General features: G+C 37.9%; 4 protein-coding genes across 7 annotated transcripts; 1 reads left to right on the top strand and 3 right to left on the bottom strand.

The window, feature by feature from the left end:
* Positions 1 to 27,471: 27,471 nt before the first annotated feature.
* On the top strand, positions 27,472 to 30,764 carry LOC127799583 (alcohol dehydrogenase 1-like). The gene is made up of 10 exons (XM_052333740.1): positions 27,472 to 27,656; positions 28,510 to 28,646; positions 28,889 to 28,935; positions 29,013 to 29,338; positions 29,445 to 29,527; positions 29,613 to 29,688; positions 29,799 to 29,860; positions 30,003 to 30,098; positions 30,192 to 30,353; positions 30,447 to 30,764. Exons 1-10 carry the CDS (start codon positions 27,614 to 27,616, stop codon positions 30,561 to 30,563), a joined length of 1,149 nt encoding a protein of 382 aa, XP_052189700.1. The 5' UTR covers positions 27,472 to 27,613; the 3' UTR covers positions 30,564 to 30,764.
* Positions 30,765 to 33,464: 2,700 nt separating this feature from the next.
* On the bottom strand, positions 33,465 to 37,752 carry LOC127799582 (serine carboxypeptidase-like 42). Its single transcript, XM_052333738.1, has 10 exons — positions 37,055 to 37,752; positions 36,072 to 36,179; positions 35,879 to 35,971; positions 35,638 to 35,730; positions 35,384 to 35,469; positions 35,012 to 35,290; positions 34,790 to 34,923; positions 34,585 to 34,677; positions 34,365 to 34,482; positions 33,465 to 33,883 (listed from the first exon to the last, which is right to left on the bottom strand). Exons 1-10 carry the CDS (start codon positions 37,287 to 37,289, stop codon positions 33,716 to 33,718), a joined length of 1,407 nt encoding a protein of 468 aa, XP_052189698.1. The 5' UTR covers positions 37,290 to 37,752; the 3' UTR covers positions 33,465 to 33,715.
* Positions 37,753 to 42,718: 4,966 nt separating this feature from the next.
* On the bottom strand, positions 42,719 to 105,764 carry LOC127798816 (uncharacterized). Its single transcript, XM_052332433.1, has 6 exons — positions 105,450 to 105,764; positions 78,904 to 78,968; positions 78,639 to 78,814; positions 56,208 to 56,316; positions 55,668 to 55,911; positions 42,719 to 43,063 (listed from the first exon to the last, which is right to left on the bottom strand). Exons 1-6 carry the CDS (start codon positions 105,724 to 105,726, stop codon positions 42,999 to 43,001), a joined length of 936 nt encoding a protein of 311 aa, XP_052188393.1. The 5' UTR covers positions 105,727 to 105,764; the 3' UTR covers positions 42,719 to 42,998.
* Positions 105,765 to 107,396: 1,632 nt separating this feature from the next.
* LOC127799231 (zinc finger CCCH domain-containing protein 55-like) lies at positions 107,397 to 137,833 on the bottom strand. Of its 4 annotated transcripts, none has more exons than XM_052333050.1 (7): positions 137,657 to 137,833; positions 129,200 to 129,297; positions 128,840 to 128,885; positions 110,950 to 111,137; positions 110,696 to 110,880; positions 108,025 to 110,443; positions 107,397 to 107,712 (listed from the first exon to the last, which is right to left on the bottom strand). In XM_052333050.1, exons 2-7 carry the CDS (start codon positions 129,224 to 129,226, stop codon positions 107,680 to 107,682), a joined length of 2,898 nt encoding a protein of 965 aa, XP_052189010.1. In that variant the 5' UTR covers positions 129,227 to 129,297; positions 137,657 to 137,833; the 3' UTR covers positions 107,397 to 107,679. The 4 variants fall into 4 exon arrangements, with proteins under 4 accessions (XP_052189010.1, XP_052189011.1, XP_052189013.1 ...); XM_052333051.1 differs by lacking the exon at positions 137,657 to 137,833 and adding an exon at positions 129,549 to 131,113; XM_052333053.1 differs by lacking the exon at positions 128,840 to 128,885.
* Positions 137,834 to 144,179: the final 6,346 nt, after the last annotated feature.

The raw sequence follows: 144,179 nt of genomic DNA, 5'->3' as shown, positions 1-144,179 counted from the left end.
TTTTCCGATAATGAAATAAATAATTTTGATGTTTTGGCCTGGTGGCACCTAAACCAACGCACATATCCTATTTTGGCTGCCATTGCCCGTGATGTACTAACTCCTTTGGTGTTCACAATACCATCAGAGTCTGCTTTCTCTGTAGGTAACAGGGTATTAGATCCAAAAAGATGAAGATTATCATCAAAAATATTAGAAATGTGTGGTTGCTTTAAAGATTGGCTCGATGTGGAGTTCGAACAACAAGGGATCGAGTTAGTAGATAAATCAAGTGAAGATAATATTGATAACTAGTTGAAGCCACTTTACCTTTGCAATTTTGTACTATTTTCTTTTATTTAATTGAAAAGATGTAAACATTTAATTCAACTATTGCACTCCCTCACCAATCAATTTTGGCAATCGCCATTTGAGTGATGGGAGTTTTTTGCTAGCCGCAAGATAATGATCTTGCTGCAGCAATGGATTTAAAAAATTCTTACCTCTAAAAAGAGAATAGGATTATTAGGGATGGTTACTAGCTCATGTAAAAAAGGTAAAAAAATTATTTTATTGAACTTCTTCAAGTGATGGCTTGAAGAGAGAGGAGTAGGCCATTTGTTTACCAAATGGTTCGAACCTCTATAAATTGCAGTGTCCCTTGTTCATTTATTTTTTTAATTATGTTATTTTTTATTAATTATTGATATTGGATGCTAAAAAATTTACATTTCACAATATATATAAATAATAACCATCAATATATTTAAAATTTTCAAGCTAAATTTTTTATATATTTAAATTATAAATAAACATTCTTCTTCTTATACGTGTATTATTTTTCATATCAATTCACAAGAAAATTTATAAGGCATATAGAATTTTGAAATATAAAATGATGAAATAATATTTAAAACTTAAGATAGAAAATTGTTTAAAAAGAAAAAAAAGAAAAAAATTAGTTTTTGTATATGCATTATTTTGATATTTACATATGTATATATTATATGCATTAATTTTTAAAAAAAAATTATTTAAAAAAAAAGGGGTTGGACCCACCAAGCCCAGCCCACTAGGCCCTGTGGACTAAGGGCCCGGCCCGACCCCCCTGTAGAGGGGTCGTGGGCCGGGCCGGGCCCTATCCACGGCAAAGTGGGTCGGGCTCTTTTAGTAAAAGGGTCGACCCGGCCTGTTTAAAAAGCCCGTGGGCCGACTCGGGCTGGGCCGGCCCTTTTGACATCTCTACCATTTTGGCATGATTTTGACAATGAGTTCTGGCACGAAATGGGCACTTCACTGATTTTGGAAGAAGCATGATACGAAAAATTTGCTGTTATAATATTGAAAATGGTTTTAGATTGTAAATTAGTTTACTAAATAATAATTTAGGAATAAAAAAGTGAGACGCATTTTGTCTTAAAAGATATGTTAAATTTGTATTTGTTTTTCTTCTACCTCCCCTTCCAATTGGTTTCTCCATCATCAAATACTCGTATGGAAATTACTAAAATTTCACAAAAAAATATAGGAAAATTTGATTATGTTAAATAAAAATCATTTTACAAGTACTAGAACAAATTATTGCACAAGAAAAGATACATTAAAATGAATTATAAAAATAAACACAAAAATATAAGCAATATATTATATAAATATAGGACATTAATTGTAAGCATAAAAGGATAAGTTGGTGTACCAAACACCTACGCGTCCACGCCGAAAAAGTAAGGTATGCATGGTGATAGATAAAAAGTAATTGTTGAAAAATTATAAGATACTGAGGTACCGTTACATAAATGTAATGATAAAAGTATATAATATTAGTAATTAACAGTGATTCAGGTGGTGTTTATACATCTTTTATTTTCATCATACCTATACTACTTGTACATAAAGGGTTACACATTGAATTACACACACGTAAATGACTAAAATATCACTCACCTATTTACAAATTTATTTTCCATCCTCTTGGCCGTCTCTTCTCTCCTCTCTTTCCTTTTCTCATGGCCATCTCCATTGATCGTCTGTCACTGCCTTCCTCTCATCGTCTTCGATTTACGTGTCAATTGTCGCTGCATCTTTTCTCTCCATGAGGAAGATGCAATGGCGATTGATATGTGAGGTGATGTGGCGAGCCAAAGGTGGCAAGAGGAAGGCGGCGACAAACGATCATTGAAGATGATCATGAGAAAGGAAGGGAGAGGAGAGAGAAAGCGACAAGGGGAGGGAAAATAAATTTATAATTAGGTGAAGGATGTTTTGATTATTTGCACGTGTAGCCAAGATGTGGCCCTCTACGTACAAGTATTTGTTCTATTGAAAGAACCAAAAGATCCAAACCATTTCCATAAGCTGCCATTGAAAATTACATAAAATCACATAGATAATGTTGTAGCTTGTAATGTCCCTCGTTGAATACTCACAATTAAATAATTGCAACTATCATGGAAAAATTCATAGTGACTACGACCATAGTGTAAACTATCTCTTAGTGCCTTAAAACTATTTGAAAACTCTTTTAGAGAACTCTAAATTCTTGAAAAGAACTATAGTCTTAATTATACTCCCACTAAAATAATGATTTCAATTAACTCATTAAATTACTCAGTTAACATGTTCGTAACACATTTTTAGAGTAACCGAATCAACTAGACTAGATAGAAAAACCCTTTTCTTTTGCCTTATCATGCTAAAGCCGTAACATTCATGTTAAAATCCTTCAACATCATATGCTAATCCCTTTTAGTATCACTAATTCATGTTGTACCATTCAACATCTTGTCTAGTTTGAGTATAGGCATATAATTAATTAATTCAAATATCAAAGTTCAATGTATAACTTACATATACATCGATCATGGTCCAATGTATAACTCACATATACATCGATCATGGTCCAATGTATAACTCACATATACCTCCACCATCAATAACTATGCTCCCACTAAACACTAGATATACACCTTGGGATCGGAAGATATCTAGTTAGGGTCATGTATCACATACATGTCTCGGCCCTAAGTTTCTTCCTTATATAATCAATCTCAGTTACCCATCATATGGATGTCATATTGATTATCCTTTTAGTAGAACTCACATCCACTAGATTGTCTTAGTAGAACTCACATCTACTAACATTCCCATGAGTTTATGAATAACTTAGATACCCATCATATGGATGTCTTAGTTATTCTAATTAGTAGAACTCTTATCTGCTAGTCCTCTTTGTGTTTGAAGCTCATTTATGGAAGCATTCAATCTTTAATTAATTCATGAGATAAGTATGTTAGAAGAACATAAGATATTTATGAAATATAATAGCATTTATTCATATCATAAATAAAAAACCTTAATAAATTATCCATACACATCCAATGTAAATGAATAAAATAATCAATTGTTCAAAGCCCAAACCATGGGGCAAAACATATCCCAAAGAAAAATGTTCAAAAATGATCCGATCATATCAAAACAAAAACCTAAACTACCTAGCAACCATTGCAGTAGTCCAATAGGAGGTCCTCAATCCTCATGTTTCTATGACCTTGAAAATTTGTCAAACAAATTAAGTGAGTCAAATCAAGTATCATATACCTAAAATAAGTAAACATAAATAATGGATATGTCTAACATACCAGAAGCAGAAGCATCCCCTTTATGCTTCTTCTTGAACTCTAGATAGGCCTTATAGTTCCTCAACCAATGGCCCTCAGCCCCACAGTGGAAACAAATGCCTTTCTTGTCCTTCATCTTTTCCCCAACCTTTGCCTTGGAGTCCTTGGGTCCAACATTTTTCTTGCTTTTGGACTTCTTAGATCTCATCTTTTTTTTCTTGGAGTTCATAAGAAAAATAGTGCATTTTTCCTTTTGGATAGATTGCTCATGTAACACCCCCTCTCTTAGAACTGCCCGAGAAGAGGTGCTACGGGGAAAATAAAATAAACTGGCTGATAAACTGAAATCCGATGCCATAACTGAACATCTCAATCAACTGGAATAAAAGCTCTAAGTCAATACAGACTGAAAATCATAAACTCTATCTAAGGGACAATCTTTCAACTGAAATATAAAATAGATCTAAACTGAGGAAATACTATAAAACTCAACGGACTCCTAGACATCTTTTATCTTGAACGGCTCCACGTACACACACTACGGAACACTGCTGCTAGGCCCCATATCTGATACTCCCCTGTTAGAACCTGGAGGGGTGAAGAGTACAATGTGAGCTACAAAAGCTCAGCAAGTAATAAGCTGGAAAGAATACTGAAGCTGAATCGAAGAATATCGATACTGATAAATAACTGACTGAACTTGTACTGTATAATCACTGTCTGATTGCATTCATAAAAATGTAATGCACATAAACTGTAAACTAAATGCAGGTATGCAACTTTGGCTCATAGGCCCACATAATCTGATAATACATACCTATCTGAACTGAAACCTGCATACAAAAAACTGTAAGCACATACTGTGGGCAAAGCCCATAGCCCCCTGGTTGCCACCAGGCGAGCAACTCATAAACTGAGTTGAAACTGAAACTGATGGGATCCCTGCGGACAAGCTGCCTGGCGCGCATAATGCAATGCAATGCTCACATAAATGCTGGCACACGATATGTAGTGATCCATATAAAGTCATGCTCAATGCTCATACCAAAATGTATGCACATAATCTCACAAAATAATGCTGATCGTGTTATAATAATCCTGAACATGATATGATCTTCATCTATATGTTAGAATACAAAGATTCAATGAACTATGATTTAGGGTATGGGTATGATTAACTTGTCATGTTCTGACTTATGAATTCAATGTTGGAAGGTATTGAATACATTAATTGAATTAAACTTGAATTAGGACTCACTAGAAGCTAAATTAGATTTCTGGAAAAGTCATCCGGATATCAGGAAGGATATCCGGATATGAAGAAGGCTCATTAGGATACACTGACATTCAAGGCAGAAGCTATTCGGATATGCTTGGAAGTATTCGAATATGAACTAGGACATCTGGATATCTCACTGATGCATTCGGATATAACTGGGGACTATTCGAATGAAAAATTCAACTTTTGAGGGAGGCATCCGGATATCAGGTGAGACATCCGGATATTATCTTGACCTTTTCAGATGTATAAACAAACCATTTGGATATCATACTCGAAGAACTTTAGATACATCCCGATACGATACAAGGTATCCGGATATTAAAACTTAGAGTAATAGAACTTGCAATCCAAAATGGATAAGGATTAATAGAACTTGCAATTCAAAATGGATAAGGATTAATGGAACTTGTAATTCAAAATGTATAAAGATTAATGGAACTTGCAATCCAAAAATAGATAAGGGTTAATGGAACTTGTAATCCAAAATGGATGAGGATTAATAGAACTTGCAATCCAAAATGGATGAGGATTAATGGAACTTGCAATCCAAAATGGATAAGGATTAATGGAACTTGCAATCCAAAATAGATAAGGATTAATAGAACTGACAATCCAAAATGGATAAGGAGTAATAGAACTTACTCATAACCTCACTATTATACGCATATATATATATACGTCTCTGCTTACTGATATAAATCTGAAAACTACAATGAAGAAATGGAATAATCTTAAATCAAAACTGATATGAACCTGTAATGGAAGGGATTACAGGAAGAATACTTGCCTGATAGAACTCTTTGATCGAACCCTGGAGCGATCCTGAAGATTCTAGCAAGCCTCTGTTATCTCTTGGCCTTTCTGTTCTTCACACGGCGTGAAGAAAAGCTAAGCTAATGGGCTCTATATATAGACATAAAGTCCTAGATCTCTTTCCTTTTATAACTTGGAATCCCTCTCCCAATTGAACTTGGAGACTCTCAAAACCTTCTTCTATTGGGACTAGGAGACTCTTAATCTAAATCCATCTCATACATGGATTCTCATTCTTCTTTAAATACATAGTCCCACTTAATTAATAATAATACAAAAATTATTATTAAAACTCTCAAATAATAATAAAACTCCAAAATCACCTTCATGCCCTTGCATTTAATTTCCAAAATAAATAACTAGAATTAAATGCTCTTTAAATGCTATTTTTATACTATTCTCTCAATTAAAAATCTAAATTGCCACCTTGGCAAATTCTTTTAAACTCCAAAATTAAAAAGAGATAAATGCTATTCTTTTCCTTCAAAATCTCTAAATTACCACATTAAATAATTAATTGACAAAATCTCTTAATCAATACTTCAATAATTAATTAAATAATTCCTAAATAAATACTGGGCCCTCTAATGGGTCGTTACAACTCAGTAGTCTTCAACATACCTAATAACTCTAGCAAGGTTTTCTCCATGCCATTCATATGAAAGTTCATAACAAATTGGTTACAACTTTCTAGTAGAGATTGAAGAATCAAATCAATATAGAGATCATTATCCATGATGAATCCTAATTGTTCCAAATTCTCAATTAGACCCATCGTATGGATCACATGAGGTGCAACAGGAGAACCTTCAACCATATTGGATCAGAAAAGCTCCTTAAAGGTCTCATACCTCTCAAATCTCACCTGCTCTTGGAACATTTTCCTTGAGATGCAAGATTATGGAAGGCTCATCCATATGCTCATGTTGCTTTTGCAGCTTAGGCATCATGGATGCTAACATGATACACTGAGCATCGTCAGCATCTTTCTTATGCTTTTGCCAAATCTCTATATCATCAATAGTTGCATCTTCAGTTCATTCAGGAGGAATAGGAAACTCTAACACATAGAACTTTTTCTCATGCTTGAGAACAATTCTCAAGTTTCTACATCAATCCATGAAATTTGTATCATTTAATGGATTCTTTTCTAAGATAGATTTTAGTGAAAGAGAATTTGCCATGATCTACAACATTAAGAAAAGATGAGATTAGATGTATACAATGATCAATTTAAAACATTATAGTGGTCGTTCTATTAATGTGTTAATCCACTATTTTACTCAAGTCAATGACCCTCACTATTGGCTCGGGAGGTCTTGTTGAAAAACCTCTTTGTGGCTAGGATTCCTCTCTAACTCAACTTGACCTTAACGGAGGCCAACAAGCTAAGTCGAATTCGATTAGATAGGTAACACTTACCATTCCCATAATCATAAATAACGTTATACCCTTCATCGCTACCATAACCTTGATGGAGACCAACAAGTTAGAATAGATTTGGGGGCCATTATTTACTTCATGGAACTCCTAGATTAGATAGGTAGATAACTATTATCCTTGCATCTTATGCAACTCCCTAACCATGCCTCTAAAATCCCTTAACCTTGATGGAGGCCAACAAGTTAATGAATTTTAGTTTAAGTCTGACCCATCAATTAAATATGCCACTTATCTCATGATGTGAGGTATCGACATGGCCATAGACCTAGACGAAGGCCAACAAGTCATATGACGAAGAAGACTACAGGCTCACACCATGTTGATGGAAGGTAATAAGGTTATTGGTGGACTTAATATTTTAACAAATAATGAGGGATTTGTTGTTAGGTCTCATTGCGCTCGATATGCATATTATCACATACACAACAATAACATATATGAAATAAACCCTAGGCGTGCATACTATCACATAGTTGCAATAAATTTAAATGTGTGTGATCATGGACTTTCTCTATACAGTAATACCCCATGTTGGCATGAGGTTTTCACGTAATTTAAATGAGTTCGAAATACCAAAAAAATTGGCTTGATAGTAAAATAAGTCGTCGAATCGATGATAGAGAGTGCCTCAAAACTTAGATGTCTAAAGAAAATGGTATGTCATTGACGAACGTCTTAAGGTAAGATTTATGATGTCGAAAAAAATCGAAACAGATACAGCTTTCGGTACAGCTATGATATATCCTAAAAAATTGAATGATGGTAAGGGATTTCCAGGAAGTCAATAGAACCCTGATAAGGTTTATATTTTGCATAAGGAATAACCCTTAAATGATTTCAGGATGAAACAAAAAGGTTTTCTATCAAAACACGCATTAAGGCCTAAGTGTAATTTTTAAATCTAGTTTAAAAGAAGTCAACAATGATATTTTTTCAATTTTCTTGGGCCAAATGAAGAGCATGGAACTTAGGGGTTCTCGTGGTAAAATATTAAAGTTTAAGGACTTGAAATGAGGCAAAAAATGAAAAAGAAATAATTGGAGGGGTAAAAGTATAATTTTTAAAACTTGCTACCAGTAGCATAGCCCACCTACCGTCGCACGTGGAGCCAAAATCTGGTAATGGGACGATCGAATCTTGCTAGGGTATGGCCTCCATCGTCCTAGGAAGCATATGGGCAAAGCAATGGTCGGTGATTGACCAATGGGTAGCTAGATTTTGCCTATAAATAACAAGGGTTTTGGCCAAGATTTAGCACACAAACTGCTCAAATTTGGGAGTGTTTTTGAGCTTTTGGATAGAGAGCTTTTACTCCTTGGATCAAAAGGATAATTTCTGGAGAATTTGAGCAAGGTTTGTGTAGATTTGAGGGTGTTTTAAGGGTCACCAAAAAACACAAGTGGTCGTCGGTGCCAAGGCTTTAAATGGTCAATTGAGGATTTTTCGGCCATTGTTTCGAGCATCTAAACACCCCATTTTGATCAACTTGTTGAGAAGAGCAAGGTAGGAGGAAAATCTAGAAGTCATCGGTGGCCAGAGTCGGAGAAGATGACTGGCACGTGAGGTACACGCGCTTGTCATTATGCGCAGTACACGCGCCAGGCGCATAAGAGTGCATAAGAATGAGGTATTTTCTAGAATCTTTTTAATACTTTTAGAAAAAATATTTTATGAATTATTGTGGAGAAAAATTTGGAAAAAGAACCTTGATGAGGTATTTATTTCGGAATTATTGAGGGAAAATTGGAAGAAAATAAGAGAAAATTATGTGAAAATTATGAAAAAATGGATGTTGATATCTTTTTGAATAAATATGATGTCCAAGGATCATTGAGGCTTGAGGTTGAGTAGTAGTATGATTATTTGAGGCCTGTCATGAAAATCGAGGTTGGCATGAAAGTCGAGGTATTCTAAATTACAGTTAAGGTGAGTGTTCGCCCCTATAACTTGGTTTAGTGTAAGAGCTTCTACTTCAAACTCGATTTATTTTGGGTGGTTCGACCCTATATTGGATTTGTTTATACAAACGATTTGACCTGTGATAGGTTGATTTCATGTGGATGGTTCATCCAAAGTTTTTATTTACATGTGCATTGAAATGTCATTTTATGTAATACATCATTACATGTTATGGCTATAGCATTGGCATGTGTGATGGAAATGGGTAGTGTTTTTGGGATGCTTTTGAGTGGTAACATAATCTCTAACGTGATTATGGTGTGCTGAGTTCCTGTGTTGATGTTGACCCTCCTATAGCGGGAGTGGTAACGATTGTTCTTGAGGTATCGAAGAAATGCGTTGATGTTGCCCCTCTTAAACTAGGACTGTGTTATGCCAATGCATCGATGTGATTATGTTACCATTAAAGAGATTGTTCTTTTCTCATGGTATGGGTTAAGTGCTGTATGGGATTCTCTTAGGCTGGGACATATCGGGATACATCTATTGTTCATGGTCTTGCATATATTCACAAAAATATTTTAAACTCTTATTTAGATGATTCAGCATCTAATTTGGACTATGTCCCTGGAATATTCAAACGTTCTAGGTGAAAGCAGCGGCACCAAGGGAAAAGAGGTTATCGAGATGTAGCTGTTGATTACATTGAAGACCTTTAGCATATATTTCGGTTATGTTTGAGGTGTTTAGTTGTGTTACTAAGGGATTAATCTCTATGTATTTTGTTTTGAAGATGTCATGTTAAATAATGGTATAGTTTCTATATTATGAATAAAGAAATTACGATTATATATTATTGAGGTTTTGATATTGCTTTCGCATTTTATGATGATCTTACCTGTCTTAGATTATTGATTTTTAAGTTTGATATGCTGAGAGGGTAGAACGAGATTGTTACGATTGATTTATGTTGAGCATGTAACACCCCACCTTCCCGGGGCGATACGTAACGTAAGATTCCGGGGATATTTTTTTTTTCTAATCAACGAAAACTCAACACCAAACCATTCCCCGAATATCTCGTTACACCTTCTTAGTATATCAACAATGAACCATCAATAAACTAAAACAGGTACATCATCTCAAATGCGGAAGCTAGATCGAAACCTCAATAGACACAATCGAAACCACTTTATTCATAATATAAAGTCGAACCAATGTTTATATGACGTCATCAAAATTAACAACATAATTGAAAACGACATAAAGTAAACTATCCACTAATCGCCGTCACTCCTCGGCAATTCCTTTTCCCTTTGCACTACTGCCTTCACCTGGAACGTTTGAATATTTCAGGGACATAGTCCATCTTAGATGATGAATCATCTAAGTGAGAGTTCAAAACTCATTTTCATGAATGAATGCAAAATATGAAATAAACCAATACACCCGGTAAGCCCTAACCCAAGAGAATCCCAAGCGCTTGACCCTACCAGGGGAAAAGAGCAATCTCTCTAAAAGCTATGCCACCATACCAACTCGACGACACGACGACATGACGCGATTCTAGCTTAAGAGGGGCAAGTCAACGCATCTCTCCAGATTACGTTCCCACTCTAAGCATTCGGGAACCACCATACAATCCCAACTCCGAAATTTCACATGGACCACCTAGTCATCCTAGTGCAACTTCCCTGGCCAAATGGCCTGGCACGAAAACCAAGGCAGATATCCCGACATACTCACTAGCATAAGACACCCCTATTATTCCGTCACGCCCTTGGAGAATTATGGCTACACTATCCAGACAACATCCTAGGCTGACATCCCACATGAACAACACAATATGGACCACCTAGTCATCCTAGTGCAACTTCCCTGACCAAATGGCCCGGCACAAAAACCAAGGCGGCTATCCTGACATGCACACCAGCATCAGATACCCCTATTATTCTGTCACGCCCTTGCAGAATTATGGCTACACTATCCAGACAACATCTTAGGCTGACATTTCATATGAACACATAAAATGCAAGACAATGCCACATTTCAGAATTTAATGTATCATATAAACAATAATTTATAAAATGTAATGCACAAGTACAAAACGTTTAGGGACGAACCTCCCTTATAAACCAATCGTCACCGGTTATCATTTACATGAAACAAAACCATTTGCATGAACAAGTCAAGTTTGGTAGTGAACAACTCACAAATTAAAACCAAGTTTTCGGATAGAGCACTCACCTCGAATGAATTCAGATAGCCTCGATCCTCGTGTACTGTCTCAATTTGCATGCCAAATCACAGACACTTGAATTTATTCTCAACCTCAAGCCAAGATACTCCCTAAACACCATATTTAATTAAGGAAGCATCAAAATCCATTTTCCTCAATTTTTCCATAATTTTCTCTATTTTTCTCCCAATTTTCACCTCGATAATTCCAAAATAATTATTTCCTCAAACATTTTTTCAAATATTTCAACATATAAATCCTAAAATAAATCAATAAAAATTCTAGAATCAAAATTACCGAAAATGCCCTTGTCACACACCTGGCGCGTGGGTGCGAGTGAAAGTTGGCACGTGTAGCCACGCGCCACCGTCTTCTTCGTTTCTCTAGCTGCTGACGGGTGCTCCGATGGCCACGAAAAGGATACCCCCTTCAAGCCCTTGAAGAATCGATCACAATGCCACCGATTTCAGGCCGAAAGGCCACCGAAAAATGCCCCAAACGGGCAGTTGTAGGCCGCGGTAGGCAGATCGCCACCCGATTTCGGCCGAGCTTCAATCGGCCATTAAACTTGCTATAAAACACACCAAATGCTCCAGAATCCTTCTCCTTGATGCAAGGATCAAATCCCCTTTATCAAATCCCTCAAACACATTCAAAATCGGGCCAATTTGATGTCAAAAACTCGAAACCCTCGGCCCCTATTTATACCCAAAAATCGACATTCTTTCGGCTAATCACCGGCCATGGCTTGGTCCCAAGCCTCCTACCACCGTATGCGACCTCCCCCAAGCCACCCTCGGTCGTCCCATCACCAGAAAAGGTGACCATGTGCATGGAAGGCGGCGGCCGACTTTGGCTTGCTGTGTTTCCACCTCCATTTTCATTTTATTGCACTTCAACCCCCTAGTTTCTTCAATTGATATTTCTGCCCTCTCTATAGTACCCCTGATAAATCCAAATATACCACTAAGTCTCACAAGTTCTGTACTTCTCATTTCACCCTTGAAACTTCTGAAAAATTACCTTTTCGACCTCCCTCGAGCAAATTTAGAAAATTGCACTTGGGCCTAGTTGATCATTTTGACCTTAAATCCATTTGTTTCGACCCAAAATCGCTTAAGGATTGTTCTATACAAAAAATATTGGTCCTTAACATGCTCCGTTGACTTTTTGAATGATCCCTACGTCGATTCGATTTTCTCAGCCTAGTCGACAGTTGTATCGAAAAATGTTCCCGACCCCACTTCTTTTGGTTTCTAAAATCATAACTTGTATTACTCGTCCTTACTATACCATTTTCCTTAATCATCTAGGGTCCGAGGTACTCCCTTTGACTGATTCGGTCACCTAAAGCTGCGTTAGTGTACCCTATAGTCTCATTTTTTCAAAAAATTCATTTATGTCCTTCATTAAATATCGTTTATATCCTCAAATCATTTATGGATATTACATTCTCCCCCCTTAATAAATTTCGTCCTCGAAATTTGGTCCTTGATAACTAAATCACTGCTATTGCTAATTACTCCCAATTGAAAAGTCCTAGATGTATCATCCATAATCCTTGGCAATCATTCTTAACTTACATCTCTATACGGTTTGAGCTTATCAGACATGTTTCTTATTTTCCAAAATATCCCGTTGTAGCTCTAACAGGCGGTTTTACATATCCAAAATAATTTATAACACTTAATATCATTTCCAATCGTTTCCTCCAAATACATTTCATTTGACTCCTAAATCTCCCAACCCACTCCTATAATAATGCGTATGCCATGATTGCACAAAAATTGATAACATTGAACTAACTCGGGGTAACTTTCTCCATTGTCAAGTAAATATCTTCGTCATCCTTTAACAGGTAGAAAACTCATCTAGGGCGAGGTTTTTGTGCCTCACTTGCTTTTCCCCCTTGCTCCACCTTCTGCCTCTTTGGACATTCGCTTGAGTAATGACCCGGTGATCGAAGCTGTCGAGCCGATCAGATTAGTGTATGTATTAGGACTGGTTTGCAGCTAGATGCTCCTTAGGTCGTCTCCCAACGAACTGTCAACGACTATCAAAACAAGATCAAACGGGGGTTGTGATGAAAACCGAACTTAAAAACGCTAAAGAATGAAACAAAGATGGATTTCCGACCAACTAAAACGTAACCCGCTACAAACCCTACCTCCTTACCTCGGTAATCCCCGTCTCACTTATGAAAATATCTTGTTTGGATTGATTCTACTCTTCTATAACCGTAAAAGATTAAATCGAAACGAGCAATCGCTCGTACAATATATGTCGTTTCTTTCTAATCAAAGCCTCAACCGAGAACGTCAATTAAACCCATCCAAAGATCATGCATGCATTCACACAACCGCGTAAAAGAAACATACATAAAATTAGAGAAGGAAAAGAAACAAAATCATCAATAAAAACATGAAAATCGAGTTCCAAACCGGATTCGACTACATGACCAAGACTCAAACCGGGCAAGGGGAATGGGAATGTAGCAGATTACAAGCAAATTAGCCTTCCATCGAAGCGGTGAAAATCCTCCAAAATCGGCCACCCCCATACCTCTTTGCTAACTCTTATTTATAGGGTTTTGGAAAAGCAAAACCTAGGCTAAATGGGCTTAGGGATTATTTATTACATATGGCCCATAATTTAATTAATTAAAAAGGGCCCAATGGATTCTAAATTCGCCCATAACCCATAATGAAGGATGGTTGCCTCTTTCAAACTCGATGTCCGTCCACTTTGCGAAGCCCACTTTCGCCTCTATCGAAATAGCTCAAATCTGTGGCCCAAATCTGCCAAATAAGAATAAAAATAGTGTGAAGCCCAATAAAATAAAATAAACAAAAGACAAATGAAATAACCTAAATAGAGTGCAATGAAGATGGAATAAGAGGGATAAATAATATAAAATATGCGCGCTATCACCAGGTTGTTGACATGTGAAACATGTGATCCTCATTCGATTTCCGGTCAGAGGTGCCTCTTTATTCTTAGGGCAGTCCTTGTGTCATTCTTCGCCGCATGCAAAACATCGGACATGTCTTTGGAAACATTATTTCCCTGAGTGTACCTTATTGCATTGGGGACACGGCTCACCATCTTTGGAGTTCCTTCCATTTGATTTATGTTTCCCATCTTTCGAATCTTTCTTTTTCTCGTCCGATCTAATCAATCCCACACGCAGTAGATTAGTCTTAGTGGACAAGGCTCTATCCAACGCCTCGTTATAAGTGTCCAAAGTCCACGAGCTAAGAGCTTGCTGCAGTCCCACTTTAAGTCCACTCACAAACTTTTGTGCCTTCTGCCACTTATCGGTTTCGTACATAGGCACGTACCTTATTAGTTGAGAAAACTTGACGTCATATTGAGTCACTGTCATCTCGTCAATCTGCTTCAACTTCATGAACTCCCAAGTCTTTTCTTCTCTCCAGCTTCGAGGAAAATACTTTGCGTCAAACGCTTCCTTGAATCTTGCCCAAGTCACATGTTGAGCTTGCCTCGGCCTTGGATCTTGCTCCACTTGCCTGGGTTTCCTCTACAAAGCTCATTAGGCTGATTGCCACCATCATCCAGCTTCTTCCTCTAGCATGAACGTAGCACAGTTAACTTTATCTTCGTCACTGCACTGCAAATGTTAGAGTAGGGGCGGACCTAGAAATTTTTACCCGAGGGGGCTTCAAAATTTTTTACCAATCGTGAGCTTCACCTATAATTTTTTTTTTTTTTTCAATCGCAAAAGTCAAGGACAGAACTATAATTTTAACAGAATCTAAAAAAGAAAACAAGAAGGGTGGGGGAGATGGGCTAGTGGGGAGGGGGCTTGGGATTAGGCTGGATTTGGGGGGCTTAGAATAAAAAAATATTTTTTTTAGTGTACAAAATCCATTTTTAAAAAAAAATTGGGGGGGCTGAAGCCCACCCTGCCCACCCCCTGCGTCCGCCCCCATGTTGGAGCAGCTTCTCAATTTGCTCCATCCAAAATTCAGCCATGCAAGGGTCATTTTCTACTTTTCCCTTGAACACCAAGGGTCTTTGTCGGCGATACTAATCCAACACATGAGTAGTATGCCTTGGCAACTCATTCCTCGTTACATGTGTCAGCATGCCCTCCAAGATTCATTCCATTCGGTCAAGTCTATTCTCACTAGGACCTGATCGCTCCTCTTGTCGTCCATCGTTCGTTACATAATTCGCAGAACGGCTGCGATGACTATTGCTACTGTCACTCTCGCCTCGATCGCTGAGATCCGTGACTCTCCGAGTTTTCACCATCTGAAATAGGAAAAACACTTTCTTAATCAGTGCTAACCTCACTTAAAGATAATCTCTATCTTGCTAATCGATTTTTTGGGTCCCACAACCATCAAAGGTACCCTGTCCGAATTCCAAATCAAGAATAGTCAAAAATTCCTAATCTCCAATAGCCATTGTGGAACTCAATACCATGTCTCGGCCATTTCATTTTATAAGCCAACACTTGAACTAACACACTCGACTCGTTCCCACAAATCATTTCCTTGAGATAACCTTACCTCGATCCTCACAACATTTATTTCGAAATTCCTATCATCAAAATCAATCCTCAGAATCCTTAAACTTGATTCTCCATAACACTTATTGAATTATCCTAAGTTCAATATCCCTAGGATCCTCAACCAAACCGAATTATTTCTAACTCGTTCATTCCCGATAACTACCAGTTATCCTATTACTCCACATAAGAATTTCAACTATTGACCTCAAATCGACAGTTTCTAAATTTCCAACAAAATATATAATCCTCAAATAACCTTTACTCTAATCAGAGTCCATTAAATTTTAAATTTTCGCTTTGATACCAATTGTAACACCCCGTCTTCTCGGGATGATACATAACGTAAGATTCCGGGGATTTTTTTTTTTTTTCAATCAACGAAAACTCAACACCAAATCGTTCCCCGAAGATCTCGTTACACCTTCTCAGTATATCAACGATGAACCATTAATAAACTAAAACAGGTACATCATCTCAAATGCAGAAGCTAGATCGAAACCTCAATAGACACAATCGAAACCACTTTATTCATAATATAAAGTCAAACAAACGTTTACATGACGTCATCAAAATTAACAACAAAATTGAAAATGACATAAAGTAAACTATCCACTAATCGCCGTCACTCATCGGTAATTCCTTTTTGCTTCGCACCGCTTCTTTCACTTGGAACGTTTGAATATTCCAGGGATATAGTCCATATTAGATGATGAATCATCTAAGTGAGTTCAAAACACATTTTCACGAATGAATGCAAGACATGAAATAAACCAATACACCCGGTAAGCCCTAGCCCAAGAGAATTCCAAGCGCTTGACCCTACCAGGGGAAAAGAGCAATTTCTCTAAAAGCTATGCCACCATACCGACTCAACAACATGACGACATGACGCGATTCTAGCTTAAGAGGGGCAAGCCAATGCATCTCTCTAGATTACGTTCCCACTCTAAGCATCCAGGAACCACCATACAATCCCAAGTCCAAAATTTCACATGAACCACCTAGTCATCTTAGTGTAACTTCCCTGGCCAAATGGTTTGGTACTGAAACCAAGGTGGCTATCCTGGCATACTCACTAGCACAAGACACCCCTATTATTCAGTCAAGCCCTTGGAGAATTATGGCTACACTATCCAGACAATATCCTAGGCTGACATCCCACATGAACAACACAATATGGACCACCTAAACATCCTAATGCAACTTCCCTGACCAAACGGCCCGGCACGAAAACCAAGGCGGCTATCCTGACATGCACACCAGCATCAGATACCCCTATTATTTCGTCACGCCCTTGGAGAATTATGGCTACACTATCCAAACAACATCTTAGGCTGACATTCCATATGAACACACAAAACGCAAGACAATGCCACATTTCAGAATTCAATGTATCATATAAACAACAATTTATAAAATGCAATGCACAAGTACAAAACGTTTAGGGACGAACCTCCCTTATAAACCAACCGTCATCGGTTATCATTTACATGCAACAAAACCATTTGCATGAACAAGTCAAGTTTGGTAGTGAACAACTCACAACTTAAAACCAAGTTTTCAGATAGAGCACTCACCTCGAATGAATTCGGATCGCCTCGATCCTCGTGTATTGCCTCGATTTGCTTGCCAAATCACAGACACTTGAATTTATTCTCAACCTCAAGCCAAGATACACTATAAACACCATATTTAATTAAGGAAGTATCAAAATCCATTTTCCTCAATTGTTTCATAATTTCCTCTATTTTTCTCTCAATTTTCAACTCGATAATTCAAAATAATTATTTCCTCAAACATTTTTTCAAATATTTCAACATGATAAATCCTAAAATAAATCAATAAAAATTCTGGAATCAAAATTATCGAAAATTCCCTTGTCACGCACTTGGTGCGTGGGTGTGAGTGAAAGCTGGCACGTGCAACCACGCGCCACTATCTTCTTCATTTCTCCGGCTGCCGATGGGTACTCCGATGGCCACGAAAAGGATACCCCCTTGAAGCCCTTGAAGAATCAATCACGATGCCACCAATTTTAGGCCGAAAGGCCGCCAGAAAATGCCCCAAACGGGCAGTTACAAGCCGTGGTAGGCGGGCCGCCACCCGATTCCGGTCGAGCTTTAATCGGCCATTAAACTTATTCTAAAATGCACCAAATGCTTCAGAATCCTTCTCCTTGATGCAAGGATCAAAACCCCCTTATCAAATCCCTCAAACACATTCAAAATCGCGGCCAATTTGATGCCAAAAACTCAAAACCCTCAGCCCCTATTTATACCCAAAAACCGACATTCTTTCGGCTAATCACCGACCATGGCTTGGTCCCAAGCCTCCTACCGCCGTATGCGACCTCCCCCAAGCCACCCTTGGCTATCCCATCGCTGGAAAAGGCGACCATGTGCGTGGAAGGCGGCGGCCGACTTTGGCTTGCTGTGTTCATACTTTCATTTTCATTTTCTTGCCCTTCAAACCCCTAGCTTCTTCAATTGATATTTCTGCCCTCTCCATAGCACCCCTGATAAATCCAAATATACCACTAAGTCCCACAAGTTCTTTACTTCTCATTTCACCTTTGAAAATTCTGAAAAATTACCTTTTCAACCTCCCTCGGGCAAATTTAAAAAATTACACTTAGGCCCGATTGATTGTTTTGACCTTAAATCCATTCGTTTCGACCCAAAATCGCTTAAGGGTTGTTCTATACTTAAAATATTGGTCATTAACACGCTCCGTTGACTTTTCGGATGATCCCTACGTCGATTCAATTTTCTCAGCCCGGTCGACAGCTGTACCGAAAACTGTTCTCGACCCCACTTCTTTTAATTTCTAAAATCATAACTTGTATTACTCATCCTTACTATACCATTTTCCTTAATCATATAGGATCCGGGGTACTCCCTTTGACTGATTCGATCGCCTAAAGCTGCGTCAGTGTACCCTATAGTCTCATTTTTTCAAAAATTTCATTTATGCCCTTCATTAAATACCGTTTATATCCTCAAATCATTTCTGGATATTATAGAGCATATGTTGAAAAAATATATTCCCGAAAACCTGGGTTAACGCACGCTTAGGAAAAGTGAGGTGTTACATATATTAATTTCCTTGAGCCTTAGGAAATTAGCCTTAGGAAATTAGTGGGTCTCAAACCTAGGACATCATACACACGTCTTCGAAAAGCTTGCTTCATGTCTCCTTGGTTCCTTCTTTTGGCAAACTCTTTGTCTCCTTGGTGAGCTCCTTGGCTTTAGCCTTATCATCATCATTGTACATCAACCTAATTCTATTTTAAACTACTTTTACATCAAATGTAAAGAAACCTCATGTTACATGTGAGGGGAGTTTAGATGAGAAGAGAATGTACAATTAGAAATAGAGAAAGTCAAGGCATGCAAGCCTTATTTGCCAAAAGAAATTAATTATAATAATTACAACCTATAGATAAACAAACAAAGCACAATCACATTGGTCTTCTTGTCCATGATCGGCACACAATGCAATAAAAATTGCATGAAGATATGCATAATTACCATAATTAATGCATGTCTTTATTTGAACTATAATCATGATATACATTAATTAATATTTAACACTTAAATACTAATTAATATATCAATATTCTAATTGGTCAATAAGGAATTTAATTGCATAATCCAATTAAGCAAATTAAATATAGTTGATTAAGATCAATTTTGACTTTTGGCCAAAATTAGGATTTTGGACCATGAATGAATTAGGGATTTAATTTGGGCCCTCTAAATTTTTGTGCCAATTGGGTTTAATAAGGATCTTTTAAGGCTTAAGAAGAAATAAATTGTCTCTTTTAAAGCAATAATGGCCCCGTTTGTTGCAGCTTAATTAGAGAAATTATAGTTTTTAGCTTCTCAGATTATAGCTTCTAAAACTTATAATAAATTGTGAATCTGTTTGCTGCAGTTTCTCAAAAGTTGTAGTTAAGCAGTTGTGGTGTTTGATACCATAAGGTGTAAAATAACTTATTTTTGTATAATTGTCCATAATACTCTTAGTAGTTATAGAATAATAATTTAAAAATTAATTAGTATATATGTATAAGTTTCAAGTGAGATGGGGAGATGGCGAGAGAGAGAGAGGGGGGGATGGCGAGAGAGAGAGAAAGAGATCTGAAAATGGAGATGGCGGTGGAGAAGAGAGACGCTTGATTGCGTGGACAGGAGGGTAATTCTTTGTTAAAAATAGAAGCAAAATTGTCACAAAAATGTCATTAAAATGTGACCGTTTAATCAGAAGTTGTAGAAGCTGGAGTACTCAAGATTTGAAAAAGCTAGCTTCTACCCCTTCTAAAAGCTAGTAGAAGTTATAAGTTAGAATTCTATAACTTAAAACAAACACTACATTCCTATTTTTTTGAAACTAGATGTTAAAAGTTGCAACTTTTAAGTTGCAACAAACAGGCCAATATGTTGCCACCTCTAGTAACAATCCTAGTCAAACTAGGATTCCTATTTGGGTTTTGTTTCTTCCTTTTCCTTATCCACCAAATCTCCAAATTAAAACAGAAAATCAAAACATTTTTAGACTTTAAAATAGAAAAATTCCAGCCCTAAGACATCTAGGATTTTCAGCCCTAATCATTACGCACATGGGAAAAAAAACCCTAGACTCCATAAAGCCTAAATTTTTGCCATTTATATGCATCATGCATTCTGTTTTTGTCCCAAAATTTCCAACAGCTGTAGCCACTATTTCAATGACCCAAAACAACAACAAAACGACCTTCAAAGCCTCAGATTGGTTCGGCCAATAATCCACACTTGAACCGAACCAAATCAAGACACCAAGGTACTCTCTTTGCCTCCATAAGTCCCAAAATCAATTCTGTTTTGCACCAGAATTTTACAGCAGTTGGTGGATCATCTTTGTAGACTTAATACATCAAGAAATCATGTGAGGGACTCCAAGAACACTTCAAGCACACCCAAACATCAATCGACAGCCATTGGAGCAAAGAATCAAGGTTTCGGAAAGCCTAATCGTGCACTAATTGCATCTCATGCAAAACAACCACTATTTATCAAATAAACCGTATATATATGATGTATTTAGACTCAAATCAATAAAACAAATCATATTTATTTTATTGACATCCTCTTCTTCCCACTATTCATGATTTCAAAAATCAAAACGAGCAAAATAGGGCTTTACATGCATATCAATCGGCCAACTCAATCAAAACAATTTTGATTCATTCTTTTGACTTGTTTATCATATAAAAAACATATTTAGTCAACCAAAATCATGAAAAACCAAGTTTTATTAATCAATAAAATCAAACAGCCCCTAGGTGCCCAAATCCATAAGATGTGACATATGTATGTGTTCATGATGTCGGATTTTCATGTTTTCACAAAACAGAAAATACAGCAGTTTTTTTATTTCATTTAAGAACACCAAAATACATTAAATCAGGCTCTTAAAATCTGAAAAATAAAGTTCCATGAACATAAAAAAAAAAAAAAAAAAAAATCAGCAGCTCTATAGCCACCAAAACCCTAGCTACAACCCGTGAAACCAAGGTAAATTTGGATTTCGATTTTAATTGATCATGTCAATCAAAATATCATATGAACACTTCATACCAATTTGTTTTCATGTTAAAACAGATTTTAATCTCATTAAAATCATTTTTATGCCTTTGACCAAAAAGAACATCATGATTATAATCAAATAAACATGAGCTATGCGTTTACTGAATCTATGTCCTATGGAGTTGGCTCTGATACCATTGAAGGAATCCGTGTAGACAAGCACAACGGACGTTAAAAAATTTTATTCACGGATTCCCTTAGAGGATCAACTCCTAGGGGATAGATCACGGAAGAAGGATAAGATATTACCTTTTGTAGCGCAAGTTGCCGAAAAGAATGATCCTCGCCAACTCCACAATTGCTCATCCTCTAATGTGTAATCCATGCAAACAACACTTGAAACCTCAATGGGAGCAGCTTCCCTAGGGTATCGTGGAGTGCTAACTCAATATAAGGGTAAAATTTTGGAGGCAAAAGGCTGCCCTTGAGTATGGCCAAAAATTGTTGTATCATATTTTTTGATATATGAGAAAATGTGTTTGATGAAAAGCCTATCTTAGAATGAATAATCTTTTAATGTGAATCTCACATTTCGAAATAAGTTTTTCATATTTCGAAACATACATGAATAGGGTTTAGCACAAATGTTCAAATATGTGAAAAATCCAAAGTTCATGCATCATGTTTCGAAACTTAGTTTCTATGTTTCGAAACATCATTCTTCCATGTTTTTATACCTGTTTCAAAATGCCTTTTGATAAGGCTTAAATGTCTATTAAGGTTGCATGCTATATTTCAAAACCTATTTGATATGTAAGCATATGTTTTGAAACCTATTTAGTATGTTTCAAAACTTCTGTCAACTTTGTCAGAAGAGCATTCAAAATTTGTATTACATATGTTTTGGTATATGTTTTTGAAGCATGTTTCGAAACCTTCATAGCATGTTTCGAAACATCTGTCTCTGACAATAGAATATTTGAAAACCCGACATTCTTTTGCTTTTTAACCTATTTACATCCAATAGTTGTTTAAAAGTTTTCTTTTGACTTAATCTCCATACTCTGATGTTTCAATTTCAAAATTTTGAAAGTGGAGAATAAAACAAAATCATGTTAAGTTTAAAGTATTGTCTCCTACTCATTCTGTCTCTAAGTACATAACCAGTTGTAAAGACTGGATGTTTCGAAACATGTGATATATGTTTTGAAACCTCAGTGTAAAAGTGTGTTGTTTCAAAACTTATAAGGTGTGTTTCGAAACCTACTTTACCATCTTGTCTCTAACAGTTATAATTAGCCAAAATTCTATTTCTTGGTATATATATCAGTTCTTTGAAAACAAGAAGCACTACTTACAAGCACATACATGAGAATACACATACAAAAGACATTGATACATACACAAGCACAAGTGAACAAAATCCTTTCAACAAGCTCTCAAAGAAGATCCATTCAATCAATCCTTGGTGTGCATTATGGTGTGAAAAAGAGAAGCAAACTGAAACCGACGTCTCATCATTCTAAGCTCTCCTCACCTCATACCAAGAGGTTCGTACAACCATTTGGTAAGGTATTTCATTACATTAAATCTATTGGGTTGTAAAAGATAAGTTCTACTTATCTTGTTATTGATTGTAAGGTTTGAGTTTAGCTGTAAAACTCATTGTGGTGTAAGGTTTGAGTTGAGTCATAAAAACTCATCGTGTACAAGGTTTTAGGGTAAACCGTGGTAAAACCCTTATTGTTGTTGATCACTAGTGAAAGTGATTGTGTTTGAAAATCCTTCAAGTGGGTAAGCTTGAAGGTAGTGGAGTAGGCGGGATACCAAAGCACTATAAATCTCGTGTGTAAATTGATTTACTATTTTACTTGCCTATTCTCATTGTTTATGCTTTCAAAAGGAACGTTTTCAAAAGGTAAAAGTTTCAAAATAAGCAAAACAGAGAAAAAGGTTTCGAAACATATTATTGAGGTTTCAAAACATACTTAACAGAAATGTTGGTTTCGAAACATACTCACTTAGGTTTCAAAACATAATTAACATAAAGGTTGATTTCTAAACAAACTCATTGATATTTCGAAACATAGTGTTCTACAAACAATAGATCTTTAATTTATCAAAGAATTTACCCTAATCCTAATTCACCCCCCTCTTGGGATATATTTGCCATCATTTGGAACTAACAAAAATCACACTCAGAACTAAGATTTTTGGCAATCACAAAGATCATTTATTTTTTGACTCTCAACAATGGTATATATAGAGTTTTGATGAAAACCCTAGCTTGTGTAGGCTAAAGCCCATGAGTGTGGCCCATTTTTCATTAGGCTTGACTTTATTTAAACATTTTAAACTAGCCATTAATAGCCCAGATTAAATTCCTTAATCCACCTCATTAACTCTAGATAAGTGGTAAATAAAATCAACTAATAATTTGGACTATAGAGTCACCAAACCCTAAAGCCCAATAAGGATCAATATCCAAATTAGGGTTTGCATCTTTGCCAAGGACATTAAGTGACTTTAATCTCATATTATTATGAGCATTATTTACATAAATTTCTTATATATTAATCTCAATAATATTTAGAAAATTTTAGCTCTTACGCATAGGTTTACTCACAAAACCTATTGAGTTCACAATTACCTCATCATGTTGTCCTATTATGTGTGACCCATTAGCTTCTACATATGTTGGCAATGATTCTTTTCCCTAAAGAACCATAGACCTTGAGTGGCATCTAGCAATCCATCAAAGCCCCCAATTAGTAGAAGGATCAATAACGATCACTAACCTTTCAGTGGAGGCTATAATCATGTATGTGTAATGTTATCCGTTCATCGATTTAAAGTGTCTCAACCAAACAGATGATTGGATTAGGTGTCACCTCTTCTAAGTTTGGTGTTTCCATCTTTGATATATCAAAATGATAACTTTAAAAGTATTTGATTTAAGATCTAATCTCAAATCAAATTCCCACTATGCATAGATTTAACAGTTACCTTTCATTAAAGAGGCCCAAGACACATTTTCCCATTAAGGGTCAACAAATCCTTTCTAGATCATTGGCCGGCGGCTGTCAAACCACTCCAGAATTAGATATCTATGTATCTCTTCTCTAGTTTGCAGCAAAGTGCACCCTAGGTCATCTCTCACAAGGAGCCTCACCTTCTTCTACCAACAAGGAGAACCAATACAAACAACAGCTTGAGTTTGTTTAGGGGGGGGTTTGACAGAAAACTAAGTAACAAAACAGAAAAAAACAAGGATAGATGAAAATCAGTAAATGAAATGCAACCAGCTGTGTATTTGTTCCCTATGTGAAATCTTCCTCGTCCAACCTATAAATCTTAGCTTGTTAGATGTTTTAATCTCCGGATATCAAACTTAAAGCATCCCCAACAACCGTCCAAGGATTAGAATGATTATTGGAACAACAAAATGAATACAGAAATCTCTTATAAACAAAATGCAACCATTCACTCTCTATTCAACCCATCCGGAGCTATGCAAGAACAACCATTCGAGCACATTATATTCATTTCTGAGATGTTATACCAACCGGCTACAACACTCTGTTCTCTTAAGCATTTAACAGAAAATGAATCCATGCAAATTCACACAAACCTGCCATGAACTCCATGCACTCGAAAGTCTGCTCAAACTAAACCAAATGGAAATGAATAAGATTAAAACAAACAAACCAGGTTTTTGCAACTCATCCGGAACTCAGATTCCACACGGGTTCAAGATACACAACCAGTTACAATAGCTCTAGCCTTTCATTACAGCAAGGAAGACAAAATGGAGAAAACAGAAAAATGCTAACAACAAGAAAACGGCCAGAATCTCCTCTCTTTTCTCCTCCCAATCCCCCTGGAAATAAGTGCTAAGAGGCCTTAAATACATGGCTAAGAAAGGAAGAGCTAGGAAGGCTAGGGTTGGGCTAACCCAACAGAAAAGATATAAGTGAGCCCAAAACAGCAAAATCGAGCAGCCCAAATCTGCTCCTTGAAAGTGAGCCCAAGCTCCTTTAGATGAGTCCCACAATTGCCCAAGGCCGGCCTACCCTCATGAAGTCCGAAATGAGCCACTTCAAGTCTTTTTCAGCTACTTCTCTAGCCCATCCAATATTCCCTAAAGCTAAGCAAGCTTGGATCCATAGAAGTAAGATAGAAAATAGTGTAAGGACGATTTGAAGTATAATAAAATAGAAACAATGAAAGATCAGCAAAAATTACTTCAAATGGCGTAATAAGACTGAGGTAAAATGCCAAAATATAGCATAAATATGCATGCTATCAATCACTCACAACCTTCGTATGCTTCATGACATACCTAATCATCGTCAAGTTCACACCCTTTACTGGATGCTTTCATAACGGAGTCAAAGTATGCGAATCCACACACATGATACTATGGTGACCATAAGTCAAATGATGACTTTACACAGCTGCCACTAAGGTTTCCATAGACACCTAAAAACCTTATGGAATCCTATGTCGAGTCATGTCCAGTGAACTTATTCTTCAACAAGCACCCATACACTTGCCTTGGATCCTATATCCCCAGCCTTGTAAGATTGGTTGTTATCTTTTTTAAGACAGAGGCAACATGTATACCAGTCTCACATGCATCATTAATATCCCTTCTCAATGACACCTTGAATAGGGACTATGTTTTAAGGTACTAACCTTTGGTGTATGTGTTGAGTGATCTTACAATTAAACTCATACTTTAACCACTCTTCACACAAGTTAGTCCTTGGGACTTTATCCTTAAACATTTAGATACAATTAAGTACAAATGATGAATTGTGCTTAATTTATTTTATCATTATAACAATTATTGTGTATCTTTCACCAAACCACCACACTTTGTTTGTGAAACCTACACTAACTTCCATCTTAGTGTATCATTTATGAGCTCACAACACTTGGCTCGTAGGGTATACACTAACAAAATGTAAAGACATAGAATTGAGCACTCTGTCTATGAAGTCATTTCCATACACTTCAAGATTATTGGCATATTCATTGGTGCTCACATTAAAATGTGGAATTAGAGTCCATTGGTGTTCACGGCACCCGATGTCAAACCGTGGGATGAACGTGATGCTGAGGCACCAATTCGAGATTGGGTAAAAGCTCCAAGTTTAGACGTTGAGATGGTTGCTGATGAAGGCACCTGATTTTAAGAATTTCTTGCTCAACACCGAAAAATTAAGGATAAAGAAGCTCACATTGCACTTCAAAATGTATTGATTGAATATTTGTGGGAGGAATATACTAATTTTGAGAATTAAATGTCGAATCTTAATTACATTTTTTGTTTGTAACATTTTTTTGTTCAAGTGATCCCTTTTGAATCTTATTGTGTTAAATTATAAATTTTGTAGATTGTGATATTATGTATAATATCGTATTTAATTTTTTAAATAAATATAATATTTTATGTAAATACGTGTAATTTTTTTTACATATTTAAGTTGTAATTACAAAAATAATTAAATAATTTTTTAAAATAAATTAATTGTTATAGATTTAAAAAAATAAGAAAATAAAAATAATACTGTTCATATGATGTAATGGATTGAAAATGACTTATTAAAATAGTATGAAAGTTGCACCACTTTAATATAAAAATTGCACCATTTTAAAGTTGGGAGTTAGAGGTGGTCTTAGTTGACTTAATATTTATAGAATCACATTGACCAGACCTTTGAGGTGAGGTCTCTCCAGGTGCTATTCATTGTTTATTACCCTTCCCCTTCTCATCTTATTTTTCTCTGTTTCCTACCTCTCCCTCCCTGTATGCTATTCAATTTACTGAATTAAATATTTTTCTCTAATTGGATGAAAAATAAAAATGAATTATATATCATTTAAAAACTTAAAAATTTATTAAAACTAATATTATCGTAACACAAAATCAAATTTCCCTTCCATTTCTACCCCAATCCAGTCTCCCCCGAGATTAGATTGCGAGGGCAAAGGTGGGAATTCAGGGGAAAGGACGCTTGGCTCATACCGAGAAGGCCTGGTGTGACGGAGGAGACAGGAGGCAGCACAGTAGCAAGACAGCTGCCTCGACCCTCTGCACTCTACTGCGTAACAGTCTCTATTCGCTCAGCAGTAACCTCTCTCCCTTCTCTCTCCCTCTCTGCGTATCTATATATAGTTACATTTGTTATAAGCACAAGTAAGTTGTTATACTTGCTCACAAAAAGGATGACAAGTTTTCTCTCTACTGGCCAGATCATTCGCTGCAAAGGTGATTAACTTCGCGCCAATCTCATCCTTTACCTCTCTTAGTTTCTTCGCTATCTTGTTTCTTCTGCAATGCGTTTGTTTTGTCTTGTTTGTTTTTTCTCGATCTTTTCTTGCAGTTGTTACGGCCAGATGAATTCAGAGTGTGTTCGATTTTCCTTTTTCTTTTCTTGATGTGTTTGTCTTGTTTCCTTGTTTTTCTCAATACTTGGTGCTATGTTAGGGTTTTGTGTTTGAATTTCTGGAGGGAAAGGAGAAAGGAGAAGGGAAAAGATAGGAACAATGAAGGAAAGGAACATGATACTATTGCTTGGTACTTAGGGATATTAAAACAAAATAGATGATTGTTTTTGTTTGTGTTCTCTACTTGGATATATGTGTAAAAATAATTTCAGTTTTTTCCTTCTTTTTCTTTTCACACATAGCATGAAGCCATATGAACTTAATATTATTACAATTTTTATTTGCCCCTCTGTTGCATACCCGGTTTTTCTTTTTTCTTTTTGATATTTTTTTGACAAAATAAAATGGAAGAACAAGACAGGCCAGCCTGAAATGGGAGTGGGAGACGGCGAAGTGGCAAAGATAGTTGTACCAAAAGGGCCAAATGTGTTTCTAATATATATACGTACATACAACCTCTTGCGAAGACATAGCCATCACCACCTTTCTTCCCTATTCAATCTTAGCCTTTTGTTTTTTTCTTTTTCATTTTCTTCTTTGAAGAATCTAATATAGAGAATTCATTTTCAGTCATTGCCAATTAACTCTAGTATCTTCAATTGTTGATGAAGCTTCACTGCAAACTAAATAGCTCACTGGTCTTTGCCTGGTGGTTTGTTGAATAAATGTTGCAGCCGCGGTGGCATGGGAAGCCGGAAAGCCACTGGTAATAGAAGAGGTGGAGGTGGCGCCGCCCCAGCAAATGGAAGTCCGGCTCAAGATCCTCTTCACTTCTCTCTGCCACACTGATGTTTACTTCTGGGAAGCCAAGGTATATATATAATATACACACACACATATGTGTAAAAGGAAACTTGTTTGTTTGTAAGGCTAATAGAGCAATGCTCATAATCCCGGCTGCAAAGTTGCTCAAAATTCTGGAAATATTAACAAGGCATTGATTAGAATCATTTGATCATCCTTCTTATGTTTCTTCTGATATGCTTCTTATGATTGAGAAGCAAGCACTCGTGCTTGTGGCAGTAGTTTTACATTGTCAATATTCTATTGCAGGGACAAAAGCCCCTGTTTCCTCGAATTTTTGGTCATGAAGCTGGAGGGTACAGACTAATGATTCTAATTACCCTGCAACTTATTTGAATTCAATTTATGGTTTTATACTAATTACTTCGTTTAGGATTGTCGAAAGCGTAGGCCAAGGCGTGACTGATCTGCAGCCCGGGGATCATGTCCTCCCTGTCTTCACGGGTGAGTGCAGGGAGTGTCGCCACTGTAAATCAGCCGAGAGCAATATGTGTGAATTCCTGAGGATAAATACCGATAGGGGGGTCATGATTAACGACAACCAGACAAGGTTCTTGATTGATGGAAAGCCAATCTATCATTTCCTTGGCACCTCCACTTTTAGCGAGTTCACTGTTGTCCATGCCGGCTGTGTTGCCAAGATCAATCCGGCAGCCCCGCTCGACAAAGTTTGTATTCTCAGCTGTGGGATATCCACAGGTAGAAAGGAGGACACATCTCCATAATTAGCCTATAAGTTATGCCATATGGGAATATGTTACTGCATCCTAATTTTCATTCTTTTATTCTGGTTTTGTGGTTGAAGGACTTGGTGCAGCATTAAATGTAGCCAAACCACCTAAAGGCTCAACAGTTGCTGTTTTTGGATTGGGAGCTGTTGGCCTTGCCGTAAGTAATTTTGTTGCTCTCGTCTTCCAATTTTTTCTCACTGTTCTAAGAATTATGAGTTATCTACCTTTGGCATGACAATCAGGCTGCCGAAGGTTGTCGTCTCTCAGGGGCTTCCCGAATCATTGGAATCGATTTGAATCCAAATAGATTCAATGATGGTGAGTTCACAGTTAGTTTATATCTTTTGTTGATTTTCTCTCCCAATCCAGCTTCTCAAGACTGTATGTTATTATGGTTCTTGACTTTGATCTATATTTCTTGCTAACAGCCAAGAAGTTTGGGGTTACCAACTTTCTAAATCCCAAGGATTGCGACAAGCCTATTCAGCAGGTCAATTCCAGATCCTTTCCTTAGTTCATTCAACTATTATGTAATTTCATTCTCTAATACCCTTTTGAGATAGGATATTGAACCATTTACTCACCTCATTGCTCGACGCATCCTGAGAGTAATTAAAATGTTTGATTCTCAGGTGATTGCAGAGATGACTGATGGCGGAGTGGATCGTAGCATCGAATGTACTGGAAACATCGAGGCGATGGTCTCGGCTTTCGAATGTGTTCATGATGTGAGCAGCTTTCAAAACCAAACCGGCCAGTACGTACCAACAATCTTAGAACATTGATTTAAAATCTGAAAATTGGGATATGCTTTGCTGCAGGGTTGGGGCGTTGCTGTGCTTGTTGGAGTGCCCAGCAAAGACGATGCATTCAAAACCAATCCTATGAACCTGCTGAATGAGAGAACTATCAAAGGCACCTTCTTCGGGAACTTCAAACCTCGGACCGACCTTCCTGGCGTTGTCGAAAAGTACATGAAAAAGGTAACCTCATGCCTCATCACGCGTACGACAACGTGCTAGTTTGTGCTTGTATGTCTTCTGTAAGATTCTTAAAACTAACATCATTGATATTAGGAGCTGGATCTGGAGAAGTTCATAACCCATGAAGTTGGCTTCTCCGAGATCAACACGGCGTTCGAGTACATGCTCAACGGCACCAGTCTCCGGTGCATCATTCGCATGGAAGCTTAGAGCATCCTAGGTACGTAGAAGAAGAAGGAACAGTTTAGCTTGTCCGTAGTGTGGTAAAATACTACTGTAAAAAGCTTGGGCCCCTAATAACAACAGTGGATCACGTCACTGTGAGTGTTTGTAGTATGTTTTCTGAGTTCACCGGCCGGCCTAGTTCAAAGCATATATGGGAATCAAGCCATCTCCTTTATTACTTGTCAATACTAATCTTCCTGTACTGTTGATACATCATACTTGTTGACTTTGTCCCTGCATCCTCTGTTATTAGTATTCAAACCTGTTGGGAATCAAAAGGTTCTTTTGGGGATAAAAAGAAAAAGGTTGAGATAATTATCCGGGCTTCTCTCGATGTTTACTGAAATTACACATGCTGTTTTTGTATTTTTAGAAATTATGAATCTTCTTTTGACTTTTGAAAATTTGAAATGCTCAAGTTGTTGGGATAATTACCCGGCTTCTCTCGTTGTAATTTTTAGAAACATAAGGATATGACGTGCAATTTTATTAAATTTTAAAGGTGGTCTATGATGTAATTATGTCTAAAAAGAAATTATATGTGATTCAAATGGGGAATGAATCTTCAACCAATTTTGGTATATTTATTTATGTTTCCTTTGTTTCAACCAAACATTATTCAAAAATAGTATTTTTAAAGATGGAAAATAAAGTAAGGCATGCCCGAAAGCAAGGCTTGAATTAGCAAGGTATGCCCACGGCAATGGTTGATAACGTATTTAAAGGTGATAATGTTTTTTATACATTTATTTTAATTTATAAACATAGTATTTATTTATTTAATGGGCATAATTTTTACTTAATTTGATTCTATACGTGATGATGTAGGTGATAAATTTATTTAAAGATATTTGGAGCAGAAATAATTATTTTATTATATGATTGGAGTTGGCATAGATGGACATATATTCTGAGTTGATGTTGAGAAAGTCATAAAGCGACGAGATGAAAATATAAAAACTGAAAAGTTAAGAGGCCAAGTTGTTGGAGCTCATGGTCCTACTGCAGTATGCAATCCACGATAGGACCGTTGTGGAAAGAAGTTGTTGGAGCTTATGTTCTTAAAGCGGAATGTATTTCGCAATAGGATCGCAGTTCGACATCTTTGGTGAAGCTCACGGTCCTATCGAGATATGCTTATCGCGGTAGGACCGTAGTGAGTCTCAAAACTTTGCGAAAAGACTATTTCAAGCCAGTTTCCTTTCAAATCAAATGGGGATGGACTCCTTCAAATCAAATGGGGATGGACTCCTTCAAGGTGGACAACTCTGAAAACCTAAAAAACACTATATAAAGATTGATTCTTGAGGGATTTGGGGATGTTTTTGAGATGGAGACAAAGAAGAATAAAAAAAAGAAAGAAAGAGACTTTGAAGAACTTAACTGTTTGGTTGTTGTTGTTTTTTTTTTTTTTTTCTTCTATTCCAGATCATGACTTCCATTTTTATTGTTCAATCATTGATTGAAATCATGGTGGGCTAGGTGTGTTTGTAACTAGGGTGTGAATGATGACACCTCATTCATTGTCGGTTTAATTCAAAGTATTCAATTTTGTTGTAATCTTGTTTCTTGGATTGATTGTTTATTATACTTTTATTCTGTTTGATGTTTGATTACCATTAAAACATGTTTGTGATTCGTATTGCTTTTGAGAGATTCAATATGAATTTATACATGAAAATAAATAGCATAAGATTTGATAATAGGTATAGGTACCATTATGTCTTGTGAAATCGTATGAGATGATCAATGAAAATAAATGCATGCTTATATATTCTTAGGTTGATTAGAGATAATTAATCTCATATATATGTATATAATCGATTGACCATCGAGATAGGTTTTTGATTATTATAGGATTATCAATTTTCAACTAAATGTAAGAAGTAACAAACTCGAATACTACAAGATTAAACCATATTAAAGCAATGGTGAATTTATGAACCCTAGCGCCTTCGACTTCTGAGTTTCAAAATCAAAATAGTTGTTTTACGTTTTTTCTAGTAGTAATTTAATTATAAATATTATAAAAACAATTATTAATAGTATCTAATTGTGTGTGTTTTGAGACGACTGTCCCTGTGCAATCTCTAGTGCTCATGTCATTGATTATGTTAGGGGAGATAAATTACAAATTGAGCATTTAGCTCTTGCATAAGGCGAGGATTAAACTCACTATCCACCGGATTGATATCGGTATATTGCTCATTCGATTACTCGACCTATACTCTAGAGGCTTTAATTGTGTGTGTCTTGTTAAGGTTAAGTGTGATTAAAGTAAAAAAATAATCAATCTTCATGACTATAATACCCTACTCATTATTATATTACTTATCACAATTTATCCAGCAGGCTGACAAAAGACACCCATAAACTAAGGTATTCAGATTCAGGGGAATATCACCAACTGAATGCTGCCGCCTCAAGTACCCTGTTTTTATCTACTCTACCCGAGAAGATTCACTACAAATATTGTAGATATCAGTCGGGCTCGGCCCAGTGAACTAGTTTAGCCAACTACCCTAGGCCTAAGGTTAGATACGTGGTCCACATCTGGGCCTGCAATAAAAGATTGCATAGGTCTACCCAACTCATATAGAAAAAAAGCTAATATTTTGAGAGATACATTACTAATATATTTAATACAATATATAGTTGAGAAAAGCCCCAAAATTGAAATGCTCTAGGCAGCATTTCAAAAATAATATATATTAAATATATGTTAATACATCTTATGAATATTATGTATTAATTTTATTATTATATTTTTATTAAAATACAATAAATTTATTTATTTATAAACATAAAAAATATTATTATATTAAATTTAATGCACGTGTAATAATATAATTAGTGGAGTTAGCAAAATGAGGCTGAACCCAACACTGAAGGTGCGTAATGATTTTTTTTTTCTTTTTTTTTTATTGGGGCAACGTTGATGATTCCACTTTTTGTATTTTTAATTTCTAAGCTAAGTGAAGTGCCCCACCACACATCCAATTCTCCCCTTTCTTCACTGCTAAATTTGAGTCATTTTCATCATCTTCATCTTCTTCTTCTTCCTTTTGCTGTTTTTTTATTTTTTATTTTTTTCTCTCTTATTATTAGACAAACCAAGGCTTAGGTTCAAGAACTCATCATCCATCAATGGGAAGACGCGTTCTGTTAGGCAATCTCCTCCCGCGCACGAACGAACTGAAGAGGTGCAGAGCTCTTGACGCCTGAGCATACGGCACCATATGAGCCGCTCCCCTCACCGTCGCAAATGTCAACATATTTCCATACTCTGTCGCCCATCCTCCAACCTATACATGCACATACATTCATCCAACCCAAATTACAACAACAAAAACAATTAATTATTATTATCATTACAATAAATCAGTTAGTAATATATATATATATATATATATATATAGGAAACCGAGCCGTCCAGACACCCTCTGTCCTTGCGGTTGATCCTGTGTTGGGTCGATATAAGGATACAGTACAGATAAGAGACCCAAATGGTCCCAATCCCAAATCTTAGGAGTGCAAGTGACCAGTTATGTGAATCAGTAGGGGAATGTGAGAGTTTTTCAATTATCCCATAATTCTGAAGGGATTTGAGGACGTAGGCATTGAGGTCCAACCACATTGTTAACTTTCTGTGTCGCTTTTCACTCCTGATTTTTGTGGTTTAGGGTAGTGTGTGCAATTCGATCCTATACTGTTAATAGTCACGTTGAAGCAGAATGAAGCATCAATGCCATTGAAGATAAGTAGTAGGTAATGTGTTTTAATTACCTGGCCCTTGTGGAACCATGCTGCATATGGGACAGTGATCTTCAACTGCATGTCATGAGCCAGTTCCCGGACGAGCGTTCGCGAGCCCAGCAATGGCACCACAGAATCCTGATCCCCGCTGCAGTGTTGGGTAGATTTCGATCATCGTGCCATCGATGAACAAAGCCGTATAATCTTGAAAATCTTTCCAGTTTCATGCTTGGTTTGAGAGAGTACGTACCTGAAAATCCAAACTGGGATGTTGTTTTGGATGATCATCTTGAGCAAGGGCAGGATGTTGATGTCGCCATCAGTGTTTCTGTAGTTCAGAACCCTACCCAACAAAGAAAAAAGATCAGTGAACCCAAGTGTCGTATGTGATCATTTTGCATTTTAATGATTCCATTCCAATTAACTCGAATTGCCTCTGGAAATCGATCGCTTACTCGCTGCACATAGACCAGCCATATGGCAAGTTGGTCCTGTTGGCATGAAGAGCCTTCTGAACCTCAGGCAGGTTGAAATAGAACCGCCGTTCGTAGCTCATGCACACATCAACCCCAACACTGATCTTGGTAGCCTGTTCGGGAATAATTTCATCGTTAGAATTGTTCAAAAAAATGCAGAGAACAGCCGGGGAAGATGAGAAGAGAGATGGGAAAGAACACCATTTTCTTCAACCGGAGCTCCTGCTCAACAATGGATGGGTAACAAACATCAAGGATCACATCGTAGTAGTTTATGTATTCTCCCACAATGAGGTTTGCTTTGGCTATGGCATCGTTACAAGAACCGGTGACATTGTGAGGAGAGGAAAAGGTATAATCCTCAAAATCACAGTCATTCATGATGGCCAACCCAATTTCATCGGAAATCATCCCATGTGACCAGAAGAATTCGTATGTTGCTGGAATATCGCGATCAAGTTTGAGAAGTGGATTTCCAATCTAATCAAAGAAGGAAAAGGAAATGGTAAAAGCAATCACCAAATTTCAAGTAAAATACAGCAGGGAAATAGCTAGAGGTGAAGTTGTTCTTACAGCAAGGCCTTTGATTTTGAACATAAAACCACTGGAACGTGCATTGTAGTCAAGAATTGCAATAGCCAACTGTGGTATGTAATGCCCTGCACAAACCAAAACAGGCAGAGGCGGCAGCGGCAGCAGCTTATGTTAAGTTAATTTTAGTTGAATCATCATGTTTTCATGATAAAACTTTCCAAATTAATAATGTCCCTTTGCATCATCAAAAATAAAAAGAAATTAAGTTAGAAATTTGGATTTTATTTTCTTACCTGCATAGCTTTCTCCAGTGAGAAACAAATCTCTAGACTTGAATGCTGGAAACTTTTCATACCATTTCAGCATGAACTGTAGCATATCTCTGGCTGTCAAAAACAAATTGAGATTGCATCTTAAATAATTGCATAAAACTGTATGCTAAAAGAAATCATCAAAATTTTGAATATTGGCAACACATTTCGTTGCATACCCATGAGCTAACTATACTTGAAAACGAAAGTGAATTTCTTTTACCTGTGGAGTCATCGCCACACTGATAATCTGAAGTTGTATTGGAGTATGACCATCCTACTCCAGCTGGGGACTCCACAAAAAGCATATTTGAAGCTAAAGAAGGCAGAAACAGGAAGACATTCAGTAAACCAATCCACCATAGTCAATGGAATATATAACTAAGTCCAAAGAGCAGTTCTTCCGTAAATTTTACCTCTATTCCATGACATTGAATTTCTTCTGAGGCTCCGTCCATCGCCTTTCGGGAAGAAAGGACCCAACTCGGTAAAGGCACCCCCACCAATTGAGGAGCAACCTGGGCCTGAAAGACACGCCAAACCTTAGTTTGCACCATTTAAGAGCTTCCAACTTCATAAAACTGGTTACTTTGTTTTGCCCCTCCTATCTTGACTTGAACGAAATACAAAAGCCACGAAATTTTCCTTTCCACCAAAGCATATACTTCGTCGAGGATCAGATTGAAATTTTCTTTTAGACCTAACAATGAGGTCCACTCTGCCCAAGGGAAATTGGCTCCCCTGGGCTATTGATAACAGCTCTACTAAAACTGGAGATCCCCAAAAATTATAAATCAAGCCCTCTGGATATCAGAGGCAAATGAGCAGCAGAATCATGTTATAAAGAGTGAAAAGTAACAAGTTCAAAGATCACTATGTTCTTTTTATCCTTTTTGATTGAGGGCAATAGTAATTTGACCAAATAAAGGACTGTATTTATAAGACCAAAAACCATCACAGGAGGACAAAAGAGCGACAGTTCAAAAAGATTCTTGAGGAAATCAGGGGAAGATATGTGGGTGAATATTCACTACAGAAAGCTAAAGGAGGCACAAGGCCTATAAACCAGAATAAGAACATCAGCTAAAGGGTTGAACAGTTGGATAGAAATAGGATCAACCCATCGACAAGACACAATGTCCCTACAAAATTCACAACCCAGCCAGGCAACACTAAAACCTTCGGAACTAAACCCAGGGGTTTGCCTGTGTTAAGGGGCTATAACTACAATAGTCACCTTTGGCACCAGGGTTCAAACCTTTTTGGGGTTAGTCCACACACAATTTCATACGTACTTACATTGCGTGTGATTTGTGAGCTATTAGAGAGAGAGAGAGAGAGAGAGAGAGAGAGACCAACGTGCATTGGGGTAAAGCAAGAAAGATGACGGAAAACCAACCTCCATTGAGCCAGAGAGTAAGGGGCTTAAGATCAGGGTTTTCTGCAGCTTCAACAAAGTAGTAAAACAAGCTCCTCCCAGCCTTGACATCCACATCAACATACCCAGCAAACTGCCTGAACCCAACCTTGGGCTGGCCAGGCAGCCTCACCACCAGATCTTCTGGGTACCCACAAGCCACAGCCAAAACCAGCCCCACAACCACAACCACCCCACAAAATCCCCACTTCCCCATCCCTCCCCAGGAATTCAACCCTCCCAACAAAACCCAGAAAGCCAAAACAAGCTTTTATCCACTCTCTTGGGAATTTTCACAAGTACAAACAAGGAGCAAGCACAAATGGGGCAAGAATTCCCAATATATAAAGAATTACGTTGAGAGAGGGCACGTGAATTCTGGGGCTGCTTTAACTAAAAGCTATCTGCCTCCCCTCAAGATCCAAACGGAAAGATAATTTGCCTTATATAGATAAGCACAGCTCATATACACCTCCACTGATAAATAAATAAATGCTGTTTTTTTTTTTTTGCTTAGATAATACTCATCATATAGCTTCCATATTTTTGATGCATATAAGATAAAGATCTATGCAACTTATAGCAGTTGTCCGCTGGTAGCCATGGCGGCTTTTTTGGCCACATTTGTTTCTTATGGAAGAGAGAGAGAGAGAGAGAGAGGCCCCGTGGGGGCAATCGTTGCTGTTGCTGTGAACCAGTTGGCATCTTCCAAAGCTGCTAAAGCATAAACTGCACACAGTCAAAAAAGTCCATACCAGAATAAAAGAAGGAATAATGATATTGGTATATCTTTGTGTATATCTTGAACTACACAAAGATATATTATTGATAAAAATATCCCTCATGAGGCGCATAGAGGCGCGTGAGGCGTATGGAGAGGTACAAGATATTTTGATCATAATACCCCTTGTATAGCCTAAAATGTACAAAAATGATGTACATATAGCATGATTCTTAAAGAAATATCTTCCTTTTAGAAAAATAGTGTTTGTTTTTAATTTATATCTGTATTATATTAGAAAAAGAATACTTTAATAACCCTTTTTGTAATATATAAAGTGGCAATAACCACTTGGCACTTGCTTTGCTTCCCCAATCATCCAATCAGAAGACAGTGTCAGTATTGAGATCCCATTACTAAGATAATAATAATTGATTCACAGCTTTTTTTTTCCATCTTTTTGAGGCTCCAAATCCGAATCAACAATGCCTTTTGGGCTCAGTCTCAGCTATAAACTTTTATTCTCATCGATTCATCTTATTTTCTATTTAATAAACAAATATACAAAATCACATCATTTTCTTAGTAATGGGATCTTACCATCATTTAATATTTCAAATACCATGAATCTTCATCCATACCTACTGTTTCAAATTTATCTTATCTGTTGAATGATTTTCCGTCCCAAAACTATTTGTAACTTCTAGAATTTTTTTTATACCATCAATGAGAGCGCGGATTCGCTCCTCCTCTCCTCATATGGATGCTCATTAATTCATCAATACATTTAACAGTTTTGGAAAAAATAAAAAATAAATTATCTAATGAAAAGATCATTCATTCATAGCTATCTAAATCTAATTGGGTGCCTCGAGGCACCACAAGGCAAAAGCCATGAAAAGTAGGTAAATCTAACAACTATTTGGCATGCATTTAATGCCTTGTGAATGAAAAATGCTTTAGAAATTGAATTTTATCAAATTTAAATAGTATTTGCATTGAATGATATTATTATCTACGAGTGATGCTGTTGTTATTTAGTTAAATAATAAAAGTATTGGGGTGGGTTAATGAGTTATCTAACCCGATAAATTTTTTGAACGTATTGGAACTTAAATTATAGCAAATCAAGTAATCAACTCATCATCAACTGCATTTTGGGTTAATGAGTTCTCTGATTTGGATTTGATTTTAGAGGGTAGAGTTTGATTTGAATAGACTTAAACTCTGTCAACAAAATATGAACATCTTTATATAACATTTAGACAATGTCTATTGTTAAGACTTAACATTTAGACAATGTCTATTGTTAAGACTTAAGTAAAAAATACAAAAATTAGTTTACCATTTTAAGAATAGGAAGGCTAATTTAATCCCAAACCAAAGTACAAGCACTGACTTGACATTTTTCTCAGACTATTACAATCATATTATTTTAATAGTATTTTTGGGTCAAAGGGATTTCTAAGAATATTGTTTAATCCAAAAGCATCCAATAGAGGAGCCATTGCCATTGGTGACAGACTCAGAATAGATTATGAACCTCACCTCTGTTCTTGGCATGAAAAACACTAGAAAGGACAAATCATTCCATGATCCATCCACACCTAAGTAAGTGTAGGAGCTTCATTTCACCTCCCTTGCAAGAAGACAATATGATCAATTGTGTGTTCTACCCTTTGAAAGCTCTGTTTGGGCTTTGGCTTTCTCGGGAAAAAGGAAAATTATCAAAAGAAAATGAATGAGGAAGAAGCCAGACGTTTTCCTTTCTAGTGTGGCCATAGAAAAATAAGATGGGGAACAGACTTGTCTATTAATCTAAGATGCCCCTTCCACCACAAGATGAAGCCACGACAAATGCATAGGCCCCAAATGAAGTGCTACCAAACAAATTTTGATCCAATCATGCTATACTTCAAAGAGGTTAACATGTTGATATTATTAATCGTAAAACGAAGATTATTATTTTTGTATTTTGAAGATTATGGATTAATTAAAATTATAATAAGCTAAGTAGATACACATATAATTTCACTTCTTTTAACCTTATAAGAAAAGACAATCAAATCACAATTGCAATCAAAATTGATTCACCATTTCAGATTTAAACCTCAAGTGGTTATATAATGTGTATTTTATGTATTTTCTTTCTAATATTAACGGGATAAAAATAGTTAAAAAAAAAAAATCATACTTCACAATTTCAATAATAATTAAAGTTCTTAATTCTAAATTTTGAAACAACAATGCTTTTAGTCAAAAAAAAAAATTACTTAATAGTAGTTATAAAAATGATATTAGTACACCATTTTAGGGACATGGGTGGGACAAAAAGTTGAAAGAACATCAATTTGCAAAAATATTTCTCATGAATTTAAATTTAAAAAAAAAAAAAGAAAAGTGTTTGACAGGACCAGCTGTAAAATCTTTGAAGGGATAAAAGGTTGCCTAATAAGTAAAGAGAGTTCAAAGACAGATCCACACATCCCAAGCCTATCTCACTGCTTCTCCAGAGGGAGGCTAATATCCCAATTGCCTCCCGTCTTTTCAAGATTATTATTAAAATTTGTACTTCCTCTCATCCCCCTAAGCAGATCTTCTCCATTCAAGTGTGGGGATCCAACACGTGTGAAAACCCCCCCGGGCTTTGCAGGCCCTTCTCAACCATTTACATTTGAACTGTTTGGTGACTGTTATCCTACTAGCAAGGCATCAAGATTGCCAAACACCAATACAGGACACGATAAAAATGAAAAAAAAATAATAATAAAATAAGAGAGCATAATAATATATATATATATATCACTTATAGGGCTTGAACAAATACCTTGACTTGCTCTCTCTCTTTCTCTTAATTTTTCAAGGCAACCAAAAGATCTATATCAAGCATTTCCATCTTGAACTCTTTCCTAAAATCTCGTTAACTTGTTTTACGAGACAAAAATTTAAAAACACGCTAACGACACATACACCACACCCTCCCTCTTTACAAGACAAATTTATTTCTCTCTGTCTTCTTTGCCTTCACTTTGTCACCATCATCTTTGTTTTCATCTTTCTTCATTTTCGTCATTGTCATCTTTATCTTCATCTCAAATCTCTTGAATAAACCTACATTTCTTCATCCTCATCATTACTTTCCCTCTCAAACAAATCTCTCAGACAAACCTACATCTTTTTGTTTTCATTGTCTTTACTCTTTCATATTGATCTCTTAAGTAACCTTTCTTTTTCTCAAAAAGATTCTTGTAAACTTAAGCTCGAGCTTAGCTTGCAATAAGCTTCTTGCAAGTTCAAATTAGACTTTTTAGAGATACAAGTTAGTGTTGTTTTCTTTTGTTCTAACTTTTCAATTTCTTAACTATATATGTATATATTATATTCACGTGTCTGTTTTAATATTTTTTTAATAAAATACAATGTCAAACACCGTCGGAGCAATGCCCATCACCGTGTTCATGGCTAACACAGCACAAACACTACATTATCTTGTGATCCGACGTATCCGTGCTTCTTAGGAAGGCATACTACTCAAGAACAAGGGATTCTGTTAGTGGCAAACATTGTTTATGAAAATTTGCTTTTGAGGGTGAATATAAGGTCTTTTATTTTTTATTTTTTATAATGTTACCTTTATAGTCTCTTTCTAGGCTCTCCCTCTATCCTGAATACAATGATATTGACGAGAAATTGTGCCGAGAACATAGATGTAGAAGAACTAACAATGTCCAGCAACAAATCTCCACAGTTTAGTCATGGCCAAGATTGCAGTCCAAGCTTCTGCACGTCTGTTGTGTGTGGAGATTGTACTCCATTAGTAAAGCTATCCTTACCCCCAAAAAGCAGAAAAAAAAAAAGGTCAAGTTTTATCAAGAGGTTGTCATACAACTAGTGGGACAAATAGAGCCATTTTGAATAGCTTTGCTCAAAGTTAATCAAACTTTCAACAGCCCAAGAAAACATGACACAAGCAATAGGTAAGAATAAAGGAAATCAGCACTAGAGACTTTTGTCCATAAAAACACAGCCATGTGCTTCTTTGTGTTAGTGCAGCAATTTTTCACCTTTTTCATGTGAGGCTGTGAGGCGCCCCCCTACTCACCTTCCACTTCTATCCCACAATCAAAGTCATCATGCATATGAAACAAATATAGAATCAAAGATGATTGATAAAAGGAAGGAAAGGACATCTACAGGAAGATAATGCTAATCTACAACTTTTAGTCAAGCTTAATTCAAAACACCATTGAATATGTGCTTTCTAGAACCCCTTATATCACTTAAGGGACTGCAATTTATGTCCAGTTTACAGATAAATAACACAATTCAAATTAGCTATCATGTCTCAACTAGCATGAAGCTTTGTTGTAAGAGGCTGAATTCCACACAAGCATCAGTCGACGGGTACATGGATCATTCATCGCCATATTCTAACAACATGATGACAAGTTGTCGAGGATCAACTAAGCATGCAAAGCAATAGTACATTCGGCCAATGAATAATTATGGGCACTTGGACCAAACTGGCAATTAGTTTTGCTCTGTGGAATGTGAATAGGAAATGGCGAGTTCTCTAAGATAATGACATATAGATGGTTAAAATCAGGACATCACGGGGCCAAATCCAGGAGGAGGAAGAACAAAAGAAGAAGAAGAAATAAATAATGGGGGCATAAAGGAAAAGAGAACTTTCACTTTCAGCCAATAGGGGTAATTTCACTAGACAGCAAAGTTAAGGACCAAGCAAGGAAAACACAATTTCATTTCAAATGCCAGGCACCGAAAAGTGAAGATTTTGAACAACATAAAGAGCTAGAGGAGGTAAACAGACAAGCAATAAAGATCTACAAGAGATTTGAGGGGATGCATAGAGGCCATAGTCAAAAAAGAAAGCCAAACGCGTATAAAACTTCAATGCAAAATAATAGACATGCCAACTTTTTCTCTCTTTTTTGATTTTATTAAAGTAAAGGAGAAATGCGTTGAATTAAACAAAGTTTGTGATGTTGCAAAGCTATATGAAAGTGTAAAAACTGCATGGTCCCCACAGCATTGCAGTACTTTGCCTTTTCTTTATGCTATATTTCTTGTTCCCATTCTCATTCACGTACCAGCTCCCCTAAGTCCACTTCATTTCTTCCATTTTTTGAGAAAAGAAAAAAAAAAATCAACACTAGAGGTTTTTCTTTAACTTATATACTTCAGTTAAATAAATGTTGCTATGTTTTCACCAAGTTCAGTTTCAATGGTCAAAACGATCTCTGTAACACCTGCATGAGTAAAAACAGCTCACAGTCAGCTCAACAACCAAACATGTAAATATGTTACATCACCTAATTCAAAATCTTTGTCAGTTATAGCACGTCTTTTGAAATATTGTAAGGAAGTTTAATGTCGATACAAACAAATATACGATAGTAAGATATCAAAGAAAGGTAGAACTGCTCAAAGGTGTATTCAATGACAAATTTGTTTCACCATGTGTACATAATTTTTCTAACATATACACACTTCAAAAAGACAAGCAAATCAGCGGAGAAAAAATGAAAAGGGCAAGAACAGCAGACACTATGCAAGTGATGATCCACTTGAACTTTTATGTCAAATAACACACATTCAAGTCCAAGTAAAAAAAGAGGTTAAATATCGGGCATTACATGGTGTGAATTTCTCAATGGAGGCCTAGAGACACAGATTTAGGTACAATACTCAGTAAAATGGATGAACATTGAGTTCGCAAAAAGAGGATACTTCAATTGCACCTCTATTTCATGGAATTTGAGTTGTCACATCTCTGATACCATCATTGCATTAGATCAACTGTAGCGATATGCTTTAAGTTTTGAACTAGATTTACTTCTGCTCTCAGCTATTCAAGTAACCATCCATCAAAGAGAATCAACAAGCATGGGATAAGCCAAATGAAAATTTCTTAAGAATGCATGGTCTGAAACAGTAAAGAAGAACAATCAACAATCACAAAAACTCTTAAGAGGGTGGTCAACATGTCAGATTAAGCAAATATTGGCCATCTGGTTAGTTGAATTTTACCAATGCATTCAAGCTCATCTCAGATAGTGAGTGGGCAATTTAGTAAACAAGTTAACACATGGAATTACTAGAAAAAGAAGCTTCTTCAAATGACAAGGAGATCACAGAGACTAATTACACCCAATAATCAAATTTAGTTCCAGAAAAGATGAAAGCATGTCAGGTTCAATAGGAGAAGCCATGTCAAGCTCCAATTCTGGAGGCTGTGACCGGCACTACCCCTAAGAAGCCGTAGACTCCAATAGGGAATAGTAAGCCTTACTCTATATCATTTACAACCTATTATTTAAAACATCCCAAGTTCACTACGAAAATCACCATAATCTTTATTTCAGATTTTAAGTGCCCACCGGCCCGAATTTCATCATCTGGTTACATTGATCGAAATTACTAGAATACAAAAAAAAAAAAAAAAAACAGAACATCAACTTCCCATGTGCAAATCTTGTGAAATGTGGTGAACGTGGTGGATGGTATGAATTGAGTACTTCCCTTTTTACCTATGATGATAATTGGGGAAATAGAAGCAATTTAAGGTTTACCGAGGCACCCTTAACCTCTCAACAATACTGGGTGTTGAAGAAGATTGATAACATATCCCCTTCAAGAACTGATTTGGCTTTTTAAATAGCCTTATCTGACACAACGAACACTAAGAAATAGGAAAAACAGTTACAGAACCTACCTATCCAACCAAATAGGAGAAGAACAGTTCTTCCCGTGATACTAGCGCAACTGAAACAAGATTAATAGATTTATTCAACAACTAGAAAATAATAAAGTAATAATACGGAGGAAAGGCACATAACAACTCCCTTCCCCTTAAAAATTAGCCTTGTCCTCAAGGCTATGGTTACGAAATTGCTTTTGCATAGCAGCAAGATTTTCCCAAGTCACTTCTGCAGGTGAAAGTCCCTTCCAATGAATGAGAATTTCATCTTCATATTTTTGTTGACGTCGATCGAGAACTGCCTGTGGTATAAGGAAAATGGTTCCTGTATCCATTACAACCGCTGGAAGTTCACCTTGAATTGGATGCCTAGATCTAACTTTTTTCTTTAAAAGAGAAACATGGAACACAGGATGAATTTTAGACTCTGTTGTCAATTTTAACTTATAAGAAACTGCTCCTATTTTCTTTAGAATCATGAAGGGTCCATAATATTTTGGAGCTAGCTTGGCAGTTTTCCTTAGTGCCACTAATGTTTGTCGATAAGGTTGGAGTTTCAGATAAACCCAGTCTCCCACTTCAAATTTGTCATGAACCTAGGGTTCATAACGAGCTGAAATTGGCAATCGGAAAGATCTGATTGAATTAAGGTCAAGAGCAGAATGTATTAGAGGGAAAATTGAAGAAAAATGAGGGAGAGCAAAAGAGAGAAATGAGAGGGAGATTTGAGAGAATTCTTAGATAGAGAATGAGAGTTTCATTAATCAATTCAAGCATGGTCCTCTCCTCTTACAATGGGCCTTTTTATAGACATAGGTAGCTTCTTAACTAATTTCTAATAGCACCCATGTGCTCCTAACAAACACCCAAATATCTCATAACAACTAATGTAAGCCTATTACAAGATTACCCCTCTAATCCTCCTAGGGTCATGACAATTTTCCCCACTTGAAATGTTTCTTGTCCCCAAGAAAGTTATTACCATCTAGTCGTTGCTTCTTTATCCAATGTCAATCTTCACTCAATGGTTTCTTCTTCGCTTTTCCTTCTTCTTATCTTGTTTTTCCCTTTTCTTTTGCCTTTTTTTTTCTTTCTCCTCAGCAACAACAGCATTATGGCTTGCTGCCACACCAATAGAAACATGAATGAGCAAAACATCAAGGGTCTCAGTCCCTTTAACAAAGAAGTCCTTCCCTTTCTTCCTTTCATCTTGTTTCGCTTTATTCTTCTGCGTCCTCCATTGCTCTAGATGTACTGTCAATCCTACAACCCCATCCTCCAACTCTTTGGGTTGCAATGTTAACTTTGTTTTATCTTGTGTGCCCGTGCCAATGGCATACATGTGGGATGTTCTAAGCAAGGTGCCCGGTGCAATTCTTTGTTCCTTCTCTTTAGACTCCTTATTTTGTTGTTTTAGGAGATCAATGGCATCAGGAGTCTCAGCACTAGTGGCGGTGCTTGAGAGATCGCCAATTGATTGAGTGTCATCCTCCACTTTCTCCTCCCCAATATTTTCTTCCATGTACTCCTTAGCCTTCTCCATAGCCAAGACCAAGGGAGTAGTATGCTTAGACCCTTCCATATCTTTAGTAGGGGCCTCCTCCAGTGGAAATACTTTTACTTGCTGGTAGCTGGAGTACACTAAGGATTTACTTTCAGCAAGGCTATCCTCCTTCGGCTGCTCCACTTTAAGGAATTCCTCCTTGTTAAAACTCCCATGATAATCATTGAAGTATTCAATAGGAAAGTTGTAATGATACTCCTTGATTAATATCATTGCAAACTCCTGTAGCTTCTAGCGGAATATACGGCTAAATTCCTCGCACTCTTCATGAATCCCACTACTTGTTCCCTTGTCCCTTTGGCTAGACTCATTCTCAAACTTCTTTCCCCATGTTTGATTCTTTCGGCTACACAGCTACTTATCCTTGTTGCTGTCAACTGAAAATGCAGCCTTCTTTGACTGCCATTGAAGCTCCATTCCAGTTGAAAATGAAGCACTCGTCTGCTGCAATTGAGACTCCAATGGTCTCATATATGCATTGCTACCCATGGCCGATTTTTCGCCAAAAGTATACTTCGATGGCCAAGGAATGAGAGTTTTATACATGCTTCTATTTTGCCTGTTATAGCAGTTCCTATACTCACCTCAATTGCAACTCAAGAGTTAGGGCACCTACTCTTCTTCGCCTTTCTGCTTTGACCCAAGTTAGCCAAAAATTTACAACCAAAATCTACCTTTTATTTCCTTTGCTCATAGCCTCAACGCAATTCAATAGCCAAGGCAATTCGAAAGAGGTTAACAATAATTCACAGCCGAAATTTGCCTCTTGTTTCCCCTTACTTATAGCTTAGATTTTTTTGATTGGAATTACCACTTGCAGAATTCCTCTTCACTGATTCGCTGTTCAATCCCTTCACCAGAACCACGGACAAATCGCCTTAAGCCTTACTCGGAGCTTCCAAAGTCACCAGCGCTTCAACACTAAATTCCGTTTCTATAAATGCCTACCACAAATTGTTCAACTTCTGCTTTTCCTCCACAATCTGAACTAAGACTCTTGTGACTTGATCTGTCTCCTCTTCCCTTAAAATCGAATTAACCCACAACCGAGGCTCAAGGATTTGCTAATGGAACTGGAATTTGCGGCCAAGAATCAATCTCTGGCTTCTCCTTCGGAATTGAATGTAAGATACGCTCACCCGCTCCACATCTGCCACTCGATCACCTTCGGATTCCAAAATCACCAGCACAGGTCAGAAGGCAACCACAACCGTAGCACGCACAATGCCTTCCGATCGAAGTAGCAACGCCCCATAGAACTCCGATTGGAATTCTTGATCAAAACCGCAACACCACAACCACGCTTATAGGAAGCTTATCAGTTTGGCCGGACTGGTCTTCCAGTCTGGGTCGTCTGCTTCACCTTCGGCGGACTCACGCTCACCTTGGACAGTCGCAACCCTCTGGTTGTCCTGTCGCCAACTTTAGCGGATCTCCCGTACCAATCATTCGCTCTAGTCATGAATCCTCCTGGCTTGCTCATCTTCGGTTCCGAACAAGATTACTGGAATCCTAGCCGCGAGCCCATCCCTTACTTCTCCTTCAGATCCGAGCCAACACTCCCTTCCTCGTGTATCGGAATCAATTCTGAGATTCAATGGCCGTGGATCATAGGCTCAGTTCAACCTCCAAACCATTGGTTCCAAATCCGGCTAAGCTGCTATGGACGCCTCCAAAAAAATCGAACTCTTCCAGATCACAAGCCGTGATCACCTGTAGCTTAGCTTACCCCAATCGCGTAACTCCTTGAGAATTGGTCGGATGTTGCTTCCCTCCTAGATCGCTGACAATCGTCGCCAATATTGTCAGAATTGCTTCACCTTTCCCTTTCGATCCGTCCCACCAGATTTCCTTACCGAGAGTCCTTCGTTGGAAACTACCCGTGTCTAGAAGCAGTAGCCCCGACCCAATCGGAATTCGTCTGGCTAGCTCGCCGCCAAAATCCGCCTTACCGCAATCGCCAAGGGAAACCTCTCACCACAGTAGTCGCCTTCAACTGGAATCAAATCCACAACCAAGGATTGACTATTCTAATACCATTTGTCATGAACCTAGGGTTAAATTGGCAATCGGAAAGATCTGATTGAATTAAGGTCAAGAGTAGAATGTATTAGAGGGAAAATTGAAGAAGAATGGGGGAGAAATGAGAGAGAAATTAGAGAGAAATGGGGGAGAGAAGAAGAGAGAAATGAGAGGAAGATTTGAGAGAATTCTTAGAGAGAGTGAGAGTTTCATTAATCAATTCAAGCATGGTCCTCTCCTCTTACAATGGGCCCTTTTATAGGCATAGGTAGCTCCTTAACTAATTTCTAACAGCACCCATATTCTCCTAACAAACACCCAAATATCTCCTAACAACTCATATAAGCCTATTACAATATTACCCCTCTAATCCTCCTAGGGACATGACAAAATTCTCGTTCTGTACGATGTTGGTTGTAAATCTTCTTCATACAAGATTGCGACTCTTGAAGAGTGACTCTCAAGTCTTTAAGAACTTGATCTCTAATCTGTAATTTATGGTCCACAGACTTAACAACAGTAAAACCCGGAATGTAAGTCAACAATGTAGGCGGAGCCCTGCCATAAATAAGTTCAAAGGGAGTCATTTTGATAAGGGAATGTCAGTTGGTATTGTAACAGTATTTTGCCCAAGCTAACTAGTTACACCATTCTTTGGGTCGCGAACTCGAAAAACACCTTAGATACATCTCAATGGTACGATTCACCACCTCACTTTGGCCATTGGTTTGCGGATGATAGGCAGAGTTATAATTAAAAGTTGTACCATTCTGCTTGAATAATTCTAACCAAAAGATGCTTGTGAAGGTGGGATCTCGATCACAAACAATCAATCTCAACATCCCATGCAATTTAAATATATTCTCAAAAAAATTCTCAACAACATCGACAGCAGTGTATGGATGGGATAATGGAATAAAATGTGCGTACTTGGTCAGTCTATCAACCACAACAAAAATTGTAGTTTTGCCTTTAGATACCGATAAACCATTGATGAAATCCATCGATATATCCTCCCATACCTGATTCGGAATTGGCAATGGTTGTAAAAGCCTAGCGGGAGCAAGTTGTTAAGACTTGTGGCGTTGGCAAATGTTGCATGAAGCTATAAACTCCTTGATTTTTTTTTCGCATTCTCATCCAGTAAAAGTTGGCCCGAATCCGCTGGAGGGTTTTATGATACCCTTCATGAGAGTTGTTATGAAATTGCTCAATTATATCAGGGATTAATGGTGAATCTGCAGCTAGGAAAATTCTGTCTTTAAAAAAAAAATCATTCCATTAACAAGCTTCCATGGTCCCACGGCTTCATCTCCTTGGATTCGTTGAACCAAGTCTTGCAAATCTGTGTTAGAGTTAATTTCTTCTTTGATTGCAGCTACCCAATCTAACACTGGTTGAGAGATTGCTGCTAACTCGCTTGATAGTTTTGCCTCCCTTGCATAGTCTTCTCTTCTAGATAAAGCATTGGCCACAATATTTTCGAGTCCCTTCTTTTATTCGATGACAAAATCAAACCCCATCAATTTACATAACCATCTTTGTTAAGCTAAAGTGGTGATGTTTGGGGCCCACAGATACTTCAAACTTTGGTGGTTTGTTCTCACTATGAATTGTCGCCCAAGTAAATAGGGACACGCCACCGTTGTACAGCCAAGACTAAGGCCATAATTTCTTTCTAGTATGTTGACAATAATAAATTTTTTCCTTGCAACGCTTGACTGTAAAAAGCTATTGGCCGATCTTGCATCAATACAACTCCCACCCCCAAACCGCTGGCATCACATTCCACAATAAATTTTTTAGCAAAATTGGGTAGAGCTAATACAAGAGCTTTCGTCATTGCTGATTTTAGATTCTGGAAGGCAGCATCTGCTATATGCGACCATAGAAATGAGTCTTTTTTTAGCATCTGAGTCAGCAGCCCTGCGATCTTTCCGTAGTTCTAGATGAACTTGCGATAGTAACCTGTCAACCCAAGGAACCCTCTCAATGCTTTTAGGGTGGCGGGTTTAGGCCAATTAACTGCAATCTTGTCTTAATCCACGACAACCCCTTTATCAGAAATCACATGGCCAAGGAAGTGGACCTGTCGCTGCCCAAACTGACACTTTTCTCTCTTGACAAACAACTGGTGACTTTTTAATACAGTTAAGGCTAGTTCCAAATGGTGAAGGTGTTCTTTCTAAGATCGACAATAAACAAGAATATCGTCAAAAAATACTAAAATAAATTTACGCAAATATTCTTGGAATACCTCGTTCATTAAGGCTTGGAAAGTTGAGGGTGCATTGGAGAGACCGAATGGCATTACCAAAAATTTATAATGCCCATGATACGTACGAAAAGCTGTCTTAGCAGTATCCTCTGGAATTACCCGGATTTGATGGTACCCACTTTGCAAATCAAGCTTCGAAAATATTTTTGCCCCATTTAACTCATCCAGTAGCTCATCAATAATGGGAATCGAAAACTTGTCCTTGATCATGATCTTATTAAGAGCACGGTAGTCGACACACATTCGCCAGAAACCATCATGTTTTTTAACCAAAAGGACAGGAGAGGAATAAGGACTGTTACTTGGCCTAATCACTCTTGTAGAAAGCATCTCCGTTACAAGTCGTTCAATCTCCGTCTTCTGATAATATGGATATCAATATGGCTTAACACAGACTGGTCCAATTCCTGGTATTAATGGAACCTTGTGATCATGGGTGCGAGAGGGTGGTAGGCTGTTTGGTTCTTCAAAGACATCTTGGAATTTTTCCAGAAGCAGTTGCAAGTGAGAAGATTGATATTGTTCTTCTTGTGAAGGCTTCTAACTTTCCGGAGAAAATAATTGGAATAACATACCTTTATACCCTTTTTGTGCCTCTTTGATGAATTTTAATTCCCCAACTATTTGATTTGTCGAACATGACTCTCCTTGTAAAATCACCTCTGCCTCTGCTACTTTGAACTTCATCTGTAATTTTGCAAAGTCCCACAAGATTGGACCAAGTGTTTGTAACCATTGCGTGCTCAAAACAATATCATATCCTTCCAAAGGCAATAAATCAAAATCAGCAAACACAGGAATTCCTTGTAGGAGCAACCTGACACTCTTGCACTTCCCTTGACTAGATAAACGTTCACCTGATGCCACCATTACTTCAAACTGTCCTCCTTGTACTGGATGTAAGCCCAGCTTTTTTGCTAGAACTTCACTGATGAAGTTATGAGTGCTTCTCGAATCAACCAAAACAATGGTGGATATGCGTCAAATGGTGCCTCTGACTCTCATTGTCTCTAGTGCTCATGATCCTGAAATAGCATGCAAGGAAATTTCTGGCATGTCATTCAAGGATGTCTAATCTGTGTCTTCTTCTTCCATAACCACATCGCCATCTCCTTCTGCTTCACAGAGTTCAATCAGGAACAACTTCTTACACCAATGACTCGGAACAAATTTTTCATTACAATTGCAATACAAGCCTTTCACACGTCGTTCCTGCAGTTTTGTTGGTGATAATCGTCGGACTGGGAGAGGGGCATTGTTGTTTTTTCCTTCCTTCTGAGGAAAAGAATTTTTTCTCAAGTCTGCTATTATCGTTGGTCGGCGCTGTGATGTATTGCGAGCTTCATACAGTCGAGCTAATCCGATGGTTGTTGACAAGGTTGTAGGGCAGCCAGCTAGTACATCAGATTTGATGGACTCTTTCAAGCCGTTGATGAAACTACTTACTTGGCAGTGCGGAGGAAGATACCCCACTTTAGCTAACAATTTCTCGAACTGAACCAACCTGTTGCAACTTGATTAAGTCTCCGAAAAAGTCTTAAAATTTAGTAACACCAAACCGAAGATCTAATCCATCCTAGAACTCTTTCCACGTTAGTACCCCCTTCTCCTATTTGAGTAGTTGATACTATAATTGAGCGTCTCCTTCCAAATGAAAGGATGCCAAAGCCAGCCGATCTTCTTCCGGGGTGTGATTGAATTCAAAAAACTGATTCACTCTACAAAACCAGCTTGTAGTATCTTCTTCTCCCTTGAACCGCGGAAAATCAAGTTTGACAAATCGGGGTGCATAGTGTGATCCCTGTTGTGCTATTCTACTGGTTCCGACCATTTGTTGAGTCGAGTTCGAGAGCGGAGCCTGTGAGTTCTCACCTTCCAAGTCAGGTTGGCCATTTGTGGGTTGTGAACTAGCTCTAGTGTTGAACTGGACAGAAAAATCATTCAACTTGTCAAGAATTTGTTGTTGACAAATGGTGAGAGAGTTGACATATGCTTCCAATTTCTCCACTTTGGAATCCATGCCTGTGCTCTGATACCACTTGGTATGAATTGAGTACTTCCCTCTTTACCTATGATGATAATTGGGGAAATAGAAACAATTTAAGGTTTACTGAGAAACCCTTGACCTCTCAACAATACTGGGTGTTGAAGAAGATTGATAACATATCCCTTTCAAGAACTGATTTGGCTTTTTAAATAGCCTTATCTGCCACAACGAACACTAAGAAATAGGAAAAACAGTTATAGAACCTACCTACCCAACCAAATAGGAGAAGAATAGTTCTTCCTGTGATACTAGTGCAACTGAAACAAGATTAATAAGACTTATTCAACAACTAGAAAATAATAAAGTAATAATAAGGAAGAAAGGCACATAACAATGTAGCCTAGAGCATGTCTAGGTATATGCAATTAGAATAGCCTATTACGGTCCTTATTGTCAGAGTCAATGCCAACCTACAAATCTAAAAATATTAAGGGATAAGTGTACCATAGACTTAGTGAGAGGTAAAGAGCATTATAATGGGGATACAAAATCAATGCAACAGGAGATATATTGCCATGCCATACCGTACCAACCATTATTAAGACAATACAAGAGATGATGAGTAATCATGCATATTTAGGAGTAAACAAGTTAGAACTAAAATTCTCATATTCAGTTATTGTAAGGGTGGAACGACTCTCACCCACAAATTATCCTTTAGCAGAACCAGTCACACCTGATTTGAACATGATGATGAAACTTTTCATGCCTAATTTGAACATGATGGCTGAACCTCTCACGCCAACAAGGGTGGACCAACTCTCATCGTAATGTATACGTGGTGCACCAACGGCCAACTTTTATTGTCGTTTGCAATACAAGGTTCTACCAAGTTACTCCCTTTAGGACACATTTTATACTTTCGTTTTGTATTAACATATCTGATATAAGTATCAATATGCACAATCCAGATAACATGAATTCTATTTTTCCCAAATGCAATATAAAAGAAATGTCATTGCAATAACATATCAAGAGTACAAGAATGATTAGCCAAGGAATGCAACAAATGTCACCATCATACAAATTACCCACTCACAGTGTTATATTAGATTTAAAATTTTCTCAGTTGCCTCTTGGTTAGATTGTGTCAAAATCACCTAACAAAATTATTAAAGTACGTGAGAATTAAATAAAAGAAAGTGCAAGATCTAAAATATTCCCAATGATCTAAGACGGCTATCCTAACTAACTAACAGACCACGGATGGAACGAGCGTGAAGAACAAAGTGAGGTGAGTGTAATTCTAACGCTGGCCTTTTAAGGACACAAGTTGGGCTTTGATGAGTATGAGGATTAAGCTTTACCAATTAAATTTGGATTTTTGAAAATAAACTTGGGCCCAATTTGTAATAAGATTGGGAATTTGTTTTAGCTATCAATTTAAAATAGGAATTGGGTAACCATTGGATTTGACTAACCAAGCATAATATACATTTATTTAGGAAGTAATTAAACTAGGGATATCATAAGCTAATTCTAAATAAATCGGGGATTAGATAAATAGGAATATCATAAATAATCCAAATAATTCGGGGAATTATATAAACAGGAATATTATAAGCTAATATAAATAAATCAGGGATTAAATAAATAGGAATATCATAACTAATCTAAATAAATCAGGAATTAGATAAACAGGAATATTATAAGCGAATCTAAATAAATCAGGGATTAGATAAACAAGAATATCATAAGCTAATCTCAATATTATGTATTAAATCCGGAATTGGATAGCCATTGGAATTGGCTATCCCAATTATCCTTTATCAATTTGGGCATTAACAAAGTCTGAATTGTATTAAATCAGGTATTGGATAACCATTGGAATTGGCTATCCCAATTATTCTTTTCAATTTGAGCATTAAATAAATCTGGAATAACTTGGAGCAAATCAGGTGCAGCCTATCCATGGATTGGATTAGGCTTGCACTCACCAACCAAACACCCTAAATTTATGTTAGAGTTTGGAAGATTTGGCAGCCAAGGAGCGCAGTGTGCGTGAGTGTTGGGGGAGGGGTGTTGGCCGGCGACGGTGGCTTCCGACCACTGTCGTCGGGGCCACCCAACCATCGCCGATTGAGGTTTGGGGTTAGGGTTTCATTGCGAGGAAGAAGAAGAAGAAGAAGAAGCAGCAGCAGAAGAAGAAGAAACAAAAGAAGAAGAAGGATTTGGATATGGCATCCGAGGGTCCCAATCGACCAAGAAGATGAGTCCGAACCGATACAGAGCAAGGGGAATTAAAGCCACGAACCAAGATAATAATGATTTTGGTCATGGCAAACCCCACACAGAATCGAATCGACGAAATGGCGATACAGGGCTTCATTCTTACCTGTGAATCTCGGCCACCCACAGCACCGAAGACGAAGTCGAGAGAGAGAGAGATAGAGAGAGAGAAAGATATCGCAAGAGAGAGAGATCGCGAGAGAGAGAGAGAGAGAGGAGAGTCGACTGCTGTTAAATCTTGCAAGAGGGGAGACATTACTTCCATGGAAGGAAAGGTGCGCGATTGACGATTGTTAATGGAGGATGAGAAGGGAAGGTTCCAGGCGGCCGTTGCAGAGAGAGAAGAGCTCCTGGAGGTTGCAGCGAGGAGAAGAGAGCTTGGAGCCCTAGGGCTCGGCTTCTATTGGGCCTCTAGAGAGTAAGGCCCAGAAATCGGGCCTTAAAAGCCATATCTCAAATGGTAGAAAGGATGACATGATCGTCTTGGGTATAATATGGTTTTATTGAAGAAAAGGAACTAAACTTGACAGTATTTACAAAACATGAACTATTTATTATTTATGATCAAGATATCAGCCATTGTTGACACATAATCCATTTCTGTTTTAGTTATAAATTGTTAGAAATAAAGAGCACATTCTATAAACTTTCATATTTAAAAAAAAAAGAATATCTAAAAACGACTTTCATATTTCCATCATTTTCTCTTTTCTAGTCTATATAAACAGAATATAAATAATCACTTCAAAAAAAATAAAATTTATATAAGTAAATAACACATCATCTTCGATCCTAACACTTCAATAAAAGAAAGGGAGTAGCAAATACGAAAATAAACGACGTTCGTATTTATCTTCGTAATACATCTATCCACTATAATGTAATGTCAAGTACTTCAGGATTTTGTATAGAGATACAAGATAGGAGAAGCTGCAAGACATGAAGTGTTCAAATGTCAGAATACAACCGGACTAAGCGCAAGGAATGGAAGGGTGTGTTTAACCTCCACTCACGTTGCTTTTTGCTAAGTGGTCTTCCCTTGCCTGATTTTTCTCTATTGACCTTAACATCTGCCAAACCCCATGTGCAACACTTCCTTTCCAGATCAAAAGCAACTAGCCTGAAAATACCATCACTTTCAGCTGAAGAACTGGTTTCAGCAGCCACACTGATATATTTTACATACATGGGACGATCCTTGAACCGGTCAAGTTCTTGTGGTATCCTAACAACCCTTTCAACTCCTGGTGAGGACACCTAAAAGGAAAACATATATTTCAGGCTTAGGGAACAATGAATTAATGATAGCAATGTGGGGATGGTTAATTTCAAAATTCATACTAATGATGTGACTGCTAGTAAAGTCAGCAAATTGACACAGCTTTAGTTTGAAGAAATTAGTAGGTTGAAGCATCAAATAAAACCTCTAAATGTATGGAGACCATATTCAGCAAATCTCCACTGTTAAATGTATGTAATTATTATCTTCCTACCATAAAACTGACAGACAAACTAGGGGAAGATGATCTATATATAGCAGAAAGAGGGAGTACCTCCAGAGATACATTCTCAGGAATAGATCCAGAAAGTTCAGCTTCATCAAGCCGTTTTCTATAGGCCAATGAGAAAGCTTCAATATCATCCATACTAGGGGAACCAGACCTGTAAAATCCAGTGATGACCAAAGCTTTCAAGCTACCTCTCATTAAATGGCTACTTTGACAGAATTCTTATATTATTTGGAACTGGAAAAATGAGGTCACAAGCACAAAACACAAAATACAGAAACAAAAGTAACATGAAAATTAATTAAATTTTGTCCCAATATTGAAAATGGTTGCAACCATCTGAAAGGGATCAGTACAAGTTAAAACAATATAAAAAGAAAGCCTGTAAAGGTCCACTCATAGTTATCAATCCTACAACTGCCAGCATACCATTCTTGCTGTTGGTAAGGCAGTACCTGTGGATTCCAGCATTACATTTCGTATATATAGCTGTTATTGTATATGTATCCAGTTATCATATTTACTTTTGATCGTGAGGTCTCATGAACGTGTCAATATGTGATCAGGGTGCGTGGCAGTTAGCTACAGGGGTGGTTTGCAGGCTTGGATAAAATAATATTTGGAAAAGAGAACAGCTTTTTCAATATTTTTTTATTTCAAAAGGGCATTCTCAATTATGTAAAATGCCAAATATATAAAGCAGGTACTCAAAATCAAACTGATGACCATCATAGATAACAAACCGGATGCTCTAACTTCTTAGCCAAGTAAGCTCATGTAACAGAAATAACAATTCATTGTGATAGCTGCCTTTGGCTGTAACTGATTCCTCAGGAATCAGGACTGTTAAGCTTCAGTCTTTGGCAGTTTAAGCTAGCACCCAATTCAGCATATCATGTCTCCCATTAGAAACCCCTACAAGAAGTTTGTATGTCTTTGGGTGAGGCATCCAAGAGGATTAAAGATAAAGCAGTACTTTTATTAGTTTGGGGGCCTGACTCCCTAGTTGGTAAAGGATCTATATCTCCTAAAGCCACAAGAGCTTAAGCAGTTGACTGGATCAAATTATCCCTTTAGGCAACCAAGCACATCAAATGGGCTGGCCCCTAGGTACAAATCTGTACGCTACTGAAATGGTGAAGATAAGAGTCACTGCTTTAACCCTGCATATGACAGCTGTTAAGCAATAGTCACCTGGGACCTTGTAATAAATGTAAGAACTTGGCATGAATGCTTATGCAAAGAAACTTTGAGATGCTCGTAGAGGGTGTGCCACATGGGTACATTCGGATAGCACGCCCCATGAATAGAGTTGTCAAATGGGTTGGGCCAGGCTGTTACCTGTTAGGCCCCCGCATTGTGTATTCCAAGCCAGGCCAGGCCTCCTTCCAGGATGGGCCAGGCTTGACCCTTGTAGGAAATTTCTGATTCTTACTCATATTCAGAATAACTTTACAAAGGAATTTTAAGGTTAATCTCAGAACCTCTATAAGGAAATTAACTACAAAGTCAACAAGCTTCTAAGGAAACTGTACAAAAGGAAACTAAGGAAAGGAAACTGACAGAAAAAAGAAACATTATCCGTACAATGAATATTTCTGCAATAGGAAATTGGAATCAAGGAGCTGCTGCAGAATTTTCTATATTCAATAAACCAAATCGAGTAAATCTGCCAGCTATTGGAATGAGAAGGCAGATTATTCAAATGGGCTGTTCGTTACTGTCAAATATTCAGTTTTCTCAATGCTCCCCCTCAAGCTGGCATGAATATGTCTTCCATCGACAGCTTTCCTACTAAACTGTCAAATTGGGCCTTGTGCAATCCTTTGGTCAAAATATCTGCTACTTGACAGGAAGTAGGAACATATGACATACAGATAAGGCCTGCGTCAATTTTCTCCTTAATGAAATGTTTATCAACTTCTACATGCTTTGTTTTATCCACTTCTACCAACTGTATATATTTGGGGAATACTACCCTAAGAGAATAGATCGGATTACTGGTTCACTTTTGAATAGCATCCAAGGTGGAAGGGCCAGTGTTAAAGGCATTGAAAAAAGAGGCACTTAAAAGTATTCATAGGGAGTTGATTGGGGGGAACAAATGGTGGGGGGTCAATTTGCCAAAACTCATTTTGGGTTTGGGCCACAACAACTCTCATCCCAAAGTTGGGATCCTTTGTTATCCAAAAATGTTCAATGTGACATAAGTATCCATTTTTCCCGGTAGTGGCTACGGTGAATGCTAGGTTAATATTGGATGATTGGATAAAAGATAAGATTGCCATTTTGCATCAAGGTGCACCTTTTAACTTCTGCCAATATCCCTATGTTGGGGCTCCAAGTCATCCAGGTGTATTCTACGAGCCAAAGATGTTTGTTTTCCCATTCCAGTCCAATAATGGATCCAAAATCAAACTGTGCCAAATGAGATATAGCCATTTCCTTCTCCTACACAAGCCAAAAATGTTAGGAAAAATAAAAAATTATAAAACTTTTGCTCTCATACCACATCTATAACAACCCAAAATATTTAAAGTATTTTTTTTTTATTTATTTCTCTTATGTATATATATATATATATATTTGGTTTGCAACTAAACAAGTTACAGAATAAATGAAGTTAGGATCCACTATACCAAAAAAAAAAAATCTATTATTCCCAAGCTTAGTCTTCTTCAAACAAGTAGACTAAGTCACTAAATAAAAACAAATCCCGTTCCCTACATTTTTTTTTCTTAAGTTAGTTTTGCCAGCATCTCAATGAAAAATCATGCCTAAAATCAAAATCTCTTGAAGGAAGAGAAGTAATGAAACCATTTTATATGATACACAATATTATTCCAAGATGTAATAGCTCTTACATATCCTATATTGCACACAGAGCATGAGAATATATCTATCTATCTTATAAATATAATTATTTGAGGGTTTCCAGCTGGTGTCCTTAAGGGGTGATGGATGGGACGTTACCTAGAAATTCTAAACAAAACAAACAAGTTGACTTTTTATATAAACCCAATAAGATAACAATTAATATATATAAAATAATCGAGCTTATACCCAAATGTGTCATGGTGTGGGGGAGTTTAAACAACAAATTTATTACCCTTTTAAGGTCACCTATCACCCCCAAAGTGTGTTTGTATACATAGGTGCATACCATGACACAAAGAAAAGTCTTACAAATTTGCATCAATGCCATATAGCAACATTGGTGTTGCATCACAAGGTTTTGTTGTTGTTGTTACTATTATTATCATTATACTGAGAACTCATAACAAAAGAGTAAACAAACAATAGACACATGTAAACTTACAAAGGGGTTGAGCACTTTCTTCACTACTCATTCCAATTGGTGAAACTCCTATTTATAGTGGTGAAAATGTTCCTTCTAGAAGCTGCATTGAATGTGTTTTGTCCTTTTTTGGAGTGATGGAAGATAAATTCATGGCTTTTCCCGTGCATTTCCTTCATGGAGTTTTTCTTCTTTTATTATTATTTTTTTCCTCCTTATCACATTGTTTTTGTACTTCTTGTACTCATACCTCTTTTGCCTCTTTCCTTTTTAAGTATTTTAAACTTGGGACTTTAATTTATTTATTGGTGCAGCATTATATATATATTCCCCTTAATGTCAATATGATCAAGTACTCTTCTCTCCCATCACAACTAAGTTTTGTCTTTTCTTTTTATACAAATGTCTCAAACTCCCTTTAACCCCCTTATCACCCGTGCTAAGAAAATTTACTAGTTATAGTCATGCACCCCCCCCGCCCCCCTCCTCTCTTTTATTATTGTTATTTAGGTATTACACATCTATCACAACCCAAAATATTAAAGAAGTTGTTTTTAATTTATTTATCTTATGTGTGTGTGTGTGTGTGTATATATATATATATTTTGCAACTAAACTAGTTGCAAAATAAATGAAGGTAGGATTTCCTATACTAAAAAGAAACTTCTTTGAGATTTTGGGTTGTGACAACAGATATGGTATTAGAGCAAAGGTTTATATTTTTGGATTTTTCCTAACATTTTTCATGTGTGAAGGAGAAGGAAATGGCTATATCTCAATTGGCATAGTTTGACTTTGGGTCCATTACTAGACTAGAATGGGAAACAAGCAACTTTGCCTCGTAGAATACACTTGGATGATTTGGAGCCCCGAGACAAGGACATTGGCTTAAGTTGAAAGGCGCAACTTTATTCAAATTGACAGCCTGCCCTTTTATCCAACCGTCCCATATTGACCTAGCATTCACCATTTGCCGCCACTTGGGAAGACAGATACTTTTGGCACATTGAATATTTTTGGATAGCAAGTGTTGTTATGTTTTTAATGTAATTTTGGTGATCAAAAACTTAATGATTTTTAGAATTTGAAAATGAGATAGTTTGTCTTGAAATTTCCAAATGAAGTATTCATGGCCTAAAGATGCTATATCTTGTCAAGCTATACAAAATTCTCATTGATAAATATTTCATCTTGGAAAATATCTCTTTATCACTTGAGAAATATTTTATTGATCTAAAAAAAATGTGTTGAATAGTCACAAACTCATCTTAAAAGATCAAGACATATCTGTCAACTTTTTCTTCTCATTTGTCGACTTTTTTATGCCAATGATTTATGAAATTTCTTAAGATCAAAATCTGTCAACTTTTTCAAAGAAACTGTTGGCTACTTTTGATCTTTGACTAAAAGCAATCGACAGTTTTTAAATCTATCAACAGACAAATTTCATGCTCTCAGTCCAAATGATTTTAGTTTAAATAAAGGTAACAGTGACTGTATAGTGTCGACTTTCATCTCCAAATGTAGACTCTATGTTCTAAAATGTTGACTTCTTTTCGACCTCTTTTCTAAAAGGTCGAATGTTTTTAAAATTTAATTTGAAATTTCAAATGTTTCAAAAGAAACAATCAACTTCTTCTTTCCATCTATCGACAGTTTCTCTTCTAACATCTTTAAAATGGCTAGTTTTTAGGTATTTAATGTAGACATAAATCAATTAATTCTATTTTAAATGCATTGGCCAACCAAAAGCTATAAATAGAGCATAAAGCAACAAGAAGAGAAGCTAATGAACAAGTGCAAGTGCTCAAGCTACTTATTCTAACATTAAAGTGTCTCAAGCTTTCATTTTTAACATTCAAAGGCAAGGTGTAACTTTGTAATATTTGTTTAGCCTTTGAATTTGTATCTTTGAACTCCATTGTAACTAAGAGAGATATCTCTTAGATCCATTCTTGATTGTAAATTCACTATTGTATTGCTTAGCTTGTAAGCTAGAGGGCCTACTAGTTTTTGGTGGGAGGTTATAGTGGATAAAAATCTCCAACAGGTCAGTTGGAGGAGTGGATGTAGGTTTGGCATAGCCGAACCACTATACATCATGAGCCTCCTTTACTTTTGTTGTTGTTTTCTCTAGCATCATTTATCTTCTCAAACCAATCATTGTTTTATTGCTCCATATTTTCATTTACACTTTAAAATTTCAAAGAATTCCAAAATTTTTAAAGACACCCAATTCCCAACCCCCCCCCCCCCCCGGGGTGTGTGGTGATTCAAGTGTGCTACAACACAAAAGCAAGGGATCCTGTTGAATTAGACTTACTAGCTTAGGCGAGTTTAGATGAATTAACCTCTCTCAAATACTCTCACACTCAAAGATTAATCAATAATCATATATCAACCAAAACAAAAAGTAAAGAGATCACAATACAAGATATAAATCAAAAACATCAAACCACAAGACACCGATTTATCCTGGTTCGGATTGCAAGAATTGCAACCCTACATCCAGCAGTCAAAACACCCCTTGAGTAGCTTTCTTATTCCGTTTGTGCGATCAGTATACAGCCAATTCCCTCCCTCCTATTCCCGAGTAAATCAAGCCTTCGTTCCCTCAAGATTACAAAACTACCTCACGATCACTAGCTTCTCTCTCTCAGAACAAATGATACTCGTTACAATAGAAATGAGAACTCTCTTGTGCGTGACTCTCTCGGCTACCCCCTTGCCCTCTATTTATAATAGAGGGCAAACATCCCAATATAATCGATTGGGATATTACAATTTACAGTTTAACCCCTAAATTTATACTAATAGCATTTAGGTATTTTTCTAACTGTCTAATTACATTCTAGCCGATAAAGCCACTACTGTCGTCACTGATCTTCTAGGATGACTCGAGATAAACATATCAACAATACTCCACCATTTGTCTTGAGTTTTCTCCACTCGATAACAGGTCCTGCTCACTCCAGGAATGCTTGACATACCTAACCACTCAAACATAACAAACATTAAGAATCTTTAAACAATGCAGTAATTTAGATTTAGGAACATCTTTGGTAAACATATTTGTTGCATTCTCATCTCCTGTAACTTTAGATAGAATTATTATTTTCTTATCAAGGATTTCTCTAATGAAATGATACCTAACATCTATATGTTTGGTTCTTTCATGGTGAGATGGATTTTTAGCTAGATGAATAGCACTTTAGCTATCACAAATCAATTTTACTTTGACATCTATGCCTAGGAGTTCACTAATAATACCTGTTGAGAATCCCACATCGCCTCTACAAGGGAGACCTGGGCTATATATAAGGAGGAGGATTCCTCCACCTGTTAAGCTAGCTTTTCAAGTTGGAGTTCTACCTCTAACTTCTCACAATACCTTTAAGCCAAAGACCCTCTTTAATTGCTTCTGTCAATGCAATATACTTAGCTTTGGTGGTGGATAAGGCCACCACCGGTTGGAGGTTAGTTTTCCAGCTAATGGTAGAGCCCCAAAGCTGGAAAACATAGCCTATTGACTATCTTCTTTTATCCATATTAGCAGCAAAATCTGCAACTGAGAATCCAAAAATGCAGGGATTTCCTTCCATCTTAACTCCACCATAAGCCAAAGCCATTCCTAGAGATCCTTTAACATACCTAAAAGTTTATTTGACAGCATTCCAATGGACCTTACCAGGATTGGCCATAAACCTACTAGAAACACGCATAGCATGAGCCAAGTCCGATCTTGTACAGACTATGTTGTACATTAGGCTCCCAACTGCATTAGAGTAAGGGATCTTACTCATCTCCTTAATGTCTATTTCATCTTTAGGGGACTGTTCATGGGATAACTTAAACTGTTGTGCAAAAGGAACTGAAACATCCTTTGCATCACACACATTAAATTTCGTGACCAGCTTGCTTAGGTAAGATTTCTGAGATAAAGACAGCTGCCTTTGCTGTCTATTCCTTCTGATTTCTATGCCTAGTATTTTCTTGGCTTCTCCTAATTCTTTCATCTCAAACACTGATTTTAATCTCAGCTTAAGATTCTCGATTTCTATAGCTGATTGGCTAGCAATCAACATATCATCTACATATAGGAGGAGAAATATGGATATATTTCTTGGCATGTGTACACACAACTATCATAGGAGCTTCTCTTAAAACCTTGAGACAACATAAAGAAGTCAAACTTCTTATACCATTGTTTAGGTGACTGTTTTAAGCCATAGAGGGATTTCTTAAGTAAGCACACTTGCTCCATTTTCCCTCTAACCTCAAAACCCCTAGGCTGTTCCATTAGAATGTTTTCCTCTAAGTCTCCATGTAGAAATGTTGTAGTGACATCCATTTGTTCTAGGAATTAGTCTAATTGGGTTGTAATTGTAAGAAGTATCCTTATTGAGGTATGCCTCACCACAGGTGAGTAAACCTCATTAAAGTCTACACCGGGCACTTGGGAAAAACCTCTAGCCACTAGCCTAGCCTTATACCTAGGCTTATCTTCTTTTCCATCACCTTCCTTAATCTTAAACAGCCACTTACAGCTAACCACCCTCTTTCTTATGGGTTTATCTACAAGTATCCAAGTCTTATTCCTTTTAAGAGAGTTCATCTCAGATTTCATGGCTTCCTGCCATTTCCAAGAATCCTTTGATTTAACTGCTTCGTCATATGATAGGGGATCTTCCCCTAATTTCAGCAGCTGCACTTGACAGTGCATAAGCCACCAAATCAGAATATCCATATCTCACAAGAGGTCTTGAAACCCTTCTTATCCCTAGCAACATTATACCTCTCTGGATCAGGGAAATTATCTGAACTAGAGGATTCTTCATAATCCTCTTGATCCCCAAAGGAGGATGCTTCATTTTCCTCCTGCTGTCTAGGAGAGGATTCATCATAATCCTCTAAATGTTCTAACTCCTGATCTAGAGAGTCTCCTAAGCCTTGATCACTGGATTCTTCTAGTTGTTCTACATCGACTGCCTTGGGTTTTTCTGCATCCTTTGATTTTACCTTTTCCTCAAAATCTTTTATAGTAGATCCTTCATCAAATGTGACATCTCTACTTACAAAAGTCTTAGGCATATTAGGATCTAAGCTCCACAATTTATATCCCTCAACCCCTTCTGGGTATCCTATAAATAGACACCTAATAGCTCTTGGGTCTAGCTTACCTTGCTTAGTGTGAGCATAAGCAATACATCCAAAGACCTTTACATGGTCTATATTAGGTTTATGATCTGTCCACATTTCATAGGGGGGTTTTAAGCCCTAACTGTGGATGGGAACCTATTTATTACATAGGTTGCGGTAGTAACTGCTTCAGCCCAAAAAGATTTAGGTAGTCTAGCATGAATTATCATACACCTTACCCTCTCTAATAGGGTTTTGCTCATTCTTTCGGTTAGACCATTCTGTTTGGGATTACCTGGGACCGAAAGATGTCCAAGGATACCATTTTGATTACATAGGTGGGTAAAATCCTTGTTGCAAAATTCCAATCCATTATCAGTCCTAGTGATTTTAATTTTGCTATCTTTCTGATTTTCTATCATAGTTTTCCAGGTTTTAAATGTTTCAAAAGTTTTATCCTTTGATTTCAATGCATAAACCCAAACCATTCTAGAAAAATCATCAATTATTGACAAGAAATACCTAGCTCCACCATGAGATGAGGTCTGGGAAGGGCCCCACATATCAGAATGTATGTATTCTAAAGGGGCCTTAGTGGAGTGGATAGCCTTTCTAGGGAATTTCACTTTAGCTGATTTTCCAAAAATGCATGTTTCACATTTATCTAATGATGTAATATTTCCAGCATCTACAATCCCTTGTTGAGATAATGCTTTAAGCCCTTGCTCACTAATATGAGCAATCCTATAATGCCATAACCTAGTATGTTCATAGGATTTATCCTCTCCTACTGCTAGTTCCCCACCAACTGTGTGGATGCTTGCAGTACATATATGCCATTTTGAAGAGTTGCCTTCATGCATATAAGAGAGCCTCTTGATACCTTAAGGACTCCATCAACTCCTCTATAGGAGTAACCATTTTTATCTAATTATCCAAGAGATATAACATTTCTTTTTAAGTTTGGAACATACCTTACTGCTGACAGTATTCTCACTGTCCCATCATGCATTTTTATTTTAACATCCCCAATTCCTTTGATTTTACATTCATGGTTATTCTCTAACAACACTTTACCACCATTGATATCCTTATAACTTAGGAACCAATCCCTATGTGGAGTCATATGAAAAGAACAACCAGAATCTAACACCCAAACTTGTCTATCCTTAATATTAGATGCAACCAGTGAATCAGCACTGTCATAATCAAATTCACATATTGAAGATGATATCTCAGCATTCTTTTTACCCTGAAATCCCTTTTTCTCTTAGGACAATTGCGTTTGCTGTGACCTTCTTCATGACAGAAAAAACATTTGATAGGTTTCTTACTTGATTTAGATTTTGACCTTGACCTACCCTTAGACCTTTGATCCTTCTTCTTTGGTCTTGACCTAACTGCAAGGGCATCACCCATGGAATTCATGCCTTCAACCTTATGTCGTAATTCCTTGGAGTTTAAGGCTCCTACAACATCTTCTAAAGACAGCTTATCTCTTCCATGTTTTAGAATATCAACAAACGTTTCATAGGATTTAGGTAATGAATGTAAAAGGACTAGAGCTTTGTCCTCATCATCATATTTAATATCTATGTTTTCAAGATCTAGACATAATTTGTTATATTCATCTATGTGATCATGCAGTTTTTGACCATCTCCCATTTTAAATGAGAAAAACTTGGTTTTCAAGAATAACCGGGTAGACAGGGTTTTGGTCAAGTATAAGGTTTCTGGTCTCTTCCAAAGAGCTTCCGCGGTAGTCATCTTAGAGACTTCTCGAAGCACCTTGTCTCTTAGACTTAAAATCAAAGTATTGAATGCCTTTTTATTGATTTCTTGCCTATGTTTTCTTATTTCTGTTCTTCAGTAAGTGTATCGAGTATTGACTTCTCTTCATCTAAAGCCTCTTCTAGTCCTAGATTCCCTAGTAGAGCTTTCATTTTAATCCTCCGAAGACCGAAATCATTCTGGCCATCGAATTTTTCTATATCATATCTTGTCGAAGCCATTCTTAATATTATTGCAAAAGAAAGATAACAAGAAACCAAAAAGAAAGCTTTTCTTAATCCTAGGGTATAGCTCTGATACCAAATTGTTGAATTTGACTTACCAGTTTAGGCGAGTTTAGATGAATTAACCTCACTCAAATACTATTTCACACTCTTGGATTAATCAATAATCATGTATCAACCAAAACAGAAAGTAAAGATATCACAATACAAGATATAAATCAGAAACATCAAACCACAAGACACCGATTTATCCTGGTTCGAATTGCAAGAATTGCAACCCTACATCTAACAGTCAAAACACCCCTTGAGCAGCTTTCTTATTTTGTTTGTGCGATCAATATACAACCTGTTCCCTCCCTCCTATTCTCGAGCACATCAAGCCTTCGTTCCCTCGAGATTACAAAGCTACCTCACAATCACTAGCCTTTCTCTCTTGGAACAAATGATACTCGTTACAATAGAAATGAGAACTCTCTTGTGCGTGACTCTCTCGGCTACCCCCTGCCCTCTATTTATAATAGAGGTCAGACATCCCAATATAACCGACTGGGATCTTACAATTTACAGTTTAATCCCTAAATTTATACTAATAACATTTAGGTATTTTTCTAACTGTCTAATTACATTCTAGCCAATAAAGCCACTGTTGTCTTCACTGATCTTCTAGGATGACTCGAGGCAAACATATCAACAGATCCCAACTTTTGGGATGAGAGTTGTTGTGGCCCAACATAAGTTTGGGATGAGAGTTCTCGTCACATCTAAAGCACAACCCCTTCTCCCTTTTGGCCTTCAAGTCTACTTCACTAAGTTTCTTGAAAGGCGGATTTCTCCCTTTATTGGTAACCGGACTCCAGAGCAGCCCAACAACATGAGTTGTTGCTGATTTTGGCGCAGCTAATGGGGCACCCGTACCCACCGAATGGTGGTGGTTCGGAAATGGATTGAAGTGATTCGGTCCTCTGTTTTGACCACTTTCTACGGAACCTCCTCTGACGACCATGTTTCTCTCCTCAATTTGTTGGGCCACTTCCATTAATTGATCCAACCCATTCGGCCTTAGCACTCTCAATTCCACCTTGATTTCCGGCTTCAACCCGTTAATGAATTGGCCTTGCAACAAGGCCTTTAGCATGCCTTCGAGAGAGGAAGCCAGAGTCTCGAAGCAAAGGCGATACTCTTTAACAGAGCCCTATTGCCTAAGGGCAAGGAATCTCTCCTCCAAAGTCCCCTCATGCATGGACCTAAATCGATTCCTTAGCATTGCCTTTAGTTTGTACCAACTCCGCACCTGACGTCGTCGTTGTTCCCATTGAAACCAAGCGAGCGCTAGTCCATTAAAACAAAGGGCTGCTGATTCCAACTTCTCCAACTCCATCAACTGGTTGACGATGAAATACCTTTCAACCCTGAAAATCCAACCATCTGGATCCTCTCCCTCAAAGATCGGCATTTTCAAGCGCCTCCCCTTGTAATCAAACCTTCCTGCCCCTTCGCCTCTTCTCATACCCACTTCTGACGTTCTCTCCATGAACGAAGAGGAACCCGGCAGCAGCCCTGTCCTATCCCGCTTCCCTTTTCTCCCTCGCTCCTGTTCATCCCATTGCGCCATCAGGAGAGTGAACTGATCCATCATCGTTGCCATATTTTTTTCTATTCCACTCACCTTTTGCATTTCTGATTTCAGCGAGTTTAGCCCGCTGAACAACCCATCTATCCGCCCTTCTAGGTCTCCAACTTGCTCAGTAAGGTTCACCATTGGAATCGATTTTGTAGCTCTGATACCAAATGATAGATTATTGAAGATAATCTATCTGAGTTTACTGAATTTGGAGAGAAATACAACTGAAAAAGTAAACAAATGAAACGAAAGTGGACTTTCGAGAGGTCCACACTCTCCCGAATTCCTCACTACTCAAAAAGATGCCTTCCCCCTCTACTATCTTTCCTACTTTACTGTTATTCCAACCATCCTCCTCTAACCAATTATGTTATCTGCACATGCCACCAGCTTGCTCTACTCATAATACCCTTTAACCACTTTTGTTGCTTTCTCCCTTACTCGTATCACTATTCTGCCCCTGCTTATTCCGTCATTGGTAACGGAATTGTATGGGTCTTCTATCAAAAAGCTCATCTCATTTGTTTTCCTTAGAATTTCTAGGTAACCTCTCACTCATCACACCCTAAGGACAACAGCTAGAAGACCCTCAAATAATTATATACAAAGATATATGTATATTCTGATGTCCCATGTGTAGTATAGACTGTATAGTAGACATAAGAGTTGTTACATCTTGGAATAATATTGTGCATCATATAAAATGGTTTCATTACTTCTCTTGATTCAAGAAATTCCACTTTGTGCACAATTTTCGTTGAGATGCTGGCAAAACTAACTTAAGAAAAAAAAAAATATATATATATATATATATAGATCTATTGGGCATGGGATTTTTTTTTTTTTTTTTTGGTGACTCAGTCTTTGTTGGTTTAAGGAGACTAATCTTGCAAATAATGACTATTTTTTTAGCATAGGAAATCCTACCTTCATTTATTTTGTAACTATTTTAGTTGCAAACAAAAAATATATTATATAGGATAAATAAATAAAAAACAACTTCTTTAATATTTTTAGGTTGTGACAATGTTGGTTTCACAATATCAACTATGTGATGGAATATGACCATACCAATTATCTCCATCCATAACCATCTCATGACACTTTTTTCCTATGAAGATGGCATTGGAACTTTGTCTCATCATTCCCTCGCTGGAGAGTTGTCCCAAGAAGGGCATCTAGCATAAAATTTTGTCAGATTGTTCTTTTGCATGGATTTGGATTGTCAATATGACTTTTAAAAGTCAATTGATATTATAAATGTCATGGCACAAACCCCAATTTAGTTAGGATTTAATGAACAATTGATGATGATGGTGATTTATTATTTTACTATTACTAGATCAAGTGACCAAACCAAATACATATAGTTAGCCTTGCCATCCTAGGGGTTGTCCCAGGTGCAAAGTCAAAAGTCTAGAATTTGTGGTAATTTGGGCTGTTGAAACCTATGAAAAGTTCAGGATCTGATTTATGGATATCATTTGAGGACAAGAGCTGGGAGTGAGAGTGAGGGGCAAAATAGTAATTTTACCATGCTAGAGGCATACCTCTTAGTTACAAGTTCCTTCTTGTCATCCAATAGGAAAATACATATTCTTTCATCCATTGATAAAATAAGAATAAAAAAGAATCAGAACTTAAATCTTCCATTACATCAGCTCTGAACTGGATGAAAAATTGGAAGCTTCAATAGTTCCCAACTCAACCTAAGAGAAGGGATCCATAAACTTTGCATTTGTGAATGGAATTTTCCTACAATGTTAGAACGGAAGCTCCTTCCCCTTGTATATACCAAATAAATGACTACCCGATTCCAGGTTATGGAATTATTAGAGCAGCTTGGTCCAGTGATTAAGGGATGCCATTTGGAAAGGGTCCTCACATTGAACTTAATAGGAAAAGTAGGTGTTTGGTGACAGCATTTGGAACCAGACTACAAGTACTGCCCTTCAAGTCCTAGGAACTTAAATCAATACATGCTGGTAAATGCACCTCAACCAAATGAAAGTAAACAACTCAATTATTGATAAGAGTTGTGTCACATTCCAAGGTTTCTTTTACTTTCTGTTATAGATATTTGTCCTTAGCTATAGGCAGTTATGATTTCTGGTTGTACTGCACATGGGTGCATGGGCTGTGAGGCTATAAATAAGCCACAGCTAGAGGATGGGAATGCAGGTGAAGGAATGGATTGAATCTTTCTGTTATTTCCCTCTCACTTTCTGTTATCTTTCTCTCCCTTTCTCTCGAACATTATCCCCCTTTCTTGCTGTTTCCCTCTCTTCCATCTGAACTCTCCCTCCAAATTCTGCTCTCTTGATCTCTAAATTTTCTCAATTCCCTTTCCATACCCTAGCCCAACCCTAGGGTGTGACAAGTTGTTATTTTAAGAGCTACTCAATCTCATGATCAAGAAGACATTTCAAGAGGTTTAGCCAAAAAGACATTTCGAGAGCTTTAGCCCATTCTACAATGTCTCTATTGGTGTACATGAAGTTAGCTCCAGGTATTGAGTCTTATGCTGTTTTATTTCATTTATTTACTCATGTTTATCCATAAACTTTATTATATTTAGGATCAAATCCATTTGTAACTCCTTTCAAAATACTGCCTAGATGGAATTTCTTTTTTGTGTTTCAAATACTTTGAACCATTAAACAAAACCCAAGATATTATTAAGTGTGCATTTAATGGTTCCAGTACCATAATTAAAGGGAAGTAGATTCAGGAACAATCAATAAGTTTCTTTAAGATGATCAAATCGTCATCATTACAAGTTGATACTGAAAAGGATTAGAATAGTTAGGTATATACTACTCAAACTCTTGATGGAGATACTCCATAGTTAGTTCTCATCTTCCAAAGACTATGAGCATCCTTGTCTCTTTGCTTTTCTGTGTGCCAAACAGAATATTATTCTAAAAGAATAAATATTGTTTCTGCACCTAACCTTGCAAAAATGTGTGCTTACAAGTGGGTATGGAATGCACGCACGCATACACACACCACGGACCCTGCCATTGCAAAAAAAAAATCCCCACTACTCCATCTACTAGTTAATCAGACAAGAATCCCTCCCCAAGCAAGTTCCTCCTTCAGGGTTTTAGTAGTCATTTTGAAATGTTGTTCCCTCCTAAGAAAGCCAGCTGTCTACCCAATCGAATATGGATTCAATGCCTGCATACTTGGAGAGCATTGTGCATCTATACCCTCCCCCTCCCCCCAAGGAAAAAAAAAAAACAAAAAACACCCTAAGGGAGCCAATTGTCCATCCAATCAAAGACCAATGCACTGGCTATGTGCTCAAAGACAGGGAGTCTATACGATTTCCAAGAGATAAGGAGTTTTATCATAGCTTTCTTCCTCTGCCTCCATGAATACCAACATGAAGAAAGGGAGCTCAGCTTGGACTACCATCCTGAAGTTTAGAAGTACAAAATATTCCCATAGGCATAGCATCAAAAATATTTTCTTGACCAATTGAGTAGATCAAGAAAACAACAGTGGTAGCTGCAACAAGGGATTCATATTGAAAACTGTTGGCAGTTGGATTTTATCAATTGATTTATTTCATTAATGTTTTATTAGTTGATTTATTTCATTAATGTTTGAGTTGTTGTAATCTAGTAGGGGTCCTAATTTATAGGAGAGTAATCAACTCCTATACAATAGGAGAATTGTTAGGAGATTGAATAGTCTTAGAATTCTTCAAGGATTAGGAGTGTGTGTTATAAATAAGATTGTATTCATTAGTTTTATGATAGGAAAAAATATTATTTCCTGTTTTCCACATGGTATCAGAGCCAATCGGTTAGGGTTCTACAACCTTCATTGCTGCTATCCTCAGTAGTGCCTCTAGGGTTTGTTTTTCCCCCTCTGGCCTTCATCGCCGGCACTCTCCAATTGAGTTCTTCAGCTGCCCAGCCATAAGCGGCCTCTTCCCTGTCTTCCCTTCTCCATTACCGCTGTCATCGGACCTACCTCTTGTGAGAAGATCAGCCGCCGCGCACTGCCTAGTGCTGTCACATCTCCTACCGCCTTCTTCTCCTCTCTTTGTTTCCGCTGCAGTTGCGCTGTTCTTTTCGCTGCCACCAGATCGGAAGCAGCAACTGCTGCCTCCAGCCCCCCTATCTTCAGCCTTGATCACTGCTCCCCTGTTCATCCACTCGGCCTTAATTGCCGCCCCTATCTTCAGCCTTGATCGCTGCAAGTTGTCTCTAGCAAAGGAATGAAAGAAAACTCAGATTCCAGCATGAACACTAGAGAAATAGCCACTGAAAATTATGTAGCAGGTGTTAGTTCGAGAGCTGGTATCGGTTTTGGGGTAGGAGTAAGTGAGCTTCCCGGCATGCTACTACCCTATCGATTGGATGGTAAAAACTACCTCCAATGGGCGCAGCTGGTTCAAACTTTCCTCAAAGGTCAAGGAAAACTCAGCCATCTTACTTCTCTTCCTCCGGCAGCAACTGATCCCAATTTCCAGGTATGGGATGTAGAGGATTCTCTTATTATGTTGTGGCTATGGAATGCCATGCAACTTGATGTAAGTAGGAATTATATGTTTTTAAGTACTGCTAGGGAAATCTGGGAAGTAGCTAAGCAAACCTACTCTAAAGTGCAAGATGCATCAGTTATATATGAAGTTAAAACCAAGATAAGTAGTACTAAACAAGGGGGGATGACTGTTACGAAGTAATACAATAGCATGAATGGCTTGTGGTTAGAATTGGATCAATACCAAAAAATTAAGATGGTGTGTAGTGCTGATGTTGCAACCCTTAATAAGATCATGGAAAGGGATAGAATTGTTGAATTTTTGACTAGCCTTAACTTGGTTTTTGATCAAGTACGGGTGCAGATTCTTGTTCGAGAGAAATTGCCCTCACTCAATGAGGTATTTGCAATGGTAAGAAGTGAGGAAAACAGGTGAGCAGTGATGTTGTAGGGGGCATTCACTGATGGATCAGCTTTAGTGTCAAACAAAGGAGAAGGATCAAGGCAGAGAGGTGGAAAATCAGGGGCACAAGGGCGGCCTAACAACAGAGAGGGACTTTGGTGTACATATTGCAAGAAACCTCGGCATACCCGAGATAATTGCTTCGAGCTCCACGGAAAGGAAGCAGTCCTAAGCAAAATGGGAGGATTCCCAAGTACAACTACTCGGCCTAGCACTCAATCCTATCTATCACAAAAGGACAAGAAGAGGATGGAACTATGGAAAAGCTGGAGGAAAAATTTTCAGATCTCACTCTTCTCAACAATGAGGAAATCAACAAACTGAAATCCTTTTTGAAGACCATACAAGATGAGGCAACTGCTCATTGGCTCATCAAGACCCTTCCCGTAAGCCCTCAGGTAAGTTTGCTTATTCTGTAATTTTTCCAGCATCAAACACTGATAGGAATGATACTTGGATCTTGGATTCCGGAGCTACAGACCATATGACACCTAACTCCCATGTGTTTACTACCTATCAACCCCTTAAGACCACGAAACAAATCTGCATTGCTAATGGCAAAACAGTCCCTATAATTGGACGTGGCAGTGTTTATCTAAGCCCAAACATAACCCTTAACCATGTTTTTCATGTGCCCCAATTATTAGCCAACCTCCTCTCTTTCTCAACTCAGAAGAAACCTACACTGCCATGCTGTTTTTTCTACTAATGTGTGTGAGTTTCAGGCAATGAAAACCGGGAGGAGGATTGGGGCTATTAGGGAAACAAATGGGCTGTATTGCTTGACAAGGAAAGTAGCAAAGAACCAGCAACCAGTGGTTTTCTCCTCTCAAATTACAGCCAACTATCACCAAATATGGCTGCATCACTACCGGTTGCGTCACTCACCATTTTCTTTATTGAAATCTATTTTTCCTACTTTATTTCTTTCTTTAGATCCTAATACTCTTCATTGTGATGTATGTGTTATATCCAAACAACATCGTGTGTCTTACCCAATTAGCAATAAACTCCATGCTATTCCATTTGCATTAATTCATTCTGATGTATGGGGTCCTTGCAAAATTCCTACCTATTCTGGGGCACGTTGGTTTATCTCATTTATCGATGATTGTACTCGGATGACATGGGTTTTTTTGCTAAAAGACAAAGCCGCCATTCAAACAGTCTTACCAAACCTCTGTAAAATAATAACGACTCAATTTGGAACTCCCATAAAGAAATTTCGAACTGACAATGCTCGAGATTATTTTAACTCTTATATGAACCACTTTTTCCTATAAGAAGGGATTGTCCATGAATCTTCCTGTGTGGATACTCCACAACAAAATGGAGTAGCTGAAAGGAAGATGAGACATCTCCTTAATGTAGCTCGAGCATTGCTTCACCATCATACCGTTCCTAAAATTTTTGGGGAGAGGCTGTTCTTACGGCCACATTTCTTATTAACCGCATGCCTACCAAAGTTCTAAACCAACAAAGTCCTCTCTCTTGCCTCACTACTCATTTTCCTAACTCTAATTTCCACACCACTCTTCCTCTTCAAGTATTTGGGTGTGTTTCCTTCGTTCATATTTCCAAATCCTCTCGGGATAAGCTTGATCCAAGAGATGCGAAGTGTCTTTCTTGGGTATTCCTCCACACAAAAAAGATATAAATGCTATCATCCTCCCACTCGCAAGCTTTATGTCTCTAAGGATGTCACATTTGTCGAGACTACTCCATTCTTTGGCTCTACCCAAGCTAGTCACCAGGGGGAGACTTCCTATGGTGACTCGAGTGACATCTTCTTTCCTCTACCATCTTCCCAGTCCACTCTTCAGTCATTCGATCTCCAATCAGCCTAGTCATGCCTCTAATCCTGACCCTATAGCCAGTACATCTCCTCAACACTCAAATAGCCTTAACCATGGTGATGATCAGGCCAAATTTGATGAGCAAGAACCTGCTAGCAGTTGCAAGGAAGATACAAGGGGTCTCCCTATGTATATAAACGAAAACAGCCAAACCTAGAAGACCAGCAAGCTCCAAACTCCTTTCCCATTCAAAGCCGGGATCACATGCAAACAATACCTCCAACCTCTATCGGCCAAATCCTTGATGATATCGACCTTCCCATAGCTCTTAGGAAGGGAGTTAGAAGCTGCACCACCCAACACCCAATGGCCAATTACCTATCCTATCATCGCCTCTCCCAAAACCATAAAAGCTTCCTAACATCTCTAGATTCAATTATCATTCCAAAATCAGTAATTGAGGCTCTGAAAAATCAGAATTGGAAGCTTGCTATGCTTGAGGAAATGAGGGCTTTAAAAAGGAACCATACATGGGATATTATGGACAGACCTAAGGGAGTTAATCCAGTGGGGTGTAGATGGGTTTTTAATATTAAGTATAAGGCCGATGGGACACTTGAGAGCTATAAGGCAAGACTAGTAGCTAAAGGCTACACTCAATCATATGGGATTAACTACCTAGAGACATTTGCACAGTGGCAAAGATGACCACAGTTCGTATTCTCCTGTCATTGGCAGCCTCATTTGGGTGGAATCTACAACAACTAGATGTTAAAAATGCATTTCTCCATGGAAATTTAGAAGAGGAAGTGTTTATGGATTTACTACCAGGATTTCATGAGGGACTCAGTAGGAAGGTATGTCGGCTAAATAAGGCCTTATATGGGCTCAAACAATCCCCTAGGGCTTAGTTTGGGCGGTTATCTAAAGCCATGCATACTATCGGTTATGGTTAAAGTAGGGGGGACCATACCTTATTCATTAAACACTCGACAGGAGAAAATGTTCCTATGCTACTGGTATATGTGGATGATATAATAGTAATTGGCAATGATGAAGGAGAACAGGCAAAGCTTAAAGAAAGACTAGCTAAGGAATTTGAAATCAAAGACTTGGGTGTGCTCAAGTATTTTTTGGGAATTGAAGTAGCTTATTCTAAGGCAGGTATTTTTCTCTCTCAAAGGAAAAATGTGCTTGATTTATTGACTAAAACATGATTGATTGGAGGAAAACCCAACTGAGGAGCATAATTGCAAGCTATGGAACAACCCAACTGAGGAGCATATGCTAGCGGTTAGAAAAATCTTGTGTTATCTCAAGGCTACTCCAAGTAAAGGGATCCTATTTAAAGTAGGAAATAAATTGAACATTCAAGGTTTTTCAGATGCAGATTATGCAGGGTCCATGACTAATAGAAGATCTACAAATGGCTACTGTGTATTCCTAGGAGGGAATCTAGTGTCCTGGAGAAGCACGAAGCAAAGTGTTGTGACAAGATCAAGTGCAGAAACAGAATTTAGGGCTATGGCCCTTGCTCTATGTGAAATTCTATGGCTACGAATTGTTCTTGATGATCTAAGAATTTTAGTCCAAGACATAATTAAGTTATGGTGTGATAACCAGTCAGCAATCAATATAGCACATAATCCGATCCAACATGACCGGACTAAGCATGTTGAGATAGACAAGCACTTCATAAAAGAGAAGTTGGAAGCCGGACTCATTCACTTGCCATATGTTCCATCAAAGGAACAAGTTGCTGATATATTGACAAAAGGGTTGGGAGCAAAAAGATTTGAAGATCTAGTAAGCAAGCTAGGAATGTGGGACATCTATTCTCCAGCTTGAGGGGGAGTGTTGGCAGTTGGATTTTATCAATTGATTTATTTCATTAATGTTTTATTAGTTGATTTATTTTATTAATGTTTGAGTTGTTGTAATCTAGTAGGGGTCCTAATTTATAGGAGAATAATCAACTCCTATACAATAGGAGAATTGTTAGGAGATTGAATAGTCTTAGAATTCTTCAAGGATTAGGAGTGTGTGTTATAAGTAAAATTGTATTCATTAGTTTTATGATAGGAAAAAGATTATTTCTTGTTTTTCACAAAAACAATAAGAAACCTAAGAACTAGAACAAGTGGGAATTTGTGTGCCACTGGAGCAAATTGCTTTTGTAATGTTTGATAGTAGTGCCCTTCAGATGCAAACTGACCACAATAACTAGCTTTCCCCTACTATGCTCCCCCCCTGCCCCCAAACCTTGTCGCGGGGCACCTCTCTTTCCCTCATTACTCATTAAGCATCTGATAAGCTTTGATAAGTGAAGCACTGCAAAGAAGTGTCATGATCCCAAGGGTATTAGTTCTAATTGTTCTTGTTTGTATTTTCCTTAGTGTGTAATTACTTGAGTTTTTAGTAGGTTGATAACTCAATTGGGTGTAAACAACCTATACAGAGACTGTAGGTTAGAGAAGAAGGGCTATCAATGAATTGGAATCAAACATTCTGTTTTCCCTCCCACTCTTCTCTCTCACTCTGTACGTCTAAAACCTTTCCTTCCCTTCTCCATTTCTCCTTCTCTTTGTTCTGTCTTCTCCCTCCAATTCTGTTCTTTCTTCTTCAGTTTCCTATTCAATCCCTAGGAAACCCTAGGGTCGTGACAAGAAGCTTACAAGGTGAATGCACCAGCTTGACTCCAATATTTATTCCCACCAAGCTACTGTGATGTCCAGGTGTACATGAGCAGGTGCTGTAAAACCTGCATTTTATGACAAATATTTTTTCTGCTGGGAAAAGAAAATCCAACAGATCCACCATAATTGGAAGGTGAAAGCAGGCCTATTTTGAATAACACTCAAACGGATGTAATGAAATTGAAACATTAACACATATGATGTAAAAGATATTGGGATTTTTTTTAAAAAATGTTTCAAGTTTGATTTACTAGAAAAGATTAGTGAAAACTCAAGATATGATTTGAGTTATAAAAGCCTTAGTAAGCTAAAATTCATGCGACCCCACATAATGGGATTAAGGCCTAATATATTGTGGTTGTTTTGAAATTGATTTACTTAAAAAAAATAAGTTTTAAATCAATTGGATTTATAACATCTCTTTTTTTATTTTTCAAAAAACTGCATGCACTTAAAATATATATATATAATAAGAGTTGCTCAAAAACAATGATTTATTGAAATATGAAAACTAATTTATTACATAAAACAAAATCTTAAGCTAATTGCAAACCAGGACACTCTTCACATCATTTTTAGAGTGGTTACAAATTTATCCAAATAATATATTCACTAAATAAACTTTGTCCAGTAACAGAACACATCCATACACAAAATTATGTCTTTACTGAAAGTGCTTAAACATTTTTTATAGTTCAGTACAATATTTACAGGTAAAAGTCTGAAATAATCTGACACAACACAACCAAGATAAGGCAGGGATGAGGATGCAAGGGCCTTGTAAACGGGATCCTCCCACCTTATGGTTCCACTTTTAAATAAAAAAGAATTCATCATATTAGAATGATCATGATTGATTTTCCATTTTTCTATAATGTTTTGGGAGAATGAAGCAAGCACTGCTACCTGGGAATGCAGTTTACAGTATCATTTCAAATATCAAATGCTTACTTGTTTGAGAGCTTCTCAATGCGCACTCGAATGGTGGAATTTGCTAATGTCTTAAAGGCATATATTTTCAAGTCACCATCAAATGATAGGCAAACCTCTTCAGCTATTGACAATGCTTCTTTATCCCAGAATGTCCCAGCAAGTGAAATTCCGCCGCCTCCATCTCCATCCCCAGCCTTCAAAAGAAAGGGAAAAATGGTTACACAAAATGTCAATTTCCTTCATTTACAAACTTGGTAAATTCTATGGACCTTCTGAAACTTACATAGGGTTCAATATCTTCTGCCAAATACTCATCCTCAAAATAATTATCCTCGTCCATCTCTTCCTCTATACAAAATAAATAATTTTATTTAGACAAGATATTTTGATCCCAAACATCCTTAAACTTTTAAATTTTTATAATTTGGGAAATCTCAAAAACTTAAACTGCTTTGTCCTATTATTTAAGAAATCACAGTCTAGATTCTGAGCAGAAGCTAGAAATTGATAAAAGAGAAACATTTGATCAACATGACTAGGCTGTAGAATATGTAGACGTATATACAAATAATAAAAATATGATCCTGAAAACCACAGTAATACATGATCTTTACATGCTTTTAATTCCAATTCTTCCAAGATTAACATCATAACTTGCTGTCACTTTCAATTCTTACAGGATGTGAAATTGTATTTAAATTCTTGCCAGAAAATTAACTCGTATAAAGCTTAATACTCAATCAACTCCAGTGATACACCTGAATGGCATCATGAGGACATCCATTGATCCTCTCTTAGATGATCACCTCAAGCCGCATTAAATAAATGTTTGTAGCAAATCCACACCAACTTGGAAGGCTTGGTGAGGCTAATCAAGCACATCAGTCACCAAGTTACTGGAAGCAGCTTAGGCAAGGCATGGCAATCTAACCATGGGTAGATAACAATATCACTACAATGGAAAATTTGGTGCTTCTAATTTATAGAGAATGAAATCAAAGTCTTCCTAGAATTTGACCTATAAAGAATAAGGATACTATAACTAGCAGTGAGCTTTACCCAAGATAGACATACGTAGGATTAAATTATCCTGAAAATGAATCTTCTCCTGCAGAGCACATTTCTAATAGGATTGAAATTTATTCAGATTATTCATTTCAGTTGGCGTGTGAAGTCTCTGTCCCCCTACTCAAAACACATTCATATAATTATATCGGGGTAAATATCTTTCTTAAGCCACCAAACCACAAGAGCTGCCTATGCAACTAAGTTTGAAGATAATCTTTTCAGATGCTCAATTTACCCAATGTTATATCTCCCTTGTCCCTCAGCCACATTCTCAACCAAGGAGGCATGGAACCAAAAATAGGCCAAGTGGCTAGGTTTATTAAGCCCATTAAATGGCTACGAAAAAGCATTAAAATAAGGCTAAACTGGTGGCATCCCACATGTTCCTTCTATAGACAAATACATGGAGATCCTAGCACAACAAAAGATTAAATACGATGTGTAAATAAGTATCTTGTGTACCACACAATGCTCAACCACAATTAAATCCAAATTTTTTGACAGTAATCCTTGAGCTTCTTTTCACACTAAACTACTAAACATAAATTATACAATGGATGATTATCAAAGAGAAAAGATCCAAAGAAGAAGAAAAAAAAAAGTAAAAGAAAATATCACTACCAGATGCTGTTCCCGCCAATAGACTACTCCTTTAACAAATTCAACATACATTTTGCACAAAAAAATCCTGCAAGTATGTGTTAGATTCTCCATATTCCCAGAAGCATACGCTTTTTTCAGGAAATGAGCCAACTAACAATATTCCTCCCTCAAGGGCACCCATCTTAGACATGATCAAGGGGCAAAATAGAACTCTAAACAAAGTGAAAACTAATAAACATAAAAAGATGATACATATACATATTAGAAAAACTAAACCAAGTCCTCCTATACAGCTATAACAAGACCGTTGTTAAACAATATATCAAGCTATCTGACAGGATAAATATTTAATTCATTTTAAAATAAAGCTAAGCATCCAGAACAAAGTACAACCAAAATTATGCAATTATGGACACCATTAAACCATTAAACTCTACATGAGGACATAAAGAAACTTCAAGTATGTAATTTCCATTTAAATAGGCTCTCAAAGAACTGTCCTTGGAACCCCCCTTTTTTTCTAACATCGTTACATGAATAACAATAATATTCTATTTCACAAGTAAATCTAATATAAATCCCCACTGAAAAGTTTGTAGGCATGCTCTTCCTTAGCCTACCACTCCATATTAACAAATGAAGAAAAATAAGACAGACCTAACGATTATCAGCAAAAGTGAGCAATGACCAAAACACTATCATATACCAACTTAAAAGCATATAACACCGAGCACGGACAGAAGAATCATCTCTTTAGAGGTGAAAGAAAAGCAACTGATTTGCTAAATTAACTCCACCTATGAATTTCTATCTACAGCTAGTCACGAGCATAGATAAAAGCGGGTTGTGTTAAATAACTAACATCCAGCACAAGACTAGTCAGATCAAACATCTCAGTATCTTTTTCTGTTGTCTATTTGATTTGTTAAATTCTTGCTTATTGCTCGGCATTTTGTCAAGGTCGAGGGAGGGTCTTTTTTGTACCCAGCCTTACCCTTACTTTGCATTGAAACTGTTCCCACAAGTTGAACCCATAACCTACAGCCACAAAGTAACAATCTTACTGTTGCTGCCAAGGCTTGTTAATCATATTAATCAAAATAAGAAAATTTATCACTACTTGCGGACCATAAGATCATCCAGCTGTCAGACCAGTCATGCTCTTTTCTTAATTAACTCGCACTGCTTCAATATTGTCCATGCTACAAAATCGGACTAGTTGAGCAACAAATCTCTCTCCTCCCCAAAAAAAAAAAGATTTATGGAAAAGCTATGGATAAGATTTCAATCCACTGAGAGGATTTCAGTGAACTGCAGACACTTCTCCTCCAACGGGTTGCATGATTACATCAGATCCTTCTAAGCCCACTCTAAAAACACAGTATATAAACAAGCTCTCACATTACAGGATTGATATTAAAAGTTTAAAAGCCAAGAGAAATAACCTACTTATGTAGCCGACACAATTCCAAAGTGTGAGAAACACAAACAACTAACATAATAAGACAGCCCCAGGAAGACGTGGAATCCCAATTACATAGAGGATGTTTGGCTTACCATTTTCTAAGATGGCTTTTAAGCCTTTCTACTTAAAAGCTATGTAAAGTTTTAAAACTGGTTAGCATTTAAGTTGATAACGTGTGTCGTGTACCTAAAGGGTATAACTATAATAAGGGGGAAAGTAGAGCTGCAAGGGTTGTAACCATTTGTAAGGTAGTTGAGCATTTAAATTTGAATTCGGGAGTAGCCACCATTTTTGGCGCCAGCTTCCCGCAAGGGATGGACGAGTATAAAAACTCGGCCCCAGCTCACTTGTAAGTCATCCAATACAATTGAATTGCCTTTTCTCAAATTTCTCTCTCTCTCTCTCTCTCTCTCTCTCTCTTCACGATTCTTCCCCAATTTCTCAAAATTCACCTCCCTTCTCCTATTTTTCCCGCCAAGTTCTCCTCTAAATATAGGAGAATTCTCCTTGTCGGACCAGAGATTTGACAAATTGGTATTAGAGCATCGTTCTTGGCTCAAGAATTTTGACGAATTTCAAGCAATGGCGAACGACACTCACATGAAGCAAATGGAAATGCAAACGCAAACGCAAACGCAAGTGGGATCCATGGAGGATGCGATTGGAATGGTGGTTGATAAGAAGTCGGAGGAGGCCTCGGATCGGTTGCGCGGGGATATGTGCAATCAGATCAGAGAGGAGATGTGGGAGCAGAGCAATATATTGTGTGATTAGATACAATAATTTATGCTCATGTTTTCAAGCCAGGCTCAGGTGAGGATGTCCCCGAATTTTCCCCCACGAGAAAGAATGAATCCGATTCTACCAAGAGTTGGCACTAGCCATAGGGTGGTCGGGTCATCGGAGATGGAGATCAATCCGGTAGCAATTGGAGAAAATGGGGTCGAGAGGAGGCCAGAAGTCCAGGTAAATTCTGAAGAAATAGCTAGGGTAAAAATAAATCTTTCACCGGTGAATAATACATCAGCTTTAGGGAGAATTTATACAGTAAAAGTCCTAAAAAATCTCCTACAATCTCTCTAAGATATCTCCTAAAATCTCTCCTACTTTACAATAGTAGATAATATATATTTAAACTAAAAATATACATGATAAATATCTAAAACATTCCTAGATTTTAGCTAGCATTATCTTCCAAAACTCCTTCTTAATCTAGGAGTTTAATCCATGCCATGTATGCCACCTTTCATGGCTCGGATTCTTCCAACACTCCCCCTCAATTTGGTGAATGTCAATCATTCCCAGCTTACTTTTAATCACTTCAAAACCCTACTTTTGCATTGCTTTGGTCAAGATGTCTGCTTCTTGATCTTTGGTGGGAACATAAGTCAAGTTTATGTCTCCATTTTCCAGCTCCCCCTTGACAAAATACTTATCAATTCGAACATATTTCATCCAATCATGCTGAACTGGATTATTTACTATACTTATAACTGATTTACTATCGCTATAAAGTACCTTAGGTCTAGTTATAGGAATAGATAAGTTTTCCATGAACCTTTCCACCCAAATTACTTCACAAATACATTGTGTAATGGCTCTATATTCGGTTTCAGCACTGCTACGAGAGACAACTTGTTGTTTCTTGCTTCTCCATGTGACCGAATTCCCCCAAAGCTTAGTGCAATACCCTGATGTAGACTTGCTATCCTCAATTGATCCAGCCCAATCTGCATCTACAAAGCTTCTTATTCCTCTGTCCTTGCTTTTCTTGAATAGCATTCCCTTCCCGAGAGTCCCCTTTAAATACCTTAGGATATGGTAGGCAGCTTCTAGGTGTCTTTTGGTTGGGGAATGCATGAATTGACTAATTATACTCACTGCATATGCAATATCTAGACATGAATGTGAAAGATAAATCAATTTCCCCACCAAACGTTGATACCTTCCAATCTCCACTGGTTGTTCCTCATTGTCTTCTTTTTTGTTTTTCCAGTTGGGTTCTAATGGAGTGCTTGCAGGCTTACACCCAAGCTTTCCTATCTCTTTTAACAGATCAAGAGTGTATTTTCTTTGAGATATAAAAATACCCTCACTGCTTCTTTCTATTTCAATCCCCAGGAAATATCTCATCTCTCCCAAGTCTTTTACCTCAAATGCCTCTTTCAGTTGCTGCTTCAATCTTTCTATCTCTTGATCATTGTCTCCGGTGATGATTATATCATCTACATAGACTATTAGGATTGTTCTCTTACCCTTGCAATCAACTTTTGTGAAGAGAGTGTGATCCGCTTACTCTTGTTTGTATCCTAGGTGGTTTAGTGTGTCACTAAACCTCTTAAACCATGCCCTAGGAAATTGTTTTAGACCGTACAAGGATTTTTCAATCTACATACCTTTCCTCTTGTGTCTTTTCTTTCAAAACCAAGGGGAATTCTCATGTAGACTTCTTCTTCCAACTCACCATTCAAGAAGGTATTTTTTATGTCTAGTTGATGGAGTCTCCAGTCCAAATTGACTACCAATGACAATAATACACGGATAGAATTAAGTTTAGCCACTAGTGCAAATGTTTCCTCATAGTCAAGGCCTTGTGTTTGGGTAAAACCTTGAGCTACAAGCCTTGCTTTGTATCTATCCACTTTTCCATCTGAGTTGTACTTTATGGTGAACACCCACTTGCTGCCAACTGTGTGTTTTCCATATGAAAGATCCATTATTTCCCAAGTACTATACTTTTCTAGGGCTAGCATTTCTTCCATAATTGCTTTCCACCATTTTTCCTCTTGCAGTGCATTGTAGATATCTTTAGGAATCACCTCATCATCAACATTTTCTGTGAATGCCTTGAATTTAGGAGACAACTTTGTATATCCCAAAAATTCTGAAATAGAATACTTAGGACACTTGGTGCATGATCTGACTCCTTTTCTCCAAGCAATGGGAACATCTAGATCATATTCCAACTCATGCTCCTGCTGTACTTTATCTCTATTCTCCCTTTTAGTAATATCAACCTCCATTTCAGCTTCCTTTTCCTTTGCCTTTTCTAGACTTACCCTCGGTTCAGATGACATGGGTTGCTACTGATGCCGAGGGTTACAAGGCCTTCTTGAATATACCAATAAGGGTGGTTCAACTTGAATTTGATCACTCTTCTGGGCTCAATCTCTCTTATGTTCTCCCCCTTGATCAAATTCAGGCACAAGATTAGGATAAGCAGTAGGAAGAGAAGGAGAAGAAGCTATATCCAAAAACAGAGAATTCCAACTGGTGGCTATTTCTAGAACATGGGTTGGTTGAGATTAAGGCTGAAAGAAAGGCTGGTTTTCAAGAAAAGAAACATTGTAGGAAACAACAAATTTGTGGGTACTAGGATTGTAGCATTTGTATCCTTGTTGTGTTGGAGAGTAGCCCACAAAAATGCATTTGATGGCCTTAGGATCAAGTTTGGATGGAGTGGACAGATTTTGGTGAACAAAAACAGTACATCCAAACACACGAGTGAGAGAGTTTAGAACTCTAGCATGATGAGGAAAAACATCAAGGAGAACAGCCAAAGAGGTCCTAAACTTTAGGATTTTGGAAAGTAAACGATTAATAAGATAGGTAGAGGTCAAAACAGCTTCCCCCCAATATGAATTTGGAATGGAAGTAGTAAACATCATTGCTCTAGCTGTTTCAAGCAAATGACGATTCTTCCTTTCGACAATTCCATTTTGTTAAGTGTCAAGGCAGGCATCATTTCAAGAACCTTCTCCACATCCTGCACTTCAACAGCAGAGAAACCAACTACTTGAATAAGCAGCTCAAACCGTTCTTCAAGAGTCATATCCTATAGCTCCTGAAATGTCCACACCTCCTTGTGGGCCAGTTTTTTGATGATAGCCTCACTAAAATGAGGCAGTTGCAGAAAAGGTGCAATGCCTTCGCGAGATCCCCCAACTGCCTCCCTTGCACTGAGAGGAATAGCCTGGATAATAGCTTGAGAAAGCTCAAGAACACCAATTGTCGGTCTTAGCCAACCATGCCCCCGAGTAATGCGCGGTATAATTGCCATTTTCAAGTTTCTTAGAGCAACAGCAGTCAATCCTCTGTAGATAACTTTCATACCCAAATTCCCATCAATATTTAAGATCTTTGGGTCTATACCATTGGGCTCCACAAGAGAGTGCAAATTGAGCCCTAGACTTCTAGAAAGATGCTGCCCTTCCACCATCATGACCTGCTTGGACAAGGCACCCACCCCTTCATGATGGTGAGAATACATGGGGGGCCTCCATTATCAACCAACCCCATGTAAAATTTTTGAGAAACCTGGCTAAGAGTCAAACCATCTTCCCAGACAACATGGTCCATTGATGGCGCCCCTTCCTTGGTGAGATGCTCTCCTTAGCTGTCACCGGATCAGCCGTCCGTGGCCTTTTAAATGGATCGATCGTCGGCTGCCCTTCTGCCTCGCCGTGGAACTCCCTAACACCATCGTCATCGGCAACCACTTTGCCTCGTGACACCATGTTTTGCTCAACCGCCAATCCCCCTTCAATATGCAGCTCGTTCGACTTCTCCCCCGCGCCTTCCTGTATGAACCCTAAGCGACTCCTCAGCAGCCCCTTCAACTCTTCCCAGCTTCTCACTCTTCATCTCCATTGCTCGCACTGGACCCATGAAAGTGCAGCACCCTCCAAACACAGTGTTGTTGTGTCCATCTTCTCCTCGACAGCCAATCCATTCACCGCAACTCCCAACTCCTCACTCGTTGCCTTCGCTGCTCCCACTGGAACCAAGCAAGAGCAGCTTCTTCAGAGCCGAAAGCAATGGAGTCTAACTTCTTCGCATCTGACAACTGATTCACGAAAAAGTATCGCTCAGCCCGAAACACCCAACCATCCAGGTCGTCTTCTTCAATCACCGGCATCTCCAAGCGTCGGCCCCTTCCGTCCGACCTCCCATAGACGTCGTACTCACCACTAGCTTCCTTGTGCCGATTTCCCAGCTCTGGCGTGGCCTTCTCCGTGAGGGACGACCCCATCGATAAGTGCTCACCAAACTATTTTCCCTTCCTCCCTTTCTCCTGGTCTTCCCGTCTCTCCTCGTTCTTCCACTCCCGTTCCTGCTCTTCCAGCCTCGTTCTCATCCAAGCAAACCGTTCCAGCAAGCTCGCTACCTTCGTCCCCACCGATTGAACCACACCCCTCATGGCATCAAGTTCCCATTGCATGCCTTCCATCCTCCCTTCCAATTTTCCTACTCGGTCCGTCAAGTTCACCATTAGTATCGATGACGCTCTGATACCAAATGATAGGATATTGATAATCGAAAGGAACTACAAGTTGGAAATTAACAAAATGAAAAGAAAACTGGGCATTCGAGAGGCCCTTAACTCTCCCAAGAACTCAATACCAAAATCTTCCTCCCCTACCAATAACTTCACCCTCTACATATATCCCTCTCCCCCCCCCCCCCTCAACCGCATTCTGTAACGCCACTTGTTGGGTTGTTACACAACCCAGCAATTTCCTCACTCTATCCATTACGCACATGGCTGGCTGTTATGCCAGCCAGCCAATTTACCACCCCACCCCTGCCTCTTGGACCTTCTTTGGTGAGTCCCATGAACCGGGATCTATCACATCTGTATACCCCTGTATATCCAAAGCACCTCCTACTTTAAATAAGATTCCTTTATTTGGGGTTGTTTTCAAGTAGCACAATATTCTCCTTACAGCCTGCATATGACTCTCTGTCGGGCAATGCATAAATTGACTTACTAAACTCACTGCATAGGCTATATCTGACCTAGTGTGTGATAAGTAAATCAAACGCCCTACTTACCTCTGATATCTGCCTTTATCCACTGGTGGGCTATCGGTGTCTTCTCCTAATTTCACATTAGGCTCTATAGGACTACATACTCCTTTGCTTCCCAATAAACCTGTCTCCTTCAAAAGATCCAATACATACTTACGTCAGGATAGAAATATACCTTCTTTGGAGTAGGCTACCTCTATTCCCAAAAAATACTTAAGTAATCCCAAGTTTTTGATCTCAAAATTTTGGGCCAGTTTGCTCCTTAGATCTTGCTATTCATCCATATCATTTCCTGTCACAATGATATCATCCACATAAACCAACAATGTAGTCATTTTTCCCTTTCCCGAGTGCTTAAAGAAGAGAGTATGGTCTCCTCTACTTTGGTGATACCCCATACACTTCATAGCTTTAGAGAACCTATCAAACCAAGCTCTTGGTAACTGCTTGAGGCCATATAGTGCCTTTTTAAGTCTACACACCTCATCTCCTTTTCCTTCCTTAAATCCTGGTGGCTGCTCCATGAAGACCTCTTCTTCTAAATCACCATGAAGAAATGCATTCTTCACATCTAGTTGGTGTAATTGCCATCCATAGTGAGCTTCTAAGGATAAGAGAATTCTTACCGTGATCATCTTGGCCACTGGAGCAAAAGTCTCCAAGTAATCAATTCCATATGTCTGGGTGTAGCCTTTGGCCACCAATCAAGCCTTATACCTCTCTAATGAGCCGTCTGCATTGTACTTTAGGTTGAACACCCACCTACAGCCCACTGGAACCACTCCCTTTGGCTTAGGTACCAAATCCCATGTGTTGTTTTTCTTTAATGCCCGCATCTCCTCCTGCATGGCTAGTTCCCATTTTTTTTCCTTTAAAGCCTCTTCCACCAAATTAGGAATAACAATGGTATCTAGAGTGGTCAAAAAACTTATATGTCTCGAGGACAACCTGTGATAGGAGAGATAGTTGGCTAGAGGATGCTGAGTGCATCTTCTAACACCTTTTCTAATGGCAATAGGAATATCCAAATCAGTAACAAAGGAATGAACAGGATCAAGGGAACAAACCTTCATAGAATCTGGCTAGGGATCGGATGTTGTTTCATGCTGAGAATGAGGCATGAACTGTTGTTTCCTATGATACACAAAAGGAGAGTCCTTGAACCTTACTGGAGATGTTGATAATCCAGGTTGATGAGTTTGCTTAGGGCTTGGGTACTCATTTGGGATAGTGAGAAAGTGATCACTCGAAGATAAGGGGACAGAACCAGTATGCAGGACATGATTAGGAATAGAATGTTTAGGGTCTATTGATGTTGAAGAATGTGGGCCAAGGTCTAGACTAGGAAGGAGATTGGACACGTGGTCTTCAATCGTATGATTCTCCCCTTGAAGACCAAGGGTAGAATGACCAAAACAAGGTTGTGACTCAACAAAAGTCACATCTTTTGAAAAAAGAAATTTCCGAGTAGGGGGATGATAGCACTTATAGCTTTTTTGTGTAGGAGAATAACCAAGGAAAAGACACCTAAGTGCCCTAGGGTCCAGCTTGTCTCAAGTATGAGGTGGAACATGAACAAAGGCTACACAACCAAAGACCCTAAAAGGAAGAGGGGTATGTAGGTTAAGAGAGGGAAAAAATGTAGAAAGGCATTGAAAAGGACTGTTGTTCCCAAGAACCCTAGATGGTACCCGATTGATTAGGTAGGCTGTGGTCAAGACAGCCTCTCCCCATAAGGTTTTTGGAACATTATGATTATGAAGAAGAGTTTTAGTGACATTGAGGAGGTGTCTCATTTTCTGCTCAGCCACTCAATTTCGTTGTGGAGTGTTGATGCAAGAAGACTCATGAATAACCCCTTTGTCTTGAAAGAACTTATGCAAGTGTTGATTAAAATAATCCCTTGCATTATCAGTTCGAAATTTCTGAATAGGAGTACCAAATTGAGTTAGAATCATTGAATAAAAGTGTGGTAACACAGTGCTAACAGTAGCCTTATCCTTAAGAAGGAAAACCCAAGTCATTCTAGTACAATCATTTATGAAAGTAACAAACCATCTAGCCCTAAAACAATTGAGAATCCTAGATGGACCCCAAACATCTGAATGAAGGAGAGCAAAAGGACGTGAGGATCTTTTATTACTAATAGGATAGGAAACACGATGATGTTTGGAAAGTTCACATACATCACAATGAAAAACACTAGGATCCACATGTTCAAATAGAACAGGAAACGTAGCTTTGAGTAAGGGAAAAGGTGGATGCCCGAAGCGGTAGTGATGAAGCCAAATGTCACTACTAGAAGACTGAGAAGTGCAGGCTAATTTAGGCTGAAATCTGGACTGAACGTGATGGGGCTGCAATGTCTCCTTTCTCAAAACATACAACCCATGTTTCTCCTCAACAACTCCAATCATGCTCCCCGTACCATTTCCTAAAACTCACAAGAATAAGGAGAGAAAATTATTCGACAATTTAGATCCTTAGTGAATTGATGAACTAAAATCAAGTTAGTGGACAAATTAGGAACATGCAAGACTCTTTGAACAGAATGTTTAGGACTAAGAGTGACTTGTCCCTAACCTTTGATAGGAATACAAGTCCCATTATCAATAACAATCTGTTTAGGTGTCACAAGAGGCTGATTGGTATCAAAAATATTTGGATTAGAGGACATATGGTCTGTAGCTCCTGAATCTAGAATCCATATATCATTCTTATTGGTTTTAGAGGTTGTTAAAGAACTCAAATGGAAACTATTACCTGGCTGATTACCTTGCTGGGCAATAAAACATGAAAAGTTTTCAAAAACATCTTGAGTTTGCTAACTTCATCAACAAGCTTGCTGATTTCATCAACTTTCAACTGATTCTGCTCCAACTCAGGTGCTGCCTCAATTTTTTCCGCCGGCTCTTCTTGCCTATTTTAAAAATAGGCCTAATTTCGAGAGGTCATATTCTTGAAGCCCCTTAGTTTATGCAACACAGCCTCTTTCCCATGCAATTTAAAACATGTCTCTCGAGTATGCCTCTGCCTCTTGCAATGGGAACACCATAATCCTTCTGTTCTATGCTTTTTGTTCTGTCCATCAGTCCACATACCTTCCTTTTCTTGCAGCCTACCCTGCACATCGCCTCTTCCTTGTAGTGGTTTAAATTTGGACCCTGCTCCTTTGTTTGTAAACATTGCTGATCCTTCAGAAGTCATATCACCCAGCATTGTTGTCCTCCTGTTTTCTTCACTTCGAACAACTGAAAACACTTCATTAAGAGATTGAAGTTTTTCCCTTCCAAGAATCTGCACTCGAACTTGATCATACTCATTATTAAGTCCTGCCAAGAACTCTACAATTCTATCCCTTTCAAAAATTGAATGAAAAGTGGTTGTATCTTTCCTACATTCCATTTTAATGTTCTAGTAGTGGTCAAGTTCCAGCCAAAAACCATTTATTTTGTTGTAATATTCAGTGATTGTTGAGACCCCTTGCTTAGTACTATGTAACTTCATCTTAATCTCGTAAATAACCGACGCATCTTGAACCTTAGAGTAAGTACGCCTAACTGTTTCCAATATATCTGTAGCAGAGGACAAGAACATGTAATTTTTACTAACCTCTGGTTGCATAGCGTTCCATAGTCATGACATGATCATGGAATCCTCTATATCCCAAGCATTAAACCCTGGATCAGATTTTTGTGGACTAGGCTCTGTCAAGTGGCGAATCTATCCCTTCCCCTTTAGGAATGTTTGAACCAGTTATGCCCACTGTAAGTAGTTGCGTCCGTCTAGCCTGTATGACTGATGCACCCCGGTAAATCGCTGGAAGAAAAACCTCCTATTAGAGTATCAACTCCATTATTCTCACCGGATGTCATGACTGAAACTAGCGTTATTTCTGATATTTCCGACATGATCAAAAAGAAAAATGTCTAGCAATGAAGGCAAACACAAGAAGGAATTTCAAGACTTGAGCAACTAAAAGTATGGAAACAATCGGCCAGAAACAATCAAGGAAGAAGAGCAAGGAATCAGCAATGAAGGCCGGGGAATGGACTGAAATACAGAAAGCAATGAAGGTTGGAAATCATAGGGCAATCAGAAGTGGCTCTAATACCATGAAGATTTTGAACGGAAAGCATCAATATTCATTATGTGCAGCCCTAGTTATAGGGTTGGAAATTACAACTATAGAAAGTTTACAATAGGAAGGATTACAACACATTTAGGAAAGATTATGATACAATGGGATTAGGAAAGATTCCTAATCTGTTTAAGAAACTAATCTAATCAAGATAAAATCTTAAATAAATCATTCCTTAAATAAAGCATTCCAAAACAGGTTGCAGCCTCTTCTTCTTTCCTTTCCTTTCATGTCAACAAAATTCATTAGAAAAATACTCCCTACCATTATCAGTTCTCAAAACATGAATTGAGGATTGAAAGACATTCTGCACCATATGATGAAACCTTTTGAATATAGAAAAGGCTTCAGATTTCTCTTTCATCAAAAAAACCCAGCAAACCCTTGTATGGTCATCAATAAAGGTGATAAACCATCGTCTATTAGTGAGGGTTGTAGTTCGAGAAAGCCCCCAAATATCACTATGAATTAAGTGAAAAGGTGTGGAGGAAGTATAAACATGATCAGGATGAGGTATCCTAGTCTGTTTTGCAAGAATACACTGTTCACCAGAATAATTGTGAATTTTATTGCTTGATAGAGAAGGATACAAGTGTTTAAGATATTCAAAACTTGGGTGTCCTAACCACTTATGCCATAACATAATGTCACTTATGCCATAACATAATGTCTGAATCTGAAACAAGAGCTAAAGAATATAAAAAACGAGTCCTAGAAGCAGCAAAATGATCATGCCTTAGTGTTTGATAGAGCCCTCCTTTCATCTCAGCACTGCCAATTATTTTCCCTGAGAATAGATCCTGAAAAACACAAAATTTTTTGGAGAATATCACATTGCAGACCCTATTAGTTGTAAATCTGCTTATTGATATTAAATTACACTGCAAGTTCGGGACATATAGGACTGATTTAAGTATTAATCCTCCTACCATAGCTGTTCCTTTTCCCTTTGCAAAGGATATTGTACCATCAACCATAGTTACACTTATAGGTTTATCACATGAGTCAAAATTGGATAATAAATTTAAAGAACCTATCATGTGATCTGAGGCACCAGTGTCTATGATCCAACTGCTGGTAGGTATTCTTTAAGATATAAACGAATAGGCAATATTACCTTTTGTGGCCAAAGAAACCGTAGGAGTAGGATTTTCTGCATTCTCTGATTTAGTCACCTTTGTTTGGCTAAGAAGTTATTGTAATAATTCCAGTTGATTTGTTGTGATGGTAAGAGGTGTTGGATTCCCTTTCTCAGCTTCCACCATATAGACTGATCGGCCTCCAATTTGTCGTCCTCTTCTTTGATTCTTAGTCTTCCAGTTAGCTGGTTTTCCATGTATTTTCCAGCATGTCTCTCATGTGTGATAGGGGCGGTTACAATGGTCACACTATTGTTTTTCTCTTGCAGTCTCCCTTCTAGAAGATAGAGGAGTCTTTCCCTTAAAAGTATTTAAGGCTGATGAGGGGAATAGACTTCATTAGACGAGTGTCCTGACCCCGAGAACATGACTTTCTTCCTGCTTTCTTCCCTCCTAACTTCAGCAAATACTTCCCTGATAGTTGGAAAAGGTTTCATCCCTAGCAGCCGACCCCTAACTTCATCTAAATCTGAGTTTAATCCATGAAGGAAATCAAATACTCTCTCTTTCTCCATCATCTTTCCATATTTTTTACCATCTGCTGTGCATTCCCATTTAATCTCATAAAAGAGATCCATCTCTTGCCACAAAGCTGTTAGAATATTAAAATATTCAGTGACCGAGCTTGTACCTTGTTTTGTGTTTCGAATGAGAGATCGAACATGAAAACATTGAGCAGTGTTTTCCAAGTCAGAATATATCTCTTAGACAACCTACCATATCTCACAAGCTGTTTTGTAGAAGAGATGTTCTACCGATTTTAGGCTCCATTGAATTAATTAACCAAGCCATAATAATGGCATTCTTGGCCTCCCATACGCTTGAAGCAGCAGATTCTGAACTTAGCCTTGTTGTATCTCCAGTTAGATAGCCTTCCTTGCCTTTGCCTCTAACAACCAACAAGACTGATTGGAACCATTCTCGGAAATTAGTTCCATTCAATTTGCATTGTGTAATCTAGAGAGACGGACTGTCTAAGGCTGTTGAGAGAGGTGGAACCAAAGGAAAAGTCCTCACCGGAGAAGGATTAGAGGTGGTCACCTCACTGTTGGAGTTGTCTGCCATCTCAGAGTATTAACCTGACTTCTTGAGATGGATTAATGGGGAAAATCAGGCGCCACAAGAGATGGCTCTAATACCATGAAAAAATAGCTAGGGTAAAAATAAATCTTCACCCGTGAATAATACATCAACTTTAGGGAGAATTTATACAACAAAAGTCCTAAAAAATCTCCTACAATCTCTCTAAGATATCTCCTAAAATCTCTCCTACTTTACAGTAGTAGATAATATATATTTAAACTAAAAATATACATGATAAATATCTAAAACATTCCTAAGTTTTAGTTAGCATTATCTTCTAGAACTCCTTCTTAATCTAAGAGTTTAATTCATGCCATGTATGCCACCTTTCATGCCTCGGATTCTTCCAACAAATTCAATTCACTCCAATTTCCCGATTCCAAAGTTGGAGTTGCTAGTGTTTGATGAATCGAAGCCACGCTAGTGGATTCGAACGTGTGAGAAGTTGATTGGTATTCATCATGTGATGGATGAACAGAGAGTGAATTTGGCAGTGACCTACCTAAATGATGTAGGAGACGTATGGTTCCAAGGGTGGTCAAGCGTGAGAAGTGAGTATAACTGGGATGATTTTGTTAGTGGTTTGTGCAAAAGGTTTGGCAAGAAGAGAACTATGGACATAGTGGAAGAATTTAACAAGATGAAGCAGAAGGGATCAGCGTAGGAGTACCAACTCAAGTTCAAAGAATTGAAGTCCCTTATGATCACCAATAATCCTTACATGATTGAAGAATACTCCGTGTCAAGTTTTGTCAGCGGCCTAAGTTAGGAGCTTAGATCAGCGGTGAAAATGACAAGGCCAATGACAGTGCAAGAAGCAGTGGAGAGTGCACTTCTTCAGGAGTTGAATGTAGAAGCCTTGATGAGGAAGCAGAGAAACCAGGACAAAGGAAGAAGTTATGGCCTATCACCCTTCCAGGGAAGGGTGCAGGGGAATGAGACATATAAACCGGAAGCAGGGCCCCAACTCCAAGCCCTACCACCTCCTACTCTTGTGGGGTAGCAAGGGGGAAAGGCAATGGATCAATGGAGACCACCAGGGCTCTGCTATAAGTGCGGGGACAAGTACTTTATGAGGCATCAATGCAAGAGGCAGCTACTTCTATTGGAAGGAGGTGAAATAGAAAGGGGTGAATAAGGAAGCTATGGCTAAGGTGAATGATTGGGAAGAAAAGGATAATGGAGCCATTTCTTTTTCCTTTTTTTTTTTTTGTAAATAATGGAGCCATTTCACTGCATGCTATTAAGGGAGTTGCTAGCAGCAAGATCATTAAGGTGAAGGGACAGGTTCCAGAAGATACTCTCATAGTTTTGATTGATAGTAGGAGTACCCACAGTTTCATTGACGAGGGTACAGCTAAGAAACTGAGCTGTGAACTCTCTAATACACAGCTCTTATTGGTGACAGTAGCCAACGAAAGTAAGGTGATGAGCAAGTCAGCATGCCTGGGGTTTTGTTAGACCATGCAAGGGGAAACCTTTGACGTTGATCTCAGACTGCTTAAACTCGAGGGATGTCAAATTGTTTTAGGGGTTGACTAGATAAAAGAGGTAAGCCCTATCAGCTTCAACTTCAACAAGATGGAAGTCACCCTGGCAAAGGAAGGGAAGAGAGTAACCCTATAAGGGAATGTTGAATCCGAGGCCTACAAGATGATCAAGGGGAAGCGGCTAAAGAAGCTACTTAGATACAAACTCTCCCAACTGGTTCAATTATTTTCTATTGATGCGAGGGAGGAGTTGGAGGAATGAAGGGATCAACAGGGGCAATGTATGATGGCAGCCAGCAATCAGAGAACACCCCGGTGGAAGGTACACAAACTAACCTCCTTAGGTACACTATTGACTGAATTCCAAGACTTGTTTACAGAACCTAAGGACCTTCCCCCTAAAAGACCCTTTGATCACTCTATTCCCTTGCAACCAAGTGCAAAACCCATGAATATCTGGTCCTATAGATACCCCCCCAAACTTAAAACCGAAATTGAAAAATTAGTCAATGAAATGCAGGACCACTCTATCATTCGTCCCAGCAGAAGCCCCTTTGCCTCCCCTATCCTTTTAGATAAAAAGAAAGATGGGACCTAGCAGTTTTGCATTAATTACCGCCAGTTGAACTCTATCACAATTAAAGACAAATTCCCAATCCCAATTATCGAGGACCTTTTAGATGAACTAAGCCATGCCTCAGTGTTCTCCAAGCTAGACCTACGGTCCGAATATCACCAAATTCAGATAAACCCAACTGACATTTCCAAGACAACCTTTAAAACCCATCATGGACATTACGAGTTCACTATAATGCCATTCGGATTAACTAATGCACCAGCTACATTTCAAGCCCTAATGAATCATATCTTTGAACCTTATCTCAGAAAATTTGTGCTCGTGTTCTTTGATGACATTTGGATTTATAGCCCTACCTTCTCTCAACACCTTAGGACTGCATTCCAAGTCCTACGATTCAATCAATTGTGTATCAAGAGGTCCAAATGTGCCTTTGCCCAAAAACAGGTGGAGTACCTCAGGCATGTCATTTCTAGTGCTGGAGTTAGCACGGACCCTAAGAAGATAGAGGCTATGCTTATTTGGCCCAAACCAGCAAATGTAAGGGCCCTGAGGGAATTTTTGGGGTTGACCTGCTATTACAAGAGCTTTGTGAGGAATTATGGAATAATTAGCAAGCCCCTGACCAAATTGTTAAAGAAGGATGGGTTTAAGTGGGATGATAAGGCCGAGGCTGCATTTGTTCAATTAAAACAAGCCATGAGCGAGGTACCAATTTTGGGACTACCTAACTTTAACAAGTCGTTTGTATTGGAGATAGATGTCAGTGGAATAGGAGTGGGGGTTATATTGACACAAGAAGGCATGCCCTTAGCTTTCCTTAGTCAGGCATTGGCCTTATCTTAGACAAATGAAGGCACTATTTGGAGGGGGGACAGTTCGTTATCAAGACTGACCATGAGAGTCTCAAATTTCACCTACAGCAAAGGATGCACACCAATTTACAAAGGAAGGGCATGGCCAAATCTTAGAACTAATCAAGGATAATATAGCTTGCTTGATTCGAATAAGCAAGAACAACATCCTTTTTTAAAGAGAGGATTATGAACAAAGAAGGAAAGAAATAAACTAAATATAGACAACATCCTAATTTACATCTTTTACTTACTATATTTACATAATATTTACATAAAACATAAATCCTAGAATATTCTAGGATCAAAGTCAAATCTCCCTTGATTTAAGCATATTTCCAGCACTCCCCCTCAAGCTGGCTTGTAGATGTCTTCCATAGCTAGCTTGCCAATAAGTTTATCAAATTGTTTCTTGTGAAGACCCTTAGTTAGAACATCAGCAATTTGTTCAGTTGTTGGAAGATATGGCATGCATATTATTCCAGCATCGAGCTTCTCTTTGATGAAATGTTTGTCCACTTCTATATGTTTTGTACGATCATGTAACACCAGATTATGAGAAATAGAGATGGCAGCCTTGTTGTCACAATAGACTTTTATTGGTTTCGACTAAGGAAACTTCAGTTCTTCAAGTATCCTTTTGATCCACATTCCCTCACAAATTCCATGAGCAACAGCTCTGAACTCTGCTTCTGCACTACTTCTAGCCACCACATTTTGTTTTTTGATTCGCCAAGTGACTAGGTTTCCCCCAACAAAAGAACAATAGCCTGAAGTAGATCTCCTATCATTAACACTTCCTACCCAATCTTCATCAGTGTAGATCTCAACTTGCAGGTGGCCATGTTTCTTAACCAGTAAGCCTCTTCTAGGAGTCCCTTTCAGATATCTTAGGATTTTGTAGACTGCTTCAAAATGCTCTGGCCCTGGTGAGTGCATGAATTGACTCACCATATTTACTGCAAAAGCAATGTCAGGTCGTGTATAAGACAAGTAGATTAATCTACCCACAAATCTCTGATATTGTTCCATGTCCTTTACTTCTTCAGCTTTGGCAGCATATAGTTTCACATTAGGCTTGATGGGAGTCTCTGACACCCTACAACCAAGTAAACCTGTTTCTCCAAGAAGGTCAAGAACATATTTTCTCTGATTAACAAAGATGCCTTCTTTGGATCTTGCAAACTCCATTCTAATGAAGTATTTTAGGATCCCCAGGTCCTTGATTTGGAACTGCTTTGCAAGTTTCTGCTTGAGGACTGCTAACTCTGTCTCATCATTACCAGTTAAAATAATGTCATCAACATAAACAATCAAAATTGCAACTTTACCATTTTTTGAGTGTTTATAAAATATAGTGTGATCTGCCTGACTTTGAAGAAAGCCATAACTGGTAATTGCCTTTCCAAAGCGTTCAAACCATGCTCTTGGAGACTGTTTGAGACCATACAGGGATTTCTTCAGTCTACATACTTTATCACTCTCAAGTTTATTTTCGAATCCCGGTGGCAAGCTCATGAAGACCTCCTCTTCAAGATCACCATTAAGAAACGCATTTTTGACATCAAGTTGGTGCAGAGGCCAATCTGAATTTACTGCAAGAGACAACGTGACTCTAATAGAGTTTATTTTTGCAACAGGAGCAAAGGTCTCCTGATAATCAATCCCATAAGTCTGGGTGAAGCCTTTAGCCACTAGTCTGGCTTTGTACCTATCAACACTCTCGTCCGCCTTACATTTTATTATAAACACCCATTTACACCCTACTACTTTTTTGTCTTTGGGCAGGTTAACTATCTCCCAAGTACCACTTCTCCTTAGAGCATTCATCTCCTTTATAACTACTAATTTCTAGTTTGGATCATCCAAAGCATCCTGTATATTCCTTGGCACAAACAAGTGTGAAATCCTAGATGTGAAAGCCTTATGATTCTTTGATAGTCTGTGGTAGGAGAGATATTTAGCAATAGGATATTTAGTGCAACTTCTGACACCTTTCCTAATTGCTATAGGAACATCAAGATCAGAAATAGTAGGTAAATGATTAGAAATAGTTAAAGAATCAACTTGAGAACTATTAGGTAAAGTGGAAGGAGGTGGACTAAATGTTGAAGTGGGATTTCCTGAACTTACAGTGCCATTTCTTGGGTTTTCAAACTGATTTTGTGCAGGATTGACATTCAAGTCTTTGTTCATTTGATGAAATCTCTTCCTGGTATAAACCTGAAGCTCAGAATTTAGATCATGATGATCAATTTGTAGTAATTCTCCCCCTGCCCGAGAAACCGCTTTACTTGGCATCAAGGAACTAGAATCTCCTACGTGACTATTATTAGAAACATGCGATTCCTGAGTAGGACAGACTGCGTTTGGAAGAGGGAAACATCCCAAAAATTGTCTTCATCTTCATGTTTCTCCCCCTAAAGGAAATTTTTGGAAAAATAGGGTTTGTTTTCAACAAAGGAGACATCCATACTCACGTAGATCTTTTTTGTGAGAGGATCATAACACTTATAGCCCTTTTTTTGAGAGGTATAGCCCAAGAAAACACATTTGACAGCCCGAGGATCAAGTTTTGAGCGAAATTGAGCAGGGATATGAACATACACAGTACATCCGAAAACTTTGACAAGGAGGTCTGAATGTAATCTAGTGTTGGGAAAAAAATATTTTAGACACTCAAGGGGTGTTTGGTACTTTAATACTTTAGTAGGCATCCTATTTATCAAATAGGATGCCGTTAAAACAGCTTCACCCCATAAGTATTTTGGAATATGCATAGAAAACATGATGGCACGTGCTACTTCGAGTAAATGTTTATTTTTACGTTCAGCAATGCCATTTTGTTGAGTATGTCGACAAGTAGATTGGTGGTGAATACCTTTGGTTTTCAAAAAATCCCCCAAGTGCTCATTGAAATACTCAGTGCCATTGTCAGAGTGTAAAATGCCAATTTTGGTTTGAAATTGGTTTTCAATCATAATGTAAAAGTTTTTGAATAAATATTCTACTTCAGATTTTTTGTGCATCAAATAAACCCAACACAAACGGGTATGATCATCTATAAAGGAAACATACCATTTTTTTCCGGATAGAGTAGAAATTTTAGATGGACCCCAAACATCACTATGAATTATATAAAAAGGTTTGGATGCTTGGTAGAGTTTTGGTAAATATGTAGAACGATGATTTTTTTCTAAAATGCAACTTTCACATTAAAAAGAAGAACAATTCATTCCTTTAAATAATTTAGGAAACAAACGTTTCAAATAGGCAAAACTAGGATGTCCTAGTCTAAGATGCCATAGCATAATTGTATCATGAACAGGAATTGAACTAGTACCACTAAAGCCCTGAGCTTTTTTATTACCAGACGAAATTTCATCAAAGTAGTAAAGACCTTCAATCATCCGAGCACGCCCAATCATCGTCCCCAAGTTCTGGTCCTGAAATTCACAATGGGATTCAAAAAAGGTAACACGACAGTTAGAATCTTTGCAAAGTTTATTAACAAACAAAAGATTGCAGGCCAAGTTAGGAACATGAAGGACAGAATTGAGATTAATTTTCTTGGTTAGTTTAATAATTCCTTTTCCTGCAATAGATGAAAAACTTCCATCGACAATTCTAATTTTTTCATTGCCAGAGCAAGGATGATAGGTATTAAATAAATAAGGAGAACTAGTCATATGATCGAAGGCTCCAGAGTCAATAACCCATGGAGAGGAATGTAGACAAGAAAGAGCTTTAGGTTTTCTACCTGTGTGTGCCAAGGAAACACTAGGAATACCAGATGAGGAACTGGATTGTAATAGCTTCAAGAGTTGATCAATCTGCTCTTTGTTGAAGGGACTTGTGTCAACCTCATTCGTAATAGGGACCCCACGGTTACTGCCCTTGTCTCCTTGCTTGTTGCTCTTCCAATTTGCAGGTTTGCCATGAATTTTCCAGCAGGTCTCACGAGTATGGCGTGGCTTGTTGCAATGGTCACACCAGACCTGAGGCCATTCATTGCTCCTACGCTAGTAATTTGCAGCCTTGAAGGCAATAGAATCAGTAAACAACGCAGAATTTTCAATCGACTCACCAACAGTTTTTTTGCTAAGCATGACACTCCTTCAGCTTTCTTCCTTTCTAACCTCAGCAAATACTTCACCAATAGGAGGAAGGGGAGATTGGCCAATAATCCTCCCTCGCACCTCATCAAATTCGATATTAAGACCAGCAAGAAACTTGTAAATACGACCATCTTCAACCATTTTCTTGTAGTGATTGCAATCTTCAGTCGATTTCCACTCATAAGTGTTGAAGAGGTCAAGATCTTGCCATAATCTCTTCAAAGAATGGAAGTACTTAGTAACAGAATCATCTCATTGCCGAATCTCTCCCAGCTTCAGAGTTAACTCAAAAACCTGAGATTGGTTACCCAGGTCAGAGTACATCTGATTTACATTATCCCACAATTCCTTAGCAGTATGATAACACATATAATTGGAACTAATATCTTCATCTATAGAATTGACCAGCCAAGTCATGACCATAGAATTTTCAGCATCCCAAATGGAATGTGCTGGGTCATCCATTGCAGGTTCCTTCTTGTCTCCCGTGATGTAGCCAATTTTTTCTTGCTCGTGGATATACATCCGAACAGATTGAGACCAACGAAGAAAATTATCACCATTTAAATGAATGGTGGTGATTTGGATAGAATAGGTGCTAGAATGGTTTGGCTGGGTTGTGAATTTTTGTTTGGAAGGCAGCAATAGGGTTTAGGGTAGTTTCAGAAGTAACTTCCAACATAGCTTATCACTTGGGAGTGGAAAAAAAGACAAGAAGGAACAATAGGGTTACCAAGATTTGGACGATGGCCAAGACAGTAGGTGGCTGAGGCAGAGAGACCGCAAGCAATCGGTGGCTGAAGCAAGCAGTAGGCGGTCAAGGCAGAGAGGCCGCAAGCAATCGGTGGCTGAAGCAAACCCAACAGACCCAATCGAAGTGAGGCCGCAAGCAATCGGTGGCTGAAGCAAACCCAACAGACCCAATCGAAGTGGGCGTCTCCTTCCTGAAACGATCTGGCGGTTGAAACGATCTCGCCCAGAAAGAACTTGCACTCGCAGGAGGTAGAAATGATCTTGGCGATTGACAATGGAGAGAAGACAACCTTGGGTAGCAGTGACCAGTAGTCCTGAGAGCAGTGACGGCTAGGCGATTTGGGTGGCCGCAACTGATTGACTGAAAGTGGCTAGCTCCGAGCTTCAGCGGCCAATAGAGAGGCTCTGACAGTCGCAAGGTATGGCAAAGGGCAAAGGGCCTAGGTAATGGATGGTTGAGATTTAATCTGAGGCTCTGATACCATCTTAGAACTAATCAAGGATAATATAGCTTGATTGATTCGAATAAGCAAGAACAACATCCTCTTTTAAAGAGAGGATTATGAACAAAGAAGGAAAGAAATAAACTAAATATAGACAACATCCTAATTTTCATTTTTTACTTATTATATTTACATAATATTTACATAAAACATAAATTCTAGAATATTCTAGGATCAAAGTCAAATCTCCCTTGATTTAAGCATATTTCCAGCATCAAATTAATGAAGTAGAACTACGTGATTCAATTTAGGAGGGAAAAAGAAAACGTGGCTGCAGATGCTTTATCAAGGTGTCACGAGGAGGGGTCAAGTGCAGTGATCTCTGCCTTGGTACCAGACTGGTACCAGGAAGTAGCAACAAGCTATAACAAAGGGCCATGGACTAAGGAATTGATTGAGCAATTGAGTATTGACAGCAACAGTAAGCAGGGATACACCTACACTAATGGGCTGATTAGATATCGAGGAAGGTTGGTGATTGGGGATTGTGAGGCCTTGAAGGATAAAATACTACAGACCATACATGATTCACCCCTTGGGGGACACTCTTGGATTCAGAACACCTACCAAAAGGTGAAGCAGGTGTTCTATTGGCCTAGCTTGAAGAAATCAATTATGGAATTTGTTTTGAAATGTGACACATGAAAGAGATGCAAGCATGAGTCCGTGGCACAACTTGGACTTCTCCAGCCCCTTGGCGTCCCAGACCAAGCATGGGCCAACATCACTATGGATTTTATAGAGGGCTTACCCAGGTCTGAAAGGAAGAATTGTGTCCTAGCGGTGGTTGATAGGCTGACCAAATTTAGCCATTTCCTCAACTTGTCTCACCCCTTCACTACTCAGGAGGAGGCCAAGCTTTTCCTGGACAATGTGGTAAAATTGCATGGAGTACCCCAAACAATTGTGTCCGATAGGGACAAGGTGTTCATAAGCTTGTTTTGGCAAGAGCTCTTGAAGTCCCTAGGCTCTAAACTCTACATGTCCACCACCTATCACTTAGAGACCGATGGGCAATCCGAGAGAGTAAACCATTGCCTGGAGACGTATTTGCGGTGTTTTTGCTTTGTGCAACCTAGGGGATGGCACAAATGGTTATCTTTGGCCCAGTGGTGGTACAACTCCAACCACCACCGTTCTATTAGCATGACCCCTTTTGAAGCGTTGTATGGTTACAAGCCTAATATCCTACCAACTATCAGGGAACCAACATCAGTGGCAGTCGTGGATGCCTATTTGCAGCACAGGCAACATACTCTACAGGTTCTAAAAACGGAGTTGGCCAAGGCCCAAAACAAGATGAAGTAGTTGGCAGACAGGAAGAGGAGTGAAAGGGAGTTCGAGGAAAGGGAGGAGGTGTACCTCAAGCTCGGCCAACCCCATTTGAAGTCCCTCTCCAAGCAACCGGTTACCAAACTTATATGGCCCTTACCCAATCATCTAAAGAGTGGACAGATAGCTTACAAGCTACAACTACCTGAAAGGACACAAATCCATCCTATGTTCCATGTGTCCCTCCTGAAGAAGTCAACAGGAACCCAGGCAGTCAATCAAGCTCTTCCACCCTTCCATGGAGAAGAAGAACCCCCAGCCATGCCAATAGCCATTCTTGACAGAAGGGTGACCTATCAGCAAGGGGCCCCCCTAATCCAAGTGCTAGTGCAGTGGTCAACACAGCACCACGACAATAACACTTGAGAGTATTTGTCGGATCTCTTCCAACAGTTCCCTAGTGTGGCCAGTTTGCTCTCCATTCTTGGAGAAAAGAATTAGCTTAAAGAGGGAGAAATTGTCATGTACCTAAGGGGTATAGCTGTAATACGGGGGAAAGTAGAGCTATAGGGGCTGTAACCATTTGTAAGGTAGTTGAACATTTAAATTTGAATTCGGGAGTGGCAACCGTTTTTGGCGCCAGCTTCCTGCAAGGGATGGACAAGTATAAAAACTCAACCCCAGCTCACTTTTAAGGCATCCAATACAATTGAATTGCCTCTTCTCAAATTTCCTTATAAATTTCTCTCTCTCTCTTTCTTCACGATTCTTCCCTAATTTCTCAAAATTCCCCTCCCCTCTCTTATTTTTCTCGCCAAGTTCTCCTCTAAATATAAGAGAATTCTCCTTGTCGAATCAGAGATTCGACAACGTGTTCGGATAAATGTGTTTTAAGTTGTCATTTATATAATTATGTATTTGATTTGAAAAAACTGATAAACTATCATAACTTAACAAAAAGACTAAAATGAACATGTTGTTGAATAATTCAAATAAAATTAATAAAAAATACTAATTTTTAATAAAAACAAATTATAAATTGATGTCTTGATAAAATATTTACCATTACATATTAATAAATTACATATAATTATTAAAAAATATATTAATACAATACTTTATGTTTAAATTTAGATTTAATTCATAAAAATGTTAAATATATATGTTGAGACATTATATAAAATTCTTTATTTTTATATTTTATCAATACATATAAAATATAAAAATAAAGAGGGAAGGGTAGAGGGATTGAGGTAGCGACCGCAATGGAGATGGAGGCGGCAAACATGATGAGGTGGTGACGACGATGGGGCTGGAGGTGACAATGGAGGCAACGAAGGAGATGGAGATGGAGGCGGAGGCAGTAGCTGCAATGGAGTTGGAGGCAACGAACGCAAGGCAGTGACGGCGATGGGGCTGGAGGCAACAATGGAGGCGACAAAGGAGAAGAGATGGAGATGGAGGCAACGAAAGAGAGAAAGGCAGAGGGATAGAGGGCAAAATTGTAAAATACTTGATCAACTCTATTTTTCATGTACATCATTTTGAGAAAAGTTATGAGAGCTTTTCTAAAACGCTATCAAATAGCGTTTAAGTTCAGCAGCGTTCAGTCTCTTTAATTTTTAACAAAAATGTAACTAAATAAGGTATAAAGTGTTTAAACTTCACTAGTAACTTATAAGCCGTCAAACCGATAAGCCAAACACCCCCTAGTAGACCACTACTCTTCCAAAAAATTAATGTATTATATGATGGAGCTACCGTATCGACAAACCATGCCCAAAATTGGGACCAAAAACCAAAAAATTAGAAGCTTGAAAAATAAAATCAAAATGAACTCGAGAACGGACACATCCCAAAGCATGAAATTGCTCGAGGCCAAACAAAACTGGAGTCTAGCAATGAAATTGCCACTGCTCTCTTGAACCACTACAGGATTAAGAGGTGGTTACCATCTTCGAAATCACGATACAGAAGGTCATCTTCATCGTCCTCCGACACCTCTTCGATGATGGTTGGCTTCAAAACTGGCTTAGAAGGCGCGTTCCTCTTCTTGGCGCGAACGGGAAGAGGCTTGTTCGAAACTCCAGGATACTGGAATTCCCAGAATCGAAATGAGGGCTTATGGGGGTGTGTGGAGATTCTGAGGAAGCCATAACCGTAAATCGAAGCAGCTGTTGAACTCAAAGCCCCAGAGGCTTCTCTCAACCCACAAATACTTAAATCCATTTCTTCGCAGTTTGCTCTCTCTCTCTCTCTCTCCCCGAGCGAAGCTGTGTTTTTTTAAGACGATTCGCGGTCTTATATGGCGTCGTTTTATGTTCGTGCTTGTCACGTGCAGCTGGTGATGATTTTTTCTTTTTCGTCTACCCAAATTTAAAGTCATTTTAGGTCATTTTCATACAAAATCTTATGCGGTTTATTATATTTAATGTATGTTATAAATATATATACATTATTAAATTTCTTATCAACTTTAAATTTCTTTAATAAAAATGTTCATGAAATAGCAAGTTCAAAAAAAAATATTTAAAGAGATTTAAGTATCAAAAAGTTAACTTTAAATGATAATTTTAAATACCTAAAACTTCTTAAATGAATTCTTTTTTAAGCTGCAACTTTATGAATAGTTTTATATATTCTTGAAAAAGTATATTTAAAAATGTTTAAAAAGTTAGATTATCGTCTAATTCACAATGTCTTCATATTTTTTTCGATTTATTTGTGATATTGAGGTAGTTCTAATAATTTTGGGGGCTAACTACGTCTCAAATTGACTTTTTTCGTGTGAAATGAGCACTAAATCTAATTCTCAATTCATTCTTCAACTCTCAAGTTAAATATTATGTTTAAAAATAATATAATATTGATATAATAAATATTATATACAAATTGTTAGGTGTCATAAAAGCAATACGTATAATAAATATAATCAAGATAACTTTATATAAAATTGGCAAGATGGATTGATTATTGGCTCAAGCTTGGGCCCTGGTTTCTATTAGTGTACTTTTTGAGTTGTTATAGGAGTTTGAGGCAAACCTAACCCTTGGTTTGCCCTTTGGACCTCCCTTTTATTGGGGTTCAATTTTTAAAGTTGGATTATTTTGAGTTTTTCACTAGTGTACATCATTAGTATTAACTATTTTTACAAAAAAAAATTCTCTATAGGATTTAGATCTTTAAGTATGTCTCTATTAAATTAAAAATGATTTAAGAATAATAAAAAAAAATTGTATAATGTAGCAAACCTCAAGTGTGTTAATATAATTATCCTTTTGTTTAAAGACTCTGTTAAACTCAAAAACTCTTATTAAATAGTTATAATTTTACTTGTAGTATTTCAAATCAAATCTAATGAGTAACTTTAATTTTTAATAATAATTCAATGAAAGATAACTACTACGCGTGTGCATAAGTTTGATTCAAATTGCGGGACTAAATCAGTTAATTGGTTTTTCTTATGATTTACAGTATGATTTCGATTTAATCACAATTTTATAATATAGTTTTGGTTTGTTTTATTATTATAAATAGTTTAATTAAAGATTTGGTATACATTCTTATAATTGGGAATATAAACTCAAAAGACAAAGTCCATTTGAGCTAGCTAATTCATACCCATCTCTATTCTATTTCATCCATTTTACTATATATCTATATTATTATAAGAAGACGCTAATAATAATATTCAATGGTCATTTAAATACTAATGAGCTTTTTACCAAACTAACCCCCAACATTATCTAAATCCAATACTTGGCAACGCTTCCTATTCTTCCTTCCAAACCAAAACATGGAAGACCAACAGCAAAATCATGAGAAAGCAAAGCAAAAGTGTAACCCCCATGAATGTAAAATGAAGAAAACACACACAAATTTAAAAATAACAAAACACAAAAAGAAGCCTACTTGGTTAAGTCTTCATCATTTGTCAGTCATACGAAATATCTACAAGTTGGAGAGCACTAAACAGAATAATAGTAATAATATCACATAATTATAAAGACAGGCTTGAGGCTGACAGTGGCAGTGGCAGTGGCAGTGGCAGAGTGGCAGAGGCAGAGAAATTAAGAGAAGCGGCTTCAGAGAACCCACGAATGCACAAAAGAAAACTAAATGTCCAATACAACTAAGGTAAGGGGCAAAAAGCCTGAGCAGAGCAGCGCAGCACTGGCCATTCTAAGAACTCTTCAGAAGTCTCTCTGTGTAGGCCTGCATGAAGAGGAAATATCAAAAGCTTCATCAATATCACACTATAATTTGCCAAGCCCCAATTCCATCCCAAATTCTTGAAAATCATTGCAAATAAGTAACTCAGTTATGAAAAGCAACACCAATTATGCCAATGCTAAAATTCATGAAGAAATCATTTCCCCAGTTTGATTCCATACAAGAGAAGATAATAAAAAATCATTGGACCGAAGACCGAGGCAATAGAATAGAATGGACTAGAGGATGACTTATGTATTAGTTTGGCCACAAGAAACGTGTAGACTCAGGATAGAGAACCAAATAAGAACTTACCTCAACAAGTTTGGTAAGCTTGGTTTTCGAATATGAGAGGTATTGGTCTATTTTTTCTTGCGTTTTTGGGATGTTGGCACCCTGAATTGTGCTGGTCACTTTATCAACCGCCTTCTTTACTATGGTTTTGTGAACTTCCCTGCTCATCTGGCCTTCCTTCCATTTGGGCTTTAGAATCTCCTTAACGAACTCCACAAGTGCAATTTTAAATAACCGCATTGCCTTTTCATCCTTCCCATTAGTGCCGTCCTCAACCTTAACGTCTGAGTCCACATTTCCTTGACAAGATTTTTCAGGCTCTTGCTTGCATTTCTCATCTTCTGTTTTATTTTCTTCCTCAATTTGTGAATTTTCAGTTGCCTTCTGCTGTCCCAACTCCGGACTTCTGTGGTGATTATCGTCAGGGCAGCCATTATTGTGGAGATTGGCAGAGTCGACCCCAACAGCAGATGATGGAGATGGTCGTTCCAAAAGCATTTGATTTTTCTGCTCAACACGGTTTAACAAAAATCCAGGGGGTTGATTGGAGTTGCTGGGTTTATTGGTTTCAATGCTGTTACCTACAGGATCATATTGTTCCTGGGACACAGCAGGTGGAACATGCTGAGAGCCCACTAAAGTAGTGGGAGGTGGAAGACTCACAGAATCAGGATGAGAAGACACCAATTCCCTGGAATTTGGGGGATTCAGTGCGGCATATAGCTGAGGAAGTTGCCCATTCCCTAATATCTGAGTTAGAGATGCTGGAAATTTTGTTATTTGCCCAACCTGCTCACTGTTCATAATGCTCTGATGCAATCCCGGATTATTTATTGTTTTGGCAGATTCTCCATGCTGAATTTGTGCCTGTATTTGAAGATTGGAAGAAAAGAAATTCTGTTGCGCCGGGCCATTCAAATCAATATTATGCCCATTTGTGGGGTTTCCAGAAGTACCATGCTGAGTTTGACTGATTCCAGCAAAACTTGGTGTTAGAGAGCCAAAATTATCAGCATTTTGAATTATACTCTCTCCAGGCACAAGATTAGGATGTCTAGCATTTCCGCTGATGTTTGCTTTGGTGACTGAGTTAGAATCATCACTGTCCCCTATCTTACTATGGTGCTGCAGTATCTGGGAATTTACAGGAAACACCGAGTGCATGACTACGGTACCAAGCTGCTGGCCTGAAGCTCCTGGCAATATCTTTTGTTCAAGAACATTCTTTGAGGTTGCATATGGAGTTTGAGGTTGCAAATGAGGAGGAAGTGGGAGATTTTCTCTATCAAATGATTTATCCATGTTCTCCGATAGACTAACACCCATCTTCACAATATTACTACCAGTCCCCCAGTTAGAGGATGCATTTTCATATGTCTCACCAGTCTTATCCTTCCATACTGTACCCCCTAGCATTCTGCTCTCATCATCCAAATTTTGATCCCATTTACTAACATGTTTCTCAGCATTCATCAGATTAGTTAAATCCACATTTTCAACATTATTATCACCCCAGCAAGAAGACTTTGCAGACCCTGAAACACCAGCTACATCACTCCATTTTGGACCATTCCATTGTTTGTTATTCTCATCCAAACTATGGCCCCATGCATTATCAGCATACTTCTCAGCAGTTATTGAAGACCCTTTTCCAGTATTACCGGACCCAGTGTTCACTGCAGTGTCCAAGACAGAAGTTGGTGCACCCCATTCTGAACCATTCAATGGTTTATTCATGTTATCAAAATCACGGCCCCACTTATCATCGAGTGGCTTTCCTTCAAGGTTACCATGTGCTGGATCATCATGAGAAAACCTACAGTCATCCCTCTGGCATTTTCCCATCAAAAAATACTTGCAGGGAGTACTCTTGCGCGGTTGTCGCTTGTAACCATGATCAGATGATGAATATTTATTGCTTCTATCTTTGTTATCACCAGTAGCATCATGATGAGGATATCTGCATGATGATCCCCTGTGGCACCTACCTTTTAGAAAATCAATACAAATCATTGCAGGTTTGCCAGTATTCCTCAAGAACTCATCCTTCTCTCCATCATAACGATTTCGCCCATCTTCCTGTCTACTTCTCCATCTGTCTGTCTGTTCTTTCTCTAATCGTTCCCCATCCTTGTGATTGAGATTATCCTGATGAAGGTACCTACACTGACTGCCTCTTCTACATTTTCCTGCTGCATAGTCTCTACACAATTGAGATGATGGTGGAAACCTACTTCGGTTGTCATTCAATCTATGTGATTCTCGTCTATAGTCACCAAGTGGGCTCCTGCTCCTGCTCCTGCCCCTTCCCCAGTCCCTGCTCCTGCCTCTGCTATGGCTCCGACTCCTGTCCCTGCCTCTCCCTCTGCTCCTGCTCCTGCTGCTGCTCCTGCTTCTACTCCTACTCTTGCTCAGGCTTCTGCTCCTACTCCTCCTGTATCTGATTTCCAAATAACAAGGCAGTATAAATATGCCAAAGGTCATCAGACTGAGGCAATAGCCAATATTATGATTAATCAGGATTACAATCAATAAGCAAAGTCCACTTCAAATGAGGGGGAAAACTGAAGAAACTTATCGAGGAAAAATAAACTGGGTATAAAACTAACAACATATTTTGGGGGAAAAAAAAGTGGAGACACTCACATAAACTCATTTCTTGGAGTTATATCAAGTTCCTAAAGTCACAAACCTGTGGGACTGGCTCCAACTTTTTTCATGGGAATAGCCTAGGCTTTGCTGTCCCGGTGCATGGAAGCCAGGAGACATACGATAGCTCTTATCCCCATCACAAGTCCTTCCAGTTCCCACAACATCATTCAGGTCTCTGTTGTCATCTTTCTGGCCATTGTTTCCTTGTGGTCCTTGCCAGGATGGCTGCAAAGAACAATCTTTTAACTTGAACATCATTGCCTTCCAAATTAATCATTTTGAGTCATGACTAACCTGAAGACTGGAATAGCTTTCTTCCCCATGCCAAGGATTCTTTTCACCGACTTGAGCCTGAATCTGAGGTTCTTCTTTCGTATCCCTATCCCACAGAGACTTGCGCTTTCTAGAAGCCCCACTCATTCCGTATCTTGTAAAGCTATGCCGGAGTAGCCTATATTCTCTCCACCAAGATGCAGTAGAAGCTGGACAAGAAGTGAAGTCAATTTTCAGAAGATATTAATAAATCTTTTTCTTGTTTGTACCATGTTATCTTTCTTTGTTGGTGCACATGTTTTTTCACTCATTCTTCGGAGAAATATAACAAAAAATTGCACCCCAAATGATTGTGAACAATTGAAGAGGAAACAGTAAAGTTGGGGTTATTATGCCAATTCGCACTCTCAATCACCATAAATATGTCTATATTTTTACCCAAGAAGAGTGTAAAATCCATAAGAAGAAAACATCTAAATAGAATAATATGAAGTATTTCTTAAAAAGCTATAATAAGCAACAACATTTAAAGTCCATAAGTGAACAGATGCACCAAACAGAAATATTAACATAATTCAAGAAGTAGCTAAAATTTATGTCTGTTCCTCCAAAGCAAGTAACGCAGACATGATAAACAAAAGAAACTCATCTTATGCCAATTTTTTAATAGGAAACTTCCATTATCATAAAGATCAATGAAAGTTAAACAAAACAGCACATGCATGAAAAAAGATATACAGCATTTATTTATACTGTCAGATTTTGTCAATAGTATAGATTCCTATCAAACTAGAATTGATATTTTATTATTATGTAAACTGACATTGTCATTCACTATGTAAGGGAAATATAGCTCCATCCTACATGATGAACAGCATTTCCAAGTAGCAGCCACCACCTGCTTCCTTCTCCAACAAGCCAATGAGCCAATCAAATGATCTTAGAGGGCTAAAATTTGAAATAGTGGCACCTCCTTGGTCATTTTGATTCCAAATGCCCAAAAAATGCAACTGGGAATAGACAACTGTTGTCAGATCACTGACCTAGCTTCCAATTTTTCCTGCATCAGTATCACCTCTAAAGATGCCACTATTTTAAAATCCAAAAATAAGTAACACATGGGCAAAACTTAAAGCTACCCTGGAACCTAATTCTCTGCTTGATGACTACCCAGTGCACCAAATAGTTTCATTCACCTCTCTCCTCTTTAAACTAGCTTGGCATTGGTTATAATGCAAATCCTTATTTGACAATACTCTACTGACTACGAACTCATAATATATTCATGCACTCCTCTATGGGAGCCAGACCATGGATGTAAAACGCACACATTGTATATAATGAAGAAGAAGGCTACCTAACAAAGTCAACTATCTGCAGATTCAACTGAAACCATCAGAAATCAAGGCAACTCGAATAATTAAAAGATCACCACAAGCACAATAATACTAGTAGTAGGCAGTTCACTGTTCTTATGATCATACCAGCCAACCAAATATTAATGCAAAAAGTTAGTTTACAATGTTGGTTACTAACCGTATGTGAGGATTTTGATCCCACAATCACAGTAGGAGCTTAAGCTGCACTACTGTTTCATTGCAGCACTTCAAATTCTGATTTTTACAACATGAACACTGCTATCATTGCAATACAAGCCATGAAGCCTGCTTCTTGCTACTGATAGCCACAAATTCCCAGGATACAGAGTACATACAGAGGACATGGACATACCAATGCATTAAATTTAAAAAATTAAGACATGACATGAGACAATACACCAAATAATAAGTATCTTCCACACATATGCATATTAAAGTAATAGGCAATAAATATAATTAAAGTCTAAATATATATTTATAAACAAAAACCTTTTTCCCAAAGCTTTGGAATTTAAAATTCATAAGATTAAAAAAATATAAAATAAGGGACGACCAATAGATATAATTCTATATTGCTTTTATTTCATTATTGATTTTTAACTTGAGCTCTCAAATGTAAAAGGCAGTTCTAATTAGTTTAACTAATAGACACAGTATAACCCATGAGGGACAAGGGTGAGCCCAAGTGTCAGGTAATAAAAGTGAACAGAAAGTAGTTTTCAGATGAAAGAAGAATTTGATTCATATGGAATACCCTTCCGTACAGAATTATATAGGCGAAAGATCTAAAAACTTACCATCTAGAATGTACAATCAAGGAATTAGACAATCCTACAAACTAGAAAGTTCTGACTTTTATACAATCCCTATAATTACTCTAATCAATCATCTATCAATCTATGATTTACAGCTGCACTCTTTTAATATATACTCTCTCAATTTATTCTTTATTCAAGGTATTCCAACACTCCCCCTGAAATTGATGAATAGATATCAATCATTCCCAGCTTGCGAATTAATACTTCAAAACCTGGTCTAGACATTGCTTTGGTTAGGATATCAGCCTCTTGAACTTGAGTAGGAATGTATGACAAGATAATTGTTCCTTTTTCAATTTTAGTCTTAATGAAGTGTTTTGTCAATCCTTACATGCTTCATCCTATCATGCTAAATTGGATTATGAACTATACTAATAACTGATTTGTTGTCCTGTATAGCTTCATGGGTCCATCCCGTGATATTCTTAAGTCGTGTAATAGTCTTTCCAACCAGATTATTTCACATATTCCTTAGACAATTGCTTTATACTCTATTTCGGTGCTGCTTCTAGCCACTACTGACTGCATTTTGCTCCTCCAAGTGACTAGGTTACCCCATAACTTAGTGCAGTATCCAGCAGTACTCACTGTCTTCCACTGATCTTGACCAATCTACATTGGCATAGCATTCAATTTTTCAGTTGTCACATTTTTTGAATAATAGACCCTTGGTGTACCCTTGAGATACCTAAAAATATGATTTACTGCATCTAGATGTCTTTGTATAGGAGCATGCATAACCTGACTTACAACACTCGCATTAAAGGCAATATCTAGTCTTGTGAGAGATAGACAAATCAATTTACCTACTAGTCTTTGGTATCTAGCCTTATCCATGAGATGATCAATTTCTATGCTCCTTGATTTACAATTCTGTTCCAAAGGAGCGCTTGCAGGTTTGCAGCCTAGTTTCTCGGTTTCAATGAGAAGGTCTAGAGCATGTTTCCTCTGAGTTATAAATATACCTTTTTTACTCGCTACTTCCATGCTAGGGAAATATTTAAGTGTTCCAAGGTTTTTAACTTTAAACTCAGCTTGTAGACAATCTTTTAATTGTTGGATTCCTGCAGCATCACCACCTGTAAGAATCATATCATCCACATATACTATTAGAATTGACTTTTTCTCATTTTCAGTTTGCCTGATAAACAAGGTGCGATCAACCTGTTCTTCTTGTGACGCAGCGTAGGAAGCAATTTAAACCAGTTTCACGTTGAAACTGAAGACGAAATCGAATTTAAGAGAAGAAATCTGATATTATTCTAAAGTTGCTTTCTAATACTTAGAAAAAGAATATTTACAGGTTAATCCTAAACCTTAATTCACTAGGAAAAGTAATTCCTAGCTGAATCAGGAAGAGAAAAACAAAGTTAAATCCTAACTAAAGTAGAAAACTGGAATTCTAATTGAAGTAGAAAACTAAAACTGAAATCCTAATTGCAATAGGAAAGCCTAATTGCAGTAGAAAAACAAAATCTTGTAAGGACCATATTTCTTGGGTTGTAATTTGCTGTAAGTGCCTGCTGGAAATATCTCCTTTCGCAGAAACACCAACACATCGTCTCTGACTGAAAACAACTTCTCTTTACAATGTCGATTAGCAGCTTGTTTGTACTTAGAGTTAGCTTGTTGTAGCTTCTGCTTCACATCTTGCACTGTCTACCACTGTTCTGCCATATTCTGAGCGGCTACATTGACTCCTAGATCCTTTGGTAGTTTGATTAGATCCAAAGCATGTTGCTGTGTCTTCTGATACATGACTGACAATGGTGATTGTCCTGTGGCACTGTGAATAGCACTGTTGTAAACAAATTCTGCCTGCGCCAGTGCTAAATCCCATTATCCGGGCCTGTCACCACAGATGCTTCGAATGAGGTTGCCCAGAGTTTTGTTCACTGCTTTTGTTTGTCCATCTGTTTGAGAGTGGGTCATACTACTGAAATTCAATGAAGAATCGAACATCTTCCATAAAGTTCCAAAAATGGCTAAGGAATTTGATGTCTCTATCTGAAGTGATGGTTTTTGGTACTCAATATAAATGGACTACTTCTTTAAAGAACAATTTAGCAATACCATCCGCATCAGCAGTCTTCTTGCAAGGGATGAAATGAGCCATCTTTGAGAACCTATCAACAAAAACAAAAAAAAAGTCCATACCTCATTGAGTTTGTGGTAAATCCAACACAAAATCCATCGATAGATCCTACCAAATAGCTTCAAGAATAGGTAAAGGCATGTATAACCCTGTATTCTACGACTGTCCCTTGGCAGTTTGGCATATGTAGCACCTTTGCACAAATCTAGTTACATCCCTCCATAATTGTGGCCAATAAATACGATCACTAACTGCAACAATGGTTTTATCACGACCAAGATGACCAACTAGACCCCCCCCCCCCCCCCCCCCCCCCATGTAAGTCTCGAATCAGCTTTTCCCTTAGAGTGGAACGAGGTATGCAAAGCTGATTTCCTTTCATCAAGTACCCCTCATGGATGTGAAAATCATCACAGGTTCGTTGCTGTTGCACTTCCCCCAAAGAACTTGGAAATCCTCACTTGTCTCATACAACTCCTTTAGTTGTTCAAAACCCACAACTTCTATGCTCATTGTTAGCAATAAATTCGCTCATCTGCTTAAAGCATCCGCAACTTTGTTTTTCATTCCCAACTTGTGCTTTAGTTTAAAAGAGAATTTTTGCAAAAACTGAGACCACTTGACGTGCATATCACTGCTGATTCTCTTCTGGCTATTCAAGTGCTTCAAAGCTTCATGATCCAAGTACAGAACAAATTCTCACCCAACCAGATAATGCTCCCACATTTTCCAAGCTTGGACGACATAATAGAATTCCTTGCCATATGTGCTCCACTTCCACCTTGCTTCACTCAACTTCTCACTGAAGTATGCTATGGTCCTCTTCTCTTGAGACAGGACTGCCCCTATCCTTACTCCACTGGCATCACATTTCACTTCAAATAACTTGTCAAAATCTAGCAGCGCCAACACTGGGCAGTACACAACTTTTCTTTTAACACAACAAAACTAATGTTGGCTTCCTCTCCCTAATGGAATTTCCCCTTCTTCAAACACTCGATTATGGGTGCAGCAATGCTACTAAAGTTGCATATAAAACACAAAGTTTCCAATCCATGGAAACTTTGCACCCTAGTGACAGTTTTTGGGATTGGCCATTCTCTAATGGCTTGGATCTTTTCTTCATCTACTTGTATCCCTTCAGCACTAACAATAAAGCCAAAGAATAGGAGTTTATCTGTCATGAAACTGCACTTCTTCAAGTTCACATACAGCTTATTCCCCTGCAAGATTTTTAGCACTTCCCTCGAAAGGTACTCTTCCTCGGATCGACTGTAAATTAGAATATCATCAAAATATACAACCACAAGTTTTCCAATAAAAGGTTTTAGTACCTGGTTCATCAATCTCGTGAATGTGCTTGGGGCGATAGTCAACCCGAATGGCATCACCAACCACTCATACAACCCCTCCTCAATCTTGAAGGCCAATTTCCACTCATCTCCTAGTCTAATTCGAATTTGATGATATCTACTTCTCAAGTCTAATTTTGAAAACCACTTAGCACTATGCAATCTATCCAACATGTCATCCAATCTCGGAATTCAGAATTTGTACCCAACAGTTATCTTGTTAATTGCTCTACTATCTATACACATCCTCCAACTAACATCTTTCTTCGGAGTCAACAATGCTAGAATTGCACAAGGACTCATGCTCTCTTGAATTTGGCCCTCTCTCAACGGCTCTTCCACTTTCCCCTTCAAAATCTCTCTCTCTTTTGGACTCATTCAGAATTGCACAAGGACTCATGCTCGTATTGCACCACCTTGGATTCTTTAATTGCTTCCTCCATCTCTTGCTCAGAATGGGTGATGGTAAGGAAGGTTCGCCCCTCCACTTTAGAAGTTTTAGGACGAAGTGGTACCAAAGTGTACTTTACTCCTTCCTTCTCGAACTTATACACATTATTCCTCCCAGAATGCTGAGCATTTGCATCAGACTACCAAGGTCTACTCAACAAAATATGACAAGCATCCATATCCACAATATCACAATATTTGGCTATGGAAAAGGGGACCTTATAGCATTCTGTCATGTGGACCTTCTCTGCGGCTTTAATCCACTCAATAGTATAAGGAGCAGGATGTTTCTCAACGGGTAATCGCAAGCTCTCCACCGTTTGTCTCCCTATAATGTTCTCTTGCTGCCACTATCAATTATAACATCAAACACCCAGCCTTTAATAGTACACCTAGTTTGAAACAGTTGATGACACTGGCTAGGATCTTCTGTCTTAGGTGCCAGCATTGTTCGTTGAACCACATAGCTCAAAACATTATCACCATGGTCATCTTTGTACTCAATATCCTCTCCATTGGGGTTGCATATCTCGACATCATCTTCCTCTTCTCCATGTTCAACTATGTGGACTGCCTTGCTTTGAGGACATTCATTCGATCGATATCTTGGTTGGTTACACCTAAAACACTTTCCTGAGGTAGGTCTTGCATAGGGGTTAAGCCCTTTTTGTGACTCCTTCACTTTTGTGACCTTCTGCTTACCTACAACCTTATCAACCTTATCCTCCCTATATCGGTCAACATGGACTTGATTTCCTTGGGACTATTATGTACTGTCTTTATCAGCTATTGCTTTGTATTAATGAGCATACATCTTACGTAAATAATCAGTCCATGCCTTTTCCTGCAACATCAACTCTACCTTCAACGCTATATTCTTGGCTTCAACTAGAGTTCGCAACACCTGTACCCTTATACGGTCTTTGATGGCTGCCTTTAAACCTTCTAGGTACCTAGCCACTTGTTGTCCCTCACTTTCTCTTAAGTCATTCCGCTTTGATAGCCTAATAAATTCAACGGTATATTCATGGACAATCCATTGTCCCTGTCGACATCTTTGATATTGCTAATATCGTTGAAATAAAATCTGATCATAATCAAAAGGAAGAAAATCTCTTTCTAATAGTTGCTTCATTCGAAACTAGGCTCGAATTGGAGGTCTACCCTCTCTTTCCCTTTGGTTTTGCTCTCTATTCCACCAGACGGAAGCACCCCTTTTAATCGACACACCACTAGCTTTACTCTCCTATCTTCAGGTATTTCCATATATTCAAAGAACCCGTCAATTTCAGCAATCTAGTCTAGGAATTCTTTGATATTTAGATTACCACTAAGTATGGAATGTCTACCTTCAACTTAAACTCATCTTTGTCCCCGTAAGCGTTTCTCTGGTCACCTCGATTGTATTGATTATTCCTGCAATAATTTCTCACACGTTCCACTGAGTCTTCAACTTCTATATCATCATCATAGGCAGACTACCTTCATCGATTTGCAGGACCAAGTCTACCTAAACGACCACCGCACGCATGAGCAACTTCATCTCCTGCAAGTAGCACCTCATTTTCTTAATCTCTATTAGCACTAGCTAAGGCATCTAGGCGATCTGCCATCTCTTCAAAATGCCACTCTAGGCACTGGAATCAGAGATCTATCCTGTTCTCCATGTCCTTCAATGCAGCCTAGGATTTGAGGCTTCAATTCCTCGATCACAGCCAACAAAATCGCCGCCACAAACGTTGTCATCACCGTCCATCGAACTGCGCGAGCTTCCCTACTCTGATACCAACTGATGCGACGTAGGAAGCGATTTAAACCAATTTCACGTTGAAACTAAAGACAAAATCAAATTTAAGATAAGAAATTTGATATTATTCTAAAGCTACTTTCTAATACTTAGAACAAGAATATTTATAGGCTGCCCCTAAACCTTAATTCACTCGGAAAAGGAATTCCTAGCTGAATCGGGAAGAGAAAAACAAAGTCAAATCCTAACTAAAGTAGAAAATTGAAATTCTAATTGAAGTAGAAAACTAAAACTGAAATCCTAATTGCAATAGGAAATCCTAATTACAGTAGGAAAATAGGAAATCCTAATTGTAATAGGAAAACTAAATGACATTCTAATTGTAGTAGGTGTTGTGTTTTGCATCGAGTATATTCTAGAAGACTTGGAAGGAATCAGGGGAATACAAGAGTGATTCAAGCGACTTAAATAAACTAAGTTAGGGATAGACTAACTTAAGTGATTCAAGCGGCTTAAATAAACTAAGTTAGGGAGAGACTAACTTAAGTTGTATGTATGAGGGGTATATTAGACTTTGTGTAGTCTAGTTTAAAGCCTTGTAATTACTGTCCTAATTTGTCTATAAATAGGAGACATATGTGGGTAGTCGCGGTATCATTCATAATTGTGTACGAGTGCAAGTAATTGAGAGAAAAGTCTAAAGAGATAGCCTTTGTGATCTTGGTTTTCATTCTGTACTCGTGAGGGACTCTTGTGTACTGATTCTTGAAAGATTTCTAGTGGATTGCTCTCGGGATCTAAGGATGGATGTAGGATTGCATTTTGCAATTTGAACCAAGATAAATCTCTGTGTTCCATCGTGTGGTTTGCATGTCTCTTACTCTACTTTCATTTATGTTTCAATTCTAATTTACGTTTCTACTGTTGGGATTGTTTCAGGTGTGTGTGCGGTTGTAATTGGCAAGAGATTGAGTAATCCTAGTGCTCCTAATTGTAACAGTAGGAAATCAAAAGGCTTATCTAGCTTCTTTCGGACTCTTATGGGCTGGATGTTCCATATCATGTTGGTACCCAAGAGTCTTAATAGTTGCACTAAACTTTGTAAACCATGCCCTAGGTGACTGCTTTAGACCATAAAGGCAATCTCTAGTTTGCATACTTTATCTCGATTTGTAGCTGATTCAAAACCAAGAGGTATTTGCATGTAAACTTCTTCTTCCAACCTTCCATTCAAGAAAACATTTTTATGCCCAAGTGATGAAGTTCCCAATCCAAATTTGCAGCCATAGAAAATAATACTCTAATGGAGTTCAACGTAGCTACAGGGGCAAAAGTCTCTTTATAGTCTATACCATAGGCTTGGGTAAAACTTTGTGCAACCAACCTTGCCTTGTACCTCTCAATTCTACCATCAACATTATACTTCACTGTAAATATCCACTTGCAACCAACTATTTTCTTGTCTTTAGATAGCTCCACTATGCCCCATGTTTGGTTGTCAAATGTCAACCAAAGCCTTCATTTCCTCTAACACAGCCTTTTCCACTTATGATTCTCCAAAGCCTTCTAGATATTTGTACGGATTTCTACATTATCAACTGAAGTAGTGAATGCCCTATACTTTGGAGATATCTTAGCATAAGTAAGATAGTTCGAGATAGGATGTTTAGTGCAAGAACTTACTCCCTTCCTTATAGCAACAGGCACATCAAGGAGGTCATCCTCAAGTATAGTTTGTTCTAGATTAGAACTTGAATTCAGTTTAGACGATTGGATTTGAGAAGGAATTTTAGGTCCCCTTGAATAGACATTAAGAGGCTAATCAATAGGTTGAGGATGTTGAGGCGGATCAATAGCAAGATCAATACTATGGTCAGATTTTTTTGCTTCTTCTGCACAAAATTCTTGGACATGTTCATAGGTAGATTTAGAAGGAACAATAGGCTCAACAAATGGAGAAGGATTTGTAGGAACAATAGACAAAGATATAGAAAAATCCCAATACTTCTCTTCTTAAGATATTTCCCCCTAAAGAGAAGTAGGGGAATAGTAGGGTTGATGTTCAAGGAAGAGAACATCACAAGACATGTAGAATCATTTAGTGTAGGAGAATAACAGTTGTACCCTTGTTGTGTCAGGGAATAACCAACAAAGACACATTTGAGGCTTTTTAGATCCAATTTATCCCAAAGGTAGTGCAACCAAAAACCCTTGGGGTGAGAGAATTAAGAAGGTGGATGTGAGGAAAAATTGTCATCAAACTACTCAATGGGGTTTTGAAATTAAGGGGTTTAGATGGAAGCCTATTGATTAGGTATGCAACTATTAAAATAACTTCCCCTAGAAAGAGTTAGGAACATTGCTAGAAAATATCATAGATCTAGCAACTTCAAGGTGGTGTCTGTTTTTTATTTCAGCTATCTCATTTTATTGTGGGGTGTAAGGGCAACTATCTTGATGAAAAATACCTTGATCAGAAAGGTATTAGGTGAATTCTAGGCCAAAGTATTCCCTCTCATTATTAGATCTGAGAATATGAATAGAGGATTGGAATAAATTTTGTACAAGTTTATGAAACCGAACGAAAACTAAACTAGCTTCAGACTTGTCTTTCAATGGAAAAACCTAACACACTCTTGAGTGATCATCAATGAAGATAATAAACCAACGAGTACCAATTAAAGTTGGAACTCGGGTTGGTCCCCAAATATCACTATGAACAAGATGAAATGGTTTGCAAGGTGTATATGTGTGAGGAGAAGGAGATTGTTTGTCAAGAACACACTATTCACATTTAAAAGTGTTAGGATCTCAATCCTGACAAGGGAATTCTCCTTAATGAGGAGAATTAGGATTTGATTTTAAGGTAGTGTTTGTTAACCAATATATGGAGTGAAAAATATCAGATATGGGAAGTACTCCAGATGTTTGTTCTTTTTAACATGTTTGTTAAATTTTTTTGGTGACCCTTGAAAAAAAAGTCACGTGACTTCTTATTTTGATTTTTCAAGATATATTTATATCTTCCCCTCCCCTCTCAAGATAAACATATCTTAGTTCTTACAAATAAGAAAAAAATTATGCTTGTGTCCTCTAACACATTCCAAAAAATTTAACAAACAGTTTCATAAAAATCTTGAAATGCTTCCCAGCCTTATCTTCATCATTCCATATCTTAGTCCGAAAAACATTTCAGCCTTATCTTGATACTCCTTTATCTTGTTCATTTTAACAAATGCTACCCCTAAGAGAGAACGAAAGGGAGAGAATTGAGGTGGAAAGAGATTAGAGAGAAATTGAGGGAGAGATGAGCTAGAATTTCATCAACAAATTCATCGATAATTCTCATTAAGAGGGAAAACCCTTGATATAGGCCCATCCTCATTACAACTACCTTCACTCGCTTAACGCCCTTGGCTCCTACTGTTATTTTTGTTACAGCTTTCTAATTGATCTAACAGTATCAGCTTTGCTAACAACTTCTTATTATGCTACACCTTACATGCTACAACTTACTCTATGCATCTAGCTACCGTAAGGGTCCTAACAATACCCCCCCAGTTCAAAACTTTCTTATCCTCGAGAAAGCGAAAGGAGCCTAGCAGTTCGTGGGAATTACTGCAACAAGTCAGGAAGGTATTTCCAAGTATTATTGTTAGGATAGAGGTGCACCCACTGCACTAAGACCTGGGTAATAGGGGCGCCATGCCAATAGATAACTCGCTTATCAAGGATCAAGGCCGGCTCGACGATGGAAGAGATTCCCCACCCCAATATGATAAAGAGAAGAAGCTTCCTGGTCACCAATAGACTTCTTAAGTAGCGAGACATGAAAAATTGGATGAATATGAGAATTGGGTGGAAGCTACAACTGATATGCAACGGATTCGAACTTGGCCACAATCTAGAAGGGCCCAAAAAATTTAGGGCTCAACTTAGAAATTGGAGACTTACAGAAGGCTTGCTGGTGAGCATGCCTTAACTTCAAGTAAACTGACTCACCCACAGAAAACTCTCGCTCACTACGCCTACGATCCGCAAATTGCTTCATCTGATGCTGTGCAGTAGCCAACTCCCGTCTCAAGATTAGTAGCACCTCTGGCCGCTACTGTAAGAACTCGTCCACTGCAACTACAGACAATGATGACATGGTAGCAAGTAAGTAAGAGGGCCGGTAGCCATATAAGGCCTGAAACAGGAATATCTTGAGGGAGGTGTGGTGAATTATACCACCACTGTGCCAAGGAAAGCCATATGTGCCACTGACAGGGATGGGCTAATCAGAGGCAATGCAAGTAATTCTCAAGACACTAATTAACCCGCTCCATTTGGCCATCCGTTTTTGGATGGTAGGCGGTAGACGTGTAAGCGAACCCCCAAAGACTTAAACAACTCATGCCACATGAGACTAGAAAAAATCTTGTCTCGATCCGAGGCAATAGTTCTTAGCACCCCATGCAAACTGATGATTTGATCGAAAAAGATTCGGGCTACTTCTTGAGCCGTAAAAGGATGGGAGGCCAATAAAATGGGCAAATTTAGTAAAATGATCCACAACCACCAGCACACAATTTTTACCTTCCAACCGTGGTAGCCCCTCTACAAAATCCATAAACAAACAGCTCCAAGCCTGCTCTGGACACTCCAGAGGCTGTAACAACCTAGGGTACGCCACTGATTCATGCTTACATCTATGGCACACATCACAAGACAGCGCATAGTCTTGTACTGTCCGCTTAAGACCAAGCCAATAGAACAATTGTTTGACCTTATAGTAGGTGCTTCAAATTCCCGAGTGCCCCCCTATCGATGAACCATGTAGAGCTTGCAAAATTTTGGACCTAAGCTACTGACAGTCCTCAATCACAATCCAGCTATGGAATCTCATCAATCCACCCAAAATGGAATACCCCAACTTACTAGATGGGTCAAGCAATAACTGTTCCTGCAAATCCTTGGTCCATGTAGCTAACGAATAACTTTCTGTCACCTCCTACAGCCAATCAGGAATGATAGTGGTTATGGCTTCCACTGACCCTTCCTCAAAACAGCGGGATAGTGTATCTGCAACTGCATTTTCTTTGCCCCGTCTATATTGGATAGTATAATCAAGCCCCATCAACTTACTCATGCCCTTCCGCTACAATTGAGTTTGGAGCTTTTGCTGTAAAAGGAACTTCAAACTCTCATGGTCCGTGCGGATGATAAAGGATCCTCCTCCTAAATAATGGCACCACTTCTCTACAGCTATTAAAACCACCAGCTCCTTGTCATAGATACTCAATCCAGTATGTTTTGGCCTAAGAGCCTCACTGAGGAAGGCTATAGGTTTGCCTCCTCGCATCAAAACAGCTCCGACTCCCACACTGCCTGCATCTGTTTCCAATACAAAGGGTTTACTAAAATCGGGTACTGCCAAAACTAGCACCTCATTCATAGCTTTCTTTAGTTGCTGAAATGCCTCCTTCATCTACGCATTCCACTGAAAATTATCCTTTTTTAACAGCTCTGTCAGTGGCTTGCTTATGAGCCCATAATTGCACACAAAACGACGATAATAACCCGTCAACCCCAAAAACCCCCCACACCGCCTTAACCGTAGTAGGTGTAAGCCAATTCTGCATGGCTACCACTTTGGCAGGATCTATACTTACTCCTCTGGCAAAAATAATGTGACCCAAATATTCCACCTACTGTTGGCCAAAGGCACATTTCAACTCCTTTACATAAAATTGGTTAAACCTAATGTTAAAGTTGTCTAGAGTATAGGCAAATGAAGTATTAAATAGAAGTTGTATCCCAAAACTGTAATTAGTAAGAGTTATGGGGTGAAACTGTAAATATTTATATCTTCATAGGGATATCCACCCTCTATTATAAATAGAGGGCAAGGGGTAGAGAGAGAGAGAGAATTCTCAGTTTTTCCTGTTTGTAAGACTACTAGCCATCCTCTCATGTGCTAAGTGCGGTGGGAAGAAGATATCAAGATTGTGAGAAAAGTGATTCTTGGAGCGATCTGGTGGAAATCTCTTTGGTTATTTTCATTGTACTTGGGAGCACTGTAACAGGAGGGAGTAAGGGACTTTGTACTGCTGTAATCACTCTTGGTTTCTAGTAGATTTGTCTCGGAGAGAAGGCTGGATGTAGGATTGCTCTTTGCAGTCCGAACTAGGATAATTATGTGCTTCTTGGATGGTTTGATTGTTCTTTTCTCTCATTTCTTTGCTGTTTTCAATTGCTGTTAAATCTATTCTGTTGTGGTTTGATTTCCGGGTGAGGAGATTAGAGAGATTGGCAAATCTAAGTCTTGAATCGGTTTCTAAGAGCTCCTAAACATAACACCTAAGGATATCAAATACAGTTCGAAGGTGGCTGAGATGTTGGTCGAATGTCGGGCTGTAAATTAGTATATCATCGAAAAAAACCAGAATAAACTTGCGGAGATAAGGCTAAAAAATTTGGTTCATTAAAGATTAGAAAGTGGCAGGGGTATTTGTTAAACCAAAAGGCATAACATTGAACTCACAATGCCAATGGTGAGTCCGAAATGCAATTTTGTGGATGTCTTTAGGTTTCATACAGATTGGGTGAGAACCAGCCCGCAAGTCCAATTTGGAAAAGACGGTTGCATGCTTGAGTTCATCTAGGAGGTCTTCTATTATAGGTATAGGGAATTTATCTTTGATGAAGATTGAATTCAATTGGCGGTAATCAATACAAAAACGCCACGAAACGTCCTTTTTAACAAGAAGGACGGGAGACTCGAATGGACTACAACTAGGCTAAATAATAGACTGCTGCAACATGACTTTAACAAGGTTTTCGATTTCAGTCTTTTGTTTGGGTGGATATCTATAAGAACAGACATTAATGGGTTTGAAATTTGGTTTAAGAGGTATAGCATGGTCAAATGCATGTTCGGGAGGTAAGGATGCGGGTTCTACAAATAGATCCTTAAATTCATCCAACAAATTATGTAAAGAGTCAGATTCATGTACCTACCATAGTGGTGAATCTGGACTGCTCATTGTTAGTGATACCTGACCCTTTTGCACTCATTCTTCCTCCTCCTCCACGGCCTGCAATGAGAACAAGTGTGCCACCCGATGGATCCTTGATTGCAGCAGCTTCCCCAACCTCTTTCTTGTAATGAGTTTGCAAGTCCCACTATCCAAACTCCCACTCAAGGTCACTGCCCTTCCATCCTTGGTAATAGTCACTTCCAGCCTATTAAAATCAAAGCTGATAGGGCTAATCGTCCGCATCCAATCAAATCCAAAGACCACGTGTCGCATCCTCCCAACTTCAAGAGCCTCAAGTCTGCCAAGAATGATTCACCCTGCATTTCCCAACAGAAATTTATGCAAGCCAATTTACTCACCATCTTCTCCCCATTTGCCACTGTGACAGTCAACAACTGTACATTAGTGGTTGTGCATCCCAATCTCTTCATTGTCTTCTCATCTAGGAAGCTATGAGTGCTTCTGCTATCGATCAAAATGACCAACCTATGATTCCTCGCCTTCCCTTCCACTTTAATTGTCTTGTTGTTTGCCAAACCGCTCAACACATGTAGGGAAATCTCCCCATCTCCTTCTTCCTCCTCTATCACTTCCTCAACCGGCAATACTTCTCCTCCTCCTTCTAACATCGACAATTGTTTCCGACATTAGCGGCCCGACAGATATCTTCCTCCACATTTGAAGCATAAACCAACCTGCCTTCACTATTCAATGGTTCCTGATCTGCCTCCCAACAGCTGATTACCACCAGACCCGGCACCACGTTGTTTTCCCCACTGGACCAACCTTTAATGGCTCTTTAAGTGCCCCCCCCCCCCCCCCGGGGGATTAAAATTCGTCGGGTTGCTTCTGAAGGAAAGTCTTTGCTTCCTCATTAGGGCCTCTACCAATAGTTCTTGCAACCTAGCTCCCTCTGCTACCTCCTTGACCGTTCTCGCCTGCTGCATCTTCACTACCAACCTCAACTCGTCACTCAGCCCACTTATGAAGCTTGATACAAAATAGGCTTCGCTGGATCCCAGATTTAATGTGTGCATAATCGACTTGAGTTCTTCAAATCTTTCTTGGTATTGTTGCACTGATGTTAAATTCCTCCACAACGTCCGCCAAGTTCCAATCTCCCAATCTTGTACATAAATCTTTTACAGACTGCAACCAACTGCTACCTTCTTGCGACTTGTACCAATCTTGAAACCACGAGTTGGTAACGTCATTCAGGTAGGCTATTGCCAACATTATCTTCTACTCCTCGAGTGTTTGATAAAGAGTGAACAATTTTTCACACCTTCGAACCCACCAACACAGGTTTTGTCCTTCAAACATCGGCATGTCTAATTTGGGCATAGGAAATTAGGGAGGATATGATGGACCCACTGACCTCCTATCGGCTCGCCCATGCTCGGCCTCCTCTGTCCCCAGTGTCTCTGCCTCCAAGCTCACATACAATGACCCCAATGAGCTCTGGCCCACTCACCCATGTCCTCTATCCTCGTTGCCTAGCAACACTACCTCCATGCTCGCAGTTTCCGCGGTTTTGGTTGTCGCGACCTGCCCCTTTCGTCTGCCTCGCTTGATTTCGGGTTCTTCCATCCTAGTTGTTTCCTCCTCCAATTTGGCTATGTCGCGATCCCTGGACCCATACCCAGCCCTGACAAAACCGGCTCTGAACGCTCTCTAGGAGGGAATTCGGCCGATAACTTCATCGAGTGTTGACCCACGAACATAAGCATAAAGCTTTGATCTGATCCTTCATCTCCCAGAATTGACAACCAACTCGGTCCCGGGACCCCCTGAATTTAGTCGAAGACCTGATCTTTTACTTCCTGCATTTGGTCGGTAACCTCCGCCTTCACACTCGCCATTACCTGGCCAAGCTTACGATCCAAGGCCTGCTTAATTCTCCGTTCGACCACCTCGTCGACTGCGGCCATCCTTCCTTGGACATCCACCACCGTTGTGCTAACTTGCTAGATTTGAAGCTCCATTTGCTTCAACCAGGTGTCATTCGCCATTGCCTTCAACAAATTCACCTTAGTCCAAGCCTCGAGTTTTGATACCAGTTGTCAGGATCTTAATCTTGACAAGGGAATTCTCCTTGATGAGGAGAATTAGGGTTTGATTCTAAGAGAGAACGAGAGGGAGAGAATTGAGGGAGAGATGAGCTGGAATTTCATCAACAAATTCATCAATAATTCCCATTGAGAGGGAAAACCCCTAATATAGGCCCATCTTCATTATGACGCAGCGTGTAGCACGTGTGTAGAGAAAACACACAGAAGAAACCTTGAAAGAAGCAAGTTTTAACACCGAAATGTGTCCCTCGAGTAGGCGCAAAGCTGAATCTAGCTTGCTGATAAAACCGAATAGGCTTGCAAAAAGTTCAATTAAAAAACTGTTTACAAACCCTAACTAATAAGTATATATAGTGTTTGGCTAATCCATCTAATATTGTAAATAAAATCCAGCTAGAATCCTAATAGAAATAAAACCCTAATAAATATGAAGTTGAATTAAAATCCTAAAACATATGAAATAAAATAGAAGTAAAATTCCTACAAGAATATAAAGATATGAAGTTTCGGCCCCTTATTTGGGCCAGTTTTTGACTGGTCGGGTTGGGCCGAGCTGGCCGCTTTTGGGCCAGTTTGGACCGGCTGTTGAACTGCCTTCCATCTTGTCTCTTGAATCGATTTATTAGGACTATTTGTGACCGCATCACATTACAACTATGTTCACCTGCTCAACGCCCTTGGCTCCTACTGTTATTTCTATTACAGCCTTCTAACTGATCTAACTGTATCAACTTTGCCAGCAACTTCTTGTTATGCTACCTCTTACATGCTACAACTTACTCTATACTTCTAGCTACCATAAGGGTCCAGACAAAAAGAACCAATGTCTTTATTTCCAAATAATTTGGGGTACAAGCATTTCAGGTAAACAAAGCTAGGATGACCTAATCGCTTGTGCACAAAATAACATCACAATAGGACATAGAAACTAAATTATGGGATTTGCGAGGAGTGGGACTAGATAGAAAGTAGAGACCATTCTTTCCTTCAGCATTGCTAATCATCTTCCCCAAAAACAAGTCCTGAAAAACATAGGAAGAAGAGGAGAACTTAACTACATAATGTATATCTCAACTCATTAACTGATATCAAGTTGCAGTTAATGTTAGGAACATGTAGAATTGACAAAAGTATTAATCCTGGAAATTATTAATATCTCCTCTACTAGCTATACTTGTTAAACTGCCATCTGCCACTGCAACTTCGGCATTATCAATACAATTCTCATAGGTAAAAAATAGGGAGCAACAACTGGTCATGTGATCTGATGCTCCTGAATCTATAATCCACGCATTTTCAAAATTTCAATGATACAACAAGGAGAAATGAAATTTACCTCATTGAGCAACTGAGACTGCAACATTGGAGATTATAGGTTCAAGTTCCTTAGAGACCTTGGATGGGAAAATAGAGTTTTCAAAATCTCCATTTGTTCTGCAGTAAATGGAAGAGAATTGTCAAGTTTCTCATCTGCAAGTAATGATTCAGTAGCATAGGCCAATTTAGGTTAGTCCCTCTAATTTTTGACTTCCAATTTGTAGGTTTATCATGAAGTTTCCAACAAGTTTCCCTGGTGTGATTAGGTTTATTGCAGTAATCACACTAAAGGTATTTGTTTTTGCTCTTTTGAGTTTTTTGGTGAAGTGGACCATTTTGATGTATTGCTAATGCAGAATTTTGAATACCTCTATCTGGAATCTGAGGAGATGAGTTGTTAAGCATCAGTTTCTTGCAGCTTTTCTCTCTTATAATTTCAGCAAAGGCCTCATGAATAGAAGGAAAAGGTTTAGAACCTAGGAGTTAGCTGCATACTTCATCAAAGTCCTTGTTGAGTCCGTGCATGAAATCAAACACTCACTCCTTCTCAAGAATCTTGGCATATTTGGCACTATCTTCAGAATAGTGCCAGTTTATGTCATAGAACAAATCCATTTCCTACCACAATTTTGTTAAAATATTGTAGTATTCAGTAACTAACATAGTATCTTGTCGAGTAGTCCTGATGACAAATCGAATCTCAAAGCATTGTGAGGTGTTTTCCAGGTCTGAATAAATTTTTTGCACAGCTATCCAAATATCCATTGCAATTTTGTAAAACAAGTATGTCTTTCTCATCTTCGGCTCCATGGAATTGATGAGCCAAGTCATCACAATCAAATTCTTAGCATCCCAGGTTGAGTAGTGAGGTGTCGTTGTTCGAGGCATGGGAAGTGAGCCATCAAGATAGCCTACCTTTCCTTTACCCTTCATAACCAGCAACACTGATTGAAACCATTCCTAGAAATTAGTCCCATTCAATGTGTTGGGTGTTTTGAAAGGAACGAAAATCAAGGTTTGAGGTGTTGGAAGGAATAAGCCGAGATGGAACATTAGAGATTAAAGAAGTGGCAAAAGGGTTGCCAAAAGAAGAGCGATTGTCCTCCATAAGAATAGGAACTGGTAAGTATGGTTGACTTAATCGGACATGAAGGAATCGTCCAGTAGTCGCTAGCTCTGATACCATGAACAGAAAGTAGTTTTTAGATGAAAGAAAAATTTCAATCATATGGAATACTCTTCTATACAAAATTATATAAACAAAAGATCTAAAAACTTGCCATCTAGAATGTACAACAATCAAGGAATTAGACAATTCTACAAAATAAAAAGTTTTGACTTTTGTACAATCCCTATAATTACTCTAATCAGTCATCTATTAATCTATAACTTACAACTGCACTCTTTTAAAATATAGTCTATCAATTTATTCTTTATTTTTGGTATTCCAACAAAAAGACAAAGGTTAATCGAACAAGTCTAAATAATTGTACTACGTGATCTTCCAAATGAGGATTAAAAAATTAATAATAAAGAAGAAAAAGTATTAGCAACATTGTACTTGATTCTTCATGATTTGCATACGTTCTTCCTACCTCTTACTTTCAACCCTCGAAGTCATGGCATTTATTTCATTGTTGTGCTTTCTATTCAAGTTGTTACTCATGTCTAGACCTGTAAATGGCCCAGATCCAGACCAAATCCGCTCCAAATCTATCAGGTCCAGATAGAGTCTCATTATTGTAACAAGCTAGGATCGTCTAAACTCGCCATTCCATTTATATAAAGTCAAGCAAAACCAACCATATTTGGGGGTTGCATCCCACATTTGTCCCAATTGAATTTTGATTTTATAAAAAAATAATATTATAAATAATTCAATTTTGAATTTTAATTTTTGATATTTAATTTAATAACTCTAATACTTTAAAAATTATATAGATAATGTCACAAATTCACAATGACAATCAATAGATCCCAAATAATTTATATCTCACACACAGTTTTGCACTTTTTATAAGAAAATTTATAACTCATACAAAAAAAGCCATAATCACTTTAAAAATTTCTAAATACATAAATAAATATGTATCTCATACCAAACTGTTGGAATTCATATTCAAAATATAAAGTAATTTTTATAACTTCTAAATATTTGGTGCCTATGTGGACTTTAACCCCCCAAAAGCTTAATATGGACTAGCCCATATCTCCCATGCAAGTAGGCTTCCTCCTTAGCCCTTTCGGCCAATGGTGCAAAGCAACCCAATTCTATCCATTCTATACGTTAACCCGCCTTTGTGTAGCCATGGGGCCCCACGTGGCCCAATGTTTTGCTCACTGTTGCATGTTGTCTGCCTTTGTGTGTTCGCAGGGCCCTATGCAACCCCAAACGTTTAGTCTTCGCGTAGCCTTATGTGGACACAATGCACCATACTCTTGCATGTTTGTCCCAAGGTGGCTCCCATCACCTATCAAGTTGCCTAACCATGCTCTGTTGCACCCAAGTATGCATAACTTGATCATTGCCAATCTTGTCCATCACAAGGGTTATGCCCCATAACAGCTAAATCTCCCCATGAATAACCTAGCCTGACACACGAGCCTCCTCACAATTTAGCTTGATTGGCCCACGCTTGACCCTGTCCATGACAAGAAAGGACACCAAAATTAGTGGGGCGTGACAATAAGAACTCATGCTCTCTAATGTACCCTTTGCTAACAATTTTGCATCTTGCCATTTCAATTTTTCATGCTCTTTTGGACTCATCCAAAAATGGCTTTTATTTGGGAAACTAGAACCAAGAACCAAATCCAATGTTTTTAAAGGCTTTAAGCGTTCTCAAGGCCAAAGGCCTTCTAGAGCTTAAGTGAGAACCACAAAGTGCAAGCACACACTCAATTGAAACAATGTGCAAATGTTAAGAGAAAAATAAAGAGAGAACAAAATAGCTCTAACTAAATTACTAGCTAATACAATCAAGACAATATTTCATGCTAAAAGAGAACAAAATAGGGTCTTTTAATTTGTTTTCAATTGTTCAATCTAGATTAAGAAAGTTGTAATCATCAAAGTAACAATTCCCATCATCTTCCTCATTGATGCCATCTAATTGACTTCTTCAACCAAACTGGTTGTGCATTAGAAGTTGAAGCTAGTGTTCTAGTTGTTACAATGCTCCTTTGCTTCTAATATTTAATCTAGGCTCTTTAACGCTAGCTATATTAGTGACCACCCATATCACAAAATCAAGATCAAATATTCAGTCATTCTCTCCTACTAGTGTGATCTAGTGTATTAGAGTACATAGCAACCACACTTAAGCCCACCTTGTGCTAAAAAAAGTTTGCATTTTTAGCACTTAATGGGCTTTCTCATTTGCGCTCACTTTGACTAGAAAAGGCATTAGAACTTTGTGATTTACTGGCACCTAAGCACACTTTAAACAACACCAACTCAAGTCAACTTGACATTGCCTTTTCTAACAAGAAGAAGGCCTCTAGATAACTCATCAAGCATAAAAGTTCTGATTTTCAAGCAAGGAAAGGTCCTATTTCATTAGGTATAGCTATGGGTATTTATTTCTCTTTTTCAATAAACAACACCATTCTCTTCATTTGACTTGACAAATTGTGATAGCATGAGAAAATTGCCACCCTTGTTAAAAAAATCAGATCCTATTTCCTCTTCACATGGCAAAACAACAATCTCAATCCAGCCCATTTTGGAAGTACCAAGTTTTTTCTATAGCATGTACACAATGCTTATCATATTCCGAAGTCCTAGCTAGGAGTACTAACATTCATAGTAACAAAGGCACACCAAACTTCACCTTTATTTTTACCCATTGAAAAGGAAACCAACAAGTGTTCAGTCAACTTTACCTCATTGATTTTCTTGAACCACACAATTTGTTAAGGTTTTGCCTTAAGCTTAAGTTGTACACCATTTCTTGCAAGACTACATTAGCTCAAGTTCTGATATCAATAACTAAAACCAATCATTGCATGAAATTGCCTATTAGACTTGAAAATGTTATAACTAAAACCAATCATTCGGTTCCACATTTATACTAGATACTGAATGTATTACTAGAGCATCACCTAGAGCATCACCTTCCTTGGGTTCAAGCTCCTAACAATCCAAGTTCTTCTCATCAAAAATGGACCCTATGAATTCATCTGAGTACTCAACGCTCCTCCTCATTGTCATCATCAAATACGCCATACCATAACCATGTTAGGGTTGACACAACAATCATAATTTCATTTAACTTCGAAAAGTCACATTGAAAATATAAATCCATGCAAAAGAATGGTGTAGCAAAACTTTACACGGCATGCCCTTATTTACATAACCCTCTAGCAAGGGAATGAGGAAATAAAGTTCTAACACCATATTCATATAAAACATTTTCACAAGGTGGCGAAAAATAAAGATAATTGATATGGTAGTGTTCCATTACATGGTTGATATGATGGAACCAACTTGTATGACATGGAAAATACGATTAATCATCCATGTGCTCCTCATTTACAAAATTTACCTAACTTTATGGATAATTGCTATAATCCAATATGACCAGCTTATCCACACTTATTGTTGGTCAATATGAGTATCTTAGTTATTAACTTGCTTACCATAGGCTCCTTGCAAAACTTGCAAGTTTTATGCTAATACCACCTCCACGAGAAGAGTCATTCTTAGAAACAAGGTAAGAAACATCACCAAACTTCTTAGATCCACCACAAATTAGTGTAGCTTCTACATTGAAGGCCAGCTAGTAAGCATCATATCATTTAATCTCTACACACTATCCATCTCTACCTCCACAGGATTTGTGGTATAAGGCTTCCAATAACCTTGCACAAGCTAATCTTTTGCTTCTTGGATATATTCCAAGTTGTACGTTTGTAAAATCCATCGATGCGGTCAACCTCTTCACAATAATGTCACTTTGTGCAATAATATATCTAATGTGGTACTTTACAGTAATGTGTTTTGTCTTTCCGTTATAAATTTAATCCTTAGGCAAATTTATATCACTTCAACTATCATAAAATAATGTAGTGACTTGTCAATCCAAGTTGAACTCATTATACAAACTTTTCAGCAATATAGCCTACTTAATATCCTCTATTATTGTTATATACTTTGTCTTTGCACTAGATAAAGCAATTGTAGTTTATAAAATAGATTTTTAATTGTAACACCAGGAATCCTCACCTAAAATTGGAGCCTAAGGGTGACATATGGATCCATGCAATCAAGTAATATAGCCAAGACCTCCCTAGTAGACTACCAGTGTGGGACTAGGTTGTGGCAAACTCCCCTCCTTCAATTACATCGTGTCCACGTTAAGCCAAAAATCCCATATCTCAATTAGTTAATCTAACCCCAGTCACTCTCAGAACACTTTCATCACTCACACCAACATGGTAGTGGTCTTGGGTCAGCTTTGATACCACTTATAACCTCATGAGTCCTTAACCAAAAGTGTTAGCTGAAAGTGATAATGAGCTTTTTCTAGATTACACAAATATCTGCTAACTACATTTTGCATGTGAAATACTTGGATGGATATGAACTTTGCTGAGTTTAAGGTGAAGGATATGAGTGCAACTAACTACATTTTGCATGTGAGATTTTTCTAGATTATACATAATGCTATCAACTTTGCTAGAATATGAAACTTTAGATAGGTACTTCTTTTCATCTTTAAAAGTAGTGATAGTGAAGCAAAAATCCTAAAATGAGAAAGTAAATGGCAGACTCATAGGTTTAGCGTTTTTCATGTTAAAGCATTCCAAAACCTTCTTAATATAATTTTCTTGAGTTAACTAAGTTTTTTACTTTCTAGTCACAGTAGATTCCAATATCCCAAATTTTCTTAGTTGCACCCATATCCTTCACCTTAAACTCAATATCCAAATGTGCCTTCAACTTGTTAACTTCAAGCATATCTTTAACAGCAATAAGCAGCTCATCAACATATAATAACAAATAAGTAAAGTTGTTTGTAACAAATCAAATCAAACATGATTAGCATCCACATCAATAACATGGCATAGTACATCTTCACTGTAATGATTACTAATGGAGATAGGCACTCCCCAAATTTCATACACCTTAACCAAGGGGACTAACTTAATCAAATTGAGAGACTACGAAGGTAGGTGCTTGTGCATGGGTATTCCCAAATGTTCCACTAACATCTTAGCCCCCGTATCTCATGGGTTCTATTATTAATGATCAGACCAAAGACCATATTCTTAACTAAATAATAAGATTTAAAAATATTTTCATGTCCAAAAGGCACCTTCTATTTAGGTGAGTACAAAATTCTTCCCAACACAAGCAATGTGCAATCTTTCCTCCACAAATTTTTGTCTTCGCACAATTATCCCCTTGAACTACTTTCCCTTCTTGTGATCTCCACAACCATGCACCATCAGTTCAATTACTTCCTTTAATAGCACTCTATCGAACAATGCCTATTTTTTTGGTATCTGTGGCATTTCATAGGTATAGGTCAAGCATACAAATTAGACTTTTAGTGGCTTCGTAATTGGTACTTGCACTCATTTGCTTAGGAAAACTATTGCTATTTTCCTATGCTCTTGTTCCTTAGGCCTAAGGTTACATGTTTGTCCCAATTGTTGTTTTCCTTTATCAATGGTCAAAGAGAGATAATCATAGTTGGTTTTGCAAGGTGACTCCAATTTGATGATTCATTTCTTCAAACAATTAGCTTTTAAAGCCATTTTATGAGCTTCATCAATAGACCATAAAACCTATAGGCCAATTTTATCCTATAGTGTTAAGTCACAAAACATTGATATACTTTGTTATTTGTTGCTGTTTTGATTCCACCAAGTTGTTTGAAGCAAAAAGTCAACAAAATTCAACAACATAACCAAATACTTATTTATCACCTTGAGTAGAATTTGGATGGATCTAGAATAGGAATTCAAGTCCAAATAAAGCATGCTCTAATACCATCTAAAGCTGAATAAAAGCCATGGTGTAAACCAAAATTCAATCCAGTCAAGGAATCTAGAATCTACTAGGCAAAGGAAAGGAGAACTTTCAAATATTTTTTTTTTATTAAAAACATCTATGCCTTCTAAGATCCAAACTTATTAAATACAAATAATAGTTTAAAGTACTTTGAGAAAAGAAGAAAACTCAATCTAGCAATGTATTAATAGAACAAGAGAATGACCAAAATCTATTTATGAATGCCTTAGAATGTTGATGATCAAATAAGGCCATCAACTTGTTTCCCCATTTGTTCTACATAAAAAAAAAAGAAAAAAAAAAAGAAGTTTCCCACACTTGTATCCTTGATATTTTTCAAAAAAAAAAAAAAAACAACCCATTCATAGCAATGACTTTCTTGAAACATTCAACAATATAAGGTATGCCAACAATTTTACATTTTTCCCATATAGAATTATTCACTACTTGAAAATTTTAAATTGCATACAGAAACATTGTTACAAGCAAAAGGGTTCCCATTTTTCTCTTACTTCCCCCCTAGCCACATAGAACCTTAGCATTTTAAAGATTTTGATCCCTGGAGGGCACAAAAATGTTCAGAGAATGAGAGATGTCAAATAATTAGCAGAGTATAGGACAGTGAAAACAAATTTTAACATCATTCTAAGACTACTGCATACAATGAATTATATCAAGGAATTCTAACATGTTGCATGGTTTTCACCGCTGTACCAAGTCAAAGTTGGACACAGTTTCTGAGAAAGAAAAAATGCAACCAATTGTTGCTAGTTTAAAGATTCAGACAAGCAGGATGGAACCTAGTTTTGACCTCTCAATTCATATATGACAGATACGCACCATTCCCTCCATGTAATGTAATTGCACGCTAACTATTCATCTGTATATAAATACCTACCCACCTCTTTGCACATTCATAGATAAGAAAAGCATGGCACTACCACTCATGAGACTGAAACTTCTATTCAACTTCAGAATTCACTCAAACTTCATAGCCAATAGAACAACACATAACCCAAAACACTTGCCCCACAAATTCCAACCCACTGAAATCATGACCCGTTTAATAACAGTAGATAGAACTGTGACTAACAGTTCAAAGCAAACCATTTGAATCCCACAAAAACCCGAAAGAAAGAGAAATAGAAAAACCAATCCTCGAGAAAGAAAACATCCTACAATCTCGTCTCTTTGGCGCAGGTAAAAAAATCGATGCAAGCGCGGAGGGAGGAAACAGAAAGTTCGACCCTTCCAATTCATTGCAGTACCCAAACAGAGGAGTGAAGAAAGAAATAGCACACACAAACAAATTCTTAAACATTACAGATTTACATAAAAATCTAGAATGGAAGGGAGAGGGAGAGATTTAGATTTAGGTATTTGCGCATCAATCAGACCAATAATAAACCAAGTCAGAAACCCTAATTTGTGAGTTGCAGAGAGAGAGAGAGAGACCTTGCCGTCGGCGTAGAGATAAATTGCAGAAGGGAATTTCAGTGTGATGCTAAGAAAACGAAGGGTGACGACTCCGACTCGCCGGGTCGACGCTCGTCGTGGTTCGATTTTTGCTCTCCCAAATCCCTCCCGTCAAAACTGTATTTGTATTTGCGTTTCACTCACATTCGCCGTAAATATCAAACCTTATATTCATCAAATATCTTCGATATCTATATCTATATCCACGCTTCTACATTATTATTATATAATAATGTTATTATATAAGGTAAGAAAATATCTTAATATTATAAACTCATATTAATCAAATAAATTTTCAAAATAAATTTTATATTTTGATTTTATCTTAAAAATAGAAAATTTAATTCACAAATACAAGTTACTATCTAATAAATTTTATTTAAAATATTTTTTTTTATTTATACATAATAACATAACCCACACTTTTAGTTATTAAATAAGTAAAATTAACCTCTAAAATAATTTTACCATTACGTCAAGATTCATTTTATTTAAAATATTACTTAAAAAAATTAAAATTTAAATATTTATTATCAAATGTTATCCGATAAATTTTGCCCAACCCTCTTGCCATTTAATATGTACAATATATATATATTATTAATTTATTTCAAAATATCTTTTACTCATGTGATATTTAAATTAAATTAAATAAATTTGACTTTAAAATAATTAAATTAAATAATATGATGATAATACTATTTATATGGTAATTTTGAAAGAATTATGATTGAGCATGAATTGTTAAAAGACCATTTTGCTGGTCGTTTGTGTTAACATGGAAGCTACATTCGCTACCTCTCGCTATGCTAACATGGATAATACTCAGGGTGTGTAAAGGAAATGTTCTAATCAAAATGTACTCGCCTATTAAATCGAATTGAAGAGTAAAATCAAATAGAATTAATCGATTAATTTGAAAAACTGAATTAATCGATAATTGAAAAAACTTAGCTCAAATTGTATAAATCGAATTGAGCTGATCAAACTGAAGAAACACACACAAAAAAAAAAACTTCGAAGAAAATCGAAATAACAAATAAAAAATACAAAAATTAAAGAAAATAACGTCATTTTATTAATATCAAATAATATTATTTTAAAATTCAATCGGTTCGATTAGTTCAATTCTTCCAATCAAAAAACTTAATTGAAAATTAAATTTTTAAGAAAAATTAATCAAATTGAACCGATGTAAAAAAAAAAAGTGAACCGACAGTTCAGTTAAGTCAAGTAAATCGAACTTTTACTCCCTTCTAGTGAATACTACAATTATTATGGCTTTTACATTTCCTAATCTATCAATTATACTCTTTTCCCATATTGATTGATTATCAAGAAACCTAAATCTTTACGATTTTTTTGGAAATCGTTGAATTGGTTATTTCTTTTCAAATTATTCAATCCAAACCTTCGTTGTTAATTTCAAAAACCCTAAAATATATAAGAATTATTTCAAAAAGATAAAATCATTAAAAAAAAAAGATAAAGAGCAGATGATGCTATGTTAAGTGGTGGCTAAAATTAGTTCCTTAGAATGAGAGGATTGAAAAGACAGAAACGATGAACAATTGTTCTTTCGATGATCAAAATTACATATTCTTTCAACAAGTAGTTTTTCTTCTAGTCTGTCCTACACTTTTAATGTTACATCTAGGCAGGAGAAGTCTATTCGCCATGTTCTACTTTTTTTATTTCTATAAATAAGAATTTTATAAAACAAAAACCCATGCTGAAATGACTACAAACAAAGGCCAAGGTATATCTTAGACCACCGAAAAACTAGGGGCGAAACAACAACAACAATTACCCTTTAGGCCAAAAAAAAAATGTACAAAATATATACAATGGTCAGCAAACAATCACAACAAACACCCAAAAGAGAAATGCCTAATCCAAGGTGATGAACACTCTTAGAGCAAATCATACCCCTAATACCAAGTGAATAGAGACCTCTAAATCTCAGCAACACAGCAAACATACAAGATAATTACTAAAAATAACAACATAACACTTGAGAAAAATACATAGAGTGAGTTGAATCGAAACCCTCGAGATAGGCCATGGCGCATCAACGGAGGGTGGATGACTGATCGAGGGGCAATCGCCAAAAATATCGTAGAGCACTACTCTAAAGAAGAGGCTAAAACCGAACAGTCACTGAACGAGCCCACATAGCGCACTAAATTTGATGCATTAATTGAGAAGCTAACTTCTCCTAGTCTCGAAAATATCTGTTATTGCACTCTCTCCAAATAAAGTAGTCTAATGCCTAAAGTATCAGCCTATTCGCAATCTACTAAGGACTTTTCCCATTCCATTTAGCAGCAGCCCAAAACACTCCAGTTTTTCATCGATGTCTCAACTAGGAAAATTTCTTTGATCTTCGAAAACAATTCACCACCTAACGAGAATAAGTACACTAAAAATATGTGACTATGCCTTTCTGTTGCATCCCACATAAGAAACATATATTCAGGAAAGCCAAATACAAGTTAATATGGTCAAGAGTAGATAAATGCTCACTAATGGCTAGCCAAAATATAAATGTATGAGCGGGAATGCCAGTAAAAAACCATACCAACTGGTGTCAGGGAACACAAGGACGCCGAACTAGGAGCTCCTTCAATGTAACCTGAATAGAAAAAATCCCATTCGATTCAGGAAGCCATCAAAGCTCGTCAAGTCGCCCAAACTGAGGAAGACTTGGGAGCTGGAGACAAATAAGATCTGAAGTCGGGGATGGAGGGAACTTTGGCCAATTCGAAGCACCAGCAACAATGATGTTTGAGACTCTAGCCATAGAAGGAATGCCTAGTTGCCTTGGCAATTGGCGAGAAAATGATTAATGAGCACCCTCATGGGATGCCACTAATCATGCCAAAGAAAAATACTACAGCCATCCCCTACTCTCTACCCAAATTGGGACTTCATAACTTCTCTAAGATAAAGAAATTTCTTCCAATACTAAGGGCATGTATAAGCTACTATGAGCAACCAGAAACATGAGTCTTTAATATGATAGAAGTGAACCCACTTAACCCATAGCGATTCCCCCTCACCTAAGAGCAACCATTATAATAGCTTCACCACTAGGGCTTGGTTCCAAAGGAATAATAGCTTAAGGCCTAAACCCTTTTGCTCTTTAGGGCAACATACCTCAAGCCAGGAGACTTTGGCTTTATGAGAGTTTGCCTTATTGCCACTCCATTGGAAATTCCGCACTACTTGCTCAATCCCCAAACCACTCTCTTGTTAGTATAGGTGCTCTAGACCCAATTAGATTGGACATGTTATAAGCTGACAATTGTAATCATGTTTATTATTTGAATAAGGAGTTGTTCAAATTCACAAGAAGTCATTCTATTAGTTTCTTGTTATTATTGTAATAACTGAATGAAACTAGATAGAAGTTCATATGATGTATACTGTGATTAATCTATAAAGATGTGAGATGATGCATCACAGTTTCTAGACATCATTAAACGTCCCAAGTCGTAGCAATGTCAAGAATGGACATTGACAATTGCGATAAGACTTGTATATGCTATGTTTTTGCTATATGATATCAATGGGGGTCTCACACCCATAAGCATGGAGATGCCTAGACAAGTACATAGGTGACCAATGTTGGAGAACGTGTCACTGGATATAACTCGCCATGAGAATCCATTTTGGTTATATGTTGATGGAATTCTCTTACGAGATGGGTGTAACTAATCCTTGGACCTGAGGTTGTCATGATCATGTCATAAGAAGACCAGTATGCTTTAACATCGTTTCGATGGGCCTAGATAAAGGCTACATGTGGGCGATCGTTGGGTATATCGTGAGACTTATGGAGATGGGTGCATAGCCAACATGGGACTCATCTATCCCTTGATAGAGGATGATATATCTAAGGTGCCTTCGGTAGATATTCACTTTAAATCCATGCCCATGGTGAAAGAGATTAATAAGGAGTTATTGATTCACTTTCTATTAAGTGAAGGTATCCGAATGACCGAAGAAAAACTTATGTGATCTTAATCAAACAACACATTGCCAACTTGAGATCACATAGGATACATTGACGAGAGGATCGTATTACACGATAACCATGCTCGTGAAAGGTTATTTGAAGATTATAAATCATTCTGAATAATTGGGTAGGCATGACGCCTTGCTAGAGACCAATCTTGTTTTATGTGTTCGTACTGACACATTGCCAATATATTCGGAAGCCTAATAAGCCATACGCAATAGGCATGGTCCCTGACTTAAACCAGGAGAGTGGATGTATGGTTAAGTGGGACACTTCAGCAAGAAGTTATGCCGTCGTAGGTTCTCACAGAAAAAGAACAAATAGACGTAATGACGTCGATATGACGAGGAGTCGTCATAAAAGAAAGAGTTTCCTAAAATGGCAATTGATTAAATTAGGAAGGAGTTTCTAATTTAATAATTTTCTATTTGTTGGAGTGGTAAATAGGAAATAAAATATATTTGCGCTTAAGTTAATATTTGGACTAAATTGGATTTGGGCTAAATATTAAATATTATATTTCAGCTTGAATTAGATTTGGGCCAAAATATTTTATTTAAACCTATAAAAAGGATTTGGGTCATTTAATTATATTTCTAGTTGGACTAGGATAAGCCCACTTAAGATTCTAATTGAATTAGAATTAATGGGCTAACCCAATCCATTAGAGTTTGAGAAACCCTAGGATATTTCTCTATAAATATCCCTTTATAGGTTGCCCAAATATAGAAGAGAGTTTTTGGTGTAGTTTTTCAAGAGTTGAAAAATAATTTCCGTTCACTCTTCTCCGTTTCTTTTTGGCATCGAATTGAAACGTGGGCGTTTTTTTTCATCCATACACAAGCCGTGAAAAAGAGAAGGAGCTAGCACTCCTATTCCGCTCTCTTTGCTAACGGACGCGTACTGCGTATCATGAGTTAGAGGCCGGACGCTTGGACGGCTTGAATCCACGAACGAATCGATAATCTAAAGGTTAAATTTATTTATTTATATGTGAATGATTTGATTTCGACGTTGATCCAATCACTGGGATCGGGGTAAGGTTCAAATTTTTTTACCTACGTTGCTTGCCCCGTAGCGATTTTGCTTTACTTTCATCTCTTAATTAAAATGAAGATTGAGGCCCTGTACACATAAATGATGGAAAGAACAGAGTGAGTTAATTGGAGACGGCCCCCAAAGAAGAGCATCCTACTATGCCAAGAGCAAACCTTATTCTTAACCTTATCGATAATGGGCTAACAATCTCCATAAGATAACTTAGTGGATAAAAGAGGCACCCCCAAGTATCTCATAGGCAAAGAACTTTTCTGGAAGCCCGAGGCTCGATAAATTTCCTTTCTTAGAGTTTCATCCTAACACGAGACAAAACAGTCGCTTTTCTGAGGATTGGCATAGAGGCCAGACATGGATGAGAATTTCTCCAAACATTATTTTGAAATGTCAATGGATAAACGATTCCTATGGGATAAAAGTAATAGATCATCTGCAAACATGAGTATCGCCATACGAGACTTCTAGTGATACTGAAAATCTGAGGATTGAGTATGATGGCTCACTATACCATACATAATCTACATAACTAAGATGATGAGGTAAGGAGACAATGGATCCCCATGTTGTAATGACCCACCCTTCTCTGGTGTGCCATTATTCTCGGGATTTCTTTTTTTTTTTTTTTTTCCTATCATCACAAATTCCTTAATATAAAATCCTCATATATAAATACATTCAGCATTCCATATGGTAAGTTAAACACTTGCAAAAGCTAGAATTGAAACCTGAAAGATATCGTAATTCCATACAAACACAAACGTACACTACTGTTCTTAACAACCAATAAATTACAACATCCAGTAGGTGAGATAACATATAAAACTATGTTTCAAACATAGGGAGTATCATGAATTGAAATTAAATTACGCTTCGACCACTCATTTTTCCTTCTTACTACTCCATTCACCTGGAACGTGAAATATTTCAGGGACAAAAGTCTAAATGAGAAGATGAATCTTCTAAGTGAGTGTTAAAATAAATTTTATGAATGAATGATGCATGAATAAACCGACACCCTAGTGTAGCTTTCACCAGTATTCTAGCCCCGACACGAACCCTAGGTAGTCATCCCAGCAATTCTCACTTTGGAAAAAAAATTCATTCCCCGCATGGGAAACTCCTACAGTTTGTTAGCAAAACTCACTTGGAGAAATGCGGCTACGCTACCAAGGCAACTTCCCAATCCGCCATGCATACCTCAATCAATATGTCAATGATTTTTATGCCAAATGCCATATTTAAATTATCTGGTGCAACATAAGTAAATAAGCATATGGATGGCAAGATGCATGTAAACCATGTTGAATATGCAGATTCTTTATGAAACTCATATTTATCTAGGCAATTCATATCACATAAATTTTTTTGAAAAAATCACTCACCTTGATTTAGCTTTTCGAGCTTTCTTGAAATTTGTGCCCT

This window comes from Diospyros lotus, chromosome 4 (assembly GCF_014633365.1).
Source record: "Diospyros lotus cultivar Yz01 chromosome 4, ASM1463336v1, whole genome shotgun sequence".
In the NCBI taxonomy this organism is placed as follows: domain Eukaryota; kingdom Viridiplantae; phylum Streptophyta; class Magnoliopsida; order Ericales; family Ebenaceae; genus Diospyros; species Diospyros lotus.
This window is presented reverse-complemented; position numbering and strand designations above follow the sequence as displayed.

Excerpts from the sequence above, each read along its gene's own strand:
- LOC127798816 (XM_052332433.1), bottom strand. The coding sequence starts at position 105,726 with ATGGATTTAAGTATTTGTGGGTTGAGAGAAGCCTCTGGGGCTTTGAGT. Across the intron at positions 78,969-105,449 it reads GTATCGTGATTTCGAAGATG|AGGAAGAGATGGACGAGGAT; the intron begins GTAACCACCTCT and ends TATTTTGTATAG. Across the intron at positions 78,815-78,903 it reads CAGAAGATATTGAACCCTAT|GCTGGGGATGGAGATGGAGG; the intron begins GTAAGTTTCAGA and ends TTTCTTTTGAAG.
- LOC127799583 (XM_052333740.1), top strand. The coding sequence starts at position 27,614 with ATGACAAGTTTTCTCTCTACTGGCCAGATCATTCGCTGCAAAG. Across the intron at positions 29,339-29,444 it reads CAGCTGTGGGATATCCACAG|GACTTGGTGCAGCATTAAAT; the intron begins GTAGAAAGGAGG and ends TTGTGGTTGAAG. Across the intron at positions 29,689-29,798 it reads TCCAAATAGATTCAATGATG|CCAAGAAGTTTGGGGTTACC; the intron begins GTGAGTTCACAG and ends TCTTGCTAACAG.
- LOC127799231 (XM_052333050.1), bottom strand. The coding sequence starts at position 129,226 with ATGTTGCAGTCTCAGTTGCTCAATGAG. Across the intron at positions 128,886-129,199 it reads AGTCTCAGTTGCTCAATGAG|GACTTGTTTTTGGGGAAGAT; the intron begins GTAAATTTCATT and ends TATGTTTTTCAG. Across the intron at positions 107,713-108,024 it reads AGCTTACCAAACTTGTTGAG|GCCTACACAGAGAGACTTCT; the intron begins GTAAGTTCTTAT and ends CTCTTCATGCAG.
- LOC127799582 (XM_052333738.1), bottom strand. The coding sequence starts at position 37,289 with ATGGGGAAGTGGGGATTTTGTGGGGTGGTTGTGGTTGTGGGGCTGGTT. Across the intron at positions 35,731-35,878 it reads GTGTGGCGATGACTCCACAG|CCAGAGATATGCTACAGTTC; the intron begins GTAAAAGAAATT and ends TGTTTTTGACAG. Across the intron at positions 33,884-34,364 it reads CATGGTTCCACAAGGGCCAG|GTTGGAGGATGGGCGACAGA; the intron begins GTAATTAAAACA and ends GTGCATGTATAG.